The following is a 115,281-nucleotide window of genomic DNA, read 5'->3' on the forward strand; positions in this document are numbered from 1 at the left end:
GTCTGCCGGGATGGACACCTCCGGGGAACCCCATCAAACACACCTCATCCCCCCCCAAAACTGCAGCAGACACTTCAGTCCAGAAGAACGTATGACACATGCAAGCGAACAGCATGAAATCTGCACACAGGATTCTCAAGTGCCACCACTTTTTGGTTTATATCTTAAAAATACGTGGTTGAACCAACACCTGCCTCCTCCTTCAGAATATCACCAAGACCCACAGCATCCCTGTCCCTGCACCATTTTCCTGCCACCTGGATTAGGCTTTAACTGTATCGGGTCTCAGCCGGTTCATGACACTTCTGTGCAGTGTGGCCATCGACAGGTGAACCCTGAGGTCTTTCCCTTCTCTAGCCTGGGCTTACACACCTCACTACCTCCCAGCTCTGATGCTGCAGAACTTCCTGCTTCCGGGCTTAAAAATCCTGCTCCTCCATCTGTTTGTCTTCTCTGGCAGATTTCTGTGAGCAGGTAGGGAAAATCAAGGTTGCTCAGTTTGTTGTCACACGGCCACTCAGTCAGAGCTGCACTTGGCCCTAATTTGTGAAGTTTGTGCCAATATTCTGGTTGCTCACAGGAGTCACACCACAGTAAGAGCACCCCCGGACGAACTGGAGTTTCTCCTCACCACCTCCGCAATGGCAGAGCATGAAGGGGGCCCCTGTGCTCCGCTCACTGTCTGCAGTGAGATTTCAAGACACTCAAATAGGATTTGGGAAACTCTGCTCTTTGTCCCACAGGTGCCATGGGGAGAGGCACGCTGCAAACGGGATGGCTCTGGCTCCCAGTTCCCATCCCAGTTTCCCAGTTTCAACAACGGGGCTGTGCTGGGGAGATAGGCAAGGACCTAGCCTGGAGGCTGGGATCCCAGAGCAGCCTCCTCCTCCTCCATCACCAGCCGTTGTGCAACCCTCTCGCCCTCCCTGCAAAGGGTGTGGGCAGAAACCCTCGCAGGTGGGTGCTGCTCAGGGCGCAGCTGAGCTTGGGAAACAGCTCTGCTCCACCACCGAAGCACGGGAGAGCCCCGCCGGCTCCCTCCTTCGCACCACGCCGGACGGCACACGCTGCAGCCTCACACACCCCGGCTGCGGCTGCACGATGGCACGGCGTTGGCCCCTTGTGCCTTCGGAGATGGGACAAGGCAGCCAGATCGGGAAAAGGCAGGCAGGGCCGACTTTATACCTCAGAGCTATTTTGGAGCCAAACTCATACCTGATGCAAGCGGGAAGGGAATTGCACCAACCTGGGGTTATTTTACCTCTGAGTTGCCTGCAGACTCTTAAACTCTCAGGACTAGTTGGTTTTATTATTTAGAGATGGTTTTTAGTCCCTCTGTGTCCCCAGGAAAAGCTGGAAATTAAAAAAGTGAACAACACAGTCAAGAAATGGGGAGTTATTAAATGAATAAAGGAAATGCCTGTGCTGGCGAGGGCCGGCGTGGGAAGGGGTGGATGTGCAATGGAAGACGCATTCCCAACCAGCTTCTCCCCAGAGTTTGGCCCATCGGTTGCCCGTGTTTGGAGGCCGCCAGCAGTGCTCCTGGGGCAGCCGCCAGCAGAAGGGCACACACTTGCCAACAGGTCAGCACTGGCACAGCCTGGCAAACGGCATCAGGAGCTTCCTCTGGAGTGTGCACAGAGAGGGAGCCGCCTTCAGGGATGCATCCAGCTCTGCGCTAAGGCCACCAAGAAGGGGATCTGCAGGAGAGCGGCGTGGTCTTGACATGAACGTGTTTTGTTGTGCAGGCAGCTGCGCTCAGACCACGGCCTGGGCACGGGCACACAGACAGCGGCTGTTACATCGCTCGCAGGAGGACACAAGCATTGCTTGTTATCTGTTGGGCTGGAGTCTGAATCACAAGGGATGCTCTCTGCTGTAAGGGGATCTCAGCTGCTTTTAGAAATAAGAGGGAGGCCTGTGCCGGGTGGTGGCTGCAGGAGGATGGAGAGGGTTTTCCTCGTGGTGTCAGAGCCCAGGCACCAAACCAAGAATGAAGAGAGCGGGACATGGCCCCCGCACACACCCCTGACGGATCTGCTCTGTGGCTGCTGGGGCATTTCTGTGCCCTTCTCAGGCTTTGCTGTTTCAGGTGACAAACCGTTCCACGAGGTTTTCCTAGTGGTGCTTCTTAGTGTCACCATGTCCTTGTTATAAGAACCCCTTTTGTCTGCCCGGGAGGCACTTGCACCAAATTTCTGTTGTCAAAATAATGCATAAAGGTCTCAAAGCATCTGGGGTGGGCATGTTTCTTTGAATAGAGATGGGAAACTAGACAAGGCACAGGGAACGACCAGGGTGGGATGGGGGGGTTGCAGGGAGGTGCAGAGAAGGGGCCTGGAGGACAGGAGCAGGGAACAACTACACATGATTTCCCACTCCAGAAGCGACCCAGCTGAAGGCACCCAATGCAGCCATCAGGCAGCAGATAGGCAAAAGGAGGTACCTTTTCACCCAGCACCTAATTAAACTCGACCTCGTTGCCATAGGATATGACCTCAAAAAATAGCCTTTAAAAGCTTGAGATAAACATATGCAGGACTGGTTTGTTCCGACTGGTTAAACATGATGGTCCAGGGCCTCCAGCTAAGGAAGTATTAAGTCAGTGACCATCAGAAGATGGGGCAGGACTATTTCTCGCTTGCCTTCCTTCTTATATTCCTTCCAACAGACCAATACTGCCACTGAGGGTCAGAGGCAAATCTGTGGTGTGCCTTCTTATGTGCTCACAGAGTTTTAACACAGGCAATAATTCCCCAGGGTTTATCCAGCCCTTCACCATGAACCCAGATGAAGCTTCTCCCTTCCTAGGGACAGTGGCTCCTGCTTTCTGCCCACCAGGAAGCAGAGAGTAAAGAGGGGCTGGGGGGTCTCCCTCCCAAGTATGCAGAGACAGCCCTGGATGAAGATGCCTTTGGTTCCCAGGGCCTGTCACAGACTCTGCTCTCAAGTCTCTCGCAGGACTTGCACAAACCATCACTGTCCCCTGCCAAAGCTTTGCGCCACTCAGAGAAAGGATTGCAGCGTTAGATAAACACATCTACCCGGGCGCAAGGCGTTGCCAACCTTCCGTCAGCTGTGATGCAAAGTTGCAGGCTCAGCCAAAGCAAAAGGGAACTTTCTCTTCATTTCCTTCCATTTTCACATCTCTTCAGAGTCAAGACTCCTGCAAGTAAGGAAGGGTGAAAAGTTGCTAGATGCAGGGGTTTGGTTTGGCAAGAGGTGCCTCCCTGCCCTGTGTCTGCTAAATTCAAAACCTTCCGGGACCCAAGGCAGCCCTCGCTGTGCCTGTGGCCTGCAGCTAAATGGGAGAGCCCTGGCTGTGCTGTCACAGCACTGCCAAGAATAAGGTGATTTTTCTCTCTCCTGATTCAGATAGCTCATGTTTTCGTCTACCAGAAGGGGAGAATGAGAAAAGTCTCTGCTCAGCCCCTGCACATCCAGCAGCTCCTGGATGAGCCAAAGTTTCTGCAGCGCATACACAACTGCACCAACAAGCGCATGTGACAGATGACAGCACTGGGAGAGCTTCCTTTAATTATTGCTGTTATTGCTGCTACTATTAGCAATTAAGGCATTTGTTTTAAACCTGTCTGTATTTCAAAACAAGCATGGAGTGGTCAGATTGACAAAGACTATTGGGTTGACTGGTATGGCATCCTGCCTGGAGTAAAGATAATAGAGTGCCTGGGTGGTTGCTCAATGATGATGGATTGGTGAGGAATTGCTCTTGGACCCTGAGACCAGCCCTCTGGGGCCTGACAAGGCTTGTGCTCTTCTCCTCTGAGCCTGACTTGCACAAGTACCAGGGCCATGATGTTGTAAAGAGTGGGTGTTTCAGACGTTTGAGACTTTAAAGCCACACCTTGTGAGGGGTGCAATCTGTCTTTGCTGTTGCTACTGGTGCTTTTTGGTTGCCTGGAGCCCCTGCTCTACCTGGTGAAGAAACACAGATATTTGCAGCTCTGCAGATGTGAATAAGAACGGGTACATTGCTCCCGGTAGGCTATACAGCAGCAATGGAGACGAATGCTTTCATTTGGCTGTGTAAAGCACATCCGGCTTTAGCATGTCTCCTGCTGCTGTTATTATTTCTTCCAGACCACAATTTGCTAAACAGCTTCCAAACCAAGCAGAGGACATGATTCCTGCCCTGCAGAGCCGTGAATGATGGGGATTATCTAACTGCTCAGCGTTAGCAAGGCTCCCAGATTCACCTGCTCGTGTTTTTATGTCTGAAAGCATGAAATGGCAGCCCTGGAGCTAAAGTCACGTACCAAAAGGAAAGGACATGATAGCGGGATGGAGCCTATCCAGGCTGCTCCAGGGCCTTCCTGGACACAGGCAGAGCAAAGCAGGAAGGCATCAGTGAGCCAAAACGCCTGGGTTCCCTTCCCGACTCACCCGCTGCCTCGCTGTGGGAATGGAGCTAAATCATTTCACCCTTCCACCCCAGGGCTCTGACTCACGTTTGCTGAGCAAACAGCAGCGGGGACGTGGGATACCAGCACTCCCACCGCATCCTCCCTACTCCGGCTGTTTGTTACTGCCCCTCTGCTGACAGTCACAGCCCCACACCAGCCAAGGCAATAGAGACACTTGCCTCTGAGCCACAGCTTCTCTAAATGGGCTTTTTTTTAAAAAAAATCCCTCATTATCAGCAGTTCAGGTGGAAGCCTCCATTCAAGGTGCCATAGGATAGGGCAGGTAGGACCAGCCTCAAGTTAAGCAACTGGATTCTCCCAAATTTGCCTGCCGGAGCCCCCACTCTGTGTTTCAGTGGCAGAACAGCTTCCTCACCACGGCTTATGAGAGCAGTTATAAAACGCTTGGGGTTGGGCCCTGAGGCTGCCAGCCCCGCTCCTGTGAAAGTCCCTTCCCCTTCCACTGCCCGCTCTGCTCTCTCGGTGCAATACCCTCGTACCGTGCTGCCTGCCCAAGCGATGACAGAGAGGCAGAGGAGCCGGGATGAGGCTCTCCAGGTTCAAGCACGTCCCGTATCGCAAAGCCTGGGATGTTGGCTGGGATGTGGGGTCTTGCAAGGCAGCATCAGCCCCAGGGAGCAGGAAGAGAAGAGCCGAGGGGATGGAATGGGATGAGGAACAAATCTCATCCATGAGGTTTTCTTGCAGATCCTGGTGCAGAAGGGACACATCTGAGCAAGCTGAGGTATCGCATGTTAGAAGAAAGGTGGAGAGGAGGCAGCAAGTCTTAGGAAGGAGGTAAGGACTTTGGGTGAAGCTTTGAGAGAAAGAAATCTCAAATGTAGGGAGGATTAGGGGAGTGTCTCTGTGTAGCTCTCACATGAGGCCCAGAGAGCTTCACCCCTGTTCTCCCTGGGCACCTCCATCTCTGCAGCCCACTCCCATGTCAGCATCCTCAGCATCCTCAGCATCCCAGGCCCTCCTGACCACAGGCAGGAGGATGTAACCATTAGGAGAAGCTAGGAAGGAGGACTCACCAGGAAATCAGCCTCTCTTTATGATCTGAATGCCACTCATTGATGAATCAGGGAAGATGCGGATTCGTGACATCCTCCCCAGTTATTTATTCATCGTGTGGCAGAGGACATATCAGTGATGCTTGGGTGTTTTTCTCATGCCAAGGATGCCAGAGGTTCTGGAGTGGGAAAACTCATTCTTTTTAAAGATGTTCATGTAGGCCAGGCATTATGTGCCCGGGTAATGATCTGTCTTATTTTCAAATCCACCTCTGCCACCTTCCCTGGCCGACACTGTACCTCACTTGCCTCCCTTCGCAGTGGGATGGGCAAGTCACCACGTTTTCTCAGTGAGATCCCCTGGGGAACTGGGTACCTTCTTTCACCATGTGAACTCAGTCTCCTACTGGCACAGTCCATTCAGGAGTCAGAAGTAAATAAGAAGCAAATTCACCCCAGGCTTCCTCAACGCAGATACCGCACTGCAGCCATCCAGGGGGTGAGAGCAGCTCACTGGGGATTGCCTCTGATCTGCTTCAAGCTGCGTTGCCTGTCCTAGAAAGACATCCAGCCTTGACTTAGTTGCATGGAATGGAGGCTCCATCATGTTGTGATATAAACTGTTTCTGTGGTCGCTCACCCCCTCACTTCAAAATGCGTGTGGATTTGTGAGGCTTTTGTAAGCCCTGGCATCTCAAGGAGGTGTTGCACAGCTCAGGTTTCCCAGGTGCGCTCTTTTTCATCGGAGTATCAAAATAAATGGCTAAGCTTCCCAAAGAGCCAGTCCCCAGGGCAAATCTGAAGTGTCCCAGCAAAGGCTGCTCTTTGATCCTTAATCTTCAGGGAGCACATGGACAGAGACACCTTGGAACTTTGTCTGCCCCTGCCTTGTGATGCTGAATGTGGTGTCTCCCCTGCTCCAACAGGAAGAATTGACCAAATAATAAGTTTTGTGTTTAAGAAAGCAACACATTTCTTCTTTTCCCAACTCTACATGAACAAAAAAATGTCGATTTGAGGGGAAAGTTTAACCACTGCCATTTTTTTTGACATCCTGAATGAGATTCAGGAGGAAACTGTTTGCAAAGCAGTCACCCAGAAGTGTCCTATTCAGCCAATTCTTTAACTAAATAACAAAATAAGCTAGCTAGAAGAAGTGTGATTTGATAACAAAATTATTTTTGATAATAAAACAGTAGCTGGGGAAAAGTTGAAAAGCTGCTCAAATTTAAACCCCAAGAAAATGAGGCACCATCATCTTGTGGCATGTTTTTTGCTGAAAACTGTTTTATTGTCTTTTAAGCAGCTCTGCAGGGGAGGCTGTATGGATCAGTCCCTCCCCTGGGAAAACCAGGGTTAGGATTGGGGTGTGTGCGCCTGCGCAGGTAGCCTGCCTAGGGGCACACGGATGATTTCAGACTGCATTTCTACCCGCTCTTCCAACCTTTCCAGCTCACGCTTCTCTGCCCTCCCTCTCTGCCCCTGCCCATTTGGGTCCCCAGATATAAACCCTCCAGCCAATATGTTTCCTCTGGGGGACTGGAAGGTTTGCCTGGAGGGTGCGCATGGCTCTTGTCTCATCCGAACCCTTTCCCTAGAGAGGGAGCCAGGGTATTTCCTGGCGGCTGCTCCCGGTGAGCTCACACCGTGGGCACTCCTTCAGAGCTAGAGCGGCAGGGCAGGTTACTGCTCCAGCTGTGCTAGAAACCTTGGAGCTCCCGACGCTTCACCTCACCACGTGGAAGCAGTGCTGGTCCGTCTCAAGGGAACACAGGTAAGCCGGGCTGGGATGGGAGGCAAGCAGCAAACCAGCAGCTGCTGGGCACTCGGGTCGCTGCTTCGGTTTTTCTGTTCCCTTTTTCTTCTTCTGACTTGCGTCTCCTCCATCTCTTCACCATCCCTTGACTGACATCTGTTCAGCTAGGAGATAGGATTTACCATCTTGGGTCTGATTCTTTTTTTACCCTATGAAACCACTCGTGTTGCTGTAAAAGGGATCAAGAGAGTGTCCCTGTAGGGAGAACGAGCACATGGAAACCCAAGGTCACGAAGAGGCAGACCTCAAACCAACCTGTCTGCCATCTATTTTATTTTTCTTCTGTGGCTGTGATCTCATCTGCTCTGGAGAACCAGCCAGCCTGGATGAAAGAGACGGCATCATTAACTTGCAAGTGTAAAAGAACAGTGGAGGTTTATCCACAAGTCAGTTGATCTGGTTGGAGCAGGAGGTTACGGAAGAGCGTGTTCGTGTTAGTATTACACTCCTGTGTTTTCTCCCTTTGAACAACTTCTTGGGAAGAGAAGCAGAGGAAGCTGTGGTAGCTTCACGCCACTGCACACCTACAGTCACTGCTGAACTTGGTGGTGCTGCTCAGCTGACACCAGTGTAAACAGCAGGGACTTGACTGTTTCTCCACAAGAACATGACCAACCGATGAGTGGTTTTAAGATAAATTTCCTTCCCCTGTGTTAGACTCAAAGCTGAAAGGATTTTCAAAGAAAAAATAGCCCTGTTTTCCACTAGTGCCTCAGGAGCTCAGAGCTGCTACGGAAGCACTTGGTGTCACCCCGGTACCTTATCATTCTGCAGAGCTAGAGAAGCACAGCCGGATGGCTTAATTCCACACCGCATCCAGGGACTTAACTGCTCAGCTCCAGGGAATTTCTGTGGCTCTTGTGTACCAAGTACCCAGCTGCTAGGGTCCGGATGGTGCTTCCAAACACCGCTAAAGTTGGCACCCACTTATCAGCTTCTAAAATAGCTCCAAAGTCTCAAGGATCTGGAACAAAATATGCCAAATAGGAAACTTGACCAGAATTTTAGACGAATAAAAGAGGGCTGAGAAATGATGCTCACACCGAGGGTAGAAAAGTCTTTAGCATGGGAAAGAAAAACAGGCAAAAGGTCAGATTTTTTTTTAGAATCCCACTTATAACTGCAGCTTCTGCCACTACCAGAGGCCAGGCTGGGTGATCTGGCAGTGGAAAACCCACTTGAGGTGTGAAGCTCTGATGCGTTTCACTGGGATGCCAGGACGGGGTTTGCACGGGAGTGCATTCAAAGTGAAATCACTGCCAGCGAAGAGACGCCTCCCAGTGCCTTTGCTTTCTACCCCCAGGACTCCAGTAACACCCAGGGTCTGTGCTGGTGCTCCAGGGCTAAGCTCATGTAAGATGAGCTCCAGCCCTCAGGAAGATGCTGAGAAACAACTAACGAGAACAGAGCCAACGAGCAATAAACCCTGTAGAGTTGTCCACTCCCAAAAGGTAGCTCGCAGCCCATGGAGTACGGGGAAGTCCTCTTGGCAGAAAGATCTGAGTCATAAAGAAAGTGAAGAGAAGGGAGAAGACAGAGTGACAAGGACAGGGCTGAAACGGGGAAGCGTCGTGTGGCGGCGACAAGCCCTGATGAGAGATGTTAATGCCACGGATAGGGCTGTGGTGACATTCCCATGCTCGGAGTTCAAGAAGATTTCCTAGTATGATTTGTCACTCCTGTGTTGTGGGGAGAGAGAAGGAAACATCCTGCAATATGATGCATGCTGAGAAGAGGATGAGTCCTTTGTAGCAGGGTAAGGATGCTGTACTTGGCCAGGCTGGCGCAGCGCGAGCACGTGTGTGTGCGAGGGGCGGGCAGGCAGCGTACGCTTCTGCCCTTTCCCTTCGGGTGGGCAGCACACTCCTTCCCCGGGTGCAAAACTAACCCGCTCCTCTCCCTTTTGCAAAGGTGGCCCAACGATGCCGAGCATATTTTCCTACCAGAGTGCCGAAGTCGACTGGTGTGAAGGCAACTTCGAGCGTTCGACGATCATTGCGGAGTACTACAACACCGTGAGTGCAGGCGCATCTGAAGGGCAGGCTGGGGTGGAAAGGCAGCCGGCTCCGGGCACCCAGGAGCTGCTTTTGGGAGACAAGACAGGACAACCTTGTTTTCTCTCCTCCTGCTCACTCCTTTGAACTTCCTGGTGTTGGAGAGTGCTGGTGTGGGACTTCTATTGCTTACAACAGCCAGTTGCTGACAGAATGAGCTGGAGCTGGGGGTACTTCTGGCACGTGCGGGGCTGAGTTCCCAGGGAGAAAACTCTGGCGGTGCTCCTTAGCCCAGATTTGCGAGATCCTGTTATACCAGTCCTGCAGCTCTCCTGCCAGCTGGGTTGTCGCGCACAGGGCTCATATACTCCAGCTAAATGTACAGGAGTGGCAGAATGAGAGACAGCTCTTGCATGAACCGTGTTGGGCAGGTTGGGAATCTGGAGCTCAAGACAGAGGAAAGCTGATGCATGAGCCAGTTTCACCTCCCCTGGTCCTTTATAATCCAGTGCCCGTCATTTGAATGCAGCCTCCTGGCTTAAGCGTGGCTAGAAGCATCTGTATCTGGCTGCAGAGGACTCAGTTGATAACCGGTCTCTGCAAGCGTGTCCTCCTACCTCAGCGCAATTACAGGCTAGCAGGGGTGTGAGGCATGTGGCTTTACAACCTTCCAAAGGCCTTGTTTACAACTTTTAGCAATTACTGTCTAACACTAGAAGCTCTTGTTCTCATGGAAATGTCTCTTCCCCTTTTTTTAAAGCATTTCCTGCTTTTAATAAATTGTCTATAATAACGATAATTCCCTCACCCGAGTCCCGCAGCTCCCCAGCTCTAATTGCCCAGCCAGGGTCGCAGAGGGGGGATGCTCGGGCTGTATGTAGTCACTTCTCTTTGAGACAGTTAACAAATAAGGATCTGCCAGTCCAGACCAAATCCTGCTTCCCTCTGGCATCCAGCTGAATGTGTTGTGCTGTTGCCTGTTTACTGGCACATCTCTGTCAGATGGGCTCAGAGCTGCAGAGCAAGGAGGTACAGAAACCACTGACACTCACATCAGCATTTCAAATGTAGCTGGAGATGCCAAAGGCCTCTGAGTGTCACTGGCAACACTGGAAAGGGACTGATTTCCACAAAGAGCAGGAAGTCTGAAAGTTACGTTTTTAATCAGAATTCATTCTGGGAGATAGATTTGCCACAGCTCCTCGTTTAGTACAGAGGCAGCATTTTTCAAATGTGTCTTTGGAGCTGAGACCCCACTTTCACAAGGATCCTGATTTACACCCAGACTGGTGTAAAGAGGCTCAGGATCCTTAACGCACCAGAAATATCTCAGGGGCTCTTCTGTGTCTAACCTCTCTGCAGCGCACTGCTAGACACCACTTGGTGTGACTAGATGTATAACCATCTTTCTTTGGACCCAAAGCCCTCTAATTCCCGTAAAACATTAACTCTTAGCTGCCTAGGTCATTTTGTGACATGGATTTCTAAATTATCTAGCTATTCTCGAAAACCCTACCCCGGTGCCTAGTTCTGGACTGAGCCATCTCCAGTGTTTCCGTACTGCACCACCATTGAAGCACTGGGCTTGTCGGGATGAATTTTCACTGGGTAGGACTCAGACTCAACATTCCTCCAGGAGAGGAAAACTTCTCCAATGCATGTTTCTGCACAGATGCAAAATAATGCGATACCAAGGAACAGAGAGAGATGTGGGCAGGACAAACCCTGCAGGATTTTTTCTGGTGATTAAACTAGCCCTTGTTCGTCCCTCTCTGTGAACACAGGGCACCTTTTTCCCAGCAGAGAAAGCTTTTTTTTTTGTTTCTTCACTGATGTACTTGCCAGGCTGGCTTTTACCAGTCCACAGAGCTCAGCAGAGTCCCTGTGCAGGCAGAGGGTATCACTTCTGCAGTTCCTGTCTTAAGATGTGATTCCCGTTTAGAGAAAGCAGCAGAGATCTAAACCTGCCTTGACAGCTGCCTGCATCAGGGCTGGCGTGTGATCTCTCCAAACACAGGGAGACAAAAGGGCAAACCCTCCTAAAAACTGCATCTGACAACAGCCCTCAAGGTTGCACCATGCTCAGGGCCAGACCTCGTAACCAACAGCAGGCGGGAGCACCACTCACATGGGCATCATCCCTCCGTCAGTCTGCACACGCCGGCTGGCATTGCCTGGCTCTTGCCCCTTCAGCAGCTCCAGGGGAGCCCCCTTCTTGCTCTGGGCTCTCTTGCAGGATCAGGCTTCGTGTGACATGCCCTAAAGAGGGAACTATGGAAATTGGACCAGATCACGATGCCTAGCTACCCCTGCTGGTTGGCAGCACGCTGCAGATCCCGATGGGGCGCAGGGCACTATCTCAGACGTGATTTTAGCAGCCTGGATCTCCTTCTCTTCTCCATTCATTTGTTCCCCGTATTCAGATTGCTTCCTCCCCGTGGCAAGCATTATGGGGTTTATCTCACTCCCTGCTCTGAGATAATTATATGAATATTTACTTCAGTGTCACTTTGCCAGAGTTTTAGACTCACTGGGCATCCAGCCAGCTCCTACCCAAGGCTCCTGCACCATTAAATCGGCAAGGCTTCCCAACGGAGCATCCTCTTCCACGCCTTCTTCCCAAGACTGCCCAGGGCTCAAGCAGGGTAGTTTTGTGCCAGCAGCAGCAATGTGCTGCTGAGAATTCCTCTGTGCCAGCCTCACTCTCTCTCAGGTCTGCTTGGGTTGGATGCTTTTGGTTAGAAATAAGCACCAAGGGTATGAGCAAAGAATGTAAACAGTATCTTTAAGTACTTAATAATACATGGTGGCTCATGATTGGACACAGTTCACCAACAAAGCACTATAGTGATTCAGTGACCCAGAAATTTATTGTCTTCTGGCTGTTCGTGGGAGAACAGTATTGTTGAGGGTCATCAGTCAGGGACTTGTCTTTCTACCCTCATTTCTTTCCTGAAATGACTGATCCAGGATGCTGGTAATGACACCCAAATCCTCAGCAGAGTCTCTGGCAAAGCAGCAGGAGCTCTGACACTGCCATACATCCAGAGCTCCCAGATGCTTCATAGCCTGGTGGAGATAAGCTCAATTGCAGGTGCAAACTACCCAGATGCACCCAGAGAAGCTCTCGCTTTCAGAGTGTGTCAGAGCCGTGACGTGCGCCCCGGCCCTCTGCACGGGCTCAGTAACCCCACAGCATCGCAGAGGCATCGCTCTCTGGTCTGCCCAGAGAGTCACGTGCGGGAGTGAGGCAGCTCCTTGCCCAGCTCTCTGCAAACATTAGACAAATGGATGTTTCCTGCCCCAAAGCACTGGCATGACACTGTGATGTCAGGACACGCAGCCCTGCCTTCTTTCTACTGCACAGGTTAGGAACTTGCTATACAGGTCTGGAGAGCCTCTGAGTATTCACTTCTGTCAGCCCTGTGGGCTCTTCTGTCAACTAAAGCTGGCTCACTGGCCTTTAAGTGAGTGAATGTACTCCAATGAGTCTTGCAGAAATCTCCTTTCACTGCAGAAAATGCCTGTCTTGAGCAAGGACCAGCACACGCCTTGGCTGCTATTGCACTGTTGCCATGCTCACAGAGCCAGGCAGAGCTCTGCAAACCAGCATCTCCTGTCCCAATCCGTATCGGAGGCTTGTTCTCACCCTGTCGTGGATGGAGATGCAAACAGGTTCTCTGCAGGTCTCTCCCTCCAGCTTAGGCTGCAAAGTGCCAAGCTGCAGAAGCCCTGGGGCCTTTCCCATGATCCTGCTAATGCACCAGGATTAGAGCCGTGTCACTGATCCTCGTGTCACTTTTCTCCGAGCAAAAGAAGGAAATGCCAGTATAGGGGAGCTTGGCTTAGGCACCCGGAGCAATAATTCACACTTGTTAGGAAGTGGGACATCGCTGTGAGCTCACACAGTGGAAAACCACAGGGCTGAGTCACTCTCACAGGTCAAAGCACACCTCGGCCCCATCACTGCTCTGTTATCTCCCTGGCATTTGGGCAGAGGGAGCTGGTGCCTCCTGGCCAGTATGACCCAGCTAGGTATAAGTAGAAGCTGTGCTGGGGGGACTCAGTGTGAGCAGAGACTCTGGAAAAACTTCCCAACGGGAGCACTGGGAGCAAAACCCTCCTAGCCACCTTTGAGATAGAGCTTGCCACATCCTAGAGGGAAGATATAAGACAGCACCTACAAATCAGGGTTTGGATCTGATGAGTGATGAAGATGCTGCATCGCCCACAGATGCAGTTTTGTAGCTGCTCTCCCCTAAGCTCTGAGTTTGGCTGCTCTGCAAGGAATCACTCTATCTTTTCGACGCTATTGGCACGGTTCCCCTGATTATCCCTCCCCTCTGATATCTGATCTTGCACATCTCATACCAAATTAATGAAGCGATAACACTGCTATCATGTAATTAATGGCACTGTCGCAATGGCCACCACAGCAGGGATTCAGACCTCTCTATATGCAATCTCAAACTCCCGCATTTCCTCACTTTGACGTGCATGCTGGCACTTGCACATTGCTGCCTTTTCTGCAACCATTTTCTCTCTTCTTGCTATCCCTGCTTGTCTTCCAAAAGTCTCTTCAAGCATTTCACAGGAAAAGAAATGTTTGCAACACAGTTGTTACTTTAACACACAGTTCGGTTTCTCGATCATTTCCAAAGAGTTTGACCTCAAGGGTGCAAGTGGGACCAGCACTTCCCTTTTCATACCTGGAACGGGAACAGGCCTGGATTTGGCTCTAAGCACCTACAGGAAACCAATACATTTGGCCCGAGAATTGCTGTTAACGGGAGCATCAGCTTGTTTCATGAAAGTCTTAGTGAAATTCAAGATTAATCTCCAGGTGTTAAAAGGAATAGAGATCTTACATCAAGCGTGAATTGTGTTTCCCTCTGGAATATGAGAGGGTGTGTTTCACATATATGACAACATCCCTGTGATTTGCAGCCCTGTTGCCATAAACTTAGATCCCACGGGACGTCACAAGCCAAGCGTCGATTTTGCAGTTTACCTGGTGCATGTAAGGGCTGCTGAGGGGTGAGACTCCAGCTGAGGAGGTCAGATTCCAGGCTTGGGGTCTGGGTCAGCATCTAGCTGGAAGATGAAAGGAAAAGGATTGTCAGGGTGAGATAAAAGTCGTGCTGGTGGCTTGCCAAATGGCATTTTAGCAGATGGCTCTGCCCTGCTCTTCCAGAGCCCCACAGAGCTGTCTGGCAGGTAAAATGTGGCACCACAGTCCCAAACTTTCATGAAGAAGAAAGGTTTCCCCTGTGCTTCCCTGTGATAACCCTTTACTGAGTTTGCAAAATCAGGTGAAAAAGCCAGGGTAAGAACCTGTAGACAGTAAGGATTATTTCAAACTTATTCCCCTGTAGCTGCAGGGTGGAGCGGGCCTGATCCAGCAGATCCAGGTCTGAGCACTTGCTGCTCCTCCTCAGGTCCCTCATTTTGCCCATCAGCATCTGCCGTTCCACGAAGCACTGGCACCTTCAACCAGCCCAGGCAGCAGCAACAGGCTGAGCCCCAGTACCATCCCCTCATCCCCAGACAAATCAAAGTCTGCCAATGCAGTGATTTTGCAGAGTTGGACACCGGGGCAGAATAATTTCACTGCATTCATTCCCTAGGTATGTTTAAAGGAGGTTTATGACTTCATGTAATTACTAGTGTCCAGAATACCTCCTCTCCACAGGCCAAGTGGCTTCGCACATGACACTACAGGATGTCACCTCAGTCCTGCCTGTTCCCGCCTACCAACGTCCTGCTTGTTCTGCTGCTCTCCACCGCACCCACTCCCAGTTAACTGTGGTTTTCCTGACTGTGGCTTGCCGTGGTGGCCTAGCTCCTCACACCCACCCAGCTCCTCGCAGAGGCCCAGCCAAAAGGGGCAGAAGCCATCCAGGGAGTTTCTGGCAGGTCTGAGTTGACAGGAGAGAGAGATGGTTGCAAACAGAAGAGCTTTGGCAGCTTGCTTGAAGGCACTGGGCCACTGAAGAGAAACCATCACCCAAAAGGGGCACATCAGCTTATCCTGGGCTTGCTGACCCCAGAGGTGCCTGCAGAGACAGCCATTGCTGCCACAGCAAGAGCTGTCCTTCCAGTTCCAGCCTCTCTTCTCCAGAAACGCCTCTGCCCTCTCCCTGTGCCAAGAGCAATCCCTGCTTCCACACGATGCTTTCCATTGGAGATCAGTATCCTCTTCACACATGAAGACACTGAGGCACATGGTAGGATGGGACTTGCCCAAGATCATGCAATAAGCTGAACATGCCTCTTGTTTTTCAGATCAGCAATGTAAGCTTCTTTGTCCTTTCTCCTGCTCTGCTCTACCTGAACCGGCAGTACTGTCAGCGGCGTGCCTTGCCCTTGTATGTCATCTCTGGCCTGCTCCTCTGCGTAGGTGGGTGCCAAGGTTGGGAGAAGACTCTGGCAAGCTGTCTGTTCATTCATGATACCATTGGAGGCTGGTTCTTAGTGGCCAAAGCACAGTGGCAGGCTGGGGTGAGAAACCAAACAGCCGCGTCTGTTTGAAGCCCTGCAGCTCATGGTTCCTGCTGGCTGTGGATGCACGGCTTCCAGCCAGTCAGTCCCTGTGGTGCTGTGTGACTGATTCACTCAGGCCTCCATTAACACCAGGGACCGTGCTCTGCTCTTCAGGAACGGTGTCTTTAGGAATGGCCCCCAAGAACTTTCCAGGCCAGATGAATTTGTGTGAGGATGGAGCTTTGCTGACACCAGCTGTCCTTGCTCCTTGCAGGTATCTTCTCCATGTACTTTCACATGACCCTGAGCTACGTGGGACAACTCTTGGATGAGCTCTCCATCCTCTGGACGCTGGCTGTGGCGTATTCCTTTTGGTACCCAACGATTTACTTCCCCCGGTGCATCAAGACCAGGTACGACTCAGAGTGACGTAGGGTTGCAGGTTCTAAGAGGGGGGATGGGACATTGACATCGATGCGTGTGACCCACAGATCCCCCCCAGCCCCACAGCCGGCTCCCCTGCAAGGTGTCAGCACTGAGGTTACTGCAGTTTGCTTTGGGACCAGACCCTCCATCACTCAGTGGTGGATGTGCTGACAGGGGAAGAGTAAGAAACCCTCCCACGGGGAAGGGCTGTGCTGGGTTCCTGTCAACTGGAGCTGTTCGTCTTTGTGAAGCTGCAGAGGAAACTTTGCATGGAGAATTTAAAAATTAATTATGAAATGAACTGTTCCTGAGCACGGATATGCAATTACCCATGCTGTTAAACTGTTACAGCATGCCCTGCCATCCACAGAGAGCTTTCCCTGAAGGCTGATGGGGTTTCCCATAGGACAAGCTGGTCCAGGATAACACCCCACATTTCAAAGGTTTTTTGCAGGAGGGCTGGCTGGGCTAGAGGAGCTGAGCAGAAAGGATGGGGATACTGGGTGGGCATGGATCAGCAGAAACAGGAGCCCAGCAGGGCTTTGCTCAAAGGAGGGTCCCAGGCTGGCAGGCTTGCTGGAGCCCGCTGAGCCAGCCCTGCTAGAAGCCTCGCAAAGGCCTGCTCCAAGTCTGCCCTTCCCATGCCAAAGAGGAGGTCACCGGGAGTTCACTGTGGAGACGCGGCTGGGGGAGAGGGGAAGCGACTTGGGAAGGGATTTGCATGTGAAAGGCCCCTCTGAGCCCTATTGTTGTTCAGTCAGCCCAAATCTGCCTGTTTGCTCGGCTCCAGCCCCTGCCCACCACTGCTGGGACTCCTGCTTTGCAGCCCCTCCCTGCCCAAAGCTCCCGATGCCTTTGCCTCTCAAGGCTTGTCTCTGGCATCACCACGACAGTGCCCAAGTTACCTTCTGGGCTGTGTTCCTTGCTCTGTCATGGACTAAATGGGGGGCTTTGGGCAAAGCACAGATATAAACAGATACCTCAGCCTTCCTGCCAGGACTACTGCAGAGGCTGAGGTCAGCTGCAGGTTGGAGGTGCTGGAGGGGTTTCCTCTCTCAGGCAATGAGCAGGACCTCTCCCATCCTTATCCTTCCATACTGCAAACTTTGCGGGCACTGACACTCGCTCCCAACTCCCTTTAGGAAGCATTTCTTCTGGTTGACTGGTGTCACAACCCTGATCAGTACCTTGATGTCCTTCATCAAACCAGCCATCAATGCCTACGCGCTCAACTGCATCGCCTTCCACCTGCTGTACCTGACACGGCGTGAGCTGAAAAAGTAAGGAGGGGGCTCAGAGGGGTTATCTGCAGGTCTGTCGCATGCTCCTGGCAGGCTCACATGGCAGTGACTCTGTGCACAACAGTGAATCAAACCCGTGCCTTCATCAGCCACATGTTGGACTATCAGTCTGCAAAGAATTGGGGCAGTCTGGGAAGGATCGGGAAGAGGTACAGGCAGGACTGTGGGGAGTGGGATACAAGAAGGCCCTCTGGCCCAGGTGCCATGCAGAACAGCAGCAATCCATGGGACAAGTGTTATCTCCTTTTCCCCAGCTGCCACTTCTGCAGCTCCTTCCTGCTTGTGGGGGATTTAGGAACCAGTGTGGGGTTGGGAGAACCCACCAGGGTGTGGGGAGAAAAATACGAGTTCCTTGGCATCTCCTAGCATCATCCTCAGACCCACAGAAAGTCAGAAACCCTCTCTACAGAGCCACACTTCTCCAGTTCTTGTGGTCTGATGAATACTCTCCAGAAGAAACTCGCTGGGTTTTGCCCTCTTGCATTAGCATTCACAGACAGGAACCAGCCCTCTTTAAAACTCACTTTCCTTCCAACACGATCCTCTGCTTCTCCTCCCTCACTGTGTCTTCCAGGTGCGATGACAAAAGGGTTCATCGGATGGCCACAGCCATGGTCGTGTGGTGGGTACTGGCCATCAGCAGCTGGATAAGCGATAGGTGGCTCTGCGGGCTCTGGCAAGCGATCAGCTTCCCCTACTTCCACAGCTTCTGGTAAGGGCTCCAGCGTAGAGGTAGGAACCCCAGCCCAAACATTTCAGGGGCTGCAGGGCCACAGCTAAGGACAAACGGCAGCAAGGATGTGATACTCGACCGGGGAGCAGCCGCATCTCAGCCCAGCCCTCTCCCCCTTTCCTCTGTCGCTATTGATGCTGCTCCTCACCCTGACCCGAGCCCAAGAATTTGGGTCTAATTACTGCTTAATATCCCTTCCTTCCTCCGCACCAGCCAAATGGTGTTTTGCAAGTGAAATTGTTCTGAAAGTCCCTCTAGGTAAGCAGCTTGCTTTCAAAGGGCTGCATCTGCTCCCAAGAAGCTGCGTGAAGTGGCAGCGTTCCTTGAGCTGCTTTAATAGCCAAACTGAAAGATGGGGATTTGCTTGGGAAAGACGTTTCAGTGCTGGCCAAGTGTGGCTGTGTGTGCTGCACGCAGCGCACATTCTCAGATTCGTCCTCACAAATCACTGGGATGACCGGGACAGACACCCAGCGCTGCTGGGTTAGGCCAGGCAAGGTTGGAATAGGTGGTTTGGGGCTCAAGTCCCCTGTGTCACCCCATCCCCTCTGCGCAAGGAACTGCCCCTGCTCCAGCTCACAGAGCTCTCCTAGGATTTCCCTGCAGGCACGAACCCTGAAGGACCCACCTTGTGGATCACGGGACCGGGACCTTTGCCTGCCGTTGCCGTACCTTGGCTCTAGCCTCACGGTGGCAATGCCGGCCACACGCGGTGCAGGAGGAGCAGATGGAGTTACCCCTGTCCAACCCACGTCTTTTTGGTTTCCTTGCCAGGCATGTGCTGATAGCCTTGTCCCTCCTCTACTGCTGCCCGCTGGTCATCTACTTTCACGTCAGCTACGAGATGCCATCGTTCAAGCCGAAGCTAGAGTACTGGCCCAGCGACTCTTGGCCTGTCGTGGTGCCTTACGTTGTCCTGGAGGAATCCCACAAGCAGTGCTAGAGCCGGTTGCCCTCAGGCATCCCTCGGGCATGGGGTGTGTGATGCACACGTGTGCGTCTGCATGGGGGACACCTCGGCCGTGTGCCTGTTCCTCGGACAAGGGCAATGTGGCTAGCGGATGGGGCAGGGACCAGCTGAGGCCTTGTGATGCTGGGCGTGAAGCAGAGTGGGAGCTCACAAGGTGCCTTGGAAGACTCTGCCCAGCCTGGTGTCTGGGGAACCGAAGATCTCCTCCTCCAGCAGATCCTCACTGAGAAGGGGAGGGAGATGGTGCTTCTTCTGTGTCTTCTACATTACTCAAGCGGTGGCGTCCCTTGCTGACAAGGGCTCAGCGGAGAACACAGAAGCCAAACTGGTGACAGCTGGGTTTGTTGGGGCTGCTCTAATTATTAACTTTATTTATTGATGTATGTGGTCTTGCTCAGGAGAGCTGTGCATTAAAGCTATGGACGCTGACTTGCACTGAGCCCCTTTCTTTCCCCTGACTGCACCACATCCCCCCTTATCTGCCAGTCACTCCCCCAGACAGGGTGTCTGCAGCTCTCTCTGACCTAGGGAGAGCTGTTTATAAAGAGAAATCCTCCTGGGTGATAGCCCAAAAGAGGCTCGACCCCTTCTTCAACCCCCAGTGGCCCTTGCTCCTCCGCAGCTCTGACAGTCTCCAAAGGCCCTGCATAATTTGGAGACGACTCTGCTTGCTGGTGGCAAGGGCTGGCTGGTGGCAGAGGTAGGAGCCAATACATTAGTTAAACATGTCAGAAGCTTTGCAAGAACAAAGAGAAGATGTAAAGCCTCAGAGAAAGACCACTGCTGTGACCCAGGTACAAAGCGATGCTTTCCAGGTTCTCCCCACAGTGTAACAGCGAAGAAGTTGCTCTCGCAGCCACAGGACACGCTCCTGTTCTTCGAGCCTTGCTGCATTACAGCCACGAGTTGAACGACATCGTGGGTCTGGGTCCTCGCACAGCCAGCAGGGACTGTCTCTGGAGAGCACCAAGAGGCTGGCAGAGCGGCTGGGGTGGCTCCCTGCGACACAGCCACAAGGTAAAGTCACTCCAGGGAGCACAGGCCTTTTGGGTCCCTGTGAGCAAAGCAAAAACAGAAGCACCCTGGGCTTAAGCAGAAGGTGCTGCGCAGCGTGCCACGCAGCCTGTGCCGTGGCCCTCCCGTGGCCGCTGCCACCTCCTGGGTCCCTCTGCAATGGTCCCCAGAGCCACTAGATGGCAAATTTGGCTCATGAACCCCGAGCCGTATTCCGTCTTGGGAAAGGGCTGCCTTGCTCAAGGACTGAACCCACAGGCCTGGTCCCCCACTGCTCTCTCCATCCCCCAGCACCGGGGTCAGACACCTCTCCACCAGCATGGCCAGCGATGGCACACTTGCACAAGGTGCAGGACAAGGGGGACTCGGAACTCCAGCCTTTGTATGCCCTTGCCTCCCCGTGCCAGTGCCCACCTCCTCTGTTTGCCTCTTTGTCTCTCCTGCACGCCATCACTCTCACCTCTCCCCTCGTCACCCAGTCTCCCTTTCGCTGACCCTCCCCGTTTTGCTCCCTCTTGCTCTCCCCCCACCTCACCCCTTCCCCAGCCCATCACATTCTTCTAGAGCCTATTAATAACTTCTGGGCAATTGCACCGGGTCCCCGCTGGGCTCGGCCCCTCCGTCGCCACTGCCCTGCGCAGCCACTGAGCACGCCGGCAGCAAGTTCAAAAGTGCAGCGGGGCTTTCACAGCCCCTCTCCCCGTCAGGGGGTGGAGGAGGCCGCTCGCCAAAGAAAGGCCGCGTTGCCAGGGAGCTGGCACAGGAAAAGGGGGTCACCTTCACCCCCGACAGGACCGCCGGAGATGGACAGGCACCAGCAGCCCCGTGGGCCGGAGATGCTGAGAGAGCCACGAAGGGATGGAGGCTGGGGCGTGGGCGAGGAGGTCTAACCGGCCACCTCCAGCGGCGGAGACGGTGTGATGCTCGGCGGAGAAACCCAGCAAAATCCCCCGTGCGGTATGGTAATAAGGGAGGTGTCCCGGGTGCCGCTGCCTTGAGAACAATGTTGCTGCAGTTCAGTGACTGTAACAGGCCCCGATGACAGCCGGGGCCGCGTTAAAAATGCCTATTCAAGCAGATCAAGACATTGAGAGGCCTCGTGGGGATCTAAAACCCTCAGGGATTTCTGGATGAAGCCAGAAGCTGAATCCCCAGCCCTGGGAACCTGGGGAGGGGGTGGGGGTGGGGGGGGAGAGAAAGAGAGAAAAGAAAAGAAACCCACAAAGCAGCTTTACAAGGACTGCAGCGCCCGAGGCAGGGCCTCCTGCTCCAAGCGGGGCTGTAGCCTGAGAAAGCAAAGCAGTCCTGACACCAGCGTGTGAGTGTGGTCTGGGCATCCACCCCCAGGGTTATCGGAGGCTGGGGTCACACCTCCGAAACGTCCCTAGGCTGCTGGGGATGCTCTGTCCTTCCTGCCACAGCTCCAGCTCGTGGGGCGCAGCCTGCACCGCAGAGCTGACAAACACCCTATAAAAACCAGCGGGGCTGTCAAAGGGACGAGTCAGGGTGGTTTTGCCTTGAGCTGAAAGGGGTCCTGCAGGGATGACCAGCATGCTGAACTGGTAAAGCTGGGAGCCCTCAGAGGGTGAAAGGCAACAATGGCCCCTTCTCACCCCCCCCCCCCCCCGGCCATGGGGAGTTCTGCACCGGGACCCTCGGCCGTGTGAGTGCCTCTCGGTGTAACCAGCCAGCGAGCTCAGCAGAGCTACACAGGAAAACAGGCAGGGCAGGAAGAGCTGCAAATCCGCGCGCTCGGGGATCTGAGTTAGGACTGGTCAAAATTAAACCTATCCTTATTTTTGCCAGATGAGCCTTAACCCGGATCATTTCCCTGATTTGGTTCCCCATGTGGCTGCCTAAACCACAAGAAAAGAGGCAAGAGAAGGAGCAGGAATGAGGAAGAGGACAGGCTGCTCCTTTCAACTGATGCCAGATTAAGGAGGCTGTGAAACAACGGCATCAGTTGAGTCTATTTGGTGCAATTGCAACACAAATGAAATAATAACGTTGATAATGCACCGGTCCTGCAGCATCAGGGATTAACAGTTACCTGTTCTGCTGCACCCAATTGCCTCCTGCTGTCACAGATTTACACTGCAGGATTTGGCTCACAGACTTGAAACTTTTCAAGGCGGAGTGATTTATCTGTAAAAGACATTGCACATTCATGGACTTGCATTAATAATGCAAAAGTAATTAATAATAACCCAGTCTCTGCTCTTAACAATGTCAGGAGAAGAAATTGCTTCATTGGAGTTTCATCTTATGCCTTTTGCAAAAGATCTTTATTTGTTAACTGTCTCCAAGAGAAAGAAGATAATAGTTTTGAAACATGGAACGGATGTCACTAGGTCCTGGGATTTTATTGCCAGCCTGGTAATCTTCACGATTGATTTAAAGAACCCTCTGCTGGAGTCATGTTAAAACAACATTGATTCAGCTTTGATTTTTTTTTTAATCTCCTAGGTCTGCAGTCAAAACTTTGAAACCACGAGCGCAAAGGGGCTAAGAAACCCAGGAAGGAAAGAGATAAGCTCCAAGAGTTATTACCTCTAAAAGTCTTGTTCTTTCAACTCAAAGTGCTACTTCTGAGGTTTGACAGAGGATTTCCAACTCAGGGGCTGGCAATGCTGTTACACCCAGCCCACCACTGCTAGGAAAAATGTTTGGGTTTTTTTTTCCACTGTTTTACCTACAACCTCACGATCCACTTTTCATAGCAGACAAAATTAGCCATAGGGACACAAACAAATGCCAGGATTTTCTGGATATTGATGGCTATTCTGGACAGATCACCTGAAAGTGGTATTTCAGCAAATATTCTGTCCCTGTGTTTGCAGCAGTGAGGGTCTTGCAGTCCCCTGCCGATGCCTTTCCATATTAGCTCACGCAGTGGCTGCCCACAGAATTGGGGCCGGTTTTGTCCAGTGATGTGGGTAAAAGTCAGCTCTCAGTGAGAAGCACAGCCACTACATGGCCAAATAAAGCAGCTGACAAAAAAAGCTTTTTAATCGAATGATTTCTTCAGCTCTTTCTATAAAACCCCATGATTTGGTTCCACTTAGTAAGACATTCTTGCTGCTGTTTTCAGAAGAAAAACAAGCAGTTCACATTTGTCTGACAAAGTGGTTCAAATAACTTCCATTCCCTAGTAATGGCTGCTATCAAAATACCTAAAATGGGAGGATTAATTTTTCTGTGCCTTCACATTACAGCTCAAAACCTGGTTTCAATTAGGACTGTTCTCCACTTTTTTTTATTCACTTTCTATGAACATTCAGTCGCTTGGGTCCTGATTCACGAGCTCACTTAAGCACATGTTTTTTTATAAGTGCCTGAACATAAAACTGAATCAGGTTGCTCTGAAATGGCACACTTAGTTTCACTGTCACAAATATTTAACAAAAGGCAAAGATTTATCTCAAATGCTGAAGTATTCACCAAAAGCAACATTCAATTGTGCATCGGGTTATAAAATTCACAATCTGCAATCGATGCTGCATTTATTTAGATACGCCTTCCATAAGAGACCAGCTGTCTCAGTTCACTAAAATGCTTAAGCATATGTTTAATTTTAAGAATATGAATAATTCCATTGATATCAATGGCACTTGCTTGCACGTAAGAATGTATTTTGCTGGGCTGGAGCCAGAAATAGTGCCATGTCATGCCAATAAAGTGCAAACTGCAATATTTCTCTAAGTGCTTTCTGGGACCAATTTAAAAAGTAATCAATGAAAAACTGTAATGTGAAAATGCAAAGACTAATATATGTGAGATTTTGCTGTTTACTATCCTAATATTGCCAAGTATTAACATCCACCAGAGCACTGCCAAGTGAAATCGAACCAAATCTGTGAAGCAGAGCAAAAACGGCAACAAGTTGAAGTTGTTCTTCGTCATGAATCATCCTATCAGACTTAAAGATTGACTCATGTAACATGGAATAACACTCACCACCCTTACAGAAAGACCTTCATAGAGATTAAAGACAGGGTCTGCCACCACTTGTACCATCCTCAACAGGAACTAACTCTGTTCAGCCCAGAGAGCCAGTCCAGGCTGAAGCGGGTGCTTGAAAGGGAGAACAGGATCTGCTCAGCAGAAAAGTGCCTGGAACAAGGATGACTTTTGATGATCAAAATACCACAGAGCAAAGGGTAACAAAAAACACAGTTTGGCTTTCCTGCTTACTGTGCCTTGCCTTCTAAAAACTCTCCGAATTGCTCTGTTATGGGGAACGGATGAAAATTCCCAGGTTCCAAACGCTTTAGCTATTTGTACTTGTTCTCATAACTTTACTCATCATGAGTCCAACGGTTCTGATGTTGCCAGTGACCTGCACGGACCTGGGACATACCCCTTATTCCCCTGGGACGGGATCATCATCCAAACAGCTATATATCCATATGCAAATGATTGCTGTTTTCAAGCTGCTCATGAGCGACCTTATACACTGCCCATACGGCACAGTAATATGTTTTCCACATATGTCAGATGTTTCATGACACATTTCACGCATATATTTAAAATAGATTTCATAGCATACAAAAATGCACAGGAAATGGAAGAAAATGGCCTGCATCTGCAATGTTTACATAAGGCGTTTCAAAATTGCATGAAATGTGTCCAAATTGATTGTATTCTTCACCTATCTCAAATATTGATGGCATATAAAATGGATTCCTTCATGAGCATGTATTACATGCCTTATTTTGATGCCTGAGCAACAAAGGGAAAGAATTTGTTACAGCTCTGCCTCCACAGCGTAGCTACAGAGACAATTCTCAGTTCTCCCCGTGTTGGTCAAAATCGTATTTGTCGCCTGTGTTTGTCACTTCAGCTTCCAACCTGACTCCCCTGGAACCACGCTGGCGGGGCCTTTGTGCAACAAGAGCAAGCTCCAAAGTGTCTGAGACGTGCCACGCCGCCAAGAGAGGACTTTGCTGCAAGCAGGTGCGCTATTGTCTCACGCTATTGTCTCACAGGTGGCGATATCAGCGATAACGATTAAGTTTCAGCGGGATAAATTTCAGCGTGGTGGGGCCAGCCAAATTCCTTGAGTCACAGGCAAGATTGCAGAGCTTGGAGGATTATCTGAACTGTTATCATATCTGAGCTAGCTAGATTAGAGGTGGTTTGCATACATTTACATACGTGGCAACCCCACCTCCAGTTGCTGTGCAGACAGGTGAAAGCTCATTTCACACCTTTCCAGCAAAACAGCTTAGTTTTGCTGGAATCTGCCATGAGAGCAGCTGACCCAGAATCCACAGAAATCCAAAATTCATACTGATTTGAGCGTTACAGGCTCTGAAACGCTGCTCCACCAGCTCTGGGTTGCCTCACAGCCTGCTCTGAGTATAGAGAGGATCAAACCACCAAGGCTGGGTATCTGCTGATGTGGGAAACGGCCAGTTGCTCTGAAAACCACCAAGCTGACTTCCTGGGGTTGGAAATCGCAGAAACACCAGTCCCAAGAGGAAAAGGCACCACACAGTGTGAGTCTGAGCTCAGAATGCTCAGAAACCTGGGAAGCATGAGTGTGCAGCCACTGGACTGCTACGTTAGAGCCCTAGGAAACTCCAAACACTGGAAGTGCCTTGGGAGAGGGTATATCTCAGTGTATTTGGCTGGGATAGTAACTCCTGGTGGCTTTTTGGACCCTTCAATCCAGAAAACAACTCAGAACAGGCTTTTTGGTGCTGGTCAGACTCCCCTACTGATCTCCTCCTATCATGTCCTATTTTTCATCTATTTTTTCCCCCCATCTGGTATTAGGTATTTAGGTATAACCTAAAGGTTATCCCGTCTAGGGTGACAGTCACCGGTCAGAAGGTGGCCTCTCTCTGAGCATGCAGATGAGCACCTTTCAATGACTTTGGCATCAACCAAAAGAAGCCCCACGCAAAGCAGACACAAATTTCGGTAGTGAATCTCCCTCCCTCCTATTGTACCGTGATTGTGTTTGCTCCAACGGGCACACAAGGTGCCTGGGCCCGTCTTCTCCAGCCTGCACTTCTGCCAGCAGCTCGTATTCAGTGCTGGACCAGTCCAGCTTGTGAAATGCTCTTCGTGGCAGGTCCAGCCGGCTGGCGGGTTTGGCACGACACAGACCGTTACATCACTTGGCCAAACCTGACCTCTGTCTGCAGGGCACAAGAGAAAGGTACCGTCATCCGACGGCTGCTCAATAGCCAGGCGAAACGAATTGATAGGTGTCAATTCAGCCTGCAGTGGACCAGTAGCTACATTATAATGCCAACCTCACCTTTGGTGTTAATGAGGCCCCTTCATTAACAGCCTTGAGCAGAGGGGTCAGGGACTGAATAGACACAGGCTCCTTTCTCACCCAGAAAGCTGGTCCTTCTCATTCAGAATTGAAGCACGTTGGCGGGGGAGTTTGAGGACGCTTGTGCTGCCCATGTTGCATCTGCAAGGGACATGACGTATTTGTGACTATTCATCTGGTTCTTTTCACCAGCACTAAATACACAGAAAGAATAAAATAAATTCTCATTGTGTTCCCGCTTACTAAGAAAATTTTCCCTCTTCCTTCTGGTTTGGAGGGTTATTGTACATTAAAAGCCTTCTGCATTTTTCAGTAGCTATAGTACGCTATAATTTAGATTTTCCTCAGGCACAAAAGAACTTAGTTAAGCTAAACTGTATTACAGTGTGGGTTTGTGTTGGTTTTCTTCCTACTAAGTCCTTCATTAATAAGGGAACTAAAGAATTTCCAAGCTGTCTATAATTTTTCCCAGATGCAGCTAGTAGTTGCTAGGAGTATCTTTTTGGCAATCAGAGTTTTGGGCTATTAACAATCTGGACTTTCGCTATACTACCCTGGTGTTAAATATGTGCTGTGAATACTGTAGTGCAGAGTGTGAATTGGAGAAGGAGGGGAAGGCAAAGCAAAATCGTTTTTAGGAGAATAAATATTGCTCGGCTTAACAGCTGATTTGAAGGAGCATGCTTCCCTGCAGGGATCTCGATGCTGATTAGCAAACCAGGAGCTCTGCTTCACCCGAACAAGCGTCGTTGCAGAACTAACTCTCTCCTCACTCACAGCTTCCCTCTCTGTCACTACCTGTCCTGTGTTCTCCCTGGCAGCCAACACGGACAAGCCCTGCAGTGCCACGAACTGAAGACAACAAAGGCCACGGACAGCCACACAGAAAGCAACACCCAGCTCGGTGCCACCAGAGAAACCGAATCCTCTGTTGACTTCAGGTTCAGGGCGTTTTCTGAGGCTGTACGGAAGGACATGACACTGTTGTTGGCAAAGCCACGGTAAGTACCAGCGGAAAGATCTCTGCCCCTTATCACCTAAATCACCATCAGCTCTTCGTTTCGACTGCAGGTGTGTGCGTCTTGGAAACGCCACCGAGTATTTGGCTCACGGGACGTGCCTCATGAATGTCGATGAAGACCCCTGCAATCATTTTGCAGCTGGTAAGAGGCGGCGGTGAAGTGACTTACACACGTCCAGGGGAGAACTTAGGGGTCTTTCAACTCAGTCACGTTGCATATGGACACAAAGTGGAAGCATGTATTTTCTCAGAGAAACCCTGCTCAAATGCAAGATTTGTGTCTTAATCTTTAAGTCCATGGGACTATTACAAAATCGTAACTTTTCTGCACTGCCTGACTCTTTAAGTGCTGGAGACTGCCTTGCTTGTTGGCTGGCGGGGGTCCGAGCCACTCAAAGCACAGACTGGCCACAGAAGTTGTGGTACTTTTGCTGCAAAATGAGAGGTGTTGCTTGGAGGCTGGCGGGTAAGAAATTTGGGCATCTCGGGTTGTGTGGCAATTGGAATTGCCTGAGGGGGTGCTGTGTGTGTTTGAGGGGGTCAATGCTGTGTTCCCGCAGAGAAGGGGAGCTGAGGAGGAGGGAGGAGAGGCGCCTGGAGGAGCAGTTCTGACGCCTGGTGCCAGAAAAGCTGGGGTGGGCTCTGTCGCGGCTCCGTGCCTGCTGGCCAGACCTCCCCCAGGTGTCTGTGGAGGCCCGAGCGTGGGCCGCGCTGTCCCAACTCACACGTGACACAACTTTCCCCACCGAAGCACTAGGACTCTCTTCTCAAACCCTCAAGTTGTTGCCTCCTTCACTCGTTCTCCCCAAGAACAGCCAGGTTTGGCCTGTAAAGCAGCCACGGTGTGCACTTGCAGGAAAGAGAAATGATGTGTTGTACCTTCCCAGGGCTGTCGACTAGCCTGTGCTGGGGGAAACACCCCAGAAATCTTTCCCATCCCTGGGTTTACCTGGCCAAGACAGGGACAAGTACGGTGCAAAGTGTTTTTTCCACTTTATTTTCCACACTCCCCTTTATTTTCCACCCTCCCCAGCTCTCAGGGGACAGAACCAGTCCTTGGCATAGTCCCTCCCCGTGGGCCAAGCCAGATTAAACACATACCTTTCAGTCCAAGACAAGGATCGTTGAAACAAGACTCTGGAAAGAAAAATAAAAAGCCCAAACAAAAATTAGGGAGAGCTGTCATGTTTCATTTGCATATTTGAATATGCAAATAAGATCTGTTTCTTATCCATTGGCACTGGCCCTACTGTAGATGGCAGCAACACAGCAGATCTCTGCCAGCATACAGTGCCACAAAGACGCTAATTGGATTTGCAGACGCTTATTGCAAAACCCAGAAGTTGCTGGAATGGATATAAAGAAACAGGAGCTCAGCCCACGGCTGCCTTGGGTGTGAAGGCACTCAGCTGACAGCTCGTTAGCTTGAGATGTCCCTGCAAAATTAGAAGTTTGGAGGAGCCTCGGTGGCTGCTGGCTCCACCTTCCCCAGCACCTGAAGCTCCCAACACACTCGCATCCAGCCTGGCAAATTTTCTACCCTTGGCCATGATTTTTTGTTGGAGGGGGGCAGGGGAGCTTGAAAAGAAAGCCGTGAGTAAGCTTGATCAGTCACTGGGCTGGAAACTGCTCAGAACCGGGAACGCTAGTGGAGCAAGAGTTGGTTATAGGAATTTATCTCCTTGAGTATTTTCACAGTTGAATGTACGGAGCTACCCCAGCACATTTGAAATGAATCCACTCGCACTGCTCGTCCCAGCACAGAGCCCTGGGGTGCTGGCTTGGAGCAGGCGTCACTAGAACGGGGCACCCCAACTTCTTCAGTGTAGTTCAACAGCCAGGACCCCGCCTGAGGTGCCGTGGAAGCTGAGGCACCTAATGCCGGGTTTCCCGTCCCTCACTTGGAAGTGTCCAAGGTCTTGCTCAGATCCCACCCCAGGCCACAGAGCAGCTGAAAGCTGGAGGAGCGACCTGGGTCCAAATCAGCAGAAGTAAATACGACTGTGCTGAAATGGGAGGGCAGTCCAGGTCCCACGATGGAACAGCACGAAAGCAATGGTTAATACCGGGCTGGGCAAAAATAAAGGCACAGAAAAATTGTCATCGATGGGAATTAAGATAAAAAGCAAATTCTAACGATGTTTCAGAGAAAGCAACAGACAAGTTTTGAGGAAAAAAAAGTGAAAAAGTCAGGGTCTAGTGTGTCTGAGCAGCATCTCTTCCACAAGGAAGAAATTCAACAGAGCAAGAGCGGAGTCAAACTTGGGAAAGACGAAGACATTTCCAGAAAAGCTTCAGGCCTGGGAGCATGTAACCACCAAGGACTGTGATGAGGCTGTGAGTGAATAGGTAGCATTGGGAGTTGGAAATTAAAAGATTTAGACCTAAGAGTCACGTGCATGGGAATAATGTCCACAATTAAAGATATCAATGAGAACTCCCAGAGAAAGAGGCCCTGTCTCAATGGAGAAGAAAAGAGACTGTCCGAGGAGATGCCTCTTGGGACTGCATCAGACAGAAACACGGAAAATTAAAACTGGAGCACTTAAAAGAATCCAAATCAGGCTCTTTTTTGTTGTTGTTGTTGTTAACTGAAGCGATTAAGCACTTTGCTTTACTAATATCCTCTATCAGGTTTGATGAGGTAAACTGGCTCTTTAGAATGATTTGGGAACCGATTAATCCTTGCCTGTGGCTATCAGTTAGCAACACACACAGCGTTATTGGCTAACACGCATTTTCCCGCTGCCTTACAGAAATCAACAAACTATTTCAAACAAGAAAGTTGCACGCAGGAAAAAATTCTGCCTCACACCTAAAAGCAAATCTGCTCAGAAACAGTCACAAATTGCACTTGTAAGGACAGTCCCGCGTTAATTTAAAGCTCACAAAATCGAGCGCAATAACGTGTCATTTAGAGCTCTAAGAAAAGGTAAACAAAACCCACTTTTCAGATGCAAATGTCACGCTCGGAGTCAGGAGCGGTGCTGAGAAAACCGCGTTCGCAGGGCGGGCGGCTTTTAATGATGCCTCGGCCGCTGCCAGCAGCTCCTTTCTCAGCCGGGACAGTGACCTCCGGGCTCGTCCCCCAGCTGAGCCCGCGGCTGATCGCCACCGCGCACTGAAGGAATCCCCGGGGCCATTTGCATTGCAAATACCCCCCGCTACAGACCCGAGCGGGAGATATTGTTTCCCCCGCCGCGAACACGCCTCGGCCCCGCGGTCTCCATCGCGGCGCGGCCGCGGGCGAGGCCCGGAGAGCGGCGGCGGGCGGAGGGAAACGGCGGGAGACTGAGGGGAAGGAGAGGGACAAAGAGGGGAAACGCGAGAAACTGAGGGAAAATGAGGGAGACGGGGGGGGAAATGAGGGAGACCGAGAGGGAAATATGAGGGGGAAATGAGGGAGATCCAAGGGGAAACAGGAGGGAGACTGAGGGGGAAATATGAAGGAGACTGAGGGGGAAATATGAGGGGAAAATGAGGGGGAAATATGAAGGAGACTGAGGGGGAAATATGAGGGGAAAATGAGGGAGATCCAGGGGGAAACAGGAGGGAGACTGAGGGGGAAATATGAGGGGAAAATGAGGGAGATCCAGGGGGAAACAGGAGGGAGACTGAGGGGGAAATATGAGGGGAAAATGAGGGAGATCCAGGGGGAAACAGGAGGGAGACTGAGGGGGAAATATGAAGGAGACTGAGGGGATAATACGAGGGGAAAATGAGGGGGAAATATGAAGGAGACTGAGGGGGAAATATGAGGGGAAAATGAGGGAGATCCAGAGGGAAATAGGAGGGAGACTGAAGGGGAAATGGGAGAAACCAAGATAAAGTGTGGGAAAATGAGAGAAAAATGAGGGAGACCGAGGGGGGAAATGAGCGAGACCGAGGGGGAAATATGAAGGACACCAAAGAGTAAATATGAAGGGGAAATGAGGGTGAAGATACAGGGGGAAATAAAGGAGACCGAGGGGAAAATATGAGGGAAGCAGAGGGGGAAATATGAGGGAGACTGAGGAGGAAATGGGAAAAAAACAAGATAAACTGGGGGAAAATGAGAGAAAAATGAGGGAGACTGAGGGCAGTTGAGATGAAACAAGCAACAGCAAGGGGAAAATGAAGGAGACTGAGAGAGACAAGGGAGAATGGAGGGGAAATGAGAACAGAAGAAAATGAGAGAAACTGAGGAGAAAGGAGGCATAAAAAGGGAAAAGGGAGCGGCCATTGAGGGAAAAAGGATAGTGAGGGGAAAAATGAAACCGAGAGAAAATGAGACGGAAAGAGAGAGGCTGAGGGAGAACAAGGGAGAACCGAGGGCGAGCAGTGCCGCCAGCTTCCTCCTCAGCCCTGCCCAGCCATTCCAGACTGCTGTGTCCGCTGTACTGGGAGCTGCGGTTTCCCTTGTTCTCAGCTCATTTGTGTAGGAAATTAATAAACGGGTGAGATTCGCTACAGCCAGCGGCGGGGAAGCGTGGGCCGAGGGAGGGAAAAGGGGCGGGTTGGCGCGGCCGGGGCGCACGACAAGGCCCAAGCGCTTGGTCCCGCTGCCGGTTGGCGGCCGGGCCGTGCCGTGCCGCGCCGTGCCGTACCGGGGGGCCGGGGACAGACCCGGGAAAGGCACCCGGGAGGGGGCCACAGGCCCGAGCCCGGCCACGCCGCAGGGCAGGAGCCCGCCGCGGGGGCGGGGGAGCGGCGGGGACGGAGAGGCCCCGCTCCCGCCCACCACCCCGCCCCGCCTCCCACTCCCCGCTTGACCCAGCGCGGGCCCCGCCCCTTCCCCCGCCCCCTCGGCAGCCCGCCCGCCGTCGATTGGACGCAGCGCGTGCCCATCAGCAGGAGGCGGGGGAGGCCGGCAGCGCCCTGGCGGAAGCCCCGCCTCCAGGCGTGAGACGGCGCGGCTATTGGCGGCCGGCGGGTGCCTCTCTCGTGGCGTCGGTTTCCGGTTCCGCGGGGCGGGCGCCGGGGGGGTGGCGGGGCTGCTGCCTGTGAGTGACACACAATGAGGCGAGCGGCGGCGGCGGGGCCGTGAGGGGCCGCGACCGAGGAGGCGGCGGCGGCGGCCGAGGCGGCGGGGAGGGGGGTGGGGGGGGAAAGGAGAGCGGTTTCGCTCGTAGACGGGGGGGGGGGAGAGAGGGGGGGGAAGAGGCCCCCCCCCGCCGACCGGCCAGCGAAACCACCGCGGCGGGAGCCAGCGAGCGAGCGGGGCCCGCGGCGCTGCGCCCAGCCATGGACAATCAGGTGAGGGGAGCGGCGCCGCGCCGCCGTGGGGGTGGGGCTCCTCGGTGCCGCCCCTCCCCCTCCGAGCGGGGGGCTCGCGTGGGGAGGGGCCGGCGCCCCCCCCCCTCCTGCATTGAGGGGGTGGGGGGCACCGCCGTCCGGGAGAGGGGGCGTTTGGTTTCCCCCGGTGGTGTTGGGGGGCATCGCCCCCCCCCTTTGGAGAGGCGCACCTCCTCCCCCCACGCCGTTTTTATCTGGGGAGGGGGGGGGTTTGCTCAGCCCTCGCCCCTTCATGGGCGGCCGCGCTGCAGCCTCGCCCGCGGCGGGGGGTGGCAGCAGCATTTCCCGCAAATTCCTGCCCGGGCTTATTGACGGAGGGAGGTGGTGGCGGCGTCCCTACCCCCATCAGCCGCGGTGCAAAGGGTTAATGCCACCGAGAGAGTTATTACTGCTCCGGGGAGGCGGTGGGAAGCCGCCGGTTAGCGGCCGGGTCGCTGCGGTGCTGCAGCGGGCGGGGATGGAGGTGGAAGTTTACCTGGGGTGGTTAGAGCAGGCGGGCTCCGGCCTTTTGTGTGCGAGTGCGGGCGAGCTGGGAACAGGTTACCTACGAGCCTGAGGTTCAGGAGGTGAGCCCCGCTATCCTTTGAATAATCAGCCAAAGGAAAGCGAATGGAGGCTGGTTATGGCTTTCAGGCAATTAGCACATCAAACAAAAAACCAGAGCAGCCTTCAGAATGTTTATTGAGAAGTTGAAAAGCAGACTCCTTTGTATTATTGCAAATTGTTTGAATAGGATCCTGATTTCCCTTTGTTGAGAGACACGCTTGGAAAAAAAAAAAAACCCTCCATTTTCAGCGGAGCAGCTTTCGATGTTTGTTATGTTGGGAGATCTTATTTTCAAATGTGTTTCAACTTCTGGCTTAATTCATAGCGATTGTTAATTGGACCGATATGTGAGGAGTATAGCAAGTACAACTTTCACTCTCAGTTAAACAGTTCTCTTTTATGTTTAATTTTGTTCTCTTCCACACAGTCCCATCTGTTTCTCAACTAAAATTTCTCAGCCGTTTCAACTAGAAAGGCAAATTCTGTAGACTGACAGTCATTTGCACTTCTCTGGAGAGGGGTAGTAACTGGCAACAGTAGCACAATTTAAAGGGTAATTATGGAATCGATAACGTGAAGCTGCAGAACAGACTGGCTCAGCTGATGTGAACGCTTGTGTGAACGCTGTGGGAAGTATCCCAGATAAAGCAGGCCCCCAAGCACCCTTCTATGTGAGCTTAGGATTTAGGCAGACGGTGTCCACATAATGCTCTTCCACCGTAGGAGGGATTGCTGTGCTTTGAGTGAAACACACCTTGCCCTTTTTCTTATTCCTTAATACGCCATGAAAGAACAGACGGCCGGGTACCTTCGTTTTTAGCGCAGGAGCGAGATGGAGCCAGTGTAGATAAGCCCTAAAGCACAGAATGGGGAAAAAATGGCCTGCCAAGGGAGCTTGCAGAGGAAGGTAACCGAAAGAAATGTCGTAGTAATCCTGGTGAAGCAATTAATTAGATGAGTTTGTCCCCGTGTCTTAGAGTTGATGTGTTGGATGGCGGCTGAAGGTATTTTGCTATAAAGATAGCTGCCTGAAAGAGTGTGTTAAGGCTTACGGTTGAAATTAGAACTGGACTGCAATTTGGGAGGTCGAGCTTTGATGCCTGTAGACCTCCCGTGTGATCTTCTTATAAAGAAAAGAATACTGAGATGGAGTGACTTACGCTTTTTCAGAAAGTATTAACCATTCTCTGAAAATCACAATCCCTTAAAGTGTCGGGTTGGAAATGCAAAATAATTTTGAGCATTAATCATGGTTGTACTCCTTGTTGCAGTTCCTCAATGGGAAAATGAGGATAATACTTTTCCTAAACATTTGCCTGGAGCTTGGGAAGCTTTTGCTTTCCATGTTCATTGTCTAACATTGTGCCCTCGGTTTGGCTCTGTGTCCACCTATAATATAGGTAATGACACAAAATGTGACCTCTCCCAGTGGTAATTGAGAACTGCCAGAAAGAACAAGCCACTTATTTTCAAGCCTTAGGTGAAGAAAGGGGGTAAGGACTAAAAACTGCCCCTTTATTTATAAGCTTCAAGTTGCTGAAGCTGCATTTTGATGGGTTTAGTTTGAGATTGCTGTGCTGCTGGTGTAGTCTGTGTAACATGTATGTGCAACACCAGCAAGTAGTCGGACACCTTGGGTGTTCCTCCCTGTCTCTACAAACCTTGCCCTAAGATTTGCTTGCTTTAACTTGTGTCTGAACCATGTTTGCCTTTCCTCTGTTACATCTGTTTAATTCATTTGCTTTCTTCTGACTGAAGTCTGCAAGACTATGTGGATCTTCACAATTAGTTTAATCTGTTTTTTAAGACATTTAATGGGATTTTTGTGCTTTGTGTGAGACATTGAATACACCTTCTCTGTTCTTCAGGGATTAGGATTTGGGAGTGCGAACCAGAATTAGGTCATTTTCGTGTTGGATATTGTGCAGACATGCTATGTATTAACTTGGTCTTTGAAAGTGCATTCATAAAATATGTTTAAAAGAATACAAGGAGCATCATAATTTTGTTCTAATGGATTACATATTCTAGCGAATATCATAAACCACCAATTCCTGATCTAATTTTTCCTGTTTTAAGATCAGTTTCCTGTCAGTGCTGTGAATTCTGTAAGCTGTGAACATCAAGTTCTGCCTCTGACACTTTCTAGAAATAAAGATTCCACAATTAGGACTTTGCTGACAATTTAGTTGATAAGCGAAGCAGATAAACCTATCCCACTCCCAGAGCTGTTTTCTATGCAGTGCTCATATTAGGAAGAAAATAGGTATGAAGTGGTGCTAGAAGCTATTTTAGTGATACCTTTTCTGTCGACAACACGGTAGTTTTCAGTAGGAGACTGATCTCTCTGTGGAGGCTGTTGTATTCCTCCCCTGCGGTGATCCAGCGTCTTCTGTCGGCGGGGCTCAGCATTCTGCTTAATGTGTAAGCTGTTCCGTTTTGCTTACGGTCTTACCTCTGTCCTGAAACAGTGCACGGTTCAAGTAAAATTGGAGCTGGGGCACCGAGCCCAACTGCGGAAAAAGCCCACCACCGAAGGGTTTACTCATGACTGGATGGTGTTTGTCCGTGGCCCGGAGCAGTGCGACATCCAGCATTTTGTGGAAAGGGTGGTCTTTCGGCTACATGAGAGCTTCCCAAAACCCAAGCGAGGTGAGTGTGTGTTTGAAGATGCATTATTAGGTCTTCTCTGTATGAAAGAGCACTGTGCGAGTCGAGATTGTCTTGCGCTGTCACTTCTCTGTAAAATATCCTCTTAAAGAGGAGCAGAATGTACATTGCGTGCACTTCAGCTTTAACCTTTACCGTCTTTGTTTGAGGGAGGTCAGGGAGAATGGGCCCCCTCTTCTGACGAAAGGGCTGGAGGTGAGGTGCTTTCTCCTCTTATTTAAGCATTAGTACACGCAGGTTCTCAAGACATTTAGTGACAGCAGAAGATAATTCATGTTACAAAATGGGAAATGATTTGTTACTGTTCACCACACAGGCTGGAAGCATGTGATTGGTGAGAGATGCTCAAATACTGGGCTTGTGTACGTGCTGGGGTGTTTAGACTTTTGCACTGGTGACTGAATAGCCATCAGGATTCTTGCAAATCCTTGTCTCAGGTGCCAGTTCAGGTAATATTAACCCCAGCAGAAATCAGCGATGCCAAAGGGGTGGTGGTCTCTTTGCCCCTGACTGCTTGTATGTGTGTGAGCACTGTGCCCTCTGCATGGCTGAGGAGAGTATGCAAATTGTGGCGTTATTTTCTGCTGGATCTGTTCTTTGCTCTTTCTGGCTGTGCAGCAACATGAACCTTATTCTTGGCACGGGGCAGCAGGAACGCATGGTTGAGGTGGAGGAGCAGGAATTGCCCTTTTCAGCAGCAGCGCAGAGTTAGATCTGCCTGAGATTGTGTAATGGCACCTGCAGTGTTACAGTTATGTCGTGGTACAAGGAACGCTGGCTGCCTAAGAGCACTGCTGTAGCTTACTTCGTCATGGGCGTCCTTTGAAATATTTCTTTGGAAGTCTGCTGGTCACGCAGGATGCCTTAGGACTACCTGCTACATTGGTTATTTGTGAGAGTCCACAGTGGAAAGTAACTGAAACTCAGCTCATAAGGATGTGCATCGAGTCTGTATGTTAACAATATCTCCTTCAAATGGATGTAGTAAAACTGATGTATGATAAGCAAGTGAGCTGAAAGCTAATTTATAGAGTAAAAGTAACAATGTGCTATGCTACAGTTCTTGTCATGTGGTGTAATTACTTTATTACAAACAACTGTGTTGGGATAGTACATGGTCTTTGTTCCATATCATCTACCTTTAAAGAGGCTGTTTCTTCCAGTCTCTAGGTTTTGCTGCTTTTTCTTTCTTAAGCTCATGATGCCAGCTTGCTTTTGACCAAAGCGTGTCTGGGTTGTACCTAAATGCTATGGCACGTGCATGTGGTTTCTACATTTGTTTGAGGGGTTTCTTCAGATGGTTTGCTCCTACTTGGAGCAAAAGCTACCGGTGAAGGTAGCTTGTGCTGCTGGCAGACTGCTTGTGTAGTAATTTTAATTTGTTAGAATAGAGCAGCAAAGGAACAAAGGCTGCTTGGCAGATAGTGTTAAGATTCCTGCTGCCATATTGACACTGTTCTTTGGTTTGGGCCTTTTTCCCCTAGATGATAGGGTTCTTATATGAAATTCAAGTTAAAGCAAGTCTAGAGATTTTTATTATTTTTAGATACATGCTTTTTTCACAGTTAAATTTTGAGTACTGCTTTCTAGCCCCTTAATGATAGTAGAAGTGCTTAGAGCTGGGGATAATCTATCTACATTAAAGGAAAATAATTTGTGTGCTTTTTAGGTTTGAGGTACTGTTTCCTAATCACATTAATTACTTTGAATTCTTTAGAGAAACTAAAAAGACTTGCACTGAATTCCTCTAATTACTTAATTGACTTTATTTACATATATTGTAGTGCATAAATTATATGCAAGTGCATCCGGTTCCTGAGATCGAGACTATCTCTGTTGGTCTCGTGTTTCTCCTGGCAGCTGTCGTGTGCAGCTATGTCATGGCCAAATAGCTGATCTAGAATCCTTCGCGTCGGCGGTCACCGCACTGAAAGGCGGTGGTCGATGGTAGGAAGGATTCAGTAGCCTGAAGACCCAACAGGTAGCGGGACGGGGGAGCTGAGGCAGGCAGCACACGGCTTAATTTCTTAAAGAGATTAACTTTTGTAGTCGATGTTTCTGCAGTAAGCAGCGCTGTGACCTTAGCGGCAAACTGTTTGACCTTCCTCCCTTTCCTTGCATGTGAAAGCAATAGCGGTGCTCACCTGCCCGTCGGGTTCGCTGCGACGTGCGGGTGAAGCGGCTTGTGCTGTGGCCGTTCTGGAGTTGGGAGGATCGAGCGTTGCAGGAGAGCATTTCAAGGGGAGAAAATAAATCCGCTGGTGTGGCGTAGAGTTTTGATTCGTAAATATGGGCATCAAAGTAAATTTTACCTTTCCATATTGTTCCAATTCCCACCTTTTGGGTCTTTGCCTGTTTTTTGCAAGACAGCTTTAACGGCAGTTTGCATTGTTGTGGAACAGCACAGAAATGTAATTGTATCTCGCTGCAAAAGGGGGGGAAGAATCTCTTGGAGGCTCTGGCATGGAGTGTTTTATGTTTCCTTTCCCTGGGAGGAGCCAAGAACAGATTTTCATGTTCTTAACTAAGCCTGTGACCACCATCTTATTTTGTTGTGTGTTTTGTTTTTTTTTTTTTTCCACAAAGGTCAGTGTTTTAAATGTGTCCTGAGTTGTCAGAGGCCCATTTCTTATCTTGCAACTCCTTTTTGGCTCAGATTGAGTTGCGTTCTACTCAAAAGTTAACGTTTGTCTGTTCTCTTTTCAGTGTGCAAGGAGCCCCCTTACAAAGTGGAGGAGTCTGGCTACGCAGGCTTCATTATGCCCATTGAAGTGCACTTCAAAAATAAGGTAGAATCTGATTTCTGGTCTTCTAATTGTTTTGAGCTGTGCCAGAACCTGAAACTGCCTGACAGAAAGACTCTAAATTATGTGACTGTTTTATGTGTGTGTTTTTTATTAGTCTAATAAATAGAATTTAACTGGGAGTTGGAAGCTCCTGCCAGACTTCAAAAGAAAGCTTTTGGCAGAAATGGAATTGTATAGAAAGGTAATATCGGGACAGTGTGGTGGTCCTAGAGATTCTGAGCAGAGATTGTACCACTTGTAACAGGCTTCTCTAGCGTGGATAATACTAAAACAGTTTAAAATATTTTATGCGAATAAGGAAGTAAATAAACATAAAACACCGGTTTCCATAAACATTTGTAAATACTGTGTTGACTGGCAATATATTTTTAAAAAAATATTTTTTTATTTGCAATCTTATTAAATTAACTGTACAGGTATGAAATTTGTACAGGCCCAAGGCAAACATACAGGACAAGTATTTACAGCTCTGTTAAAAATATTGTTGTTCTGATTCGGTACTCTTCCAAAAAGAAAACACTAAATATTTTAAATCTTAAGATGCGTTGCCAACAAGTGTATGAAAGTTAAAATTTGGGATTTATTGCTTGCTTTAAGTCTTACCGCAGAGGTCACATGCTACGTGGCTTGAAGAAGGTTATGAAAACAGGGATTTGGGCACTTGTGTTCATATTAACTCAGTTTCAGTTAAATTGTTTTGTTAAACGTGAATACTGAATCTTTCTGGTTTTGATTACTACTTAAATAATAAAAAAAAAGTGTTCTGCTTATTATCCCGAAGAGGGAACCTAGGTAAACTCAAAATTTGACCATTAAGCCACATCACTATAATGTATGCTCTCACCCCCACTCCCCTCAACCCTCCAAGCCCAAGCCATTACCCCAGGTTCTGGGGACAGCAGACCATGTACAACAGCCGCCTCCTCTTTGGCTTCCCACGTCCTCTTCATTGTACCTCCCACCTACGTATCTGTCTGTTGTTCCCTTCTCGCCCCGGTCTAGCACGGTGTGCTTTCCTGGCGGTGTCGTTTGGTGAATAGTTAACGTTTTAGTTTGGGTTTTGGCCTACCGCACTGCTCTTACCCCACTTTATGAGTCTGAGTAATAAGCCAGGTAATGAGACTGAACCACAAGAAGACTTGTCTTCTGAACCTGGGAACGTTTTGCCCACAGCTTTCTTTGGGGTGGGTGGGGTAAGCCGAAAGGATGTGAAGAGAAATGGCAGTTAGAGAGCAGGGGATGAACATTGTTGATAGAAGCAGCTTTTTTGGCAAACACTGAAAACTACGACTTGAATGCAGAAAAAAAAACCCCAACCTCAAAAGCTTAAAAGTAGTTTGACTTCTGGTGGCTTTTCTGAGGTTTTGGATAGAAACCAGGAAACTCTTCATCTGCACTGTATGTTGGCTTAGTTCAGGTTCAAAATCTACCTTTACATTTCTGACCAAAAAAATGTCAACTTCTCCACACTGATTTCTTGTAAGGGGAATCTGGGATGACTCTGATGGGTGAACTAGATTTTGTTTCTACTCTTACCTTTTCTTTTTCCTTCCTTTCTTCACCCAGTCTTTTCTCACACTTGCTTTTTCCCTGCAGGTCTCCAATGGCTTTGTCTTTCACCTCAGATCCTTCTCTCTTGTTTCTGCCTCTCCTTTACTGTTTGCTAGGCACACTTGTTGGCGTTGACTGTCATCTGCATTCGTATGCTTTCTTTTTCTCCGTCCCTTATATTTACATGTTCCTTGCAGAGTATGGAACTGGCAGCTTTTCTGGGTATGACTTGGTTTCACACCCACCGGGGTCGTCACTGCTCATTGTTTCTGTAGACACGTGACTGCACAGTTGTTCTTCCTTGCATTGGGGTTAGGATGGCTTTTATAAATAAGGGAAATAGGTGGTCTCTGTTCTTAGTGGAAACAATGGCAGTAGCAGTTAATTTAGGAGAAGGTGGGTGGTTTGGGGCATTTTGATCTTCAGAAACATGAAAAATAAATAGGAGAACGGGTTTAGTTGCAGACTTGTTTTCAAAACTGCAAATCTTGAAAATGCTCATCTTTGCCCTGTTTTTTAGATGCATGCGTTATGAAGAAGTTCTTTTCCGCTTTTAAGGTGATTGATAAATTGACTAATGAAGGAGTTTCAGACAGAACCTCCCATTATTAAATTGGGGTCGAAGGAAGACGTGATAGCTTCTGTCTTCCAGTACATCATTTGAACAGAGATGTGTTCCTGGGTTCAGCTGTGAGCTTGACCTACACTGAAGCTGTTTGAAATTTGCTTTTACTGCTTAAAAGTAATTTTTCCATCCTTATGTCAGCAAATGTTACATTCCATGCCCATTTGGAAGTTAAACTTGGTACTTAGGCTTGCTGGAAGCTTAGAAGCTGCCTGACGATGTGAAGAATTTGGCTCCTCTGGCCACTATTGCCTGGTGGTGATGCCATCTCTACATATTAAGAGCTATGATTATTTTCAGTAAGTGGGGTTGAAGGAAATCTAAGAGGTAAATATTTCTGCAAAGAAGTGCAAAGACAAAAGATAAGCAAAGACTGGGATATAGTAGAAATTAAAAGGATTGGGAAAGAGGAGGAGGAACAACGGCAAAGCCTTTAGAATACAGCCTGTTTTCTCCTGCATGAAAGAATATGACATTAAAGCACCAGATAAATAAATCTTTACTACTTCAAGACCATATGTTCACTCTGATCTCTGTAAACCTGTTGACACTGGTGGGGATCAGCTGTTGGGCGTAGAGCATATATTGTTCTGAATTTGCTTGAATTGATTACAGCATTTGGGACTCGTCCTTGAATACTTCTTTTCAAGTAGATGTTACGGATTGATTCTGGGATTGGGTAGAAAACACTGTTTGGTAGGTGGCCGGGCAGGAGGAGTCGGGTGGGTCTTTCTGGCCATATGCTCCCCACATTCTAGCACGTTTTTGTTGATGTGTGTCCTCTCAGTTGAAACAAGACTTGCAAAGGCTTTGGGATTTGTTTATTGATGCATGTTTAGCTTTGTAAAGGTGAGAAGAGAAAGGGTTTAAAGAGGGAATGAGCTAATCTGTGGAGGTTGATCTTTGCCATGGTTGGCTGAAATTTTTTTTTCGAACAGTTTAAGCTTCCTTTCATAGCCGTTTCCTTTCCTTCTAATTTGTTACTAGGATGAGAAATCGTGGTTGTCAGAGCCAGTGTCCTCTTTGCTTTGGCTAAAGAAACACAGGTCTGTTCGTTGCTACAGACCAGTTTTACTAAGAATGGTTTAATGAACTTTGTCAGGGATTCTTTTATTTTAGGCAACTTTGCATAAAACTGCTCATTAAGCCTTTGTGTTGGACTACGGTCTTTTTGTTACTGTTGTCTGTTCGGAGTAGCAGAACCCAGTGCTCTTGGCCTGCTGAAGGTTTTGGTCCTTTCTGTCAGACAGGGAGGTGTCAGCAGAGTGTTCAGAAAGGTGCAAGAGCCTGTTCTTATCTGCTGTGAACGTAGTGATGCCTTGTCGGCATGCGTTCGGCCGTCCTGTGTGCAATTCAGTTCCTCAGTAAGTAGGTGCTGTCTCAGGCTTGTCATTTGAATTACAGAATATATATTTGGAATATTGCTGTGGATGTGGACAGTTTGTATAGCTGAGCTCTCTGGCGAGCTGCAGTGGTCTGTACAGGCCACAGGACTTGCAGTCTCGTTCGATACTGGGGGCTTGCTGGAGCCTTTGCCTCTGTAACTGAACCTGAAAAACAAATGGCAGCGTCTCAGTAGGTTGAATGATAAAGCTTTTGAAAGCACAGTTGACTAATGATACCGGATCGTTTGAGATTGTTGGGCTGAAAATGTTAGTATGCTAGTTTTATTTTTAAATCCTTTGTGTTCCTTCCTATAATGAGGGCTGCTGTTAGTGGCTTGTGGTGCTTGAATCAATACAAAGTGGGTACAACAAATGCGTTGCTGTTTTTCTACTGCTCTTCCTTCCCTCTTCCCCCACGCAATTTCGAGAGCCTTGAGGTTTTTTTTCATGGCCCTGTTGTCTCCAAACACATCTCTTATAGTGGCATGTGTTGTAATCTGGAGGCTGTAACACAGGTGTGACTTTGGTATTCATCCCGTTACATTTGCTGTGTCCTAATCAAATTAGATCAACACACAACCCCCCCGCCACCAAAAGCTAAAGCTCTAGCATACTTTCATGCTATTCTGATATAAGGCAGATGATATTAATACAACACGGATAAGATGTTGTATTAAAATCTCTTTAAAGATCCTACCTCCCAATTTCAGTGCTAGAGATAAAAGGCTTCCAGTATTTACATAATGGATACATGTAACTTGGGCTTTTTCTATTAGTGAAAAGGGAGATAAGCAAAGAAAGCAGAGAAATCTGTTTGATTTTTTCCAGTTAGGTTCAAAATAAAAATGTGCTTATTTTACCCCTTCTGCAATATTTATAGGTGTGATATATAAAATACATTACAAATATAGGAGAAGGGAAAAATTATTTGTATTTCCAAATAGGAACTCGTTGGGGACATTGTACATGGGCTGCAGATGTGGCGGGGTAGGTGAAACTGGAGATCAATTAGAGGGACGTGTCAGGACTGTGCCAGCAGTGAAGTGTTCCGAAGGAGGGCTGCTGAGGAGCCCGTGTTTGCGTGAGGTGTTTGATTTTACTTAACAAATTGCTGTGTTATTGGGGCAGGGTCTGCACAGTTTGAGGAGAGGAGGACTAGATTTAACCTGTTAGTATTTCTTCAGTGTTACTGAAAGTTGTGGAAGGAGGAGGAGGAAGAAAACTTGTCATTTTGTCTGGCCTTTAGAGCTTCTGGGTCTGTTCTGTATCATCTTACCAAACCTTGTTTTGTGTTGCTGCTTGAGTGGTGAATCTTTTTTTTTTTTTACCTTTTTCTGTCATAAAATAATACGTCTTACCAGTTTACCCATGCTTCTATCCGAGCAGACTTGCTTCCTGGCTAAAGCACCCAGGCTGTGCGTGTTTCAGTAGCCGTTCAGTGTGGCCCATCGATGGAGATCTCCATATGCTGAATAGATTGCAGTGCCTGGCAAGAAAGCCTTGTCAAACGTAGCAGCTTTACTAGCCGTGCCAGCATCTTGTATTTGTAAGAGCTGGTAGATTATTAAGTGCTTGTCTTTGAGCAGTCAGTGTATTTTCCTAATTTTCCAACAAATAGGCTTCAGATGGGGGAGAGTTCCAAAATGCTATTCTCTCTTATTTTACTTAACCCTGTAGAATCTCAAGAGGGTTTCATGGACTTGTTAGCAGAGTGTAACATTAAGGCTACTTGCTTCAAAAAAATGACTATTGGGCTGTTCACTTTTAAATGTCCTGCGTCGAGTGGGGTGGAAGACTAGTCAAACAGGTTGTACAAGCCTGGAAAGGGGGGTTCATTTATACAGACGTTATGGACTGGTTATGGATAAATGACTCTGTCAGGCTGGGTCTATGGCAAGAGGGAAGTAGTGTTAGATGTTATAGTTATTGAATAACCATGAGTCTGCTTCCTTGGTGTGCTAGATTTTTGTAGATAATTTTGTTTTATGGCTTTCTAAAAGTGATTTATGAGCTTTATGCGCACGCTACCAGTGAAATTCTTTTGATTTGTGTTAAGTGGCAAAGGGCACACCCTGCCTTAAAAACAGGACAAGGAAATTTTAACAAAAGACTTTGAAAAATTCCTTCTCTTACGAAAAGTGCCAGAAGAACTTTAACCCATTACTTCAGAAATCAGAAGAAAAATAAAGCAACTCCAGTGTCCGTAACAGTGCCGTGGTGGTCAGGGCAGACAGGAAGCTGGAAAACAGTAAAAATAAAGCATAATGTGCCGGGCTTTGACAATGGGCGGTGGTGTAAGGGGATTCACTGGGTGGAGGGAAATTTACAGCGGCTGCAAATAAAAGCTTGGCCCTAGCTTTGTGACTTCTAGTTTACTCCTCTGGCGTAGTGAGATTTAAGGGGCAGACATAAACGGGGGTTCTAAGGTGGCTTGCTGAGAGATCCCCTACCAGGTTAACCATTTCATGTCCAAATAACCTTTGCATTTTAATCGGAATAACCACAATATCTGTCAAGTTAGAAATGGATGTGATCCATCCTTTCTAAAGCCTTTCTTGGCAGTAAGGCTCTTTGGAAAACCTTACGGTCTCGGAGGGCAACTAAATATCCACAGAAAGTAAGTCTCCCCTTTTCAGTTTTACTTGTTGACATCAGGGCTTGAAGATCAGAAGGTGGAATCATCTAAGAGTAAAGCTTGGCTTGTGCCTGTAGTTGCTACTCAAGCAGGAGTACGAAAAGCGGTGTTGCAGGATGAAAACAGGCTGCCTGGACCTGAGTTCGTAGGGTGAAAAGGTACCTACACTCCATTGTAATGCCAAGCAGCAGGATGTGTAGATCCCAACGTGTTATTTAGAAAGGCTTTGAAGTGTGGCACTGTGGATTCGGTGTGGCTTTCCGTTTAAAATTAGAGGATGGGTCCAGGTCAATTGAGAGAGATTTTCCTTGGTTTTATCTTTTTTTTTTTTTTTTTCTTCCCTTCCTTTTTTCCTCCTTTCTTCTCCCACCCCCTCTTGATGGTTGTTTGGAGGGAAGAACCTTTTAGGGAGGACCGGATGGGTTAAGCTTTGGAGTGTCTTGTGAGCTGTAATCATTAGCTGTCAGTGAAGGCAGTAAAGGAAAGAATGTTTATTTGCAGCTTTTTGCTTTGAGACTTTTGTACTTGCTCTTTTAGGAGTGCTGTAATCTTAACTATTCACTTGGGTGGGGGGCTTCTGATGGCCTGAGACCGTACAAAGGATATTTTAATGATGGTGGTACTTGGCTAGGGCTCGGTTCCCAGGGCGGTCGTGATCTCCGAGTTAGAGAAAAATCACATTGAAAAACTGTCTTAATTTTACAAAAAGTGGAAGCTCGTCAACAGAGGTACGATAAATATTTGGGAGGCTCTCTGATGCTTTGGAGCCTAGATAAAAAATGGGGTACCCAAGATAAAAGGGAAATTAATCTGCTGCCCCTCTCCTGCTCTGAAAGCAAACGGGCAAAGGACAAAGCAGAGCCCTGATAATGTGATGGCATAAGAGCTTTTGACTGAAGCCTGCTCTTGCTAATACATCCAAGATCAATTTATTCTATGTTGTAAATGAGGAAGAGCATTTTAGAAACTGTAGTCTTAGGCCACGTTTGGGTTTCTGTTCATCCTTCATTTAAGTTTATTAGACTTTGAGGGACCCTCTACAGCTGCTGTTTTAACTCCAGTGTAAGCACACACATGCAGAGCTCGCTAATGATTCAGTTAATGACAGTGGTTGTAGCAAAGGAGGAAGATGATGATGCGGTGTATTTTGCAAGTACTTTTCTTCTTCTTAGCGTTCCTCTGCTCTAATAGGCATGGAGCCCTTTGAAGTGTGTGTGGCTTCTTCGGGACTTTTCCAAAAGAGGGTCTGAAGACCCTCGTGTTGGTGGCATGTTCTTGCCTGTTAATGGGAGGTGATTCCGTTGTATGTGTCTGCCGAGATGCCAGCCTTCCCCCGTTTGGGGAGCTAGGACCCAAGCGCCCGACTCCCAGGGGAGCTCAGGGCACTGATTTTGATGTGAACCAGGTGTGGTTACACACTTTTTATTATTAGAGGTATGGTTTGTACAAGAAACAGCTTCTTTGGGGACATTAGTATCCACCAAGCAAACAGCAGGAATCAGTGTGGTCTGAAGCCGTTTGATGCTTCAACCTATTTTCAGCAAATCTAATGGCTTGGGCTAGCAGCCTGCGGCGTCTGTTCCCGTACAACAATGCAACTACACCAGGAAATCGAGCTGCTGGATATGAATTGTGGAAAGGACTGCTGTGCAGCTGCTTGATGTTGCGCATTGAATGAGGCTTGGGGGATGCATTCATGTAAATACTGAATGTACTGGAGGGCTCTGCGTGGCTTGCAGGAGAGTCGGGTGGTTTTTTTTCTTTGCTACATTTTGAATTTTCATCTTGAAATGCAGAATACAAGATAATACCAAGAAACATCATACCGATATTTGTAATACACAAGTAGTATGCCGTATTTGCCATTTCAGGAGGAAAAAAAAAAAAAAGAGGACGAGATTTCTTCCATTCTGTACTGCAAATGCAGAGTGTTCACTGTGCTTCTGCAGCAGGTGGAACAAAACCAGTGAGGCGCAGATGATCCCCAACATGCATACAAACTCCGGATTTCTTCAGTGAAAGTGCCCTTGGAAAGTTCAAAAGCTTGGGATATCTTCCCATTCAGCCCCTGCAATATGCATATTGAAAAGGATTTTACAAAACGAGTCATCCTTTTACCATTGCGTTTAATCTTTTCTCAGTACCCGCAGAGATCCTGTGAGTTCAGAAGTTGTGCCTTCTCTAAATAAAGGATTATGCTTTTCTTAATATTGATACTTATAGTTCAGTTGCTTCCCAAAGGGGATAGGATCTGAATTGCAGTGAAAATAGAATATTGGATAAAGCTTGTGAATCTGCTTTGCTAGGAAGACTTGAACAGCTTTAAACAGACCGTTGTCAGGCAGTATCCTCATCCATGCCTTGCTTTTGCAGTGAAAAGCTGTGCCTGAGTTTCCGATGCTTGGTCTGGGCTTTAGGCACAAATAGTTTCATTTCTAGCTCTGATCTCATGATGGAAAACCCTATGAATGCAACACTTACTTGATGGTTTATTTGGGATTTTCAGGAGTGACTGGATCCTCTGACTTAGTGTGCTTGCCAAACTGCTGCCGTTTCCCTAAAGCCTGTCTTGTTTTTTAGGAGGAGCCAAAAAAGGTTTGTTTCACATATGACCTATTCTTAAATTTGGAGGGAAATCCACCTGTGAACCACCTTCGTTGTGAGAAACTGACTTTCAACAACCCCACCAAGGAATTCCGACGCAAACTCATTAGGGCTGGAGGGGTAAGTGCCAACGGGATTGGAGATCTGAAGAGGTTCTGCTAAAACGTGTAGTGATCTCGTTTTGCTCTGAAGTTTCTTTCTAGCTGCAGCCTGGCAGGCTACAGTTTTCTGTGTTCGTCTAAAGGATGACCCAGCCAATTTTTACTCCTGGTTATATGACTGCAGCACTTGAAGCAGAACTAAACCATTGCTGGTGATTGATGGCGCTTCATTTTCAATTTAAATGTGAACATTAATATCAAAGCACTAAAACCCCTCTGGAGATGGAGATCTTCAGTGGATGTTGCACGCTGTCTGTCAGGCACTTACAGTTATCTGACCTTCCTAGTGTCGTGAGACACTGTAGTAGTAGAGAAAAGCTCAAGGGAGAGGCTTCTAGTCTATTCCTTACTCATTTTTGTCACAGGAAAGCTTAATAGTTAGTGCTTCCTGGTCAATAAATGTCCTCTAAATCTGAGGTCGGCTGCTTGTGGCTTAGAGAATAAAAAAAAAAATAATGAGGAAAAGTGTTAAAATGGGTGTGGGAGGCAGAAAAATAGATACAGTCTTGAAAGCACAATAAGATACGGGTTGCTACAGTGGATGAACTGTTACTTCTGGGAAAGTACCCTGCATTGGTAAACTAAAGAAATTATCTTCGAATAACTACAAGATCTAGACAAATCAGTACAAGCCACGAAGTGCCTGAAGTTTTAACCAGGCGGAGGATGTCATGACTATTCTGAGACACCCCCATATATAGTAATGTATGACTGTGTTCTGTTCGAGGACTTCATTCAAGATAGTCTTTAACTGCTGGCAAAATTTTCTTCGGAAAAACATGTTTCTAGCCTAAAAAAGATGTGGGAAAGTTTGTCCATAGTAGATCTCAGGAGTGATAAGGATTCCAGGCTCATCTGTCCAGAACCGCCTTGGCGTGCCATTGCTTTTCTGTATCAGGCACAAAGAGGAAAGTGCTTGTTTCGGCCATAGGATGGCTGGAACATCATTTGCGTTCTAGGATTTTCATAGTACGTGGTCGTATTCCATATGTATTGAGGTGTTTCATCTGGGAATCACTTTTGATGCCCTTCATCTATTGGCAATTTTTGACAGGATTATTCTGACAGAATGTGGAGGAAGTGTTTCATGCATCTCAGTGCTTGGTGTTAAGAGCTTGTCAAGGGAGGGACCCAAGGCCTGCTTTTTTTTTATCTGAATGAGTGAATTCAGCTTCGAAGTTGATGAAGTCTTGCTCATTCCTTCCAGAATGAATTTATCTTGCTGCCCTTTTGCAGGGGAAGAGCATTTGCAGCAGAACGCACAGTTCTTGTCCAGGGCTTTATTGCCTGCTTGTGCTCAGAATATTGGAGTTCCCTTTGGGAAAGATACTTGATATTGCATGTTGCCTTTCTTTTTTTTTTTAATGGTTTTAATGTTCTGTATTTGAGGAGTTGCCTTGAAACTGAGCATTGCTTAGACAATATCTTTTTATGGCCTTTAAGCAGGGGAAAAAACATCCCAAAGATGAATAATAGTGCGTTAATTGAGCAAGCAACTTAACATAATAATGTGCTAATAGTCCGTGCAACTTTACTCATACATAATTTTTCTGCTCTTTATTACTAGGTGATGGTAATGCCAGAAGGAGCAGAAACTGTTTCAAGGCCAAGTCCTGATTATCCGATGTTACCCACAATACCACTCTCTGCCTTCTCTGATCCCAAGAAGACCAAACCATCCCATGGGTCAAAGGTCGGTGAAGCACGCTTTTAGGTCATCCTGAGGTCGCTCAGGACTGGCTGCTGAGAGCTCGTTTAGCAGCTGTTTCTGGCTACTTCTGGTTCTGAAAACTTCTTCCTTGTACTCTGTAGTTCACTAGCTCATGGTCTGGAACTTAGCAGAGTTTCGGAGGCCTCTTTATGATTTGCTAGACTCCTCTACAGGGAAGTTTTGAAAAGAAAATTAAGTGTTCGAGACTGGGAATTGTTGGTGAACCGTGTCTTCCTCTCTGTTCTGACTTGTATCCTTGATGCTGAAGATGAATTATGTGGCTCTTCTGCTGTCTGCCATGTAAAGCTGTGCTCCAAGTCCTGGGAGATTTCGATCTCTCAGCAGCAAGGCTGAGTAGAAAGTCAGCGCTCCCCCTGTGATTAGGGCTGCTGAGTGGTGTAAAGACCTTCTGGTAGAAGGTCCAGGATGCAGAACGTGCTGCACTTGGTCAAACTGGCGAGTTCAAGATTTATGTTTGTATCCAGCAGTATCTGGTTCTTGAGACTTCAGAAGCAGCTTGTTTTCTTTTCTTCACTTGTATGATGAAGGTATTTTTTTGTGTAATTCTGCATAAGAGAAACAATCCACAGGCGATGTGTTTTGAAGCAGATTACATACGCTATCAGCCAGAGCAGTCGCAGATATTAACGTCAGTTCATTTTATGGCGTAATTCAATTCTGATATCCATTTTGTTCAGGGCTCTAAACACTTCTGGCATTTCGGTTATGTCTTCTGATGTTGATGTTATGAAAGAGAATAAAGGTGACTTATCTGTTAGTGGCTGATTTCATTTTGGTCAGGAATTAAGCATTAGAAAACAGAGGAGACAGAAGAGAGATAAAGGGCTCTGACTGAAGCCCTGGTGAAAAATGCCAGTGGCCAAAGAGACACTAGTCTCCTGCTTCCCTCCCTGTGAGGCTGCCCTCAGAGGCACATGTGTGTTTGTATCTCGGTGCCTTTGGTTCATACACCGGTGTCTCCCCACAAGACCCACTTCTTTAAGCGTTTTGAGTTCACACGTAATTTGCAAAGGGAAGTACTCCTTTGCCTTCACCTGTACCTGACTCTTAGGGTAGGCAAGATCCTAGTGATGGGTGTCTTACAGCTCTTACTAAAGGTGAGAAAGTGCCTGCTGATGTCAGAGACGTTGGCTGTCTTATGCCTGCGGGGCTGTTCAGTGTTTTTGTCAAGGTGAGTTGGGGCTAGGCTGCAAGCAGAGCTTGCATTTGCCATGGATGTGATTTTACCTTCAAAAAAAAAAAATCTCTTTACTTGCTGGGGTTTTTTGCTAAAATGTAGTGTGAAATATAACTTTGCCTAACACAGCTAGAGTGAGTTTCCTCTTATCTGGCTTCAGTGTTAACCCTGCAGGTTAAATCAGAACTAAACATCTATAGATATTTATAGACCTCCTTTTATAGACCGTGGAAAGGAACAGGCATTTGTGAAACATGTTTCATCCTGTCCTGATGTAGATGTTTAAGTGCCTGCTGTCAATTTCTGTCCATCAGCTTTAGGGAAATCTAGATGTTTACCTCAGAGGTAGATAAGTGCATTAGACATCTGTGGGTGGATGTCTATGTAACAAGTGCTTCAAGGTGATTTATGAGAATGTGTTTTATAATTCTCTGCAGAGCTTCAATTTCATACCTGGCTTGCATGTTTCTGTTGCTGAATTTTAGGATGCAAACAAGGAAAGTAGCAAAGCATCCAAGCCACACAAAGTAACCAAGGAGCACAGAGAGAGGCCAAGAAAAGACTCTGAGAGCAAAAACTCCTCCAAAGACCTTGAAAGAGAACAAAACAAGCCTTTGAAGGACTCCTCCAGAAAACCAACTGAGAACAAACTGCCTAAGGAGGAGAAGGCGCCTCCAAAAGCTGCTTTCAAGGAACCAAAACTGGCCGTGAAGGAGACCAAACTGGAGAACACTTCTCCAAAGGGTGGGCCACAGCCGGAGTTAAAGTCTTCCAGCAAGAGGCCCTCCAATGTGGAGTCACCAAAGCCTAGTGCCAAAAAACAAAAAAAGAGTAGCTCCAAAGGGGTAAAGAATATCCTAGGGACATCTCCCAGAACCTCGTCTTCCTCATATCCAGAGAAGAAACAAACCAAGGAGAAGATGAATGCCAAAGTGGAAAAGGTAAAATCCGAAAGCGAGGCCAAGGAGATCAAAAAGCCTGTGGAAATGGAAGAGTCGAATTCAGAAGATGAAACTTCTTTCAAGTCAGAGGTGAGTAGGGATATGTCCTGTACCAGAATTTTTAAGCGTGCTGTTTAAATCCTTGCATGAAGATGATGTTAAAAAATATTCCCCTGGACAAGATAGAGAACCAGGTTGGCAAATGCTTAGGCTGGGCTGTATCTCAAATAAAACTCTTCTTTGACAATCCTATCAGTATTAATCGTTACTGCTACCTGGCTTACCTCCTGTTTCGGGTACGTAGTCCTGTAGAGGTTTATCTGGAGGCAGAGTTATCTAAAAGTCAGAGTTCAAGGTTATGGTCTCTAGTTCATCCCTTGCAGTGACATTTATAGAGCTAGAGTGTGGTAGGCATAGATGTGCTTTCTACCTGTTTATGGTAATGTAATGGGTTTGACCATGATCTTAATTCAGAAAAGGGGAAATGATTTCAGTTTTGTTTCTGAAAAAAAAAATATTAAAATGTAAATAAAAAACCTCATTCCTGACACGGCCTGTAAGAAATGTGCTGTTGGCCAAAGCTCAAAGTACAACCGCATGCCACTAAACCTAAGTAAGTTGTGTTGTAAAACATAAAACAAATTATGTTATTGTGCTACTATTTTTAAAAGCTGTCTAAGTGTATTTTTTTTTCCTTTTTACAACTAAGAACATTCCTCATCATCTGTCTCCTAAAAATCGTTTTCCAAAAGAAGGCAAAAAGAAAAAAGTAGGAGGGGAAAGACACAACTTAAATCCAAACTCTTGCTGCTTTTCACTTGTCTCTTTTGTATTTGCTATCAAGAAGCCACGAATCTTCTAATATTTTCTAATAGCATTCATGGGATAACGTCACAGGAATTTTTGAACTGCGTCCTACTGACCACTTTTAGAAAGAGTTGTTTTACTAGAATCAGTCTTCTAGGGACAATTCATATTATGAGTTAATCAGCACCATGATACAGTAAGTACTGATGTGTTTATTTCAGAAAGGATTTTTTTGCAAAGGATTCCCAGTAGAAGAGTTTATTGGGGAAGTATTAATTCAAGTTACTCTGCAACGATTTATTTTTTTTTTCCAGATTGACTAAATGTGTAGCTTGTGCATTAAGAAGAGGCAGCTCCTCTCCACTCTTAGCCTTGTAGCTGAAGTGCTTCAGTGTGTAGCCAGCCCGTCACTTCTGTGCCAGATACACGGCCCTCACTGCGGGCTTCTGTACTCTGCTGACCTCTGTGAAGTCCCGAGTGCCTTGTACTTCATTATTTCTTAGGTGTCATCCCTCCCCTTGGGACTCAGCAGGCAGCTGTAAGCTGAGAGCGCTGCGCCGACTGTTCGTGAAACCACAGACTGTGGTTGTGGGTCCACAGCGCCCGCTGCAATCCCGTCCTGCCCCCACCGAGCTTTGTGTGCCTCCGTGTCCTCCCTTGCACCAGCTCTTGTGTCTGTTGGATGCTTGACAGAGGTATTTGAGTGCTAGCCCAGAAGGAGGGTAGGAATACTCGGTGTGGTGGAGGAGGAACCGTGGCAGCTGCCAGTCAGGTCAGCTTAGGTTTCCGTGGAACTTGAAGCTCAGGGGTGTAACTGCGTAATGCACTGGCATCAGCAGAGAAGGCTCTTTGAGTTCCTTTTCCACCCTGGGGGCTTCTTTTTGCTCCCAACGCCGCAGTGCGCTGCTCCCGCGTTTGTGCCGGGACAGCTGGTGGTGGATCCGGGTGCTGAGCCACATCACTAAAGCGAACGAGCAGCTGGAGGTGGACCGGGGCCCGGAAACTCTTAAATCAGCTTTGCTGCTGCAGCCAACGGGTTGTGCAACACGCTCTGAAGCTGCAACTCCACGATTGCTTTGAGTTGACATCTTTGCAGGCTGCTGTTGAAAGGAACAGTCTTGCTCTCATTTGTGCTGCTGGCACGAGAGCTCGTGTGACTTTGCAATGGGCTGGAGGAGGTTCTCCTTCCATTTTGGCTCCTGCTGGAAGTTAGTTGTCCTTTTTTTTTTTTTTTTTTTTTTTTTTTTTTTTTTTTTTTTTTTTTTTTTTTTTTAATTTTCCTTCCCCCATCAAGTCCAGTTCCCTGAACTGGCCTCATGCTTGGCTGCCTAAATGCTAGTGCTGACAAAAGGGAGAGGCTGAGATGTGAGGGCAGGGTTGCTTTTTTTTCCATTGTCGGCGTGTGCTTTTGTCATATCGCGGTGACAGGAACCGCAGCCTGAGCATGCGGAGCGTGTCCAGCTGGGTGCCTCCGGAACGGATGAAATAGCTGGTGGGGTTAATGGCAGAAGGAGGGAGAGGGGGCTGTACAACTTTCAGCTTCTGCTTCTTGGGTCCTGTTAAGTCATTTTTAAGGGAACACTGGCTAGATTAGGGGAATGAGGGACGTTAGGATTGAATCGGTGGGTAGGACACAAGAGCTGTGCTCCCTTGTCTTGAGGATGTTGCTCTTTACTCTCATGTTGTAATTTTTCTAAACAAACTGCTGCAACGTGCCAACAAGTCGGATATTGGAATTGTTAAATTCTCCATTGCTACTGAATGATTCACAAGGCTTGTAACAGCCCTTTTTGCCTTTTTTTTTTTTTTCCCCTGCCTTCCTACAGTTGAATAAATGAAACTCCTAACGATACTTGGGTGATAAATTATAGGGAAGAGTGGTATTGGGATGAAAGTCCTGCTGCCACTTTCACTTATTAATGCCCAAAGCTGCTAATATGCTTCCTTCTACTGGTTTACAATGTTTTTATAATATTAACACTTTCTGTAATAAATTTTATTGATCAGTGGGAATGTGTGATTTTTCTAGCGTCAGGATTTGGTAGTGGAAGTAATAGATGGGTTCCCAGGAATGGTGGAATGAAATGGAAATGCTGAGTTTCCAGGGAGTCGCTTTAAAAAAGGCAAGATAAGATTAGAGTACATTGAGAATCTTCGAATTAGATCCTACTGAGTTACCAAAATACCCTCTAAGATTACTGTGAGAGTCGCTGCTGCTGTTGGGGATGAAATAGTTGATTTGGCCTTCGCTGCCACCTCGTGGTCCTTTAAGCTAAAGCACGTGGTTACGGTGCAAGGTCTGGTTTTATGTTGAAAACATACATCGCACTAAAACTTTGCCTCTGGATGCTGTTACTGCCATTATATCGGCAGTTCATTATATCTTTTTACTGTCTGTCGCTGCATAGCGTGGTCCTGGCATTTCAGCTGAATACTGACGGTCAGAGCAGCTGGTTTCACTAGAGTTTAGCTGGTTTCTGTTAGTCTTCACCTATGGGAAACAGCACAGTGGATCGCTCAGTTGGTGTAGAAACAACTGTTTTGAGGGTAGAGTAATAAATCAGAACTAATTTTGGAGTCACAGGCGCTAGTTCGAGTACGTGTCCTTCCCGTGTTTGATGATTAGTACGAGGCGTTCAGAGGGGTATGTCGGTGGATTACAATAAATATGCTTTTTAAGAGGGCTTTGATAGTTGTTGTGGGTTGTGTGTTCGTCATCTTTCACATTTTGAAGCAAGAGGGTTTTCACTTTGACATTTTTCAGATGCTCTGTTTCATCACTTGGCTATTTGAAACTGGCGGCCTGAAGGGTTTTGGTGGGAGCTGTTGATGCTGCTGCCCAGGAGTGCTGAGCTGCAGCGTCCAAAGTTTTCTTAAATGGTGGTTTTATTCACTTTGCATTTTGTATATTTTCTGTAATTTCAAGAACTGCATTCAGTGATGTATGATGTTGTACAGTGCTCAGAATGTTTCTGTCTCACTGTGCTTGTGCTCTGCGCTCGTTTTATGGATTAGAAAGGTTAAGATTCTTTTTCTCTTTTTTTCCCTTTTATGGGGGGTTAAGTCTGTCCAGTCCAGCCCTTCCAACTCCAGCTCCAGCTCCGACTCCAGCTCTGACTCTGATTTCGAGCCGTCTCAGAACCACAGTCAAGGTGTGTTGCAAGAACTAAAATTTGTTAAAATCCTCCTTGCATAACTTGAAAAGGCTCATGAGAATTAGATCTGCTTTCCCAGCACCATATACAAGTTTTATATGGCTTCTTGTATGCAACCATGTGTTGAAGCTGTGACGCTTCAGCAAGAAAAGGCAATAATGTCATGGCGTAACCACAAATAAGTATTTTTCTTGTTTTGGCAGTTAATTTAGGAGTAGGGTCTCTCTCTGGATTTGATTCTTCCCCTGTTGACTTTAGTTTCTGCCTCAGTTTATAAGCATGTTTGCTGCTGCTTGATTTATAGTGTCAACAGAATATTTCTCCTCCCATCTCATATATGTTTTATTAAAATTTATAAATGTGACATTCATCACTTTGCCAGCGCGTAACAGAGCTGCTTCTTCAGATCCCTCCACTGACAATCCAGAGAGATCTACTGTGGCAATAGTAACGTTCTACCCTTAGCAAAGGCTGGGGTGTTGCAAATGCTGTCTCTCGAGTGACGTTTAAAATAGTCCCCGAACGCATGAAAAATGTGTCCTCTTGTTTTCATTGCGGAAGGGAGCGGGAGGGTTTGCGGGAGGCCAGGGTGGCTTTGCAGCCGTTGTAAAGTTTGTCAGCTCCGCTTTAGTTTTGAGACTGGAATACAGTGTCTTTGACAATAGCTTTGTGCAGGATGAAAATACCGGTCGCATCGTAGTGGAAATCTTGTTGTATCCTAACACTAACTCATCCAGTTGAAGTCAGACAGCTCTGCTGCGCGTGTCCTAGTGCTGAATGGCTTTCTGCCCTCTGATCCCAGGCCCGCTGCGCTCCATGGTGGAAGATCTGCAGTCGGAGGAGTCGGACGACGATGACAGCTCCTCGGGAGAAGAGGCCGCAGTCAAAGCAAACCCAGTCAGCCGGGATTCCAGGTGGTCACAAATCGGGGAGAAAGATGTTGTTTGTCTTTTCGCCCTTCGTGTTTGGTATTTCTGTGTGGGCTCCGTTTGGAGGAAGGAATCAAAGCAATGGGGCTCTGCGTGAGAGGGAAGTGTGAGAGGAGGAGAGAAGGGGCAGATGTGCGGAGTGCTTGGCACAGGGTGGGGACACAGTCGATGAAAACAGCAGGGTGAGAACTGGACTGGATGAGGAGAGATCACCGGTGCTCAAAGAGAGGAAGCCACTGGGAAGTGCTGTGTGTTGAGCTTGCAGGTGTTAGTGACCGAGCCCCTTAAAATAGTCACCTAATTGTCATCTTCAGATCTCTGCTGAGCTGAATGGTGTGTGACACCTTTGATCTGCAGAGATTAGAGCAGAGTGGTGGAGGCTGTCAGCGTGTGTGCTCTTCTTGCTGCATGGGACTGATACAAAGCTGAGAAATCTTCGTCTTTGTCAGTAGTGTGTGCTGACAGTTGGTTACTTGACTCCTGTGGGACCTGGTTAACAGCTGTTTCCTGCTTTAGTCGACGGAAATAGTTGAATTTCATCCTTCTTCCCTCAGGAAATGCTGCTGGAGCCAAAACCTGGAGTCTCAGGGTGGATATTTGAAACCAAATGCCTGGCCCAGATAGCAGCTGCAGATTTCAAACGATGCTTGTGTTCACCAAAGCCAACCAAACAAAATCCCTTGTTGCACTCTGTCGTTATCAACTGGACAGGAATGGGGATTCTTTGAAGGGTATTTTTTAGGGGATAGGTAATAAACAGGTTTGCAAGCTTATCAAAAGTGAGATCCCTGCTATAATACATCTGTAGGGCCACAAGAAGAATGGGAATAAGTAGGAGATCTCAAAGGTCACAACAGAAACACTGCAGGTGTTTTCTTTGCCTGTGTTCTCAGTGGAGGTGTTGGTAAGCCTGTCGTGCAGGTCCTCGGTGATCTTGGAAGGAGTCCCTAAAGGGAACAGCTGCTGTCTCTGAGATCAGGTGGTACTTGGTCATTCTAAGGGGACCTGTGCACAAAAGAGTTGAACTGGTAGCTGGGATGGGTAAACCAGAACTGCCTCTGCTCTGCCTGCCGAGGGAGCGAAAGATGGCAAAGATGATGTCAGCTGGGAAAAAGGGGCTTTCTTGGAAATTACAGACTGACGGTTCCTCCCAGACAGTTTATTAGTCTGTGATAAAGAGGAGGATTTCGCTCACCTCTCCGTGGTTCAGTTGACAGCTCAGTAAGTTTCTGGTTATCTGGGGATGCTAATTCTCTGCTGCTTGTTTTTCAGACTGAGCCTTAGTGACAGCGACAGTGATAACAGTGCAGATTCCTGCCTGCCAAGCCGAGAGCCGCCTCCTGGTCAGAAACTGCCCCCAGCAAATAACAAGGTATTGCATCCTACGTGCCCATGCAATGCTACTCGCCACCACTCTTGGTTCCTGCATTGTGTTCAGTGCATGGTGGTAGTTCTGGCTTGTCCCAGATTTTCCCTGTTTCGCTGTCTTCATCGGACGGGTAACTTCTCTCTGCTCAGTGCTGTGCATCCAGCCATTAAACCACTGTGTTGCCTGAACGTCTTTTGGTCCCTGACGTTGATTTCTTTCACCCTTAGGCATCTGGAAGAAAAAGCCCAGAGTCTTGTAACAAGCCAGAGAAGATCCTGAAGAAGGGAACGTACGACAAGGTACGTTTGAGGATTTGCATGTTGTCGAACTGTTGGATGCTCACTAACAGCTCTGTGTAGAAACCAATTTGAATCGGCCTGGCCTGTTCATTGTTCTGTCTCAGCAGGTTAAAAGCTTAAGTAGAATGAAAAACAGATGTTGAAAGGACAGACTTTGGAGAGTGACACTGCAGAAATGGTGTATGTTAAATAGACGGGCCCCCAGGTCGTTTCCATATGCAAAATGTTAAAATTGTTTTGTTTGCCCTTTGTCTAAACCAGTGGTCTGGCCGCTGCTGCAGTGGCAAGTGCCTCTTCATTGAAAGGCGGGTTTCATCTGCCTTTGATCTTACGAATTAAAGATTGTTTGATGCTCTGCGCTGCTGGTTTAGTTGAAACCTCTGTTTGTTCAATGAAATTCCCTTCCTCCTTGCCTCCAGGGAAAGCAGAGCAGTGAACATGCTCCTCAAGCTTGGCTAACTTGCAAGCAAATAGCCAGACCCCAAGTTGTCCAGAAAGTTCTCCCGCTGTGACTTTTTTTTTTATTATGAGATCAATCAAATGGGAGCTTAATGCTTTTCCTTCGTCTAACCATTGCGGTTCTCCCAGTAATCCAAGAATCAGTCTTAGCTCTCCTTGTGTGTGTTAGCGCTTTTCCCCCAGCAGAATGCAGCACAGGTTCATCACACACGTTAGGTGTAAGTGGGATCTTGGAGATATTGGAGTCTCCTGCAAAGTCTCCCACCCTCAACCGTAGCTGAGACGGCTCATCCGGGGCGAGGTTTGTAGGAAACTGCAGCTTTGTGAGGCTGCGTGCCACAGATGGAAGGGGACACCCTGGGGAGACCTAGTGAAGAGGGTGCCTGAAATCCCGCCAGCTTTTCCAACAGTCAGAGGTGTTACAGAAGGCACTAGCTCTCCCAGCAAGCGTAGCATTCAGGGGAAAAATGCTTCTCGCTGCACGAATGTGCCGGGGAGGGTTGTATTTCACAAATTTTAGGGGTGGGGGGAGTTTGGGATTATCTTTTTGCTTTGCCTTGGTACAATTAAATTAGTTCAGTTTTGCTGATAGACCTGACCAACTCTGGGGCAGCTTTACAGATTAAGAATCTACCCCTGTGAGCAAGTGTGCCGACAGAAACTTGCCTTGTTGGCTGCCTAAATAAGATAAAAAATTAAAAAGCCCCAACACAGCGCCCTTATAAGAGAACAGTTAACATGTTGAGCTTGTAAACAATCCCGCCCTTCCCACTGTGGTGTGTAGTACAACTACCTGGGAGTACAGTGCACTCGAAGAACTTTTCCTTCCCTAAACACGAATCGTTGTTCAGCAGATCGCTGGGATGTCGGTCGCTGGTGCAGGTATTTTTCAGGTCATGAGTAGCTCATTAGTAGACCCTGATGATGAAGAACTCGCACGGAAGTTCCCCAAGGTGAACCTGTTGAGGTCCTCTAAGCTCAAAGGTTCTGGCCACATCCTAAGGCTGGTGACAGGTGTTTTGTTTAATGGTGTCATTGCATAGTCCTGCTGATGGTCCTCAGACCGTCCGTATTCGCGGGAAGTCTTTAGTCTCCCAGTACTTTGTAAGGATGGAGGAGGCAGTAAAAAAAATGAGGGAAGAATTTGAAATAGGAACATACCTGAAAGGGCCTCAAGTTCCTCTGATCCTTGCTAGGAAAGTCGCTTTGGCAGTCATACCAACATGCCACGTGTGTCACTGTTTCTGTTCCTGCCTCCTTTACAGGCCTACACTGATGAATTAGTGGAGCTTCACAGGCGACTAATGGCACTACGAGAGCGCAATGTGCTACAGCAGGTAGAGATCATTTGTCAGCTTTCTGGCAAGCTGGTGTCCTCTGGTAATCTTCGTGTCCAAGGGTCTCAGCGGGACCCCTGTGATGCTTGACCTTTCACTTGCCTCTCCTTCCTGAGGAGGTCTGGTTCGCTTTGAAGGCGAAGATAATGTAGAAAAAAAGACTAAACAACCAGACGTGCATGCCATGTTTTTGCTGGAAAAGATACAGCAGTGTGGTTTGTGCATCTTTCCTTTGCCACCCTGGCAGCGGTCCCAAAGCTGGGCGCTCTCGGTCTAATTTCAAAGGAAAGAGCTGTGCCCACATGGCTTTCCAGACTGAGCTAGTCAGGCATGCAGGGAGGAGCTGCTGTGCTTTTTTTGGGAGAGGATTCCCCTCGTGTTGTGAGACCTGCTCATCCCTGAGGCTATTCTGAAGGGTTGAGAAAAGGACCAGATGGGTTGCTCTGTGTCTGCTGGCCTTAATCTTTGCGGGGTCTCTGTCTACATCCTTGCTTGTCTCCTTTCCGTGCAGATTGTCAATCTCATTGAGGAAACCGGGCATTTTAACGTTACCAACACAACCTTTGACTTTGACCTCTTCTCCCTGGATGAGACAACCGTCCGTAAGCTGCAGAGCTACCTGGAAGCAGTAGCCACATGACGCTTGGCCTTCGAAGCAGGCTGCTTTTGAAACCAGAAATCCCGTTTATTGGTACCAGGAAACGAACCCATGGAACTAGGCCTTCTTATTCTCTTGATTCACCCGAAGCACTGCCTTAGAGACCAGCCATGCTCTATGAATGCACAGCCAGCTGCACTTTCTTGTAGGCTTCAAACAAGCGCCCGTATTGCTGAGTCTGTCCTCCCCAGCTTCATAAGTACGCTTGGGCCCAGGTCCTGAGTAGAGCGAAAGATGTGCCGCACTTAGCCGCGCAGCGCGACCTTTTTTGGTTTTACTTCGAGAAACTGTGCTTTAAGAGCACGTTTTCAGGCGTCTCTGAGCTCTGAAGAGGTGTGGACGATGTTTTCTTCACCAAATCTAGGGACCGGCCCGCCTGCGGGGAGCTCTAGCGAGTCCCGTTTCCTCCAGCCCTGTGAAGAAGCGTTGGTGCTGCGTAAGTAAGATTGGCTTTTACAAAGCCAGCCGAGAGACTGGTGGCAGAGGAGGCTTTCCCGGGGGGTCCCGCTGGTCTGCCGCTGCGGGGGAGAGCGGACAGGTTCCAGTTTGGTCGCTTGCAAGTCAGTTCTGCCGCGGCTCGGCCCAGGGCACGGCTGTAACGTGGCTCCCGGTTCCTACAGGGCGTCGCTCCACGCGCGGAACCTGCAGCTTCCCGCAGAGACAGTTGGTGCTCTTTGAAGAGGCCTCTAGAACCTGCTGTCTCCCGCTGGGGTTTTGAGATGTCTTGTTTGTTGATCTGAGCTCCTAAACAAAGTCTCACTCCTTTCAGTCTGCTTTAACTGTAATAGGACTACGAAACTGTAAGCTGTATATTTTATATATATATTATATATATATGTATGTACTGTATGTATAAGAAGGGCCTAGTTGGGTCTTATGATCTTAAGGGTGTGTTTTTCTGTTATGTTTGGGTTTTTTTTTAATGGCTATGGCAGGGGAAGGGCGCTTAATAAGATTTGACTCGTTTGTTAAAATGCCTCTCGTGGACAATTTGTAGCGTATGAAAGCTGAACAGCAATCTTCAAAGCAGTTTGGGCTCTGGAAGGGGCTCACCCGTCGTCTTTTCATTTGTCAGTGTTTGATACCTTTGCCAAAATACGTGATTGGGTTTGTTCTATGTTCTCAAAGAGGAATCTCCTACAGTGGCCCCTATAGTAGTGGCTGTACTTTGGGAAAACCAAAACAAGGGAGAATTTTATCTTTGGACGCACCTGGAAGACGCTGATGTGAAAACCAAGCGAAGTCAGGTTTGTTTCCTCCTCCCTCTCCCGCCCCGCTGCCTGTTCCAGAAATGGCAGGAAACAGTAAACACTAATCCAGAACCTTTCACCTGTCTGTAGTTAAACCAGTCCTGACTCCCGAGCGGGGTCTAGGTGGGCTGTGAGGAAAGTCCCGCAGCTTTCGTCACAACTGTGTTACACTCCTGTTCCCGACATTCAGTATTTCTTCGAAGAATTGCTCAGTTTTTCCGATCAGCGTGTAAGCTTTTGCCAAATGTTAAGCGGGCTGCGGGCAGTGCGGAGGAGAGCAGCAGTCCGGAGGAGCCCCCCCGCTCGGGAGCGGACCTCCCCTCTCTGTGAAAGCCCCACGTGGGAGCTGGGGGGTGGCATCTCTCCAGGGTTTGCTGTCCCTTCTGCGGTATGGAATTGCAGTCCCTTGTTTTGGGTTACCCCTTTCTTTATCATGGAAATGTTGCAACTAATCAACTGAAGTGGCAATATGATGATAAGCTTGTTTGAGTTGGGTCATGTTGACCCGATTCCCATTAATTTTGTCTTTGTACCATCTTTCATGTGTCTCGTGTGTGTGTGCGTGTGTGTGTGTGTATATATATAAAGAAATCAAGCTCATGCCAGGTGCAAACCCTGTCACGACAGTGATCTCAGCTGTTTTCTTTCTCGATGGACAATGCCAAGCCTGGATAGAAGCCCCGTGCGTAGGTGCACACCGAGAAGGCGGAGGACAGCGGGAAGAGGAGGCGCCGCGGTTCGTTCTCGGTCGGCGGCGGAGGACGGCAGACGCTGGGTCAGGCGTGGCGGGGACGTCCGAGCCGCTCGTGGTCTCTCTCGGGTCCGTGGCGCGGAGGCCCCAAGCCCCGTGCGGGCGCTGCGGGCCCGGAGTTGGCTCCCTGGGCGTGCGGAGCAGCCCCTGGCACCCGGTGCCTCCTGCCCGCTGCCCCCGGGGAAGGGTGGGCTCGGGGACGACGTCCCGTCCCCGAAGCCACAGGAGCGGTGGCAGGAGTCAGCCTGAGCCCCAGCTCTCCCGAGGCCTTTGCCTCCTCTCTCCGCCCGGGTAACCTGCTCCCGCGGCCGCTGCCTCCGTGTCGCCCGTCCCGGCAGCGTTTCTCTGGGGATGATTGGTAGCCGCCGGAGTTACCCCGTGAGGGACTGGAGGGGCCGCCTCCCGCTGCCCCCTTCTCACGTTAGGCTCTGCACGGTCACGCTGCTCCCAGCCGGTCCGAGAACACGCGTGGGAGGGTGTTCCTGGACGTGGCTGGAGGTGCCCGGGGCTCTGCCCGCGGCTGTGGCATCGTCCTGTCCTGGAACCGACTTTATTCGTGAAGTCTAATGAGCGTTGATGGGAATTTTGTTTGGTTTTTATAAGAAGTATTTTACACATGGATTTTTTTAGACTGTTTATAATCTCCTTGAAAACCTGAGATAGGATTGTTCCCCCAGCAATAGTTCTTTTCCATTGTGTGCACATGCTGATTTGTTACTAAAAGGTTTCTTGCAAGTACTTAGTTGTTCTACAGAGTTGTTGTTTTTTGGGGTATGTGGTAGCGTCGGGGACCACAGGAGGAATGACTCTGCAAACAAAGAATGGTCAAATTTGGGCCTCATCTTGTGTCCCCCTCTAGTTACATATGAACGAGTTCCCTGTGTAGATTCTCTATAGGCTGGCTGAATGCTGTTCTGGACATGCCGTGTACAGGTATTCGTGGATAAAGTGTTTGTTCTTGTGTCACTCTTGAGAGCATGGATGGATTATTGTACTATAGGAAGGAGGTGGCAGTGCTGCTGTCGGCATTGCTTCAGGTCTTCGAGGATGTGTAGTAGCTTGCATTGTTAAAAAAAAAAAAAAAGAAAAAAAAAGAAAAAAAATATCCAAAATTGACTTCTAGCCATAATGGTTTTTCCAAGGAAAACGGACAGAACTCTGTTACTTCTCAGTGTCCTTCATCTTGTTACTGAAGGCGTGAACAAGTGCTGATCGGTCTGAAGGCTTTCAGAGTTGCTTTGAATGGAATCGTGTTGGAGGTGAGATCAGGGCACAGCTGCTCCTTTGTCCTTGGCCTCTGGCGTACGGGGCAAAAGAGGGGTCAGGAGTGTTTTCCTGTCGTCTTGGTCTGCGTGTGTATTAAGCCTTGAGGCTTTGATTACTGACATTTACTGTTAAAAAAAAAAAAAAAAGGATAGTAAGGCTGGCTGGATCCCAAAGCCCCAGCTGAGGAACGTTGGACACGTAGGTAACGCGACTGGCTGTGCTGTGGTCAGGCTGAACACATGGAAGTGCAATGGTTTTGCCACCAGTTCTATTGCCGTGCGCGGTGGCAGCGTCAGAACTAGCGAAGCGATCGATGCAACAATCCAGAAGCAGTTTTTGTCAGAGCTTGGACGTATTTGATGGTGAGAGAGGTTTAAACTTCCCGTACGGAGCTCGCCCTGGCGCGGCCCCTGCGAGCAGAGCCCCGAGTCGCTCTGGGTCCGCACGTTTCGGCGCTGACGTTGGCGGACACGCCGGTGCGCTGGGGCGAAGCTTCTCTCCGCCGGCCCGGGGGCCTGGCACCCGCCGGCTGGCACGCTCGTGCCGGTGCTGCGGACAACCGCGGCGCCCCTTGGACGAGCGTTACTTCTAAAGGATGAAAATCGGTCGGTGTTGCTTTCCTGGGGGCGTGAAATAGCCATCAAAAACTGACAAGACGAGTTTGCACTCCTAAAGAAAAATGTAAGTACTTCAACTTCTAGATAATTTTTAATTGTATTTCTGCCTAGAGCCGAGGTATTAAATACCTTGTCACTTGAGGATTTTAAAAGTTGTGTTGGGAAATGAATTCTTCACTCGGCTGTAAGAAATTCAGCTGGCCCAAGACTAACTTCAAGATTAAAAAAAAAATAAAAATAAAAAAAATCATGTTTGTAATACGTTACAGGATTGTTTGTCCTGAATTTTAAACTTTTTGTTAAATTTGTGGAACTATGGAGGAATTTTCTAGAAAAAGTGAAATAAAGTAAGATGGAAAAGTAAAACTTCAAGCGTTTTTTTTGTTGTTGTTGTTGTATTGCTTTTCCGGGGGCAGCACCGAGGCTTGTTATGGAAAATGTTCTCCCCAGACACACGGAAGCGGTAACGCAGGCGGCCGCTCTGCAGCTCGGCCGGCCCCATCGTGCTGGAAAGCCAAGAAGGAAACTCGTTTTAATCGCAGTCGGGCCGGGGCAGACTCCGCTCTCCCTGCGGAGTTTGAGGCTGTTGCTTAAAGCCTGTGGGTGCTGCAGCTCCATCGCGGGGTCCCTGCGGCTTGGAAGGAGCCCTGAGCACTGGGTGGAGCAAGCAGGCCTGACCTGAGGTTTGCCTAAAAGCCCCAACCCTCTCCGCTTCCCCAGGGATGGACGAGGTTCTCGGGTGCTCCCACCCCTTGTCAGGGCTTGTCACGGACCCGAGGAGGGAGGCAGAGCCCTGTGCCAGCGCTCCTCAGCCGGGGGCTGTGAGCAAAGAGAAGGGCAGGAGCTTAGTTCCCCTCCCGGGTGCTGGAGTGTTCGGCCCCCCTCCACCTCCTCCCCTGGCTGCTGCAAAGCTTCAGCCTCGGTGCTGATCCAGGAGTCGCTTCTGGCGGCAGCTCTCCCTGCAATAAGGCAAATGAGCCTTTTGGCTACTTGCCCCCCTCTCCCTGCACAAGAGTCAAGTGTTATTTTGCAGAAATTACTGAAGTGGTGAGAGACACAAACTCAGAGTTTATTTATTGGACACTTCAAATTCCTACAGCTGAGAACACACATCCTCGCCCGAGAGCAGCAGCGGTTACAAGAGGGCACGGCCCACCCTTCCCTACAGGTGCTGGAGGCTCAGGGGTGTGGGGGCTGAGTCCAGATCAGCCCCAGTTTCAGGTTTAAACCCAGTCCAGGCTCTGTTAGAGCCCCCCCCCAGTTAAGCAGTGCTGTAGGCGACCTGCAGCTTCCTTCAGCTGTTTAACAGCGTGGATCCCTTCGCTCAAAGCACCCGCCAGCTCCTGGTGCTTCTCCTTCAGCCACAGGAAACGTTGCCCAGCATCAGCGAGGGCAGCTGCAGCACCTGCCTTCAGCTCAGCAGCTTCTAATTTGAAATAAGCCATTTTACAAGCCAAGTCCTTCATTTGCTGTTGGGATTAACAGTCCCTCCAGGCACTGGGCAGACTGGAAAAAGCCTCACCGAACCAGTAAAGACCTTCAGGAGCTACTGGCAGTGGGGGCTTTCCCAGAGCTGTGGGGAAGGCTGGCCCTGTGTCTTACAGTCAGTGGGCTCAAGGTAAAGGGCTGTTACAGGCGCTGGAAGGGTTGAGCACAGACCTTCAAAAGAAGCAGCCTTTGAGCAACTGCGTTCCCAACACCAGCTCCTGGCTGTAAGTGCAGGTACGAAGCCTCAGCCAACCCCGCCCCTCCCCCTTCCAGGATGCTCCAGGCACCGTTTCGATGATTGTAAGACCAGGGACAGATTTCACACACACCTTCATCCACAGCCCGATCAACAGCCCCTTTGCTCTCCACGCCCAGGCCCTGTATACCGTAACACCACCATTTATGGCTTCATTATAACTCAAAAGGATAAAACAAACTCAAAATATTGCACAGACAAACCCAGCAACTGTGAGGTTCCACAGCCACGCTGAGGCAGTGGGAGTAGTCACCCAGCAGTCGTCATCTTTGACAAAGACAGGTTGTGGGTAAAGAGGTTTAAAATAATTCTGATGTCACCAGCATGCAGCTAAACGTGCACTGGGGGGTGAAGCACACCACCAGAAAAAGAAACCTGCCTTTCTCCCTCAGCAGGGAAAGGGCAGCTCCTGATTGTTTTACATTCAGCTCAGGAAAAGAAAACTTTGGTTAAAACATAACACGTAGCATGGCTCTAAGGTAAACACTGCATTGCCCTTATAAAAATGGAAAGCCAACACGAAGCAGAGATACTCAGGAGTAGCTCAGAACGGAGACAGGAGAACACTGAGCACAAACACAACACGCTGCAGTCCAAGGGCCAAAAAACCCGCACGGTTCAGCGATGCAGAAGGGCTGCACTGACTGAGCCTCATTTATTTCAGCAGAACCCCGGGAATCCTTCTGGGGAGCCCCGGCTGACGGGAGGGGGAATCGTCCAAAGCCTCCGCGCTACTGCCGAAGGGCGTTCTCCGGCGCGGGCGGCATCTCCGCGTCCGCGTAAAACTGAGCGATTTGGTCTTTGTACTTCTGTGCCACCACCGATCTCTTCAGCTTCATGGTTGGGCCTGTGGAAAAAACACAGCACGAGGCTTTACTGGTGACGGTACCAGAGACACCCATCAGCACTGGAGCGAAGCCAGCCCGGAGGAAGAGTCAGAACCCATGAACAGACAGCGGTTTCTGAATTTCTCTTTGCAATGAGTAAAATCTCCCTTTTCCTTCCCCTGTGAACAGAAACAGCCCAACTACCCTGCAACAGACAACGCAGAACCCCGGCTAAGCGCAGCCCAGCTCAGTTCTGCCGGGCAGGACTGGGAATTCATCCCACCCTCCCCCAAACTACGGCACGGAAGAGCCCCAGTGAGGAAGGGCCGTGAGCAGCTCTGCGTATCAGGCTCCTGGTTGTGTTGTCTGCTCAACGGCCAAGGAAGGGGGGACGGGGTGACCCCAAGTGCTCCACCCACCACTCACCAAGCTCTCCACCAAAGAGAGAGAAGTCCTTCTCCAGAAGGACCCACTTCTGGACTTTCTGGGCATTGGAGGTGGCTCCCTCGTTGACTGCCGAGATCCCCTTCTGGATGGCCGCGTAGACAGCCTTGTCTTTGCTGCTGAGGATTTCGGAGACTTTGGTAGCCTTGCTGCCCAGCTTTTGACAGTATTCGATGGCTTCTGGAGTGAGGTCATCTCCTGGCTCGCCAGTTTCTGCGTCAACATTGCACTGCAAGGCAAGTCAGAACAGGCCACTTCATCCCCCTGAACCCTCAAGTCCCCTCCCACTAACGGGCCCCGGGACGTTGCCCGATCTCCTCCCCCACCCCCGATTAATCAATCTCTGCCCTTTCCGTACACTTGGTGCAACCTCTGCTTCAACCGAAACCTCGTCGGGGCAAAAACGCAGCTGAAACTCCTCAGCTCTGCCTACTCAACACCCAGGAGCCAGCTGGGTACGGAGCTCATCTTCCAAGCTCCTCCTGTGCCATCCCCAGCTGATCCCTTTTTCCTGGAGCTTTTTTCTGGGCCAGAGTTTACTTCCCTACACCCCACAGCAGCGTCACAGCCTGTGGGAAGTCCCCACACGCAGCACCACCACCTCCAGGGCCTGGCTCAGCCCCTCCTGCACAAGGTGAGGAGGTCACAGGCAGGAGGTCCTCGCTAAGGAGCCGTTAGCACCGCCCTGAGAAAGCCCCCAGCCTGCGGGGGCTCCAGCGAGAAGGCAGCGCAGGCCACCCAGGATGCGTCACTGTGGAGCTTGAAGCAACCAGTGACAGCTCGCTGGTGCCCAGACCGCTCTGGGAGGCCCTGAAAACGAGTAAGGAAAGCAGGAGGGTTTTATCTTTTTTCAGTCTGACTTTTAGGTCTTTTACTTCTGTGTCTTTCTGCCTCACGTGGTGCAGAGAGGAACAGTTGCCCTGAGCAGAACCCGACAGCTCAGGCAACGCTCGTTTTTCCGCACGGTTACAACTGCTGTTTGCAACCCGGGCACAAGCCACACTCCCCGACGCCTCCTGTCTCTGGAGGTCAGTGTGACAGCGGGTAACAACTCTCTTCCTCACTGGAACCAAACACATGCAGCGCCAGAGGTGGACCCCAGCCTCCTCCCCGTTACCTTCAGCGTTAGAAGCATAGCAAGGAACTTGGCTTTGTCTCCAACCAACATCGCGTTGCTGATGATGGGAACAGCATCTTTCACCGCGTCCTCGATTGGAACGGGAGGGATGTTTTCACCTCCTGCCGTGATGATGAGCTCTGGAAAACAGCCACATCCTGATTAACGCTTAGAGCTTTCCCCCTTCCTTCACAGCCTGAAATAACTTTGTGCCTATCGGGTCACACAGTGAGGCTGGGTCCTGGCATCCAGGGAAGGCAGCAAACCAGGCGCCCTCCAGCCAGGCCAGGGGAGATGAGAGCGGGGTGTGCGGGCAAAGAGCATCGCCAGCTGCTTCAGCGCTCCGGAGAGGCTGTTTGGGAACGCGGGGGGCGGTGTACGAGCGCCTCAGGACCCTGCCACCGTCCCCTTGGGCTCTAAGGCATGTAAAGCTGTTCCCAAGCTGCTCAAAAACTGAAGTAAAAAAATTTGCAGAGGCAAAGCAGAGTTTTTGACAGTAGAGTGTGGTGTGGAGCGGGGGAGAGCCTGCCTTTGGGGCTGCCTGGTACGGGTGTCTGAAAGCAGCTCCTCTGCGTGACCGTTTATCTCTGTGACGACTGAAGTCTTGTGTGACGTTGGATCTGTTCGGGCTTGGTCAAACTGGTGTCTCTAGAACTGCGTTGCCACAAGCCAGTTTCTCAACAGTGTGAAGCTGTTGTTTCCTCTCGGAGGTTAACTGGCCAAGCTGGCTGAAACTGGAGGGAGCTGGCAGTGCAGACCTGGACAGGTCCAGCCCCATCAAACAAGCCAGCAAAGCACTAACTCCCGCTTCTGAAACCAGAGGATTTCCCCCTTGCTCTGCAAACACACGCTGGTTTCAGAGGTCATCCCTCTCCTCCATCACACACCGTGTCACATGCTCAGGGGCAGGACACGCTGCAGCCACATTCAGGTTAAAAACTTCAGAAGTATTTAAATAATCGTCTGTGGGAGCCACAGCCATGTAACCAGCAGGGCCCGAACTGCACCGCCTCAGACAAAGCCAGGGGACGCGTTACCTTTAATTCTGCCCGTGATGTAGAGGAATCCGTCCTTATCGTGCTTGCCCAGGTCGCCCGAATGCAGCCAGCCATCCTCATCGATTGCCTCTCTGGTCTTTTCTTCCATGTTCAGATAGCCCATGAAGATGTGCCTTCCCGAGAAGCAGACCTCCCCGGTGCTGTCTCCATCTGGCTTGTGAATCAGCGTCCGGCAGCCCGTGACTTCCTTTCCACAGCTTGAAGACAACACAAACACGTGGCATTTTTTTTTTTTTTTTTTTTTTTAAATTGAATAGCAGCAGAGTGAGATCAGAGCTGTACCCTCTCAAGCTCAAGTGTCTGAACAAAGCCAGGCAGCTTTCCATTACAACTGCTCCAGCAAGGAACTCACAAACTCAAAAGGCACCTGCTTATGTAAAGGGAACGACAGACAAAGTTGTTATTGCAGAGATTGCTGCTCACACACCTGGTGTTTTCCACTCATTGTTCTCAAACACCTGAGCTTTGAATTGAAGATTTGTGTCCTTGGCAGCAAGCTCCTACTGACGGTGGTATTCACGCTGCAGACTGAACCCACGGGGACTGAACAAGCCATTCCAAGCCCCAGCCAGCCTTACTGCACCTACCCAGCTGACATTACAGTGACCCGTAGGCTCGAGTCACCAGCTCTTCCCATCCATCCCTCGCTTCCCCCTCAGTTCCTACAGAACCCAGGCCAAGCTAAATTTAAGTACAACACGGCTGTTGCCCTTGGCAGACCTCTTCACCCGCAAGACATGACCAAAGGAACTGACTCCCTGGCCAGCAAGACGCTGGGGATGAGCTGCATCGGGCGAGACGGACCTGCCGGATGGCAGAGAAACCTCAGAGCGACCCTCCCTGCCGGCCAGCAGCGCTCTGCTCCCAGTGGGGCTTTACCTGGTGAGCTTGAAGGCGTGAGGTAAAGAGATGGTGTGAGGCCCAGAGCTCTCGCTCATGCCGTACAGCTCCAACACAGGAATGTTCAGACTCAGGAAAAACTCCAGCGTCTCTCTGGTGATGGGAGCAGCCCCCGTGTAGCACTTGGTGCACCGGTCCAGCCCAAGGGCCTTCCGCACTTTCTTGTACACCAGGTGCCTGGCTAAGCGGAAGTTCACCGGGATGTCAGAGTACCTGTCGGGAGAAGTGGTTACAGGAGCTCAGACACCGAGGGGAACTCCTCCTCCCCCTTCCTCCTTTCCTCTTCATCCTATTTTAGTTCGTTCAGTAAAAGAACCCATTATTTCCCCTCCAGCCCTCTGGTCCAAGCGCTACATTTGGCTTTTACTGTCCCTAAGCCTGGCTTGTCACCTGGGATGCAATCCCTGAGCCGGCAGTAAAGCTCTCCTAATACTCACAGCACCCCCGAAGCGTAGCTCATAGTTACCCACTCATCCGCTTCAGGTTTGTCTGCAGCCCGACTCCCTTGGCCCACGACGCCACTTTCCTTCTGAGCGCTGAGGACTTTGCGCCTACGGATTTCATTTTTTCTTCCATTTTTTCCCAGACACGAGGAACGCCCAAAAAAGCAGTCGGCCTCACTTCCCGCAGGGTGTCCACCAGGGTGCCCTGAGCAAAGCAGCATTTCATACAGCTTTCAAAAGCGCGTCCCCAGAGACCTCAGGGCAGCACTGGTCACTGGCCAACGCTCAGGACTTGGCCATCAATTTCAAACCAGGAACGGTTTCCAGCTGCAGCGCCACCAGGAGCAAGGAAGCCCAGGAGCACCCACGTGCCACAGCGGTTTTGAGAAGCCAGCGAGGGTCGATGCTTTCAGCGCCAGCGCTGACACAGCGCCGAGACAAGAATCGCTCTCAGGGCGCAGGTTGAACACTGGGGGCACTTGGCAGCGTGGACGGAGCAAACACAAAGCTGTTGCTCAACCAGGCTGTCGGGGTGGAGAACGGGTGCCGGGCGAGACACCAAGAAGCTCCTCGTTGTGAAGTGCTTGGCCAGTTTAGCCCAGCTTGCAACGGAGTCAAAAGGTCACAGGGGCTGCGTGTGTCAAACCAACACCCCTTGAACAGGAGCAGCCAGTCACCCCCACAGCCTTCGGAACGGCGAGGCAAGCCAGCCGCGCTTGCTCCAAAGCCCCCCCACCCCAGCTACGAGCGCGGGGGTGGGCGCAGGGTTTTGATTCCCTTACGGTTTTACCTTTAAGGCATCCGGTCGCGCGAAGAACACCTGGACGCCGAACGTCATCGCCGACCAGATATCCGACATCTGCGCGGCAATGTGGCTGAGGGGCAGGTAGCTGACCACCACCTCCTGCTTCTCCTGGGCGTCTGTCAGCAGGATGAAGCGCCCGGCCGCCGCCGCCGTCCACGTCAGCTGTAACCAGGACCCCCCGGGCAGGATGAGGCGCCGGCTCCTCCCAGCAGGCCCCGCGCGGAACACGCGGCGCACAAGGCTGACGTCCCGCGAGCGCAATGTCAGGCACGTTTCTCAGCCGCTCCCTCCCCCAGCGCCCACCCAAGGCCCCAGTTCTGGGCAGGGCAGCGGTACAAAAAGACACTCACGTTGTCGTGGCTGAGCATCACTCCCTTTGGCTGCCCAGTTGTCCCCGAGGTATAGATCAGTGTACAGCACTGGTTAGGCTTCTGCGACTCGATGATTTCACGGAGCTGAGTATCTGGAACATCTTTGCCAAGGCCCATGAACTCACTCCACTGTACGCAGAAGAGAAGAGCTCGATCACTTTGTAGGCTATCACTCACGTGCCAAACTAAACCCTTTGCTACCCACAAAGAGAAGGAAAGCATCTCCTACATCCAAACCTCCGGCAGAATCTGGAAGAGGTTGTAAATATGCACTGTCAGCCCCACCATGTTTCCTGGCTGCCACAGGAGGCACGGCAAGAAGCAGAAAAGGAGACAGATCCACCCTGAGGGAGCTCACTCGCTCTGTAACAGCCCTGGTATTGCCAGAGTGCAGAGCTGGAGTAACGGTGGGACCCGAGGCTGCCTTGCAGAGGTCAGGACGCTAACACCCTCCCTCATGACACGGACTATCAAAGTTTGAACATCCATAGCCTCAGCGAGGCAAGCAAACCCTCACAACATAAGCTCACATGACGACAGCCCCGTGGAAGGGCGTTGCTCGCAAGCCATCGGCTAAGCCCAGCCGGTACCTACAAGGCATTAAGATGCCCCGTACTTACGGAGTACAGATTTGGTCTCTTCTCTTTTAGCTCTTCCCCATACTGGACAATTGCTTTCAGATGAGGTAGTTTATGCTGAATCTGTGTGAAGACGGGAGATTCGTGAGGAGGAGCAAATCCTGCTCGTCCCTTTTAAGCCTCATAACCCACCACTTAACACCCTCCTGCTCCTCGCCATTTTAAGTAAAGCTCAGAGAAGCTCGTCTTGTCGTGAAAGAGAACGGGGAAGGCCGACTCGAGACAGTGATCGTTCGGACTGGGGTGTTGCCAGACCACCTAGGGCCTGCTCAATTTTTCGTTTTGGCTTCTCACGTTAAGCTCAAAGGCTCTGCTAAGCTGTGGAACCACCATTTAACCTCTCGTGAGATTTAGCACTAGTGACTGACTACTCCTCTGAGCAGGGAGCACACACCAACAGGCTCCACCAGTTCACCTCTGCTTTCAGATCCAGCACTTCCCTCAGCTGACAACCTCCCACGGCATTTACCCTCCCACATCTGTCAACAGGATGCTGTAGCCCCCAGCCCTTTTAAAAGTGTATTTACCTCTAAGATTTTCTGCAGCTGTTTATGGTTTTCCACAACCACAACGTTGGCACTACAGTTCTCTGCTACATAATGACAGGCCTCAGGGGAGTTTGTAGTGTAGACACCAACAGCAAATCCACTAGAAAAGGAGAAAAACAAAACGGAGAAGCAAAAACACAGAATCAGAGGATGAGCAGAGCTGCTGGCAGAATTCAGACCATTTCAAACTTTAACAGTTAGAAAGACTATCCCATAAAACAACAACAAAAAGTGGAGGAACTTAATTTCAAGAGCAAAGGCTCTGTTCTGGGGGATGGGAAATGTCAGAGTGGTGTAAGGGACCAAAATGTCTCAGGTGGAAGAAAGCTATCAAAATCCAGCGCTGTGATTCTCTGCCATTTTGTAGAATCACAGAATCATCATATTTTTCACCAGAGTATAAGCAAGTATGCTTTTGGATTGACCTACTGTTCATCTTATTTTGAGAGAAGCACCTGGCTGAAAAATTAATTTTTTTTGTCTCATTGATGGATAATGAAGTAAAGAGAGAGCTGAGGTTCTAGCTGTCTTCATTAAATTAAAATATAAGCAGCTGGTTTGATTTTGGGGGTTTTTGTGGCTTGTTTTGTTGTGCTTTTTTTCTTTTTTTTTTAATCAAAACCTGCTTTTCACATGAACACTGGAATGACTATCTGAATGCTAAAGAAAATGCCTGTCGAGAGACAACGCTCGTTCTCACCCCGCAAGGATAGCTCCAATGTCAGCAATAAACCACTCTGCAGAGTTAAATCCCAAGATGCACACTCCATGGAAACGCTCCAGTCCCAGCTGTAAACAAGAGAGGAGGTTACAGCAATTTTGTTTTGCCTTTGAAGAACGGTTAATTTACGGATCTCTGCTGCGAGCACGACGTCGAGGGAGAAGTTCACGCTATTATACACAGTCATTCACATCGAAAAACGTCCCCAGACCCAACAGGGAACCAGCGAAGGTCCCCAGCAGACACTGTGCCCCTTCACCAGCAGGCAGGATTTGCTCAGGTCTGCACTTGGCGTGACCAACCCTAACGGTACTGTAGCACTACAATGCAGGCAGTTTCCAGTTCCCTTTGGGCTGGGAACGAGAAGGTAAGAGGTTAAGTTAGACAACACCAACTGAGCTACTCAGTCATTTGGTGCAGGTTGGATACGTCAGGTATCAATCATGACAGGAGCAACAAGCTCCAACGACAGTCAGAGGCACTTTGCTATGGAATTCCAGCTGCTGAAGTCCCTGTCTTTTAAATCTCCTTCAGCCACGCTCTGGTTCTGGCCCACAGTGGAAGTACGTAGATGGGAAGATCCCACCATAGGAGTGAAAACTGAGCGGCCTTAACCTCAAGAAATAAGACTTCATAACGACAACAGTAAGTACATGTAATGTTGGCTTCTCTCTGAGTGCCTCAACTCCCAGCAGTACAGGCAAAAGGCTCAGCCAGTTTGGACACTTCAGTCTGATTCGTAAGCATCCAAGTTTTTTCTTAGAAAGACGAAAATTTACACTCCTCAGGAGGGGTGTTGTCCAGGTTCGACATGTACCTCAAACACCTCTCTCTAAACGTTCCCTTACGCACTTTGTTAGTTGAATGTGGAAGCAACTCGCAAGAAATTAATCAAAAATAGCTGTTCACGGCACGGTCTGGTATTTCCCGGTCACTTTAAGACTCGCCTACACTCAGAGAATTTGCAGGTTTAAGATACAGTTGACCACAGCCATTTCAGCAGTTAAATTGGCTGAACGTGGAGGAGGAGCAGAATTCATCAAAAGCTTACCTTCAGAAAGCTTTTTGCCGCTTTCCAGCACTCGTCATAGTACATCTTGTACGTTAGCTTTATCCACTGGCCATCCTTTTTGGATGCAAGGGCATAATAATCCCCATATTTACTAGTGGCTTCCTGGAACAGCTCGTGAACAGTCTTTGGTGCCTCACTGCCTATGCCCTGTTCGTCCACCCTCAGTCTGACCTCTCCATCGCGTCGTGTCGTCCACACACCGGTGGCAGCAGGTGAAGAGGCTGGTTTGAAAGAAAAGTGCTCAGCATCTTACATTCAGAAACTGCTTGCTGCCAGAAACGGGAATGCAAGTATCAAACCTGAAAGCAAATGCTAATATACCCCCTCCCACCCCGCTTTTTTTGACCTTGTGGTCTTGGCAAGTTCGCCACACGACCCCCAGTATTTTAGACCAGGACTAACACACGAGGCCTCTAAAGCACTTTCAAAATGTTGTTAAACATTTCCCACTTACGTCTCCCTCTAACCTGCTTTGCTGCCCTAAAGCTCTTGTACTGCTCAGGTGGCACCTTCCTGCAACAATCACATACACTGTGGGTTTTTTTCGTTTTAAGGAGGACTGAAAGCAGTACATTATCACCTGGCAGGTCAGCATTGGGCAGCAACAACACCTATTTTACTCCTTGAAGCACATCTGTGCTTCAAAGTCAAAGCTCAAGATTCTTCTGGACAGACCATCCTGCAATTTGAGTTTCTTCTTCCATTGTTACGGTTTGATAAACTCCTCCCTCATTTCAAGAACAACTTTATGCACACCTCAAACGAAAAATTTCTTCCACTTACCTTTGAAACCAAGCGTGTCTGTCTGACATCCCTCTGTCTTGGTATCTGCAGCCGTCTCAACGCTGTGGACCTCAACAGTTCTGCAAGGCAAAAGCAATTAGCCCTGGACAGGCTTTAGCACACTGGCTGAAGAACATCCTTGCTCCATCACTGAATCAGATCAGCCCTTGGATGTCAAAGGGGTTCCTGATGTTCTGCAGGTGACTTTATTAGTTTTACCAGCCTGCACGGCTACGGCAGCGGAACAGCTCCCCCTCAGAGCGTGCAAGCTTTGCCTGCACTGCTCTGAAACACACGTGTGCTGTCCTCATTGTAGCCACCACTTCAGATAAGCTGCAGAAGAATCCATAAACACGTCATCCAGAAAACAGCGATAATTTAATACCAGAGGTCTGCTCTAGGTGCCTGAAACAAAGGGTCCACAGCAGTGAGGAGGAGGAGGCGGGGGGCAGGAAGGGGCATACCGATCTGGTGCTTATCTCCTGTCTGCAATATGTGAGTCTAACCAAGGGGGGGCCCAGCGGGCTGTCTCCTAAGCAGTACAGCAGCCCCCTGGCTCGGGGAAACCCGCCGAGATTTCCTGCAGAAGGCCAGGAAATTGATTGAACAGGAAATCTTGTTCTTGGGTATTCCTAATACCAGTTAGTGCATCAGCTCCCACCAGATGTTTGTGAAGAAATAGGAACAGGCACATCCCCCCTCTACTTCAGCCACGCTCCTCACCAGGAACCCGACCTGCGGGGCCACGTGGAAGTTGCCCCTTTTACACTCAACCTGGCAAGATCTGGTGAAATGCCACCTGCCCGCAGGTGTAGAACAGCGTTCCTCCTCCATCCCTTTCCGAGACAGACTCTCACAGCCAGGAGGGATGAGGATAAGGAATAATCAAGTCGCACGTCCCACTTCAGACCACGAGTTGGAAGCCAGACCCTGTGAGATCTGCTACTCGAGCCCCTCGGCTCTGCTCCCTGGGACATCCCGCCCTCCAACCCACAGGCAGATGATGTCTGTTCCCCTACCGTGGGCAATACCCCACTTGGACCACCGGCGTAGCGCTAAGGTGCAAGTTTTAGTCGCCCCACGATTCTATTCCAGAGAACCAAAATTTCCATCTTGCCTGGCCAAACAGCCCCCCCGGGGCCCTTCGCTCCAGGCCATCAAAGGTGTTGGTATCTCCACGCCAGCGCCAAGTGTTTGCTCTTCCCCACGGCAACGTGCGGCGCAAGGTGTCTCCTGCGCCCGCTCCCGGGTCTTCTGGAAGGGCTGCAGGCCTCTGACATCACAACAGCCCGCGCCCTCCGCAGGGGCAGCTCTCGGGCAAGAAGCCCCAACGTCTCTGCTGGTGACAATGGGACCACACCTGCACACGGGCAGGAGCTCCTCTGTCCCGTGCAAACTCCTGGGCCTAATGCAGGCAGGGTTCCCCCGCAAGCCCCAGGTTTTCCTCCCTTTCTACCAGGCCAAAGGGAAGACAGGGCAGCACAAGGCACTGTGGGAATTTCAGTGTAATAAAGGGGTAAATCGCTTCCCCCTGGTTTATGTTTTCTCTGAATTTCTAGGGGACAGTCAACTGCTACTGCTTTGGGCATATAAGGTTGAAGGCACAGAGAAGATTTGTCATGGCTACTCCCACGTACTGTCCAAAAGCAGAACTGCTTCTCGTAACTAATCCGCAAGCCAGAAACCAGAGGGAAGTAAATATTTTTTTTTTCTTTTATTTCCCCCAAAGGGATTACAAGATGTTCCCTACTACACATTTCCTCCTCATTACTGAGACCATTTTTCAGCACAAATTAATCCTCAGTTGCAACAGTTCTGCGCTATTTCTCCACCAGCTTTTATGATCAAAGTATGCAAATGACCCAGTGGTATCAGGAAAAAAGCCCCAGCTATCTCCCCTTCAGTGGGCCACGTCATCTTTTTCTCCCCCTTACGCCTTGTCATTCAAATACAGCCTGAAAAAAATTAGGCAAAGGGGTTTTCGTCAGCTACATCCCATTACACTGTGGTGAGATATAGACCCTTAAATACCGATCTGTTCTTTACCAAGAGGCTGCTTAGATTTACAGAGACTAACAGGAGTCTGATGAAACCCAGCGCGGGTACTGCACGTCCCTACAGAGGCACCTCTGTTTACAGAACAGCAACACTTCACAAACAAAAGTATTTGAGCAGCGCCCTCCCAACTACATAAAATGATCAGTTATGCAAAGTTCCTTTATAAGAGGTGATCTTTCTGACTAGGCAGAATATTCTACCACTCCCGCGCCTTAAGTTTATATCGAATGCACAGTTCTTCAAGCTCCATCCTCTGTGTGGTACCCATGTACTGCAAATTTAATGCTGTTCCTCTTCTTCTGAGAGGGTGAGACTGCAGATTCGGATTTTGGAAGTAGTAATAAATGTTTGAAATTTCTTCCCAAATAAGCTTAATTAATCTAAGTAAACAGGACAGAATACAAACTATATCCTATGTCTACAGGTCACCACAGCGAAAATAAAATCTTAAATTAGACAAACCTAGTTGAAGAGTGAAGCAGTACGTCATCCAGTGACACCTCACAGTTCCCTTGAGGATCCGAATTAAAATAAGCTGCGGGGACTGGCTCTGCGAGTGCCACACGTGCGTCTGACTCACACAGCATTGTCCCTGTAAAAACAGGTTTTGAGAATTAAAACACAATCAAACACTACGGTAAAATCAGCCTCTGCTGACGGGGGATTACCTGACCAAGGCAACCCCTCAGCAGGCACGACCCAGACTGCTGCATTTGCATGAAGGACAATCAATCCGGCCGGCGGACACAGCGCACTCCGCATTGCGCTCCCGGCATTCGGAAAAACCCCCTCGCCGGTAGAGGATACCTCCACTCCCACATCCAAAACCGAGCGTGACAATTACAGCTTTGGAAGAGCACCGGGAGCCTAACGATTCCCGTTTGGCACCCCCTTCACCCCAAACGCTCCCGCTCGGCTCTCGGAACCCCCCCAAACCCCCCCCCCCGGGCAGGGCTCCGGGTCCAGCCTTACACCGCATCGCCTTTGTGCAGCCTCTCCTCCCGCAGCCGCTCCGGACCAGCTCCAAGGACGACGTGTAATATCCTTTATTTTTAAACTAGCGCCCAGGAGGCAGATCTGGAGCATCTTATGTCATGTGCTGCCTGCCTCGCAATTGGAAGCCGCTCGTCACCCCACATCGCCGCCTCTTAAAGACGCTCTGGCCCCACGCCTGCTCACCAGCCTCGGGCACGCCGGGACTTTGGGGTCCCCTCAGACCCCCAGAGATTTAACCTGTTCTCGTAAAAATCAGCGCTTCTGCAGTGTTCGGCGGCTCCTACGCTGCTCTCAGGACCTTGTTGTTGGGGGATTTTGTCACCCAAACGAAGTGTTTTCTAACACTGAAAGCAACGATTTTATTTAAGGTTTACATTTGTCAAAAGCCTTTGATGCTTATGACTTGACAGGCTGAGTTTTAATTGTTTCAAGGGATTTCTGACTGACTGGAGATGAATTTCATTATCCTTGATCTTTTTAAAACGGGGGGGTTTGCATGCTATTTTGTACCTGCATTAGACAGCCACAGTTTAAAGCAGGCAGTGTTTGTCTCCATGATGACAGACAGCAGCAAAAGGAAGGAGCCCTTTTATCTAATTAATCCGACACAGCCAAGCTGCAGCGTTCTGCCTCTGAAGGGTGGGGAAAGCCACAATTCCCAGTAGGCAGACCTGCCTCCAGCCCAGGAAAGCACATCCCCCCACTTCCACTTACTCATCTGCGCAGGGACACGTTGCCGCTCACGCCACGCTCTGCCACAGGCTCCAATTCACCACGCGAAAAATAGTTTAATTCACAAGCAGCTGAGAAAGGGATGTCTCCAAAAACCCCATCTCTGAAGCTCCGAGATAACTGGCAGATGTCACCCAGCACCCCACTCTAGGCTAAAACACCAGAGCAGTTTATTCCGGGTTTTTTTGGCGTGGGTTTTTGTTTTTTTGTTTTTTTTTTTTTTGTTTTTTTTTTTGTTTTTTTTTTTTAATAAGACAGCTGTGAGAAAAGGAGCATTATCTCTACAGAGCAGCCCAGTGCAAGGAGCAGCCGCCCAGACCTGTAAAACCTGGGTTTACTTCCCTCCCCAGCCTGGAGGAACTCAAACCACATCTAGAAGAGCGCGCCGGTTACCAGACTGCACGGTGCCTGCTGGAGGTGGCACCACCACCTCTCCTGCTCAAGGCCAGACCGAGGCAGGAGGCGAGGAGGAACGGATCGTAGAAGCCGTCATCAGGCCTGACCCCCCCTTTCACACTACTGTACCCATGTTTCTTCCCAGCACCCCACCCCAAGGAGCCCAAGGCTCCCCTGCCTCCCTGCGGGAAGCTTTTCCCTCTGCACTAATGACGGCGTTTCTCTTGCCACCTGCTCCTTAATGCAGGCAGAAAGTTCCAAGGGAAAGGGTGGGGATGTCCTTACGCCAGCTGTCTCGCAGCACAGCCCAGCAAGCGCTTGGGCGGCGGAGGTTGGTTGGAAACACGTCGGGCAACAAAAGGCATCTCCCAGACGGGCGCTTCGGGCAGCAGGCTGCGGGTTTCTGCGTCACCCCCGGTCACTCAAGAGGACAAAGCGCCTCACGGTGGAGCCCCTAACTGCACCCTGCCCTCGCTGCGCACGTGCTCTTCACCGAGACACCCCCCCCGGATGGGGCACAACCCTGGCAGCAGGGTGTCCTGCTGATGGACGTTGGGTTCCCAAGTGCGGGCGCCCCAGGTTCGGCACAAGGATCAAGGACAAGAGGCTGCGCAACGTGGAAGTCCGGGGAGACGCAGCAGGCCATCGCCGTCGCCATCACACGCAGTAGGATGGGTTCTTCAAGGAGAATCTGGAGGTTAATGCCAGAGGGCCCTCAACACCGGGAGAGCAGCAGCAGCTCCCTGCACCACCACCAGCAGCAGCAGAACAACTTCTGGAGCGCCCAGGTGCGCTCGCGCCACGGAACAGAAAGCTGAAGCGCAACCTGGTTGTGCAAGTCTCCTTGTGAACGCAGGCCATGGGAATCCCCAGTCCCCCACGCATTTTATAGAACAAATTTAGGTTAGAAACAAAAGTCTGCCAATATATACCCTCTCACCAGCTCCGCTAAGCGCTGCAGCTGCCCATTCCTTCTCCGCGGCTCAGTTACAAGCACAGCGATGCTACACAAGCCTCGCTCTCACCAGAGCCAGGCTCAAACCAGAGCCAGGCTTAACACTTGTGGCAGCTCACCAGGCGTGAATGGGATCACAAATGATCCTCTCCTGTTTCCAGAGGGGTTAACACCCTGTGCTGCACCACAGCTGTTCAGGAACATGAAGAACACACACCCAAATAAAAACCTGCTGAAAGAAACCTCCCTTTTAATTAAGCCTGTGTGACAGCTTAAGTCATTTAAATACAAAGCGTCTCCTGCTTTGAGGGAGCGCGGTGTCCTAGAAGGACTGGAAGTTGGTGAACGATTTCACAGAAACCGCTGCAGAGCTTCACTGGCAAAATAAAAGTGTGACGACGTGCAAACTTGTGACAGTGAATGGAACAGGAGCAAAGGTTTCACTTGTAACAGGCTCTGAAGAGGCCTTTACTTAAAACACACGTAGAGCTTCAAAAACATCAGTTCAAATTCAGCCATCCTGACGTTTCCCAGCACAGCCCACTTTGCTTCCTGTTGCTGATTTCTTTTCTTTTTACTGGCAAAGACACCACATCTGATCCAGTCCCGTTTTCACTGTGCAGATCAGCTTTAGGAGGTTGCCACATTTCCACCAAAAGTGAAACCTGGCCTTTTTGTTCCTTTGTTTTTTTTTAAAAAAAAGATTTATTAAGTGAGGAAACAGAAGAGCTAGGCAACCCACTCTTCCTCTTTTAGAAAAATTCCACTTTTAAAAGGGCAGGGATAAAAAGGTTTTCTCCTCCGCAAGTACCACCGACCACAGGTCGGCGTATGGTGCTGGGAAATTATCTGATGCCGTAGCATGGAGAGCACGAGGAAAAATAACCCCGACCTCTCTAAGGAGGACACCACGCCAAAGGTCTTGAATGAACGACATTGCCAGCAGACATCTGACTCCACCGCAGCGCCCTCAGAGCTGAACTTTGGCTGAACAAAGCTGCCCACAGAGCATCGCTTTGTCAGCCAGAGCCGGGGCTTGCCCACCCCGAGGAGGGCGCCGGGGTGGGCTGATGGCATCGGCACCGTGCAGCTCCGCCGCCACGTAGGCCCACTGCGCAACTCCTTACTCTAAATTTCATGCAGATTGCTTCCCCAGGACACAGGGATATTTTAGGTGAAATCCCCGGCGGTGTGACTCACCAGGAGGCCGTTTTAAGTTTCTCTTTCCTCAACTGCTATTCGCCTGGCGACACCATGTGCACTCCTTCGCCCGTTGGTGGGAAATCCCCTCACCCATGAGTAAGAGGGCGCAGGGGTCTGTTTGCAGAGACAGACACATCCCCCGTGTTCCTGCCAGCCCCTGCAGCGCCCAGGGCTCTGTCTCCACTTGAAGCCCAGCCTGGCTCGGAGCTGGTGGCTGAGTCGGTACCGGAGCATCCCTGAGAGCCCAGGTCACCTCACGTTATTTCACCGTCCGTACCGAGGCAGGACTGGTGACAGCCACCCATAGGCCTTCTCGGATCCTCTGTCACCCTCAGCCCATGCTCCCTGGACAGGACAAGTCAGCCCCAAACGGACCGTGGGTTTATTCAACCAAAAACTCAAAGTATTTCGGCTCCGTTGGCCAGGCCGCCCCGCTTGTCACCACGAGCTCAGCTTGCAGTTACCGGAGAGATTAATGTCACGGTGAAAGAGCGACAACACCTGACACGGGTGGGCGCAGGCCCGGATTAAAGCACTCACGGCTGCGCAGCCTCCCCCCCACTCGGGATGCCCCGGGGTTCACCGGGGCCTTGCATGGGCTGCGGCCCGGCCAGACCGAGGCCCACAGAGCTGCGGCCCCCGCTGAACCCCCGGTGCCCTTTCCCCCCGCAACCCCACCGAGCCCCCGGTGCCCTCTCCCTCCCCCAACCCCACCGAGCCCCCTCTCCCCTCTCCCTTCTCTCCCCCCCCCCCCCCCCAAGCCCCCTCTCCGGTTTCCCGCGCCGCCCTCCCCGGCCTCGCGGAACCGGCAGCGCCCCCGCCGCGCGCACGCGCCGCTACCTCAGGAACCCGCGGGCTGCGCGGCGACCCCCGCGCGGCGTGACAGCAAGCTGCCGCGCGCCGCCACGCGGGGCCCTTTAGAGCGCGCGCGGCTAGGCGGGCGGGCGGGGGGGGGGCGGGGCGAAAGGAAAAGACCCGCCCTTTCTGAGCGCTGGACCCGCCCCCTCCCCGCGCTCGAAAGACCCGCGCGGCTGCGCTATTGGGCGAGGCGGCCGTCGGAAGGCGGTGAGGCCCCGCCCCTTCCCCTCACCGCTCCGGTTACCCGCGGTCGTTGCTCCGCCGCGCCGCGCCGCAGCGCTGAGGGGAGGCTCCGGGCCGGGCCCCGCGTTCCCGCCGGGTCCCCCTGAGCTCCCGCGGGCGGGACGGGGCAGCGCCCCCCGGGGTCACGGTCACCCTCACCCTCAAGCGGCTGCGCCCCGGGAGGAGCAGAACGGGGAAGAGCGGGAAGCGGGCGGCCTGGAGGGGCCCCGGCAGGGGTGAGGGGTAACGAGAAAGGGCGCGGTGGTTGCTCAGGGCTGAGGTGCTGCAGCAGAGGAGGAGGCTGGACCCCCCTAAAAAAAAACCCCGGCCCCGCACGGTTGTTTTGCGACCAGCACAAGCGAAGGAAGCGGCTGGGGCTGGGCTGGGCTGAGCAGCACCGCGGGCACGGGGTGGTTCTGGCCGTGTCACCGGAGCTGGGGCAGAACCGCTGGTCTGGTGCCAGCTCCAGCATCTGCCCTCCCTGTGTTGCAGAAATGACCAGATTTGGGATGTTAAAAGGGTGTGTGTGTGTGTGTTTTGAGACTCGTACCCATAGAAACCTCACCAGGTGGTTACAGTTTAAAAACTAGAGAAACTTGAAGCCTGCCATGCGCCAGGGATGCTGCTTGGAAATCCCCTTACTCTTCCCATCTTGATTTGAATGTCAAGAATCCTAATTCGTGGATATTAGTAGGAGAGACTAATGATTGTTTTGGGAAAATAAGTCTCAAATGGAATAAATGAGCAAGTGTAAAATAAAATTTGTATTGCCAATGCTGCTAGTGTACCCCTGTAAAGTCCCAGACCTAAGGTGTTTATTAACCAATAATCTATTAATGGTTAGAAACAAGGATAATGTGTTATTGTCCAAAATGTCTGCTAGACAGGATTTATTATGGTACCCATTCTGTATAATCTTTGAATCGTGACCAAAGGACGTACGAGCCAAGAGCCTACGAGCCAAGGACATGTTCCTTGACCAAACACAGTCAGTTCGAGGAGTGGTCAGCTCACGGACCACGTACTCAAATTATACCACCTACTTAAAAGGGACGGAGGCTGCGCCCTAATTTGCATCAGAAGCGAGAGAAGAAGAACCAACCATCGAGAGAATGATAATGAATATGCATTGTATAGGCTGAATATGTATGAATTTAATATATAACTATTTGTTGATTGCAATGTGCAGGTGGACATCTTTGGGAAAGGATCCCATGTCCCCAGTGCACATCGTTAATAAAGGACGTCTCTACTTATCTAACTTGTGTAGAGAAGATTTTCTTACCACTGCAGGTTTGGAACACCTGTGCCTTGCTTATGTAAGCTGAATCCAATGGCACATTTTTTAATTTGTTTTTTTTTTTTTTTAAAGGTTATGGCCAAGTAGATCATCCAGCTGTTCTCAGTTGTTTCTAGCTGATAAAAGTGGCAGAAAAGCCAGAATTTTGTTTATCCCGTTAGCCAAACAGCTGTATCCATCAAATGAACTAGTGCTGCTGTTTTGCTAGTGCAGAAACTTCGTATTTTTCTGCAGATTCTTCTCTCCCTCTCCCCAAAGATACTCCCCACTCACACAGGGTGGGGAGGGTTTGCACCATTGAGTCGATGAGCAAACCTAAGGAATACGTCATGAGAGAAGCTCCTGCCAGGTCAGGGCCGCAGCTGGAGCAGCAGCAGGTCCGGAGGACAGAACGGCGCTGAGGATCCTGCAGCTGCGAGACAGCAAGAGCACAGCGAGACGGCGACTGCCAAGTCAGCCCCGGGAGCCCTGCGCCGTGCCGGCTGCGGGTCCAGGCGCCCGCGAGTTCTTGCTTGGTCGGCTGTTTGCCGCCTCTCGCAGCCTCAGCCTTCCCTTGCAGCTCCACTGCGTTCCCCTCACTGCCCCGGCTGTCTCATCTCCTCCTGTCCAAACCCTTTGCGTGGCTCCATTTTGATCCAGGTGGCAAATTTGTTCTGAAGAGCAAGCATCTGGAAAGCTGGTGAGATCTGTAAACTTAGCAAACTATTAACCCTCGTACCGCCGTCACGCCTTGGTCGTTAGCCAGTGCCTGCTGTGCTGGCCAAGGGACACGAACGTAATTCTCAGCGAACCAAGAAAAGATTCGGTGGCACGACCTAAAGGTTAACCTGTTCTATTTTGGGGGATGCCCTGACCCAACAAATTGCCCAAGCTGCTTTTTCGTGCTCCCAGCGTCCTTGTCTATCCAACGAGGTTGCATCACTACAAAGGCAGATGCCGTGATGTTTGCAGAACTCGCGTCGGTTCTGGGACCAAAGGGGACCACGATACTTGTGAAGGACCAGAGAAGAGCAAAGAGAAAGACGGATGGTCCTCAGGCAGCTCTGCCACAGGGAGGAGAGGGACCGTTCCTGCTGCCCGCAGGGGATCAGCTCGTACCTTGGTGTAACTACAAGAGCTGTTATTGTTGGTTGGTGGTAGCCCAGCCCGGCCCTTTATAAACAAACACGGAGTAATTAGGCTTAAACTAGGAAATGCACTGGGGTGACTGTGCCCTTTGTCAAGGGTCGCCTTTGCTGGCTCTACATTTACTGGTGATTAACTCCCCGGAGTCCCAGCATTCTCACTTTCCAAGGCACCAAGAGCAGGGTGGCCCGAGCAGCTCCAGGAAATACCAACTCAGTACAGAATCGATCGCCTGGGGTGAATTTTAGCAGCCTGGCCAGGCCAGGAAAGACTTACTGAATTTTCGTGCCATGGCGATTGCAACCAGCATGAGTTCTGTATACTGACATGTGGCAGGGGGAGGAAAAAAAAGCATTAAATATGTGTCCTAGCCCTGCTGCTGGCTACAGAGAGGAGAAGCAAGGGAAGAAAAGTGTAATAGTATCTGCTGTCTGCATTGACATTTGCAGTCTCTGGCACTTCTAAGGGAATAAAGGCCAGTTTCTCAGCTGATGCCGGTCAGCACAGGTCTGCAGAAGAAGCTGTGCCCTGTGGTGAGATCAACATCCAAAGCAAAGCTGTGTATTTTACAGAAAAGGAGCAGATAAGCGAGCCTAGTGCCTTGGTAGTTGGCTCTAAAGCAGACCTAACAACAGGAACGCGTTGTCTAAATGATCAGCCAGCTCACATTAGAGTGTTAATACAGATTATCCAAACAAAATAAATTGTCAAATATAAAGTTATAATTTTAGTTTGACCCAAGTTTGAAGAACTGTCACATTTGCTGCCCCTAGAAAAGTGTGAGAGCTGGGGAAGAGTTCTTGGTTACAGAGTCTGACTGTGGACCAAGCTTCCAGAAGGTACCGGGCAAATCAGGAGTGTTCAAGAAATGCTGAAAAACCTTCCCCTTTGAGGATGCCTTTGCATTATAGAGTCACTCTTAACAATCAATGTCTCACCTTGCCTTTAAATTGTGCTTGTGACACAAGATTGAGCGAGGGGAAGATGGCTGCAGGTTAAGCAGCCTCAAGCTCTGTTGGTAGCACAGGCTCGACCTCGAAGGGAGGACCAAAAACTCCATAGGATCCATTTTGTTCCTGTTGGTAAATGTTACGGTGAGGCTACCCAGATAGTGCAGCGAGCTGAAAATGCAGATACTTGCACGATTTCAATAAAACCTCCAGTTAATGGTCTGCTTCGATCACTTCCAGTAGGACAGCAGCATTTCGATTGTCTGTGCCTGGGACATTACACCTTGTTGACTACTGCGACATGTCACCTGTTCTGAGTGTAGACACACTCCTGGAGGTATTTAAAAGAAAGACGTGTAGACATGGCTCTCGGGGGCGTGGTTTAGTGGTGGACTTGGTAGCGTTAGCTTAACGGTTGGACTCGATGAGCCGAAGGGTCTTTTCCAAGCTAAATGATTCTGTGATGCCTTCGTGTTTCTATCCTGCCTTGACAGTTGCAGGTATTTAACATGCTGGAGCAGGAGACCAAGGTGGAAGAAGATGCCATCAAGGACAGAAGTGTCCCTCGCAAGACGAGCAGTAGGATAAGTGCCTTGACAGGGCCCAGGACAAATGCAGACTGGGGCCACGGTACTTCAGGTTTGTGTATGTCAAATCACCCAACTGTGGTTAGCAACACTGCTGTACAGACGGCACACTTCTTCCTGACAGGGGTTAGTTTATCGCTGAGGCATAGGCTGGCTGCTGCTGAGAGCTGCGTTCTTCATCTTGGCCACAGGTTTCCTGTGACCTACAGAACATCATCGCGCTTTCTGGTGAAACAGAAGAAATTCGGTTTGCAAGTATTTTCCCACCTCAAGCAAAGAATCATCTTCAAACAGCTGTGGACATAGAGAGAGAGTTCAAATAAGTCTCTTCTTCAGCTTAATCATTTCCCAGATGGAACGAGTCATGTCTGCCCACCTAAATGACCCAACAGAGTTTACACAACTTTTCACTTTTATCACCCTTCCCGTCCAGCCCTGGTGTCGGGTCTGTAAGCTATTCTGGGCTAGCATTCCTCCAATAATGCTCACAAATTTACAGCTCCAGAGTCACTGGGAGCAAGTGACTCAACCCGAGATGTAGTTGCACCTCAGGACATTGACTTGAAAGATAACGGGGGGCAGGGGGGACATTACACTATTTCAGCAATTTCCACATGAAGCTCAACCAGAGGAGAACGAGTGCACTGAGAAAATGTGCTGGCAAACACGCGGTCACAAGGAAGGAAGGGAGATGGAAGAATCTGTTTACAGCATAGTCATTTCTAAACTTAGACAGGTCACGTTATCTTTCCCACCAAGGTCTTGCAACATCTTTCTGGTCAGGTGAAAGGGTCTACAGCAAGTAGGTGTAAGTCTCTTGGAAAAAAAACCCAACCCAAAACCCAACAACCGCCCCTCCCCACAACAACAAAAAAGACACACACACACACTAAAATCCCACGTGAAGTTCTAGGTTCATATCCAACCCTCGGCTGTCACAAATCAGCATCTCTTCACTAAGGCCAAGGAGTATTCACCAGAACACACCAGCTGATAACTGCCCTTTATCTGCCTCTGGCTGTAACAACGTGACTCTTCCGCAGATTTGCTCTCATAAATAAAACTGGAGCAAAAAGTATTTGCCCTGTCATAGGCACAAGCACCTTTTTATTTTTTCAATACTCATTAAAACCTGCACACTGGTGGATTTTGAAACAACGCAGTGTGGGCAAAGGCTGTCCTTTGCTTTACACAACATGCAAAGGATGTGGCATACACATTTGTAAAGCGTGAAAAGCAGTGGAGAATGAGAATCCCTAGCCTATATAAGGCTTTAATTTGATGCTAGATATCACCTCTCTGGAGGTCTTCCTATATCCTCTGACCATTAAAGCTAAAACCAAATTGCAAGGCTATTTATGCCCACAGGCAATCCCACTTTTGAAAAAGAAGTTGAAGGAAAGCCATTTGCTCCAAAAGGAGGTGCGTACAGAAGTTACACGTAGAAGAGTTGTTTCCAGCAGCCCAGAAAAAAAAAAACCCAGAACTTTGGTAAAACAAAGAATTACATCTTTTCTCTCGCTGCTGTGGGATGAGGACAGTGGGCTTGCTCCCCTGTTCCCAAACCACAAGGCACTGTGGGGTGGTGTCACAACGTTTACCGGGCAGATCCAGCCCAAAGCAGAGCGAGGCTGTGCCCTGTCTGTCCTCCCCGTTTAAACTGTGTTGAACCAAGAAAGGGGAAAGAGACAGCAACATGGAAACGTGCTCTGTCACTTGACTACACAGGGTCCAGATCCACTTCTGCGTGCTGTGAGACTATAGGAGAAGTTGCTGATGGTGGTTGACTGTAGTTGGAGTGCGGTGCAAGACCTATGCACCTGTAATTCAGTCTGAAATGTTAAAAATCCACAGGGCTGCTTACGATTTGTCTGTGGTTTTTAAGCATAAACTCACTGTAGTAAAAAAGTACAGAACTTTAACGTGCTCACAGTCACGAGCATGTTGAACTTCCCCATGCGAACAAGCTGGACCTTTCTGTTTACTGTTCAGGTTCCAAACTTCCACGAGACTTTAACCTTTTGTCCCAGTTCGGGATGGAAGAAGTGACCTGAAACACTGAAAACATTGGCAGGGTAGGCAGATAGAAAGTGATTGTCCTCCCACGGTCGGGTTTTCAGAACAATTCTGCCCCAGCTTACCTGGTCAGCGTGCGAGTCGCACTATATCCAGCTGCGTGGTCTTGGCCCCATCGCTCGTCCGTCCCGCGGGGCAGCCAGCTCTGCCCGTGCAGCCGCTGCAGCACAATTCCCAATTTTTTTGCAGAAGAAAATTGTCCCTCGTCCGACAATCATGCGATAGCTGTTGATGTGGTTACTGCCTCTCATTGCCCGCCCTTTGCCTTAACTGCTGCAGCTCACGGTGTCGCAGCTCAGACACGCTTTTCTGCTTGGTCGGGGCTACCAAGCCAGGCTTTGCGTGGAGGTGGCCAAAGCAAAAGCACATGTACCTTTCTCTTGGCACCGCTGGGCAGATGATGGCTTTTGGCAGAGAGCCAGAGTGGAAAGGTGAGGATGGACGTGGCAGTTCACTACAGCCTGTCCATCAAAACCTTGAAGGCTCAGCTACACTCCCTTAAATACAGCTGAAGCTGTTTGCTGTGATCCTCCTTCCAGCAGGCCACTGGTACAGAAACCCAACAGCTCTTCCCACCTTCCTGAGTGCAGAGTCGGGCGTCTTAAACAGGAGACCACGCCGCTGTCAGCTCCAGCAGAGGAGCGGTGAAGTTCTCATCCCAAGCCACTACCCTCACCTGCTGGTGATCAGCCCCATAGATTTGCTGATGCACAAGTGTTTGCCAAATCCTTGCAGGCAAAAGCAACTGATACAGCTTAAATCATGTAAACAACTTCTCTAAGTCAGGGCAGCTGGTTTTGCCCAATAGCAATATCAGCGATCATTTCTCAGCTTCGCTGCTCGTAACATTCACCGCCAAAACACACGAGAAGGTGGTGTGAATTTAGGGCAATTATCTTTCCACCAGTATATCTACGTCTGGGAGGCAAACAGCCTCTGTGTAAGCCACAGAACGAGGCAATTTGAGCTAGTGACTGATTTTGCAGGGCTGCAGACTGAGCAGTGGTCTGCTCTGCCAGGAGAGACATGGGGAAAATAACCCTCTTAGGAAACAACAACCTGATGAAGGTGTAACACCTTCAACAAGAAGTTGTCCGTTGCTAATATTAACTACAAAAAAGAACCCAAACCCAGGACTTTTTTGCCAGCATAGCTGCATTCACGCAGTGCATTTTTGGAAGCAGTGGTAGTAATAGCTTGGAGGTAAGGGCCTTGTGTTTGGGGTTTCTTTTTCTGCACTCCCAGAGAACATTGCTGCACTGACTAAACGTGGAAATGTAAACTAGGTCCTCCTTGGCCTCACCCCTAGCAGATATCATTGATGACGATCTCGAGGAACCTCCTGGATTGCTTGCGCCCTGCTGTGCTGTCCCTCCAGCAGCTCTCAGGACAGTCAAAGTCCCCATGAGGACGAGGACCTGTGAACACAAGGCTGCTCCTACCTGTCCGTAGAGGTGCTCAGCCACTTGTTCCTCCTGGTCAGGCAACCCATAACAAACACCCTTACCTGTCTCCTCTTTAGTCCTCACCCATCCCCAGGTGAGCTCCTTCCTAAAAAGCCTGTATCCCTCTGTTGCAGCTCTCTGGTCATGGGACCCATCCCACCATGTCTCCATGATCCCAACCAGATGGCAGCCCTGCAGCGGCATGCAGGGCTCCAACTCCTCAAGGTTATTCCCCGTCCTGCTGCAATGACAGCACAGGCACCTCAGAGAGGCACCCTAGCACGTTGCCTTCCTAGGAATGGTTTTGGGGATTTCTCCGTGACTGTGCCTTATCAGAACTTTTTTGCTCACACACGAGCGCTGAAGGTGACACTTCTTAACCTGTTTTGTCGATTTTGTGATGCTTCCCATCCCATCACCCAGGCCCTCTGCTTGTTGACCCTGTTCATCAGTCCCTCCCAGGCTGCTGGTTACTCTGTCCCTCACCATGGTTCTTAGTGCCTGTGGTTATCTGGGAAACAAGGAAGCTCATTTAAACTCACTGCACTCGAAAAGAAGTTCTGCATTGTAGAGAGCTTCTGTTGAAACCTTATGCCAGGGCTATTCAGTCGCTGAGACTTTAATTACGCAGATGCTGCCTCCATGGAAAAGTTGTGTTGACATAAGCTATATTGATTTAGTTATATCAATATGACTCTCTGATTACATCCAAGTTGTGGACACATCCTCCTCTAGCTTCTGCGAGCTGAGAAGGATACAGCTTCCTGCGGGGTGTGGCACATATAAACCCACATACCCTGGTTTTTCCATGACCGTACTCAGTGTTTTTTGCAGAATTTCCAGACAGCTACGGCCAAAACAAACAGATAACACTCCAGATAAATGCTTAGTCCTTTAATTCTGCTTTATGGAAATTTCCAGGGTGAGGGGGAAGAGAGCGTTGGGGTTTGTAGCTGTGCTAAAAACTGGTTAGGGGAAAGACACGAGGTTGAGAGGAGTAACCTCTTCAAAGTCCACGTCCTCAAAATGGTGAGCTGGGAAGCCTTTGCTGGGAACTGTTGCAACACCTGCTGCTGCCCAGGGGAGACAGAAGAAAGGGCAAGGGAAGGGCTGAACAGCCTTTCTTCTTTCTCTCATTTCCAGCACTCACCTGTTCGCTTTCAGGCTGGGTAAGGCTGGAAGGAAAGCAGAGCTCTGGTATGCTGTCAGGACAGGACAGAGCATCCTGTAACACTGGAGCAGCGACAGCCTGAATTTCATTTTCCTGCTGGAGAGACACGTGGGCAGAGCAGGACGTGTGCTACGACGCCACTGGGAAATTCCATTGTGGCCTTGGCACAACCACACTCATCAGATTTATCCTCTTAAGTGCAGCCAAAAGCACTGAATAGGGTTGTTGTCTGACCAGCAGCGAATTCAGAAATGTATGGTGCAGAAGACAACGCTCCTGGGGCCACGGTTGGAGCAGGCTCTCACCCAGCATTATCAATACCCTGCAGTGCTCGAGGGACGTGGCAGCGCATGAGGAAAAGCCATCGGTCGGCTGTCCATCCCTCTGAAGAAGTGGCCACAGGAGTACCTGGCGTGGAGATTTACTTTGTTCTCAAGTGCTTCTCTTGAGCAACTACCTGCCAACAAAACCAGAACCTGTCCCATCTGCGTCATAATTTAAAATGATTGTGAAATTAAATTTTATCGCTGATATATTAAAAGAAAATCCATTATTGGAGTTTAGATGATCTTCTTACCTTGCGTGGGATGATGCTGTTTATACGTGGTGGAGTGGACACAGAGGGCCACCAGTTCAGGCTCCTTATATTTTGCACCAGATGCACTGGGATCACTCAGCAGTAGAACACAGCATGGACAGGGGGGAACCTGCCATGGGAAGCTTTCAGGTAGGAAAGTGCTGTGGGGGCTGGTACTTGTATAAACACAGGGATTCTCCCGACTAAAACTGACTGAACAGAAGCAAACTTTTTTTTTTTTTAAAGCAAAAAACCTGAAAGGCAACTTTTTGTTTTCTTTTGGTTTTAATCCTCTGGGATTTTTAAACATTTTTTCAGTAATACAATTCAAGGGAATAGCTTCATTTAAGTTTTATTACCAGCAACCAAAACAGTCTTTTTCATGGATAAACATGACATTTCAAAGGATCCCAACACCTTTGGAGGGCGTTTGCTTCCATCAAAAGCCTAGGTTTTGGTCAAAAATCTCCCCTTAGTGACATCAAGTCAAACGGATACTTTGAGTGGGTTTGGATTGTAGCTGAATTCCAGTTTGCTTTGAGGAACGTGCCCTCCTGTGGGTATCTGCTACAGCTGCAGCAGACATGTTCCGTTGCGAGCTGCTTAGTTTCTTCTCTTTCTACCAGCAGCTTTCTTGAAGACGGCTCCTTCCCCCAGACCCACCTCGACACCGTACAGGCTGAGGGGGACGAGGTCCAACAGGTTGCAAGAAACAAGGGAAAATTAATTCCAGTGATTAGCTTGACACAAGAGGTGATGGACAGGTCCCTAATTAAAAATAACAGCCCTGGGATTACTCCCTAGGTTCCCAGGAGGGAACTGGCTAACTTCCAAGGTTTGAGGGACTTTATCAGAGGTTGTGTGCTGGGCATTGTCAAGAGTTTCAGGATGTTGCTGGCAAGGTGCAAGAAGACAGGGAGCCTCTGCTTTGGGTTTTGTACAATAATCGACGCTTTGGAAAAAAGATGAACACATCCAAATGTGTTCTGTATTTCTTTTGCAGAGGTACAGATGCCGTGCAGGGGAGAACGGTGCCCTAAAAAAACCCCAAAGTGATAACAGACCTGATACTAAACCGGGGAGGACTGCAGGCACTTCTGAAGGATTTCATGAATTCGTAAATTCAAGGGATGACCCAAACCAAACATGATGCAATTCGTTATGGCTAAATGCAGAGTACAGTGCTTAAGCAGCTGTAAGTGACCACAGTATTGCAGGATCAAAAATAACTATTTACATAGTGCTTCTGTAGGAAAGGCGTGGATTTTTCTTACAGTAAAAGCAGAGGGTTGTTTAATTTAGAAAACAAGAGACTGAGGGAAGAAATGACAACAACCTTCAAACACACCAGGAGGAGCTATTAAGAAAAAGATACTAATCTGGTCTCCATTTCCCATGCTAAAGGTGGATATTGATGTGCATTAGACGACTTCTCAAAAACTATTCCGTCTCCATTTTCTATTTTACTGTTTATTAAGCAATGACACCCTCACTTAAAAGTTGATCTTTTCAAATACCCTTGGCTTAAGGGTCTATAACCCATTAAGAGAGGAACTTACTTTTCTTTGGAGCTGCTCGAAATCTCACCCAGCACGTCCTTGGTGCTCAGACACACAACTCTGTGAATTTTTCCAGTATAGCTCTCGTAGTAGCTCACTGAAAGCAGATATACAACCCCCAAATCTGTGGACAGATCAAACGATAACCAGCAAGCCCAGTCTCTCCAGTTTGTATTGCCTCGCACAGTCACTTTCTCTCCATCTTTCCCTTTTCCAGTAACTCCTTTCCTGATATGTTAGGTAAGAAAACTAATAATCCTGCGGTGTTTGGAGCTGGCTGTGTTATTGGAGTCTCCATGGGTACGAGTTCCACACACTTCCTTGGCTTAGGCTGGGACATACTTTTCAGAAAACGTTACCGAAAAATGCATCATAAAAGCTTTTTATTGCACGTCAACAAGGTGATCCTTGAAATCTTGAAATGTCTGAAGGGGATTTTTCAAAGCAATTGAAAAGTGCACGTGGTGATTCTGCTGGGTTTAACTGGGGAAAAAAAAACAACAGCAAACCCCCCACAAACCCAAGTGTTCGGTAAAGCTTTGTAAAAAATGCTGCTTTCCTTGGCAGCACCTGCCTTCACAAGCCGTAGAGAAGAACTGAGACCGACCTAGAGCACGTATTGGTTTACATCACGCAGCCCTTACTGCCAGAATTAAAATAAACAGGGGAGGACGTGGGGAGCAGAGCACCTCCCTCTCCTGTGATTAAAGCAAATGTCTCAGCCACCTCAGATCTATCAGTCATTTTAAACTTAAGAGAAATGCCCAGGATATAGGATGGGGTTAACTCTGCGTGGGTCAGGTCAGCTCTGAAGCATCAAGGTTGATGTTTGTAGGTGGGAGATGTAGTTACCTGCAGTAAGAGGAAGGACACAGCCCCACTTGTATTTAAAGCTACCCCTCCCCTCACAATTTACTCTTTACGAGCAAAATTTAACCTTAACCACAAAGCCATGACCAGGCCCATCCTCATCATAATACTATCAAGACCCTTTGGTTGCAAAGAGAAACCTCTTAGAATTTGTTTCCTTCGTCGTCTCTTTCTCAGGGACAGACACAAAACTCGACCTGCATGCAATGCCGGGAAAGAACAGAATTAGCCCTTTCTTTGCGAAAAGTTGGGGACAAGATGGCTCATCATGAGCTGGGGTTCTTGTAACTACTTAATGTTAATTTCCAAGGGAGTTGCTCTAACAATGTGGAAAGGTTTGTACAAGCTGATTTGGTTTTATAGGAATCTGTATCCAGAGGAGCATCCCAGCACTGTAGGGGCAGAATTTGTGATGCCCACTACAAAAAGCCTGGTTTGCCCCTCAAAACGCAGGAATAAAGGCCATCCTTATGGGCAGATTTTAGTCTGCACGCATTCAGGACACCTGCCGCTGCCTTGCCCCCCAGTCATGTCCAGCCTGGAAATGCAAAGCCTGAGGCTACAAATCCCCTTTTTTCGCACAGCACAATCTTTCGAGTGTCTCCTGGTCACTCAGGGAAGGGATTTCAAGGAAACTCCATCCAAAATCTCCGGTTCCCAGCCTGAACCTTCTGGAAGGACAGAGGATCTCCGTGCTGGATCCTTTTCACCACAGGCATAGCCGACATGTTCATTTAAGGGGAGAAAGTGTCGAGCACGAGGTAGCTGCTGCTTTTGCGATTCTTTGCGTCCAGAGACTATAGTTTAGGCCTCATTTTCTCTCCACCGCCAAATGAAACCCATCAGTTACATCTCCCCACCCCCATGCAGGTGCTGTGTGGGTTTTCCCAGGTGCAGTATCCCAAAGCCTTGTCACGCTGCTCACGTGCAAAACCACGTATCTACGGGGTGACCGTATTCTGCACGTTTTCTGGCCGGGCGTGGGTGCTGGGAGCCCTTCCCAAGACGCCGGCAGCTGGCAGATGTCTCCTCCGCACTCGCTCCGTGTGGACAAAACACGCTTACTGCTGCCACCGTTTGGGGTTTGAGCCCAGGATTTTGTGGACTTGGCCCGTTTTTTAAGAAGCCATGATGGGATGCCCCGTGGAAGCATTTGACGGATGATTTTGCCTCATGGGGTGATGCTGCCGCTTCTGTCCTTGTCCATCACATCCCCCAACCCGATGCCAAGCGCTGCCGGTGCCTCGTCTCCCCAGTGCCCAGGGCGGGAGGTGGGAGCGTGCGCCCACCCCGCAGGTCACAGCAATTCCAAAATTCTATGTTTTGCACCAAACCGGGACCCTCGGCCCTTGTTCCTCCATCAGCTCCCATCCGTCTCCCCGCCCCCACTTTGTGGGCTGTGACCTCACAGCCGGTCGCTATGGGAACGGCCTGATGTCATGGAGCACTGGGAGCTCCGGTACGGAGAAACCAGCGGGAACTGGGAGGAGCCCGCCCGCGTGCCGACCGGATTTGTACCGTTGCCCGGGGAACTTTTTAATGTTTAACAGAGGAAAAATTAACTTTTTTTTTCGACATAAAACCTGGATCCCGCCCTGCGCCTCCCTCACCCCCGCCCCGCCCCGCCCCGCGCTGAGGCGCCAAAGCGCCCGCCAACTCTCCGCCCCGCCCCTTCCCCGCCGCCATTGGTCCATCCCCACCGCGTCCCGCCCCTGCGCCGACTGACAGCCGCCTAGCCAACAGCCGAGGGCGCCGCGCGGGCCACGCCCACCCCCACCCCACCCCACCCGCGGCGGAGTGGGCGGGGCCGGGCGGTGACGTGAGGGGAGAGGGTAGCAACAGTTGCCTCGAGACCCGGCGGCAGGCGCCATAGTGACCGTAGCCCTGGAGACTGTTACTTGCCAACGGGAGCAACGCGCGGCCCCGGCGGCCGGAGCCCAGCGCAGCCCGCGGCGCCCGGCGGGGAGGGCAGGTGAGCGGGGGCGCGGCGCCCCGCCGGGCGGGAGGGGGGGGGGGGGGTGTGTCCCGCCCGCTGAGGGGTCCCGCCCGCTGAGGGGGCCCGCGACGGGGGGTGGATGGGGGGGGGGGGGTGTCGGGAACAGGCGCTTCGTGGCCTCCGCGGGGGTCGGTGAGGCGGGGAGCGGGCGGCAACGGACGCGGGGACACCCCCCCCCCCCGGCCTTGCCCCGGCTCTCCGTCTCGGCCCGGCCGTAGGGTTTGCGCCTCCAACGTTCCCCCCGGGTCCGCCGCCCCTCGGTGCCGCCAGGGCGCTCCCCGCGCCGCCCCCGGAAAGTTGGGAGCGGCGCCGCGCCCGGGCGGAGCGGGGAAGGCGACACCCGCCACCCTCCCCCCCTCCCCTCCCCGCCACCTCCGGTGCTGCTGCTGCTGCCCGAGGGCACCGACCGGAGCGCGGCGGTTCCCGCTCCGCACCCTGCCCGGGGAACGGGAACCCAAACCGCCCCCCTCGCCTCCGGCGTGGCGGTGCCGGTGGCGGCCCCGGCTGGGGATGGGGATGGGGGGGGGGGGTATCAGCATCCCTCCCTCCCGCCGTAACGAACTTTGTCCCGTCCCGCTTTCGTTTTCCCTTAACTCCCTGCTCTGAGCATCAGGTTTGGTTCGGAACAAGCGGGCGGGAGCAAACCGCGGCCGCTGCGGACCCCGGCGGGCTCCGGCCCCCCTCCCGCGGCCGTGTGGGCTCGCAAGGGCTGGCGAGAGTTGGGGAGGGGGAACACGGGCCGGCCAGCCCCTCTGCCGCCTTGCTGAGAGCCTTCCGTACCTCTCGTGTTGTCTCCATTTTCCCCCGGGTACTCCTCCTAGTCTTACTGGGGGCGGGAGGGGGGTGATTTCAACTCCAGCTCATCCCTGTAGTTTGCCAGAGCTCTGAAATCCCAGCAATCACGTTCTTGCTGGTCTTAGAAACGAGCGAAAATTGCACTGAGACCTATTTTTAAGCATCTGCTGTCTGTTCTTGCCTTGGTTTCTCCTGTTTGTTTTGAATAAAGTATGTTGTGAAACAAGACTCATCTCCTGTTAAAGCAGGACTTCGTCTATGTGCCTATTTCAAGCATGAGTTCCTGCAGTCTGATTAAATCTTTCCATTCTTTTTACTTAGGTACTACCCTAAAGTCTGTCTTCTTTTTTTTTTTTTTTTTTTTTTGGTTTTGCTGTTGAAAGAAGCAAATCTTGCTAATTAATGAGCAAAGTGGCATAAGTAATAATTTTATTAAATCTACTTTATGTTTTTGTGCTTGGAATATCCTTAAACTGACCATGTTCAGCTTCAGATTCATTTGTTAGTCAAGGCTTTTTCATCTGCTTCTGCCCAACTTTTCAACTCACTCTCTGTTACAAATCATTGGAGAATAGGGAGCAATTGCTGGCTTAAAAAAAAAAAGAAAAAAAAAATCAGTCTCAAAATATAAGCCTTAAGCTACCAAAGACTTGGATTCCTTCTCTGCCATTTGACTTTTTGGAGTAAGTTTGCTTCAGTCAGTTTAGGATGAATTCAATCTTATCTCAGGTTTTATTTTAAAGTTCCACGGCTAGTGGAAGGCAGGCTACAGAAGGGAAGGCATCTGGGAGGGCCCTCTCATGGTTACCCGTTTCAAGATGGGTTGAAGTGGCCCCTGAAGTATCTTTCTCTGGTGAGGGAGTCTAGGGTGAGCAAAGTTTGACTTCTAGATGGCCGAAGGCAGGTGAGGAAAAACCCCAATTGCAGGACCAAATTGTGGGTGTTGGATATCTGACGTGGGGACCGGGATACGATGGCTCTGACACTGACGCTTGTTGTTTCCTTTTGAAAAATCTTAGTTCATATTTAAAAAAAAAAAAAATAACACGTCCAACTGGTTCTTTCCCTCTCAATATTGTTGTCCCAAGGGACGTGAAATTTATTTGAAATTTGTGAGATGCTTTGCATTTGCCTTACGGCGTATACAGCTGTGGGCATGCCCTGTTTTTTTGTTTCCAGCCTTTAGACTTCATGTTCCCAAAGCTGTTCCTGTACCAGTGAGGCTTGGAAATACTCATCTTTTTAAACAGAATCTGGGTTCTCAGGTAACTGCAGGATCTTGGCCTTAAGGGTGAAAGCACCCACACAAGCAAGCGAGGGGCTGACGACTGGAATTTCTTTGTCCCCGCTTGCTTTCTGCGAAACGGAAACGATCCCAATGCATTGGTGGGTTGTGGTAAGAGAAACCCGCTGCCGCAGAGAAATGCAAGAGCCAGGTCTGTCCGACTTCACATGGGACTCCCACAGGCAGTCCCTGCTTTGCATTTCCCTGCTGTGCCATTTGCATGTCATTAATTCCTCTCACAGTACCACGTCCCTGTCCTGGGGCCCTACATCCCAGCTCTGCCGTGCCAGGGTCCGAGCGAGTGCGAAACCACAACGCCGCGCTACGGCGACCGGAGAGGTGCAGGACGTGCAGGTGATGCGCTGAGTGCCGTGGCCACGGCCAGCGCGGCAAATTCTCCCTTAGCATCAGATCTGCCCTTGCAAAGACCATTTTGTAGGTCTGGCTTATAAATTTATAGGTCTGGCGTATAAACGGAGGCCCATCTTCACCACGGGACTTGGCACCATGTGTCCCATTGAGTGTCCCACTGCAGGGGTGGGAGGGAAGGAAGGGGTCTCCCACCTCAAGACTCAAGGCTGAGTGCGGTCTAGAGACAGTTGCTGTTAAATCACGTGTTATGTACATGAAGGTACATTAAAAATACACTTTCTGTATATTTTTTTTTGCGTGTGTAAATTCGAAATGATAATTTACGGCCGTAATTGTTGAAGACATGAGCAGCCAGAGCCATTGATGTTGCGTGTCCTGGCTGTCTCTCCAGCTGAGAGTATTCATTGCCACTGAAAGTCACCCCTGCACTTGTTACCCTCTTTGTCACAAAACTTCTTCAGGGCTGCCACAAATGTAAAGCCTCGGTGGTTAATAGCTGTAGCTTTTCCTAGCTCGAGCGCAGTAAAATAGATGGCGCCAGTCATTGTCTTTAAATAGTCTCACGCTTGTAACACCTCGGAGCATTGACAGCTGTTAGGTTTAATCACAACATGTTTTCGCTTTTGATACAGGCCCGTAAACAGAGCTGTTTTAACATATTCTAGCATATTTCCCCTGTTCCGTTTTAGTACTCTAGAGCTAAAAGCGTCCTGCGGCATGCAGAGTCGCAGCACAGGGAGGGCACTGCTGATTCAACAGGCGTATCTTACCACTCGGCTTCGCAGCCAAAGCTTCTGCTGGAGGCTGGCGAGTTATATTTAAACCAAGTTTTCCCCCCTTTCCCTCCCTCGAAACAAATGCCAGCGCAGTTAACGTCTGGACGGCCGCCAGCTGGAGCAAAGTGCTGCCCGGACCAGCGTGCCAGGGCTTGCCGTGGGTGCTGCGGAGAGGAGCGCCTCGCCTCCCCCTGTGTCAGCACACGCAGCTCGGTGATCCGGGATTATGTTTCTGATATTTGAAACGTGTGCGAGGTTTCTGTCTGTAATCTGCGCTTTGAGACTCGGTATTTCGTCTTATTTGGACTGGCAGTTCTTTATTCCTGTGTTCAAACATTCACAAATCCACCTTATTGTCTAAGAATGTGCTGGCTTTCTCATGGCAGGCTGTTTCCATCTAAGTAGCAGATGAACTAATTACGCCATAAATATGTAAATAGACGACAAACATCTCCTCGGCACAAGCCACGTACCCCTTAATACACTGAGCAAGAGGGATCCTTTCGTCCCGGGCGCTACCTACAGACAACCACTTCTCTTAACACAGAAAGCACGGATGAAATTATTTCAGGGCACGTCAGTACGCAAACTGTTTCCAGTTAGGGGGGAAAGGAAAGAAAACCAACCCCACCTTCAGCTTTGGGTTGTGTTTTTGTGACAGATGGCTACGTCTGCATTTTGCCCAGCTAAAGCACAAGGACTAGAAAAGTTTAAATTTCCTTAATTCAGCTGGCTTGTTAAAACAGTATGTAGTTATGTATAGACATGTGATTTCATGTCAGTGAATGCGAAAAATCTTCCTCTTCTGATGATGTTCCTGCTTGCTTGCGACACTCGGGAGTTAGGCATTATCAATCCAGCTTTAAATTTACAAGGATTGTTTTAAATGGCGACAGAAGCACAAGTCTTCCCAAACAGAACTTTATAAACTATTGTGCTGATCTGGTATTACACAGGAGTTAAGAGCCGTAGAAATGCCAAATGAAGGCATTTGAAAAGTAACTTAAAGGCAATTGATAAGCTTGCTTTTCACCTAAATTAGATTTCTAGTAAGAATTTATTTTTCTGAGCTTAATAAACGCTGAAGAAGTCTCAGTGTAGTACAAATGTGTCGTAGCGATGAAGCTTTGAAAGAGGAACGTTGCAGTTCCTTTCAAAGAAACAGAGGTCATGTGCCAATCATGGCTTTTATGAAAAACAAATGCAAAAGAAAAAAAAAGATTCTTTGTTTTGTTGTCACAAATCGATACTCTGCTGAAGGAAATCCTGTCTCTAGCAAGATGCTGACAAGTAATAATTGCACCGACTGCAGCGGTGCTCCTCACTGACGCATCCTCTAGTTCATTGATGCGTATTATGACCGTCCAGTCTCCGCAAATGATTTTTTTTCCTGCTTGAGGTGGTTCTTCTCTGGCTTTCTGTGTGGGAATGTCTGAATGTATACGAGGACAGATGACAGCAGGTACCTGCGCGTAGGTGATGATGTAGACCAGCAGTTTGAGACACATCCCTGTCTTGTGTGGCAGTGACTTCATGCTCAGGCTTCTTCAGGGCATCTCTAGATTTTACAGAGTTTCCAGTCCGTACAAAGAAAATGCAGACCACAACCAGAAACAAAGCCAAAGCGGGAGGCGAGAAGGCTTCTGTGGATGCCACCACGTCCAAGAAGTGTGTAGCAGCATCTCTCCACGGAGATCAGCACCTGCCCCTCAGGAGCTGTCCTGTCTCTAAGGGCAGCCCAAGCTGAGCTGACAAAAGCACTTTTCTGTGGCTTGCTGTGAATTTTGCTACCGTACGTGGTGCCAGAGGGGTGGTTTCCCTTCTGCACCCCTGCCAGCTGACGCTGTTCTGCTGTGAGAAATTCCCAGTGTGGGTCAGGGTTTCCAAACGTTGCCTGCTCAGCTGTCCTTGTAGCAGAGGACTTGCGTTGCACTGTGGTACGTGGCAGCAAGCTCCGGGTTTTGGGGCAGGAGATCTGCCTCCAGTCCTGCTGCCGCCTCTCCTAGCCACCAAGAAGCTCTTGGTGTCGTACACAGAGGTGTTTACATGTGAAATTATATTTTCCCCATCCCTTCTAGCGAAGAGGCTCATGGCTGGATTTACTTTTCTCCCGTGCAGCTTTGGAGAGCACGTTCTACCTTTCCTGTCGGGAACTGAACCCGTGCCCGTGCGCACCAGCAGCCACGTGCTGCAAACCCCTGCGTGTCTCCTGTGCCGGTGTGTCCTGGATGAGTGAATCCTTGTAAAGCCCACATAGCAGGGGTGAATCTGGGCGTGAAGAAAGGTGGTTCTGCCTCCATAGCTGAGTTTTGGAAGTGCCTGACTCGACTGGAAGCGCTAGGGTGAAATCAATGCCCTGCCGATGTGGTGCCCCAGTTAGTCAGGAGTTTGTCTGGGATTACGTGGCTGGTGGTTCTTCCAGGTTAACACCAGGCAAAGGGCCTCACTGAACTGAGCCCATAATTAAGGTTGCCCCTTGTTTTGGAGATGTCACTAGTTAAGACTGATGAGAAACATCAGGGGAAGAAGAGAGAAAGGAAAAGGTGCAGGTGGATGATTACCAGCGAACAACGTAAGCAATTTCCTTAGCTGCCACCTAGTCATTGTGAGATTATTCTTTAGTATCAGCTTAAGATCCCATTGCCACCATGACAACCCTGGAACTGTTCTGGATAAATTCTGGCTTAACACGCAGCCAATCAAACATTCACCTTGGTTGGGGATTTATATTAATTATTCCGTTTCTTCTAGTCTCTGGTGGAGGGTATCTGGGATGCTGGGAGTTCAGCAGGCTTTAGAAAAAGGAACCTCATGCTGTCAGGTAATACCCCTACCTGTGCTAGACAAGGCAACATTTTAGGAGGAACCTAAATCATCGTGTTTACGAGCATAATTGGGAGTGTAAAGAAAATTCTAATGTAGCATGTTAGTCCACAAATAGTGAGCTTTGGGTAGAGGGGTCACCTGTTCCGTATGCTTCGTGAGCAGTGTGCGTGTGTGAACAGTGGGTACAGGCCGAGGCACTGTCTGACCTCAGTGTGACCATCGTGAAATTGCAAAGTAACTGTCTGTAAAGATCCTGTTCTGCTGGTCTGTCTTGAGCAGTAAATACACTGTGTTTTACAAGTCTTTGAGTCAGACTAGCCTGCCTTTGTGTAGCTGGGCGGGTAGACAGGGGGACACTTTACTTTTTTTTTCCCTAAAACAGTGCTATAGTGATTAGAGTTACCAGGCTACTGCGCATTTCCCTTGTTTTGTTATCACGTATGGGCATCCAGCAGCCGTACATGGTGATGCAGTGGTGGCCTGAACACAGCACTTGTTAAAGTTGTTCCGTTCCCTTGGTTGGGACAGGTTATTTATGGTGGTTATTATGCATACGTCCTCCGGAGTGGCACCTTTTGCAAAACAAGGCAGAAACAGTCCAGATGATCTGAGCGTGTTGCATTTGATGATAGCTTTAGCACAGAGGCTTTCCCGTGTTTTGTTGCTCGCGGGACTGGATGCCGACGTAGCGGAGCTCTTATCAGCTCATGTGAAAAGGCCTTTTTCTTTTCCCTGCTTGGCTTTCTCCAGGATCTGATCCTGAGCTGAACCGGTGCTTGATGGTGTGTGGGTTGGATTAGGGTTCCTTGTGCCTGGGGTGGGTTTACTGGCTGGTGTTGGACAATTTCGCTTGTCTTAAGCATCCTCTGCTCAGTGCATAAACAAGGGTGTGGGACTGGTTAACACGGCACAGGGATAAGTAACTCCAAATGCAGATGGGATTCCTCTCCCCATCGCCCCGGCCGTGGTGGCAGAGGGTTTCACCAGTGTCTGAGGACAGAGCTGAGTCTCCTCCTGGACAAATCAGGGCTTGGCCGAGAAGGGGGAAGGCAGCCTGTCCTTACCGAGAGGTGCATCACCACCCCCGCGGGCAAGCGTGCCTGTTCTTCACTGCTCGGCCAGACCTTTCCAGCCTGCTGCAAGCCGGGCGACCGCAGGAGAAGGGAGACAAAAGGAGGCACCTGGAGGTGTGTGTGATCGGGCGGACAAATGGCCCAGCTCCACGCAGCTGCAGGATGCTCATGGGAAACGAGGCTGACGGCCAGATTCTGCACAGAGCTGGATATTCCGGTTGGTTCAGCCAGATCTGGGGCCTTGCTGGCAAGCAGGCGGGAGTCTCGTATTTTCTCTTGCCCAGACTGTGTTCTTGTTTGGACAGTGAAGAGAATTTGAGCATGGCCTCTGATAAGATGAAGCTTGCAGAAAGCTGTGAGGAAGCGAGTTCTGAGATAAGACCAACCTTTCAGTGTGGTGTAGGTACGCTGTTTGTCAGTGTCGTCTCTTCGCTGGTCTGTGCAAGGACGTCTTTCTCCTTCTTTCTCCTCCCCTGAGCTGTCTTGGATGGTACAGTCAGAAAAACAACTTGAAATCCACCTCTGGGCTGTGAAATGTGGGGGTAGATGTGAATAAGTGCACGTGGACTAGTTCTGTCTAATTTATCTTCAGTCCTCGCACTTAAAATATTTTATGTGCTGTTCAAACCCCCACCCCTTCCCCACAAAAGAAGATGAACTGCAGATCTTTTCAAATATTCATGACCTTAAATGACCAATCATGGGAGGAAATTTTTCTTGAATAGGTACAGATAATAAGAGAAATAATGACTTCTGGTCACCAAGCTAATCTTCAAAGCTCCCTTCTTCCTAGCAAATATTTACTCTTCTTAATATGATAGTTGTGCACCATTGTTCAGACTGGCACCTGCCAGGAAAGTGAAATGTCCTCTGCCCAGGTCCTAAACCTCTTGAAGAAACTGGAGCTTGCCTGCAGGCTGCCCATCCTCCACAGCTGTTTGGATTCCTAATGCAGATTTTTCTGTATTAGTTTCCTTCCCTCAAACCATAAATACAAAATTTACCCTTCACGTTTTAGGCACCCGCTCTGTTACATTCACCTGCTGAGGCTGACGGCCTGCAGCACTCCGACTTGAGCTGGGGGCTGCAAAAGCAAAGGTTGTTCCTAGGCTTAACCTCGAGACTGTTGGTCTCAATGTTCGCCTTTGGGAATAGCATTTCCGTGGCAGTTTCTGTAAGATCGCTCCCAACGCCGTGATCAGATAATATTCACTAGGTAGGAGCCACTGGCAGGCAGGCAGCACGTAGGTGGTTAGAACTGCTGCTTGCTCTGCTAATAAATGGACTTATTTAAATTTCGGAGTATTGTCTTGTATGCTGCAACCGTTAGAGATAATTGTGTAAGGTAAGGAGTTGTAAGCCAGATAATTCATTTTTCAAATTCTACTGGAGCAGCAAAAGTGCTTTTTGATTCTTACCAGTGCTGTTTTCCACGTTTTCACTCTCTGCAATCTAGATGCTGCTCGGAACTTAAAAATCTTTTAAAAACCGATCTTCTAAACAAATAAAAAACAACAAAAAACCTCCAACTTGTTTTTAGATAAAAAGTGCAGTCAACATTTCTGTAACATTTAATAAACTCTGTGTTCCTGGAGGTTTACCTGGATACTGAGATTTTGAGTCAGTTCATATTTAATCTTTCTTGAGGTAGAGGCACTAAGTAGAAGTAGCTTAGAATAAGCTTAGGCTTATTCTTTAATATCAGTTGAACGCCGTGAATGCTGGAGGAAGGTTACAGTGCCAGGAGGCCCCAGCGTACCTCGTTATCCGGGGTGCAGCACAGCAGTGCAGCGGGGGCCGCTTGCAGCCCCGGAGTGCTCACAGTGATTTCATGGGAGAGGCAGAGCAGAGATTGTCTTACGACAAAGGTGGGGGTTAATTAATTGGTGCTGGCAGCCTGTTTTATCCTCCCAGAAACCTCCTCTGCAGTCCCCATCCAAGACATTCCAGCGTGATGCCTCATCAACTGCTGCTTCGTCATCTCCCCGCTGTTGGGACGGGCTGGGGCTGTTGGGAAGAGCTGTCCCACAGCCTTGCGTTACTAGGGAAGAGCCCGAGGTGCCTTCCAGTAAAGGATCTTCAGGCTGTTTAAGATACGTAACACTTTTAGAGATCAACTTCCCTGGGAGCCAACCCCCTCCTGTGCCTTCGCGGAGGAAATGCACGGTGTGCGAGCGATTGTGTTGGTGCTTAACAAACAAACTACGAACACGTAACTTCTCGAGCTGATTTTTGGGAGTCAGAGTTCTCATTCTTAACACGGCACGAGGACAGAGCGTACACACGCATGGGCCAGGCAGCGCCTTTCTGTTTATTCCGCTGTATCTATTGTCATGGGGGATTACAGCTGAGCCGGGTAGTAGATTGCAGAGTGAGTCTCTCCTAAATACAAACTGGGGACCGGGTACTTTTCTGCATCTTTTTCAGGGATGCAATCGCCCATAAAAACATGATCTGCCTTATGGTAGTGCTCGGGAATTTTTAAGTCCTCTACTGTTGTCCGGTAGGGAAATGTCTTTACCTCCACAGGTACCATGCAAGCTCTGGCTCCACTTCTCATTTGGAAAACACAGGATCGTTTCAGTGACACGCCCTCCTTTTGCACATTTCAAGAGACAGTTTATGTTGTGGATAGAATTTTTCCAGCTGTATTCTAACCTCATGTCCTTAAAACTCAACATTATTTTCTTAAATGCCACCAAATAACTAAGTTAATACATCATACATTGCAATTCTTATTCACGTTCCCCAAAGAATTACTTAATACTTTGGTGATGAGTCTCTTATTAGTCTATCATTAAGGAATTTTTGTGATATCTTTCATTTTGGCAGCTACTTGGTTGAATTTATATTATGATGTTGGACAACAAAATGTTCCACAGTGTACGTTTTGAATGCATCTCCTGATTTCAAACTTCTTTCTTCATATATGAGGATTGAATTCCATGATTAGCCAGAACATTATGCAGTATTTCTGCTGGAGAAAGGTAAATTGTCTATGGATGAATTTACATTTCTGGCTTATAGTCATCCTAGACTAATAGTGAATGGAAAGTTAGTAAGAACTGACAGCCTGTGGCCTCGCTGTGATGACTTTTATACCTTTATCGGGTTTATAAAAATTTTATGGATTTTTCTTGTATGGGAAAATTAAGATAAGGGTTGAGCTACTGCCTGTTCCTTGGAAGCATGTTTTTCCTCCAAATGAGCAGTAGCATATGCTGATCAGCTAAAGGAGGTATGCAATAATACAGTCCAACAATGGAATAACAGAGGTTTTACATCTGCCCCCCTCTTCACCGCCCAGAAGCCTTACTCAGCTGGGTACAGCAAGTGACTGGTGTTCCTTTGAGACACTGGTGTGGTGACAACCTGTTTTGGAAGGTGAACTGATCTCTGTGCTGAGCCCGTTGTAGGAGTTTCTAACAACTGTGGGTCTTTTCCCACTGCAGAAGCACAAGCAACGTTCTTGCTTGGACACGCGGGTGCACGCACTCACAGGACTGGGGATCACGGCTGCAAACATAATTTAAAAAATTTTTCTTCTTTTTTTTTTTTCTTTGCAAATGGTTTCTGGCATCGTTGCTGTAACTGCCTCTTTCCTAGAGACAGCAGCGTCTCTTGTGAACTTAATATAAACTGCTTGTAGTACTCCTTCGAGTCCATTTCTTGACTTGTATCCGCGAAAGACCCCTCTGTAGCTCTGTGTGGGTGTTGGAGGGTGAGCTAGCCGGGTTTTTGGCATATAGTGATTGTGGGTGGAAAAAAAAAAAATCCTATCTGAATGCTCAGCTGAACAACGTGCATTATTTCTACTGGAGTGCTTTTTGCCTGAGCAACCTAAGTGCAGGTGCAGAGAAGATGATGGTGTTTTCTTTTTTCCTTCCATCTACAGAAAGTAGAACTTCCCTGCTAAGAAAATTAATGTGGTACTTTATTTTTAAAAACTACTGTTAATGTCTTGATTGTATGTACTCCTCTGACCTATACCATTCGCTTTTGATTTACAACATGCTAGGGAGAGAAACTGACCCTTCTGTTTTAAGAGACTGAACTGGAAACTCAGGATTAACGAAATCTACTTTTTTGCCTTTGAAACAGGCAGATGGGATCGTTTAACGTACCATTTGCTAAAGTTTATTTTGACTGAAGTCTGATGTCAAGTAGCATCTCAGGCAAATATTTAAGAATAAAATACCGTATTGCTGACTTACAACTCTGTTGCTGTTGGTTTAAACTAACTATGGTTATAAAACCACTCGTATTGGCAAAGGCTGTGTTAGCAGAACAGTAATTGTTTGTATATAGTATTTTAAACCAGTTGTGTTTTCTGCTATTACGTTAATGGAAAGCATGTTTTGACATCTTCCCCTTAGCTCCCTGACTAGACTGTCTGGCTTTGGAATTCCATCTGGCTGCGCTGAAGAAACTCTTCCCTCTATTCCCCACTTGAATGTCCTCTCAGTACATAAAGGAGCCCCTGAAAAGGTTAACTGGTGTTTTTTAGTGAACACATCATTCTGTTTTTGAAATTGGCAGTGCAGTGGTCTTCACTGGCTACCTGCTGAACTGGGGCTCTCCAGAGGTACTGGGAAGCTTTTTCTAAAATGTTTTGAGTTGTTTGAAGCACGTTTGGGTCATAAATACCCACAGATCATAGCCCATGAGAGACCTCTGAGTCAGGGAGCAGGAAAAGGTTGAGTATGTATGAAACCCCAGTCCCAACACTTCAAGTAACAGGATAAACTGATGTTTCATTTGACAGTTCCAAAACCCACCCATAATTAATGCTCCTTAACCTGTTCTCTCTCCCCTTCAAAAACTTCTTTTTTTTTTTCCCCTTCTTTGGCTATTTGGGGAACAATGCTGCAAACAGGGGATTTACCCTACGGAATGGTGAGATTAGTGTTAGCTTGTGTCTTCTGCCTTTCTTTTTAAAAACAGGTTTATGCAATTCAGTCAATGAAAGGAAAATTGAGAGAGCAGTAATGCATCAATAGCTAAACAATTCATAATTTAAGAAGAAAAAAAAAAAGTGAATCCCCAATACCACTGGAAGATACGAATGCTGACTGATTCCTCTGCTGCTTTTGAAGCTGCACAGCTCAGACAGGAGAATCAGTTTGAGGTGATTTAATCAAGCCACCCGAGCAATCTCTCTTATGGAAAAAAAATCCATTGAAAGCTTCACAGCCCACACAGAGAAGCAGGGTCTTGGCTTTTAATGTCTCAGACTGATCTCCCTCTGCTTCATGTAATGACAAATCTTCGTTGTTCTTTGCAGCAGAATAAGGGGGAAAAGTTGCTGCTGATGGTTCAGAGCAATTCAGTGCTTCTTGCACGGTGCTTTTTGCAAAAACCAGAACGGGTCGATGCTTCAGGCAGTTCTGGAGGATGCTTAAAACTGCAGTATTCAGCTGGTGCTCCTGGAGGCACCTTGGACAACGTCCTCGCACCTCCTTAGTTGTTCCAGAAAGAAAACATCTGCTCCTGGTTTTTGCAGCTTTGGTACAGAGTCAGCTGTGGTGTCACTGTCAGGGAGGTTGACCTAATTTATCACCATAACAAGTTTTGTTCATCCTTGCACTGTTAATTGGGCTCTTTCTGTGAATTTGCAAACGTTGGTGTGGCCAAGGGAGTTTCCCCTTCCTTCAGGAACCTGGGGGAAGAGCCCCAGTTCCTCCCCCATCACCACCACCTCATTCCTGTGATTCAAGAATTAAAATCCGTGGGACTCTCACTGACGAGGGACCGAGAGCGTGCAGGTCATTGCGGTGAGAGAAACACGAGAGTGTGGTGTGTGCCGTTTGAGTGATGGAGTGGCACAGGAGAGACGTCTGGGGGTGGTGGTGGGGAATCTCTCACCATTTAAACTCCACCCGACCGAAGGGGTATGGCTGGCTGTTGCTGTTTGAAGTGTTTATCAAAAAAGAGGATAAGCAGGTGTCCAGCCAGTGAGCCTTGTGGTCACTCGCTTTGTCGGGTCAATTCACTGTCCCGTGCAATCACCCAGGAGAAAATGGCGATGCTTAGGATATTGCTGCTCACCCTGCCTTTTCTGCTCTTTTGTAAAAGGCTGTAGCACAGAAAATGTGCTCTTTTACAGAACACTTTTTGACTGGAAGAGTATTCCTAGCAAACTTTTCTCTCTGCTAATGGTGCTGCACTTTTCTACTAGTATTTGCTTTGCTGATTATTTGGCCTTAGGAGGATAGTTAGTCTGTTCTCAGCAGCTGATGGCTTTCCTTTCTAGAGGAGATGGATATGTTTTTTCCACCCCTGAATAATTTAGATACTATTGATAGCTGAAAAATATTATTTTGCAGAGCAACTAGGTACTTGTGTTAGGCTGCAAATGAATACTCTTCTGTATTTCCACCTGCAAATTACAGAACTGCTACATAAAGCTTTGGAACAGTAAACTTCAGGGAATCCAATTTAGTTTTCATTTAATCAATTTATTTTATGATGGAAAATTTATATCAAATCTGGCAGTCCGTCTAATAGGTATGTTTCAGAAGTGATGTCTGATTCTGGTTCCAAATGTGCTGTGACGTTAGTGTTAAAAACAAAACACACCAACAAAAAACCACAATTATTGCTTCTCTTAATTGTGAAATGGGCAGTCATTGTTTATAAAGAGATTTGGTTTAATTTTAAAAGGCTTTGTCACCCTCAGCTGCAGCCCAGTATTGTTGCTTACGAGTGCAGCCCCAACCCAGGCAATGTCTCATAATTTGAAAACAAACATTTTCTGGCTGGCCTGTGTTAGAGAAAACGTTTAGCCTGAAAACTTGATTTAAGATGGTGACATAAATCAGTAGGATGCTCTCAGATGAGGACAGTGCTAATGTCTTTGTTTGGAACATGGCAACGTGTGGTGTGATGCAGAGTGGTACCTTCTAGTCCCTGCTCTGACTTGCGCGTAGAGGAGCGTGTAAAGGTGTGAAGCGAAGCACGCCTGACCTTCTCTCTTGCTAGCTGGTGTCTTGGCTGAGCATTGCCATCGCTTGGCAGCATGTGGCTGGACCACGGTGGAGCCTTCTGCATCTGAAGAGGGGTCTGATACCAGGACCCGGTGATACCAGGACCTGCTCTGTATCTGGGCTCCTTCCCTGGCATTCGTGGTGTGTGGATGCTCCTCTCTGCTCCAGCTCCCGGTCCTCCTGCTGTTGCTCAGTTTGCATTCTTAGCATTCCTTCCCGCCTGCATTGTAGCTACACAACATCTAATTATACTTCTCGGCAACAACTAGCCAGCAAATTAACATTATAATGGATCTGAAGGGTTTGTAATTACTCAAAAATGTCACTGAGCTGAGAGAGTGCTGGGCTGTGCCTGTCAGCAGCCTTTCCTCCCAGGGCAGCGGTGTGCAGCCACTTCCTTCTCCTGCCTTCGAGGGCTTCCTGCAGGTGGAAAAATTGTTGTCCTGAGATCTTATTGTCCTCACCAGCACGGGTTGTGAAGGGTGGTTCTGGTAATGGCTTTGGATACAGCAGTGTCACCGAAGTTTGGGACTGGGCTCTCAAGGGGAGCTGAAGATGTCACTGAATTTCTTTGCTGAGCTGAGGTATCCCTGCCACTTCTGGCAGCTGCTGCGTTCTCTTGTCCTGTCTCAGTTTGGGTTTTTTTTGGTTTCTTCAGGCAAAATGTTTACTGAAATTGCTGGAAGAGTTGCCTTTGGCCATGGTGGGGATGCTGCTTGCAGAACTGATTCACAGCAGGGAGGGGAGCAGGCGGCCTTGCACACTGGGTAGTCTCTCAAATTCTACCTTGGCTTGCCCTTGGGCAGGGCCGGGCACGGCATCCTTTCTGCTATCCATCTCCCCTGCTTTACCGCTTTGTGACTCATCCTGGCAAAACCAGGACTTTATTATCACAGGGGAGTTACCATCTCAGAAGGGATGCCCTTCACCAGTCAAGGGCTGGAAGCAGCAGGAGCAGCGGGGATGTTCACATTGCTTCACTGGGCACTAAAACCCGGATTTCAGACTCCCTGCGTAGGCAGCACAGAGGCAGTTACCTCCAGAGGTTGGCTCGGAGTAGCTGCATCTCCTGGCATACCAGAAAGGAGTTCTTCAGCCCCTAATGAGGGCACTTGGGGTAGGTGCTGGGTGCTGGAAATCCTACGTATCCCATAGTGCCTACATCGAGAGCATCCTGTCGCTAGACTGGGTATATTCAACCCTTACACAGCTTTAACTCTTGCTTCCAGCTCAGTTAAGCCAGCGTTCACTTTTGGGAAAAGAACTGCTCTGCACTGAGGTTGCTGCCGTTTCATAGAAAGGGGGGGGGAAGGAATGAAATAATAGTTAATACTTAATGCATATGAGCAGCAATGCTGCGCAGGTTGCCTAGCAGCCGGGTAGATGAGAGAATAAAAAGGGCCGTCTGCGTGAATGTGGTTGGAGCTGGTTTCTTGGTTTGCGGGTGGAATCTGACCCATGCAGCCCGCTTTTTTGGGGAGGGGGAGGAGATGGTGGAATTTACCACTAATGGATATTTTAGCTCTGTCAGATCATCTCTATCCACTCCCCCACCCCCATCTGTTTTTCCTTTTCAGTTTTTCACGTGTAACTTGGAAAGCTTTAGCCAAAGGGAGGTGTTAAAGTTTTGTATGGTTTCTGGAGATGGAATGGGCAAAAAAAATCTCTCAAAGAGACTTTTTCTTTCTATTTAGGGCTGTATCTCTAGAAGTCTGGAGATCATTAGCATTTCACGGCCTCTTCGATGTGCTGCTCAGCACATGCAGTGAGTGCTGTACGGACTGGGAATAGCTCCTGCAGTCACACTTCACGCTTCTAACATTGCCCTCGTTCTTGCAAGATGTGGATGTACATTTCATTTTCTGGAAAGCAAAAGTAGAAGGATACTTTGGGAAAAAAAGAGGGTGGTGGTGGGGGGTTGAAGTGCTATATGATTGCAAATAAACTGCTCCCTCCCCCATGAGGCCAAAAATTCCCAACAGTATGAGGTTGGTTTAAAAACCACTAGGAGATAAAAATAAGGAAGGCTGACTGTTTAAATAGTGACTTTCTGAAATTGGGTTGTTCTTTCTACTTTTTCAGGAAAAGTTGGAAAGCTGGAAACCCTTTCTTCTTGTCAGGCACAGCTCTGTGGGTGTAACAGGACTCCAGCAACTGAAACCCTAAACCCGCCCCCCCCATCATCCACACTTGAAATGAGGTGTCAGCTCTCAATTTTAATGTGTTTTACTCATCCCAGCGGTAACTATTTAGTGCATTAAAGCAGGAATGAGGGCACTTAGCAGAAAGGAATGGAATGAGAGGAATCTTGGACTTAATTTGTCCATCTTAATAAGGAATAGTGGGTCTTCCAGGGCAGCTAAGCTCTGTTACACTCCAAAATGAGTCGGCAGGTCTTGGGTCAATGCCAGCAAAGACATCACTGTAGTAATTTTGGTGAAAGGACCAAGGAGTGAGGGGGTCTAGCCAGCGGGTTTTGGCTTGCTCTGCAGGCTGGCGTTTGAGTGAGACCAGAGTTATCAAGAGGTTGGTCACGTTCATCTGCACTTCTGCTGTCACAGCAGAGATGTTCCTCTTAGCCAGGATTATCTCTTAAAGTTCTTTACTTGGCCAAATCTTTTGCAAAAAGATGCAAAAAGGGGTCTTTTAACCATGTTTTACACAGCTTGGAGACTTTGATGCTGAAGTCTGCTGTAAGGCAATAGGTAGGATGGGCAAGGATATGCAAAGGAGCTTGTTTTGGGTTTACTTTCTGTGTGATGAGTGCAAATGCTACTGGATCACCTCAAATAGCTGCAAATGGCACGTATTTTATCCCTTTGCTGGGCAGATTCTTCACGTTATGACATTTCTTAATTTTCACTTGTCACTTTTAAGTTGCCAAGCTTTGCCGAAATCTTGGTGGTCTTGCACAAGTGTCTGCTCTCTGTTGAATGCCGCTGTGAACATCAGAAGATGTTTGTGATGAACACAAGATGTACATCAAAAGATCAGCTGCCTCCTTCAAAATGTTCCTGGGTCTACTGTTCTCATGCAAGAGGTGTGTGAGTCCCTCTGAGAAGGAGATAAAAGCAACCAAATGCTGGAAGACCAAGGAGTAGTTTGGGGGCCAGGGTCAGCCATAGTTTGGAAAAAAACCCAAATCCTTAAAGAATGGAACATTTGAAAGACCTTATTTAAACAGTGCCCGGTAGTATGAGTTTTTAGGTTTTATCCAGCAGATGAGTGATTTCTGCTTTTCGTGACTTCTGTGTTGGAGAAGAGAACACCTTGCTGCAGTTTTGTTGCAGTGCCCGGGAGGACTTTGCCGTGAGCAGATCAATGCCAGAGAAACGCCCAAGGAAGCACCGAAACCGCGCGTGGAGATCGGCAACTTCGGTGCTTTATTGCACATCGCTGTGAAGGTGAACTGATGTGACGCCAACGCCTAAGCTTAGGTTTAAAAGTTGGAGGGACAAATTCTGCCCAAATTCTGCTCCTATTGAATGTGGGAACCTGTGACAGCAGCATGTGGCCTTAATAATGATTAGCAAGCACAGCAGAACTTTTATGTTTCGATCATACCACTGCACCCAGGACAATGAGCTGTTGCCACCAGCCCAACAAAAGCCTCTCTCTATTCTTTATTTCCACAGAGCAAGCGCTCCCTTAAAATCCTCTGAGTGTTTACACATTGTTGCTTATGATGAGTGGCCTCAAATTTTAATGTAAAAAATGCAAAGTAGAGAATTTAGTTTCTCCTGTTTGTGGAACTAGAAGAAAACATCTTTCTGGTATTTCTCCTCTTCATCAAACCGGAGGAGTCTCAAAAAAAAACCAACCCCTGCCCTCTCCCCAAAGCTCGTTTCCCAGCCAGCCTACCTTTCCCCGCACTCCTAGGTACACCCAAGAAAAGCAAAGGTGAAATCCTGCTTTGAGGGGAGCCGAGTGCTGCGGGGAGACTGCTGGGAAGCTGCACAAGTGGACAGGGGAGGTAGTGTGTTCGCGGGTGGCTCCGGCCGTGCTGCCCCCCCCCTAGCGAACGGGGGCCACGGGGCTTTGCATGATGACGAGTTACATCTCCAAAAGAGATATATTAAAAATAATATATTTTTAAAAGAATAATAATATTTTTAAAAGCAAACAA

At 49.2% G+C, this 115,281-nt stretch overlaps 3 protein-coding genes across 4 annotated transcripts; 2 read left to right on the forward strand and 1 right to left on the reverse strand.

Moving 5' to 3' along the window:
- The first annotated feature begins 9,178 nt into the window (after positions 1-9,178).
- Positions 9,179-19,136, forward strand: ACER1 (alkaline ceramidase 1). Its single transcript, XM_009948286.1, has 6 exons — positions 9,179-9,271; positions 15,536-15,650; positions 16,008-16,146; positions 17,302-17,439; positions 18,035-18,172; positions 18,968-19,136. Exons 1-6 carry the CDS (start codon positions 9,179-9,181, stop codon positions 19,134-19,136), a joined length of 792 nt encoding a protein of 263 aa, XP_009946588.1.
- A 13,577-nt stretch (positions 19,137-32,713) lies between these two features.
- Positions 32,714-62,474, forward strand: MLLT1 (MLLT1 super elongation complex subunit). Of its 2 annotated transcripts, none has more exons than XM_086477379.1 (12): positions 32,714-32,725; positions 35,782-35,962; positions 38,687-38,769; positions 47,564-47,707; positions 49,316-49,441; positions 51,143-51,688; positions 55,470-55,557; positions 56,363-56,474; positions 57,762-57,861; positions 58,086-58,157; positions 59,882-59,953; positions 60,465-62,474. In XM_086477379.1, the coding sequence occupies exons 1-12, from the start codon at positions 32,714-32,716 to the stop codon at positions 60,591-60,593; spliced, it is 1,665 nt and encodes a 554-aa protein (XP_086333505.1). In that variant the 3' UTR covers positions 60,594-62,474. The 2 variants fall into 2 exon arrangements, with proteins under 2 accessions (XP_086333505.1, XP_086333506.1); XM_086477380.1 differs by having other exon boundaries at positions 51,143-51,687; positions 55,460-55,557.
- A 4,496-nt stretch (positions 62,475-66,970) lies between these two features.
- Positions 66,971-79,003, reverse strand: ACSBG2 (acyl-CoA synthetase bubblegum family member 2). The gene is made up of 15 exons (XM_086477522.1): positions 78,961-79,003; positions 78,487-78,616; positions 75,967-76,046; positions 75,163-75,404; positions 74,091-74,179; positions 73,370-73,490; positions 72,825-72,905; positions 72,184-72,333; positions 71,819-71,995; positions 71,052-71,233; positions 70,565-70,798; positions 69,665-69,882; positions 68,628-68,767; positions 67,493-67,739; positions 66,971-67,086 (listed from the first exon to the last, which is right to left on the reverse strand). The coding sequence occupies exons 1-15, from the start codon at positions 79,001-79,003 to the stop codon at positions 66,971-66,973; spliced, it is 2,250 nt and encodes a 749-aa protein (XP_086333648.1).
- Between the last annotated feature and the right edge of the window lie 36,278 nt (positions 79,004-115,281).

The sequence above is a fragment of the Leptosomus discolor genome, chromosome 24 (assembly GCF_034619465.1).
Source record: "Leptosomus discolor isolate bLepDis1 chromosome 24, bLepDis1.hap2, whole genome shotgun sequence".
Lineage (NCBI taxonomy): Eukaryota > Metazoa > Chordata > Aves > Leptosomiformes > Leptosomidae > Leptosomus > Leptosomus discolor.

Coding starts and splice junctions, on each gene's coding strand:
- ACER1 (XM_009948286.1), top strand. CDS start 9,179: ATGCCGAGCATATTTTCCTACCAGAGTGCCGAAGTCGACTGGTGTGAA. Junction 9,272..15,535: donor TTGCGGAGTACTACAACACC/GTGAGTGCAGGC, acceptor CTTGTTTTTCAG/ATCAGCAATGTAAGCTTCTT. Junction 16,147..17,301: donor CCCCGGTGCATCAAGACCAG/GTACGACTCAGA, acceptor AACTCCCTTTAG/GAAGCATTTCTTCTGGTTGA.
- ACSBG2 (XM_086477522.1), bottom strand. CDS start 79,003: ATGCGGTGTAAGGCTGGACCCGGAGCCCTGCCCGGGGGGGGGG. Junction 76,047..78,486: donor CTGCTTCACTCTTCAACTAG/GTTTGTCTAATT, acceptor TTTGCCTTGCAG/AACTGTTGAGGTCCACAGCG. Junction 68,768..69,664: donor CATCACGGGCAGAATTAAAG/GTAACGCGTCCC, acceptor GCTGTTTTCCAG/AGCTCATCATCACGGCAGGA.
- MLLT1 (XM_086477380.1), top strand. Junction 38,770..47,563: donor AAGTGCACTTCAAAAATAAG/GTAGAATCTGAT, acceptor CTTGTTTTTTAG/GAGGAGCCAAAAAAGGTTTG. Junction 51,688..55,459: donor GAAACTTCTTTCAAGTCAGA/GGTGAGTAGGGA, acceptor TTCCCTTTTATG/GGGGGTTAAGTCTGTCCAGT.